The following is a 144,179-nucleotide window of genomic DNA, read 5'->3' as shown; positions in this document are numbered from 1 at the left end:
AATTTTATCTTCAGATAAACGGTGAGGCACTTTGGTGCCGGCGAGAAGCCGGTCCGCGGAATGTCCAGCACCACCTTTGATGTTCTCCAAGCAAGCAACACTTATCTTGGTTACATGCTAGAAGAATCCGTACGCGATCGGGCTGGTTATCCCATCGAAAGATCGATGGAATCTCCAATCGCAAAAAGAGAAAAAAGCTTCGAGCCAGGGAGGTGGTAACTATGACTTTCACGCTGAATGAGATAATGCTGTCTCTTTGGGATGTGACCATGGAAGTACAACTAACCGGAGGAACACGAAAACCTTCGCGAAAAAGTGGAAGAACGAGAAGCGGGATTGTACTGGGCGATGAAGAAAAAGCTCGCACAAGGAATTTACAGATGCTGGAACAACGCAACAACAAAGACACTGAGAACAAATTCAATAAGTGAGATTGCAGATTGCAGAGTTAAAGTGTATTTCGTATTATTTCCAAAATCAAGTGAAAACCGTATACAGATTAACCAAGACTTTATCCAGGCTAATCGGGGTGAAAGGCCGCGTTCCGATTAGCCTGAATACCACTCACGTTAGGCTGAATACCACTCAGGCTAGGCTGAATATCACTCGGGTTAGGCTGAATACCACTCAGGTATAAAAAAAAAATTGAACAATGATCACCTTTAGTGATGATTGATAATTACCGATAGATAACATTTCCCGCGTGTCAGCCACGCTTCTTTGCTCGTGTTTTAGTATCGGATGTCAGATTGCTCGACCTCGTCAGCCAGCGTGCTCGCTCGTTTTCTTGCCCACCCGTGCCACCCTTTCAGATTATGCCTTTTAGTTTATTGGTCCGCCCGCGGACGCTTCTTCGCCAATAAACTTTTTGCCCAAACATTGCAGTCTGTGTTGATATCTTTAGTGATCAATAGGGAGGATCTTCCTTTTTCTGATTGACAAGTTGCTGTTTCTGAAACATTCTTGTTCCTTATTGAACGCTGAAATGAAAATCAAACTAGAACCTGATTGGTTCAAACAACACTGATGTCAAAGCCATGCAGCCGACTTAATTGATATTCCTCTGGACTAGCATGATGAGTTGAAGAGTTGTGCTTCATGTTGCGGGCAATGGATAGGGTAGAGCAGTGTTTAATCCTTGAAGTTAAATTTGCCTGGCCTGTCCGTTTGTACTTTTTTCAGTGACCTTGCGCCACAAGTAGCCCATGACCCCTGGTCTTTGTCGGGTCATTGCTACCCAAAATAGTAAGCAGTATAATTTTGTTTTGTTATAAAGGAACGTAGATGTAATATTTCTAACTATGATGTACTTACAATATACTGAAGCCACCATGGTGCAGTCTCAGTTTGACCCGCATCTTTTGCTAATCTGGATACCGATATCTGGTCAGGTTTCTTAGTAGAAGTTTTCACAGGCGTGCAGTAAAACATACCAGGCTGCGTAAAGCGAGGCCCGAGGGATCAAGCCAACCAACGGGGTCCGGGAGCATGCCCCCACGGAAAATTTTGAAATTGTAGGTTGCCAAAGATGTGATTTCATGCATTTCTTTTTGGAGGGGGCGGGGGGGGGGGGGGCCGGGGGGGAGAGCAAAATGTTACGGAAAATGAGTTGTTTATGATCATAAAAATTAGACTTACCAAGTAGCGCTGTTTCACCTTTTTAAAAATACTATTTTCTTCTTGAAACGTGTCTGTCTGTAAGTCTAAATCTATTGCTATATGTGTGCAAATTTTAATAACCGCAACAGGCGGCCACGGTGACTGATGTCAGTTGACGTACCAGCAATCTAACCATCCCAAGTGCTTGGAAACTGCAAAGTTACTTTTTAGAGTGCTAAATAGCCATCCACCAAGTCTGTATGGGCATGTCACATTTAGCGGTCCCCCCCTTTTGGGCTCTTCCCCCTCTCCTTCCTTCTTTTATCCTAAAAATCAAATGATCCCAAAATCCTCCAACCTCCCCCCCCCCCCCCGTCCCCCCACCTCCTGGCCAGGCGATAAATAATGACCGGTCCCTAAACTGACATGAAAATACAGGGTATTGAGAGGTTCTGTTTAATATATTCTGTCTAAAAGCTCATCTTTTCCGTAATATAAATTCTACAATCCATACATTCCTATACAGTGGATTATACCAGTTAACCCGATTAGTTGGTTAACATTGTCTAGTGGAAATGAGTAAACTAAAGGCAACGAAAGTATTGAATATCCTTTTGTCTGCGGTTCGGGGTTTTTTCCCAAGCGTCCGGATAGCATCCTTCTTTTGATGATTTTGTCATTATTCGAATGCAGCACTGAAACAGCTCCAAAAGCAGCCCTATAACCTGATTTCCTTTTCTTACTAAACATGAAAGCCTGTCTTGTGATCGTGTTCGCGATGCTGCTGTTTTTACCATTATCAGGTATACGACTTAAAGCGTTTAAAATATTTGTTCTTGATTCGATAACTAAAGCTAGAGCGGAAATCATTAAAAAGCATAATTATTTTCCTCTTTCAGCATTTACCTGGAATAAGAAACCTCCTCAGACTGTTAAAGGAATTCTCGGCGAAAACGTGACGCTGGAGTGGAAGTTTTCACTTGTAACCGCAAATGAACGGTTTGATTATTTTCTTCTGCTTCGAAGTGGCGATGACATGATTAAATACAGTCGCGATGTGGGTGTAGTAATTTACTCAAACTTTATTGGGAGCATTGGTATGGCAGCAAACGGAACACCAGCCTTCACATTGATCAATCTGCAGCAGAATGACGATAAAGCTAGGTTCTGTTGTAAAGTTGGCACAAAAAGTACTGGGGCATCGCACGGAAATCTCCATAAGGATTGTGTTACTCTGAAATTGTTAGGTAAGACGTAGAGGAATGTTGCTTTTAAAACTGTTTACGGCTATCCTATTTTTTGTCCTTCCTACAAAGTAACTCGCTTAACTAGCATGTCAATTTCTCTGGTTACATAAAAATGTCCAGTGTCTTGAGAACGCGATTCCATGTTCATTCATCGTTTTGCTGTCATGACCAAATAGTGAAGCAGTAAATAATATATGTAGTCGTGTTGCTGTTTTTTTTAATACACGCATTCGTATTTACTAGACCACTTTCGATATATTAAAATTGAGCTTGGCAGCGAGGCCTAGAGGACGCAAACAAAGGAAATTGAATGACAACGTTTATTCATTTCCTTTGTTTGTGTCCTCTAGGTCTCACTCTCGAGCTGATTAGCAGGAAATTTATGTCCTCTCCTTTAAATTACAAAACAAATCCGTCTAAGTGGACTGACAAAATACTGTCTACAGTGTAACCTGTTCACAATTATAAAATAACTGAGATACTACGCGCGTTCTCATTGGTCGATAGGTGTGTTTAGATGAGAATATGTAAACACAGTTGTGACGTTTTAGATTCGAACGCAATCTTAAGAAATATTTTATAAAAGCAATAGAGCACTCTTTCCGTGTTTACATAGCCTCATCTAAACACTTTGGGGTTGTGAAAATTATCAAAAGTTATGCAAACCGTCGACAGCGTCTCGGGTTTGATCAACTGTCTCGAATTCTCCCAACCCTCCTCGTGCTCAGATGAGGTTATGTAGACACGGAAAAAGTGCTCTATTGCTTATTGCTCGATATCAGGGAGATCAGTCGCACAGCCTGACAAAAAAAATAATTATCTGTTCAGCTAAAGAATCTGGAGCATTATTTATATTTGACAATTAACGATTATGAGCTCGAGCACGCGATAGTTGACAGGGGCGCAGTCCGAGTCCACTTTCACGCGATAAAAATCGGGAACGAATAATCTAATTGTTTTAGTATAAGTATTCTAGTTGCTCAAAATTTCATCTAAATTCTCTTCACAGGAACTTCGAAAGCGCAAAGGACCAGCCACTATTTTGTTAACAAGCGCACATTCCTAGGCTACTCACTTTCTACTAAACAATTAGATTATGAGCTCGAGATTTCTATCGCGTGATAGTTGACGAGGGCGCAGCCCGAGTCAACTATAACGCATAGAAATTGAGAGCTCATAATCTAATTGTTTTAGTATAAATCTACTGGTCGTTCAAAACGACTAAATCCTCTTCATAGACACTTCGAAAATGCCAGGAAGCGGCCGTCATTTTCTTAACAAAGACACTACTCACCATCTATCACAGGATGGATAGTGAGTAGCGTAGCCAATCAGAGAACGGCATTCGTGATAGAACGCAAGTAGATTTATACTAGAACAGAATAAAGAGTGACTAGCGTAGCAAATAAGAGAACGGCATTCGTGATAGAACGCCAGTAGATTTACACTTAATGTAGTTAACAGCGGGCAGTTGCATATCGTATCCTTGAAAACTAAATTATGCCATATAGTTGTTGTAGCTAGATCAGCTACAGCTGCAGTATGACTGCATAAGCCCGGCCTCGTATAACAACTAAGACCAACCGGAAAACGTGAACTATAAGCATTAGTTTTGAACATGGCCCGACATGATTCCAGTATAAATTTTCGAGAATTTTACTCAGGCGGGAGCATTTTAATTTATGGTAAACTAGATAAGCATTTTAAAACCAAATTAAGCAAATAAGGATGAAACATCATCAGAGCCAAGATGAATGATGTATTTTTTCTGTCCATTATTTTATGCCTTTTTGAATTAATCAGTAAAATTAGCTGATACAATAAGCTGTTGTATAACGGGCATTGAGCATTTAAGCCGTGACTTCCCGCCTGATAGATGGAACATTTTAAATAGTGGGAAAAGTGGAGCATTTTAGTGCGGAAGTAAAGTCACAATGTACAAAAGCTTACGTAAAGGTGTCTTATAACCTTAAATCATCTCTTTCGCTTTCGGATTGCAACTTACGTTACATCTTTTGTCTCGTCTTTGTTTGAGTTCAGGTTCGAGGCAAATCACAAAGTAGAGACTGAAGTAACATCCAGTTTAAAGCCAAGACGTGCACAAACAAATAGCTTACGTCCACGTATTGACCTCGCGCTCCTTGGCAATAAGTGTCTTTGCGGAAGTGATGTTGGAACGTGCTGGCGCCAAAAAGCCTGACCAATTCTTTCCTTTTCCGTTTACATTAAACAGTCAGGGTAAGGTTAAAGAATATTAGCATACTTTGGCATCTACAGGGAGGCTACAATACAGACTGGGCTTTCAAAGATATGACCATTAGAAGCCTGTTTTACAACAGCCTGTATGTTTAGTTTTGTTCCTGAATAATCAATTAATTAAATGTTTTATTATTATATTATTTTAGTCCGTCCCAACATCATGGCAATCTCAGGAAACCAAACACTGAACGAGAGTAATGATGTGATACTCTCCTGCAACGCAAAAGGTACCCCACCTCCTAATGTCACGTGGTCAATATCAGGTGATCAGGATAAGAACTTCGATCCGGGATCTTTACTACCACTAAGAAATATCAGTAGAGCACAAGATGGCCTCTATTGGGGCACTGCAGAAAACGGAGCTGGGAAATCCATCGCTTCAGTAAGAATTACTGTGCAATGTAAGTGAACCAGGACCATTTCAGTGGGACAAATAAAACAACGATTTTGAGCATTCATGTGCACATTATTAGAATTGTTTGATTAGTGTACATACTCATGCCTTTTTGTCACGCCTCGGTGGTATTTCAGGCGAGTTTGGCGGAGCCATGGATGGTATTTTAGCGAGACCTAGTCAAGTCAAAATATCCATGGCCACACCTTTTTTGTGGAAAGATATTTTTCCCATTAATTTTTTTTGCTCCTCAGAAGGCACGAAAATACTGTTGTCAGTAACAGGCTGTTCCTCAGCAACTACAGGGTGGCCGTAAATTTCCACTGTCTGCAACAGACACGAAACATTATTTCTCTCGAAGAAATGCTGCCAAGTCTACTTTACAACATTGTTTCAGAAATACTTGAAATGTTATGTAGAAAGGTTTATCCAAGTTTAGGTGCCGATGCGAGAAAAGGGTTTTCACAAAATCTCAACTCTAGTCTGGAGGAAGACATAAACTTTGTTTTTAGATTTCAGCAAAGCACTGTTCTGACCGTAGCGGAGTACAATAAACTTATTCAGTACTGTGTTTAATCTGCTGAACCAGTATCCTCTATGCCTCATATCTCATGTGCTAGAGCTGACAGTTGGGAGTGTAAGGATGTTAAGCACAGGCTCTACAGAAAGAGTATTATTAAAGAAATGGTAACGAAACCGTTGAAACTTTTCTGTCCTCGCTTAGAAGGAAATATAATAATCCCTCGATCTAGACACTACATGAACATACACGAAATTGTCCATCTCAGGCAATTTTCCAAGTAACTGTACGATCCTGTTTAACATCAAGTCTCGCTAATGCTATGACTACATAGTGTAGAAAAAATAAATTCGGTCTATTAGGCAGACTTTATTCAGAGCGGTTTCTTCAGTGATTTCTGGGTTCTCATTGAAACTCCATTTTCAGTTCCACCATCAATAGTGTATTTTTCCCATGATACCTTAGCTAACGAGGCTGATGACGTCAAGTTATTCTGCAATTCAACTGGAAACCCTCGTCCAAATATTACCTGGACTTTTCTGAATGGCTCTAATTCTAGGATTATTCGAACTGGAGAAACTCTCGTCTCATCAAATGTGACACGAAATCAAGCTGGAACGTATAGCTGGTTTTCACATGACGTCACCAAACTTCGAACTACAAAACTATTGATCTTCCTGAGGTTTTACTTAAATGATGTATAAGAGCAGCTGAAAACTAATATTCATATAAATTTTCGCTCCGAATGGGTTCTTGGTTTTGTGATAAACTACGCTTGAATTTCTAAGCTTTTGCGTGACGCGGTATTTACATGACGGGCTAGAGAGCTGTCATGATGGTTAAAAAAAGTGACTTGTTTTTGGGAACTTGGCTGTCTGAACACGTCATGTCTTAGAAAAAGTGTTATTTCAATGTTTTAGAGTTCATCGAGGGATAAATTCACGCTTGTGACAGATGTTTCTGTTGGTTTCCGGCCGCCATGTTGGTCCCCATACGGATGGGCACCAGCATGACGTCTCCATACAAATCTCTATAAATTTGGGTAAAAAATTTATCCGCCTATCTCACATAAGAAAAATTGCTGTGACCAGAATTTTGGCGAGATTCTTTGCATATTTACTTTCTTTCATTTCCCAGATTCTGGATTTCATCTATTGAGCGGTTTTGATTTTGATTTTGATTTATTTTGAATTGCGTGACACTGAAAACCAGCAATAAGTGTACAGCAGCCAATGGAATCATGGTCCCAAATACAGCCAATGTACAAGTTGCGATGAACTGTAAGTACGACATATTTGGATTGATTGGTTGATTTATTTGGAGAATACTTTTTGGGATGCAGTACATGTACCTTTAGAACCCATCTTTGGGACGTTGGCCTGTCTACCATTGGGAGATTAAGGCAATGACAAAACCACGAAATTAAATCTTCTTATGGAATCGCACAAAATAAATCCTTGCAAAAAGCATCTCCCGACTTTTCACAAACTTGAATTCGCGCGAAAATGAATAAGAATAAGGTAGATTGTAATATCTGAAAATAGTTTGGGTATTAATATCTCGATGTTTCAGTTCCACCTTACATAGAGTACATTTCCAGTCACACGATTGTCAATGAGACTGATGACGTCATGCTATCCTGCAATTCAACTGGAAATCCACGACCGAATATCACGTGAACTTTTCAGAAAGGCTTACAAGCAAGCAATAATCGAACTGGAGAAACTCTCTTTTTATACGATGTGAGTAGAGACCAAGCAGGAGCATATGGGTGTACTGCTGACAATGGTGTGATGAGTCAAAAGACAGTTTATGTACATATTACGGTAAACTGTAAGTACGGAAACTATTGATCTCATAGCTGACTTGATTTTAGTTACAAGCTATCGTGCCAAGAGCTAAGGTTTTACGATTTTGAACTTCAAAGGTATTTCAATTTATAATCACAGTCCACATGAACTGGCCGCACTGTCCGCTAACAGATGACGCTTACCAACTTTTCTTAACCATTAACCTGACAACGAATGCTTTAACATTGCTTTTATTTCTTAGTTAAGCCTGAGATCAAAGACGACGTCCGAAAGAAAAGTACGTCTTGGATAAATCACGAAACGAAAATGACTTGCGAAGCAGAGGGTGTTCCAGGACCAGATATAATCTGGACTCGAAATGATATCACAATTTCTCCTCTCAAGTCTCAACCTGGTTTTAGGGAAATAAAGATCACCCCAAAAGATTTAAATGACTTTGGTGATTACTTGTGCACAGCAAAGAACCTCCTCGGTTCAACACAGCAGATCATTACTATCGAGGAAATAGGTAAGCTATCGTTACAACCAGAGGGAGAAAAGTTCAATACAATGGTGGAATGTAGAGGAATTTTGAAGCAGAAAGGACCAGAAAGATATTTTTGTTTTTACCCTACAAGAAGTGGTTAACGTTTCTTGTTGTTGGTTGTGGTGCTATTTTGTGAAATGAAGTTTAAAGATCTGTTGTCCAACATATGAGATCTTCTCTTTACCAGGCATTTTTAAATAGATATAACAAATTTTATGCCGAAAGTCTAATCATTAAGAAAATTGGACTGTAACAGCTCGATAGTATAATCTTACTGGTAAAAACACCCGGGGATACTACCTTAGATGGGTTATAGGGGTATGTGCGGCCCCAAAGGGTATGGTTTTTTAGCCGCTTTGGTCAGAAATATGGTATCGATTTTGGCAATTTTGGTCTCTAACAGGGTATGGGTTTTGCACTCTAATTTTGAATTTGGTGAGCTTTTTAGAAGAGGCTATTTTTTCATCATTATCGATAGGAACATCAACAGAGGCCCTTTCAAAGCCTCTAACATTGGTTTTAACTAGAGAACTAATTATAAGGTTGGTCTCAAAACGGTAGTGATTAAAAAGTCAGGTCTTCAACAGGGTGTCGAATATGTGGTCACGTCATAAATAGGGTAGGGAAAATCGCAGATTTTGGTCTTAAATAAGGTAACGGTTTTAGAAATTGCAAAACGGTTTTAGAATTGCAAAATATTATATTTACACCGCTTCAAAAAATGAGGAAGATTATTTCTTAGACGCTTTCTTGGCTATCCTTAAAAACAAAATAGAAATAGAAACTAGCAGAGCAAAGGTGCAAGTTAAACTGTAAATATAGCTAAATATACTGTAAATTGTCGCTTTTTTGTCATTTTTTTTTCTTTTTTTTTTTGCAGTTTTCACTAGTTCTAGTAACCGTAGTAAAAGTTTGTAGTAATTGTCCGCGATTAAAAAGTAGTGTAACGTAAGCGGTTTAAATAATACTGTTGTTTCGTTAAGCATTGTAATTAGAGCAAGTTGTAATTAGCGTAAGTAGCTGTATTGTTGTAGTTTTATACGTAGTTTTTGTAATTAATAATGTAAGTATGCGTGCTGTAAAAAATAGATAATTAATAATAATAATAAAAAAAAAAAAACCATAGGAAATTTTTAGCAATGTGCAAATTACACAACAAGAGATTGGCCTTTTATCACCTGCACTTCTGAATAAAGTACTGTTCTACAAAATAAAAACACCTTGAAAGCAAAAAAAACAAAAAAAAAAGAAAGCGAGCCGCCCACCCCCACCCATTTTTTTTGGGAGTACTCCGGAGGAGGAAGGTGGAAACAGAGGCCTAAGTTGAACAGGGAAAGTACACCCTGAGTACAGACGGCAGACAATCTAACGATTAAAGTGGGACTGGTCAAATACTCCGAGGCTACTACTGACGTCTATTGTGACTTAAATTAATTTTATAGTTGCACCAGAAGCGCCAGAAATACTTCGAATAGAAACAGGAGTTGATAACATGGAAATTCACTGGCAACCTTCGATTTCTAATCCTGAAAGTCCTGTTCTGGATTACCCTGTGAGGGTAAAGGAGAAAGACGAGTCGAACTTGCGGAAGAACTGTACGCGATTCCAAACAAAAGGCAGCTCTCAGATGTGTGTTGTGAATGAGGTAAGGAGTGGAACCGTGTATATTGTCCAAATTGCGGCTAGGAATGTGGTGGGTTACAAAGAGAGGGGCTCAAACGAAAAACGAAGCAGGTAACTCCAGGTTTCACTGCATGCCCTGGTAAGAAGTGCCCCTCGTCGCCTGGTGCATAAATTATGATTTGTATAATTCAGCTATGTTCGGAATTTGATAACAAGCGGATTATTTTCACTAATTTCTTTTTTTGAGGTAAATATGAGGTTAAACTAAGACTGCCGGACTATTTTAAAGAGGTAGAATAATAAGAGGCAGACGACCTTCAGGGCGAGCCTACTTTGACGCTTATGAATTTTATTTTCAAGGAACAACAGATGCGCAAAAACATTAGCAATTATCAGAAGATGCTATTAATGGCATTAACGGAGGAGCGATCTGTTTTTGCAGTCTAGTAATGGTGATTGTTGCTACAGTAACATAAAGACGGCCATGTGACAGAGGTTGGTTTTCTTAAGGATACCAATAATAAGTTAATCTTGTGAGACAAATCTTGTCCAAATCCTCCCTTAACTGTAGGAAGTTTCACTGATTATAAAGTTAACCATTAAAACTCTGTTGCGGTCAAGGACAACAGTCTCCTTCGCAGCCGCTACTTCAGTGGAAGAGTCCTTTCATAGCTGCTTGATTTTTTCCTGCAAACAAGGGCTACGAGGAGACCTGGCACAACATCGCTAGTTTAGAAGCGCATCACGTTAGTGACAGTCAGGCTTTAAAGTTGTCGAAGATGGCCAAGGAAAGCAATCCTTATCAGATTATGGAATGTTTCTCTTTATTTTTCTTTCTTCTTTTAGGCTGCAACAAAGACAACGCGAATAGCAGGTAGCTGCAAATCAGTCTTTCGTTCAGTAATGTTTTGCAGTGATGTCACTTGAAGAGATTCACTAAATTACCATTGTATCGAAGCGTTCACCGAAATCAACATTATTAACTTGTTTCAAACACTTTTGTTCAATTGACAAAAGTACTGTATTCACTTTATCGGCTAGAGTAATAAGGAGCTGTTCAGTGACGTACACGTCTTGCGGGGTTGGTACATTTCGCTAACCCCTAGTCCATGGACTACGGTACCTCGATAGACCTGGTCCATGAACTACTAGAATGGACTACCCATGGACTACCCTAAATGGACCACCCTAAAATTTGTGGCAAATATAAATTTAACGATGCTAGAACCCGAACAAAAGACGCGATTGATCGACAAACACAATTACGGAACACTTGCGATGTAACAGATTTAATCCCCAACGGGACCTTTGCCACAAAATATTACAACCGAAATAAAGGAAATGAGTTGCTTTTCTCGTTCCCTGTCGTGGCGTAAAGAACTGGCTCACAAGTCAGAGATGAATACGATTATACATGCAAAATTTCGACTTACCGTCTAGCGTGCTTTCCATATTGTAAGCGACTCGTGAGCGACTACTGCGCCTACTAGTTACCCTCTTTTGGCCAGCGGTACAAATGCAAGATGGCGGTGTAGTCGATGGTGTAGTCGGTGTATGGGGTTATGTGAATGTCGTGTTTTATCATGTAGGTAACAAAAGGAAAACTCACTCGAATCCAATGTTTTGTGACAAAGGTCCAGATGTTAAGGTAGGAAAAGTTTGAGGATTAAATCGCAACTGTTGTGATCGATTGCATCTTTTGTTCGGGATCGTTAAATCTGTTACATCGCAAGTGTTCCGTAATTGTGTTTCTCGATCGATCGCATCTTTTGTTCGGGTTCTAGCATCGTTAAATTTATGTTTGCCACAAATTTTAGGGTGGTCCATTTAAGGTAGTCCATGGGTAGTCCCTAGGGTAGTCCATGGACTAGGGGTCAGCGAAAAATGTACCAATCCCGTCTTGCGCCTCGTATACAGTGAGAAAAAAATCTCTTAGTTGACGGTTCTTTCATCGCTGTCATAATTTTAAGCCTATCTTTGTTTTCTTGTTCCTTTCTAAAAAGGCCGGAAGAGTGTATCAACGGACTTGATAATGTTGCGATAGAGGAAAGCCCACAGACAGCCGAGCTAGAGGTGAATTTTCTGATTGTGTCAGGGTAATTTGTTCGCTCAAGGAACAACTTGCCTCACGGTGTGTTTGTTAGCAGTTTTAGCAATTGCGGTGAAAGGAATAGCCAGACGAAAACAAAACTGAACAATATCGCAAAAAAAAAAAAAGAAAAAAGATTTTATATTTATTTTTTTATTGATAGCCTCTTACAGGAATCTAGAATAAATAGGTAAATTCAACATTTTACGGGGGCAAGAGCCTTGGTCTGCATGATGCAAACTATGGCCCTGATAATTTCCAAAGGCTATTGAAAGAGGCCTTACTTTTCTTTCATGGTAAGCCACAGAGTTCACGAAAATAGTCTCACCCGTGTCCTTTGAACAACAGCAAAGTTTTGTTTTGTTTTATTTTTTGTAGGAGCGTGTGAGAAGTAGACAGCTTCATCTTTGACACTTGAGCTGAGGATGTGTGCTGACTTCTAAATATATCCTAGTCATCAGCGCATAACAACTATCTTTTCGACCAATGCTATCATGGCTTATCATCAAGTGTATTTCACATAAGCAGCTTAGGCTGAAATAAGAATTTGTGTGACAGCCCAACAGTCGTCCCGTTGTGCCCGGCGACAAGTGAGAATAAACCACATGTGGTTTTTAAATCGCGAAAACCAAAGTGACGCTGTTAGGTTACTAAGTGAATGGTTAATTTTCTTCAAAGTTGAGTTTCAAAGAAAGCTTTAGGTCTCTGGAACTCTGCACCCTAACTCTCGGTTAGTTACTACGGCAGGTAGACTGCTTTTCGACATGACACTACCATATACTATATCGCCGTGTTTCAGGGACTTGAAAAGCGTATTAACCAAAAAAAATGTATCGAAAAAGTATCTGACAAATTAGCTGTATTTTTAATGTAATTAAAAATGAGACGAACAGGCTGAGACAAATAAGAAGTTACGGTTTCGTGTTGTTACAGCTGGAAGGTGTTATGGTCAGGCAGTTCGTGTGATGGAATAACGGTCCAATCATCGAGTGATCCAGGTTCCAATTTTAGAACACTGCGATCGTGTTTTTATTTCATTTATTGCACATTACACGGATAAGTATCAAACAATAAACTTTCAACGGCCATTGGTTTTCAGGGAATAAAGGGTCACAAAAATCAAACGTATTGTTTACAACAGATCGTGTTGCTTCGTTAATTAAAAGATTTAAAACCCAGACTCAGTTGGTGTGGAAATTACTTCTGTTTGTTCATATGAAAACCTTTTTTCTTTTATTCATTTTCTCTGGAGGTGGTCTTCCCATTGCTTCCCTTCCTTGTTTAATCTGCGTCAGTTAACTCCGTATGTAGAAAGTGCCTGTCTTTTTTCAGTGCACACACGCCATCCCCACCCATGTCCGTTTGAACTTTGAAGCGAAACAATGCACTCATTGTACCGAAAAACAAATCAGATTTAAAGTATGCCATCTGGCCATCTGGGTGTAAAATACTCAGGAGGACATATCACGTTTCAGGGTATGTTGCAGCATGTTGTAGACTTTTCTAAGTACAGCAGGTACGACCTGGGCAGTATAAACGTGCTCTGAATTTCTGTTGAACTCTCCGAAAGGCCTATAGCAACAAAAAGGCCTCTGGAACTTAATGGGAGTTGTAATGGCTCGCTTAGGATTTCCGTGTACCTCCTGTGCTTTTGTGATAGCAGTCACGCTATTTGGGTTGTCGTCAGGTAGGTCATATAACAAACATACTTGGTTATTGCGGTAAAAAGTTAAATCTTAGAACACATAATGCATTTGTTCTTTTAGCCCAAGTTATCAAGTGGACCAAGCAGTCACCAGATCCCTTATTTGGAGTGCTTGGTGAAAACGTTTCTTTTGAATGGAACTTCACCGTGACAGGAAACGATAAGATTTTCGATTTCAGGTTGGAAAAGTGGAAAGGCTCTAACCCGAAGGATATTGTTACTTACCAGCCTAATGGATTATTTCGAGTTTCCGCAGAATTTAAAGGGAAATTTGGTATGGCGACAAATGTAACTCATCCAGCCTTCATACTAGTTAATGCCGAGACAAATGATGAAGCTAGATACTGCTGTAAAGTAGCTACAAGAGACGGATATGACGATAGACGATGCACTAACCTACAAATTTTAGGTAAGTCTTTATAAATGGAAGTGTATACGTACCTACAACAAAATCGCGGGTTTAACAAAATGTTTACCGAAGATTTGGTCTCAACGGCATTAGGTTTATTAGGTTTCGAACCTTGTCTTCCTTGTAATAAATGGGGTGACATGTTCACCCACTTCAATTTCTATTTTTTCGTTTCCTAGCAACCTAAGTCAGCATTCAGTTAAAATCGATCCTTGCATGGATATTAGTCTTGAATCGATAATACTACAAGAAATCACAATGGAAGGAAAGAATACAGTGTCAGGAAATGTCTCATCGAGCAATTGTGTTCATTAGAGAATAGTTAGTAGGTTATTAATTATATTAAGTGTCCGCGATTAGTAGAGGGTTTTTTCCCCATCGGCTAGATGTCTAGACACATTAATAAAGTTTATGTATGTATGTATGTATGTATGTATGTATGTATGTATGTATGTATGTATGTATGTATGTATGTATGTATGTCTTTATTTCCTTCTCAGTCTGCAACTTCTTTACAAACTCTTAGACTATTCTGGATAAAAGTCCTAACTGAAGCACGAGTCAACCTCGAGCTCGTGTCGAACTCGTATCACGAGGCAATTTCGACTTACCTTAATCATATATTCTTCTTTAACTCTGCAATGTAACTACAGTGTTAAAGAATCATGAGCGGTCCAATTGATGCCAACTTTCGACTTCGCTGACGTACAGAGCAGTTTATCGGCCCGGTTGTCAAGAAGTTGTAACACAGACATGTTTGTATGCACCCCCTGTAAGACTGTCACATGAAAGAAGCGAGAGTGTTAGATACCAATCTAGGAACTTAGTGACTATTGTAACGACGACGTCATCGCATTCTTTCATCTAAGAAGAAAAAGTAAAGATGTCAGGATATAATTTGAAGATTGTCATAGCAACCACCTTTATCTTTGGCGTCTAAGAGGCGAAATTTACCCGGCTTTAGTGTGCCGCACCGGCAGAGGTGAATACCGCAGCGATAGAGTAAATCAATAGGCCCTTTGCAGCTAAGCCGTCACGTGACCTATTTTTCATAAAATTATAGGCTATAACTTAACGAATGCCAGAAATTGAAAAAGCATGTCGAAAATATCAAAATGGCCAAGTTTGAGACCCCAATCATTAAAGAAGGAGATTTTATGACGGTCCGAATTTTTAAAAGAATAAGAAGATTTGTATGGAAAAAGTTGCTGGAGAGCGAGACCTTGCCCTCCAACAACATTTTACATACAAATCCTCTAAGTTTTCCGAAAATTCAAACTGTCGTATAAACTTACTCTTTAATTCCAGGGGCCTCAAACTTGGCCATCTTGATATTTTCGATGCGCTCTTTCCATTTCTGGCATTCTTTAAGTTATAGCCGATACTATAAAACTTTTCTAGGAAAAATGTGGTCACGTGACCCCAGCTGCAAAGGGCCTATTAGTTTGGGAGAACAAATGACACAAAGAAGATCCGAAACTGAATGAATGTATTCAAGATTTGGACTAGAAACCACGAACAAGTTAAACAATTTTGATGGTCGAAATGTAGTGCTTTTGCTGCTCATATTCCCACGGCATCTTCCCTCGTGTTTCTATACCAAAAATGCAAGATAGGAACACGGAAAAAAGGAAAATGTCTTCTATTTGTTAAATAGAAAAGGACGAAACCTATCCGTACTTCATTAAAAGTACTAACATGAGCTACGATTCGGTGCGACAGACCGTAAGCTATATTTTTCATCGTTAATTTTTTAAGGTTTCTAGTATGGGATGTTGCACCCTCTAAATTTTGTGGTGAAATTCTTCAGTCTTGAAATTCTCCCAGTCAGTCAGTTTTCAAACATTCTGAAGGTCTGTAAGTGCTACATGTATGATCGAACGCTTTTAGTTAGAGATAAATCTTAGCCAAAAACTCTTGCTAATAATATCATACGGTTTCAGAGCCACTTTTCTCTCGTTATGAGGGACAGACGCCGGGGACTAGATAGAGAGGAAGTTCTCTCGCTTGTTTTTCTTTGCTCTGTTCTCTGTTTTTTTTCTTTTTTCTATTGTTTTTGTTTTTTGGTGTTTGTGCTCTATACATCATGGAGCCTCGTCACAGGCTAGAGTTTGACATGTCCTACCAATTAAGAAGCCTCCAACCACGGTTTTATACTGTGGTGTGAAGAGCAGTATATGTTTTTGCGAAGGATAGAAACGACAGGAAAGCAAAGGGTAGAAAATAGTGTTTACGGAGTTGGACAAGCTTTTTGTACTCTATATGTAAATATTGATTTTCTTGTCTCGTACCTATTATTAAAATGTTATAGTCCGTCCAAATATCACTGGAATCTCAAGAAACCAAACATTGAATGAGACTAATGACGTTACCCTTTCCTGTAACGCAACTGGCAAACCTCCTCCGAATGTCACGTGGTCAAGACCAGGCAACAGAGACAAGAAGTGTCCAGGGTCTGTTCTTCCACTAAAAAACATTAGCAGAGAACAAGATGGAGAGTACTGGTGCACAGCAACTAATAGAGTTGGCAACGCCACGGCTTCTGTCAGGGTGACTGTTAATTGTAAGTATTAAACAAATAAGGCAAAGGCTGTCTTCGCAGTTGCAAAGCAACTGTTGTCTAAACCAAAGGTAGCCTACAACAAGCACTGAGGTTTCAGAGAAGTTGTATGGGATGTCTTATCAGTTGCGTCATAACTCAGTGAGAAGGCCATTAAGGCTCCTTGATTATTTGAGTTCATGAGATCGTAGTGAGAGGTCTGGTTGCGTAATGGTTTGAACATTAACTCCTCGATCGACAGGCCAGTGTTGCAATACTTAGGCATACAAAAAGGGTAAAAAAAGACCTTCCACGTCTCCCTCTTGAGAAGGAGTCTTAACTCAGGAATCTCCTCCAAAATTGGTCTGTTTTAACAGCGCTTTTATATGTTCTGAAAACATTTCAGATGCACCCTCCATCACTCCAAATTCAACGCGATATAACTTTACTGAAGGAAATGACATCGAGCTTCGCTGCATTACTGATGGCAGACCTCAATCTATAGTCACCTGGACAAAGATTGGCGAATCCAGCAATAAAGTATATCCAGACGGACAAACGCTTATCATTGCGAACGTTAACAGAACTGAGGCTGGTACTTACAGGTGTACCGCAACCAATGGCATCGGAAATAGTGCATCCGTCGCCATACATGTTAACATATTTTGTAAGTATTTGATTGATATTTTGGAGGAATTTAAACCACATAAATACAGAAAATGAATCTAATTTACCTTATGCAGATCCGACTATCCGTCAATCCTGATGTCCATCCTTTCATTTTGCATTTCAAGCAGCCACCTCCCTCCATGTCTGTCTATCTCTCTGTCTATCTGTTTTTCTGCCTGACTGCAAGCCTACCTATGCAAACCCTCTCCTGCTCCGGCTTGAGTTCACATTATTTTTAACTTTCTTCGTATTTATATAAGGGCATGTAACTCGCGTCATTTTTTTCGGGTGTTTTTCCGGTGTCTGTGATTGGTTTCCTAACATAGAAATACGCGGTCAAGTTGCTCAAATAAGTAATGATGCCAGCATGACATTCCTTACTTTGGAGATTCAACGAGATGCATTCAGATAACGCCACGGAATTCACTGCAGTATGCACCCTTCACACCTGCCTACCTATCTCAATACGACTGCAATTTGTGCCAGTGTTACCTAACCATGCTCACTCCTTGAATTTATTCCCTATTCAAACGAATTGTACAAAATAATGGCTGAACTTATTGTAGTGATTTGAGGCAAACATTAGATCTCCTGGTTAGACTGGTGTCATATGTTTCGCGTTCGTGTATTAGGACATTACTATTACCAAACTGGAAATCATTTATTCCTTTTATACATAAAGATAATATGCCCACCTTTAACATGGAAAATTGTCTTTATCAATGTACCGTACAGTTCTTGGCAATTATACCGAGAATCGGTGTGATGTTTTCCCGAGGTGCAAATCGTAAATGTTATTGGAGGGAGAAACCGAAAATGATTCTGTAAAGACACGAGGGTGGGAGTGACAACTTCATGTAGAAAAAGGTCGTAGGTAGTTGTATTTTAGTCCGAGACAAAAAGACCAACCTCCTAATCTTAAGGCCATCGTACAATCGAATAGTATTAGAATAAATGAGGTACCAAGCTAAAGAGTACGTCTAGCTCACTCTGGGACGCACATGCCACTTTAATCACCACGCCCGCGTTACACTCTTGTACATTATTTTCTTAAGTTTAAGTCGAAGCGTGATTCCTGTCTGTACTTTGTACGTCAACAGTTTTGTGCGACCATTACATGTAGTAGGCTGCACAAGAAGCAATAATGACGGGACCATGTTGTATTTCTTTGTAGTTCCTCCAAGCATTGATAAAGGACCAACAAATGAAACAGTGAATGAGTCTAGTGACCTGGAACTGTTCTGTAATGCGACTGGAAATCCTCCACCAAATATCACGTGGTCCAAAGTAGCGGTTCCTCCCGTACAATTCTCATTTGATGAAGTGTTAACAGTGACGAATATCAACAAAACCGATTCTGGAGTTTATCAATGTAGAGCCAGTAATGGAATTGGGAGTGATGCGTTCGCTTCATCAGTTGTGACAGTGCGTTGTAAGTTGAAAAAATTCAATGAGTTTTTCTTGATTTATAGCAGACATCGCTATTTACATTACAATACCTCAGTTAGAAACTATTGGTCACTTTATTCACGAGAGATGTTTACCTTGGTTTTGTTTTAACTTTACTGAAGTGAAATTTTTAATTGTGTAAACACAGTAGCAAACCTCGGTAAATGGCGGCAAAATCAAAAGTAAGCCAACCTAGGTTTGTCGACAGTTGAACGCCTCATCAGGCATGGTTTAGCTCAGTAACCGACGGTAACCCAGGAAAAGCAGACGTTGTCGCGACGTCTTGGCAGCAAGTGTTGACGCGTTCAGCGCGTAAAGAAGAGAAAAATAGACAAAGATTCCTCCTAATGTAAGTAGGTTTCAAGTCAACGGGTAAAAAAAAAAAAGGCTAAATAAACTCATGTTTAGGCAAAGAAATCCCGGACTGCTGTTTCCCGTTCATCGTCAAGTGCCGTAAGCCTTTCCTTTCTGTTGGAAGCTCAGTAGCTTAGTAGCAGTGTATAGAAGTAGGGCCACCACAAATAGAGAAAAAAAAATCATAATTGAGGTCTATGGAGAAGAAAAGCAAATGTTAGAATTTTAAGCGGCCCCGAATAAGTAGAAGTACCGCTAAACATTTACGTGGCCCGGGCTCCGCGGCAGATGCCGTTTCAGGTTCTTTTTTTGCGGGAAGAGGCCCAGCGAGATATCAAAATTTTCTTTCCACTATTCATCTACAAAGCTTTACATTTAAGGAGAGTTTGGCTCGACATCACCGCAAACAAATTGACAACGACCTGCGTTCGGCACTGGAGTAAAGTCAGAAATTTTAAAATTTTCCACTAGTTTCTGCGCAACATTGCAGCACTTGCTTTCCGAGAAAACCTCAAACCGTCCGTTGTACGCGGCCTACTTTAGTTAATTAGTTCCGTGTAAACAGCTTCTGTAATAACTGCGGTTAAGTTACGAAACCTCGGTAAGGAGTAACCGTAGTAAACCGCTCTCGTGAAAATACGGCATATTAGAAGATCGAACTTTGCCTGTTTCTTCAAAGAAAACAGCATTTACTTTGGGAACTGGAAATATTCTTATATCCCGAAAACGTTAAAACATCTGAAAAAAATTCTTAACTCGTCAACAGACAAACCTGAAGGAACTCGCCTGACATCAGACGCCCAAAATGATGCTGTCACTGAGAACTTCCAAGTAACATTCCACTGTACTGCTGATAGTGTACCTCCTCCAGAGCTTGAATTGCTGTTTGACAATTCATCATTGGGGTTCTTTATTAATAACAAGTTTTCTCTGGCAATTGTTAACGCCTCTAATCAAGGAACTTATAAATGTGTTCCACGCAACATTCTGGGAACTGGCCCTGCAGCAACCCTAAACCTGACAGTCCTTGGTAAGTATGGAGACGAACTTTACTGGAATATAAGTAATACGCCTCGAAACCATATGTGTTCTATAAATGACACTATTAGCCTTATCATCAACTTAAGATGTAAATCTTTTGGATTAAATTGGTCTAGGAAACGTGAGTGAATGTTCCCGGATCTAAAACTGTCTTTTTGCAGCTTTGATTTCAAGCACTTTCATCGCTATTGACTTACTGTTTTAACTGATCTCAAGAAACTATGAATAAGCATTAACTCGACCTGAAATTTATTAATTGTCACATAGGACCAAGTATGAGCAATTAGTTATCAGGATATTTGAGTTATCCCCAGTACCAAACCGTTTGCGGTTACGGAAATCTTCTGAAGCCGACTTACAAATACTGATAACATAAACAGCTGCTATGAAGCCATGATTGATCATCGCAATTATTCACAAAACTTAAGCAGTTGCGAGATCAAAGCCGGAAAAAAATTCAGGTTGAACGTGATTCGAACCCATGACGTCTGCGATACTGGTGCCGTGCTCTACCAACTGAGCTATCAACTCAACTGGGAGCTGGTCACTTTGTGGGCTGGTAACAGGCACATATTCCATTTTCAATTCATCCGTTAGAGTTTGCTCCAACACATAGTTATTGCAAGGGAAAGTTCCGCTGAATATTTAATCGGTCTAATCATATCTCTTTATGTTTCAGTTTCACCATCAATAGACTACATTTCCCAGAATATCACAGTCAACGAGACCGACGACGTCATTCTGTTCTGTAATTCAACGGGAAATCCGAGTCCGAACATCACGTGGAAATTTCTGGATAACTCTACGAAAGTAACATTTGGAGAACGTCTTTCGTTGCAGCGTGTCAATAGAAGTCAAGCTGGAACATATCGGTGTACTGCAACCAATGGTGGCCAGAGTAAAGCGTGGGCTGAAGTGCACGTTCAAGTAAATTGTAAGTCAGTGGTAAAACCTCCGGCATGGCGTTGAAGTGTATTTAAGTGTGACTAATGTAAAGCGGATTTTAAAGGAATATAGTTAATCCAGGTGATTTTGTACAGACACACAGGTTTATTGAAACCATGTAAGTGAAATAGACTAAATCCAAATTTAAAAAAAGCCGGTACGTTACAGATCTTCCCAACTCTCTCTAAGATTATTTTATACTTTATGCTCACAATTCTTTCTAAACTGCTTCTTGTTTTCAGAATTAATTTTTCTCACACATCACATAAAATATTATTCATCAACATCTGTCATGTACTGCAAAAGCATACCTGTAACTATCCCCTTCAGTAGCCCTAATTGCCACAGGTTACCTTACAATTATAAAGTAAAAGCAGGTGGGTGGTGACAGTTATGCCAAACCAGATCAGGCATTAACACTGCAGAAAGGGAATGCTTTTTATACCTAATCATACCTTTTTGATACGCGTCGGCTGCATATCAGACGAGTATGGCTGAGCTATCATTCGAATGTTCGTGGCAATTCCAAACTAGCCTGATATGCCGCCGAAGTGTAACAATAAGTTATGTTTAGTTATTTACTGCATCCACGTTCTTGATATCGCAGGATATCGGAATGGTAGACACCGCTATTGATTGGCTCACGGTGATGAAGTCGGAGTCCTCTTTAGAATTGGATCTCCTTACCATTGCGAAAGTTATTTTCCATTATATTTATTTTTTATTGTCTTTCTCATCAGATAAACCAGAAATGAGAGATGGCCCGTCAGTCGTCAAGTCCTGGATAAACCATGAGACGGAGGTGACATGTGAGGCAGAGGGATTTCCTGCTCCTGAAATTGTCTGGAGTCGCAAAGGCACTGTAACGTCTTCTACAACACTTAATTCTTGCGTCAGCTCTCTTAAGTTTACACCTGAAGAAAAGGATGAGTTTGGTATTTTACTTTGCTCTGCAAAGAACCTGCTCGGCACAGGAAAGAAAAACATAACTGTTAAACAACTTGATAAGAAAGCATTTCACTGTTTTACATGGCAGGTTGTTTCTGATCAAACAGAGAGACGCGTAGAACTGCAGAGGTTTAAGTAAATATTCAAGTTAACGACTGAATTAAACAACAACTGAAAATAGGGAAACTTTTTATGTCTTGGGCTTTTTTCCTTCCATCAGTTTTAATACAATTCGTCTTTACAGTGAAATTCCCTGATTCTCTGAGGAAACCAAAACGTTGGTACTGATTGACTTTTGATTAAAAAAATAAAAAATAAAAACAAGACTCAAATCCAACGTCAATTAAAAACAAGTTTGCTTGGACAACGCGGAAGAGACGTTTTGGAAATTTCACAATGTTTGAGATAGAAAATTGAGCTACATTTTCAATTCTAAAAATGATATCACATGCGTTTAGAGATAAACTTAATTAAAAGTAATTAATCTAACTAAAAGGAAGATTAAGGTGCCTTGATCTTCTTAGAAATTCGTTACTATAGACAAGTAGTAAATGGTCCCCAGTATAGTCTGTTTTCTTTTTCTAATTGAGAAAGACACCAAACAATACCACACTGGATGGTTTATCTTTCCATGTCTTAATAGTTGTTCCTGCACCGCCAAGAATCTTGCGAATAGACTCGGGAGTGGATAACATGGAAATACACTGGGAGGTTTCCGCTGGTGACCCTGATAGTCCTGTTTTGAATTACCTTGTACAAGTGAAAGAAAAAGATGGATCGTATCAGTGGATGAACTGTGCACGTATCACTCCTCAAAAAAGCAGTGGTTCCATGTTGTGTGTGATGAACGAGTTAAAAAGCGGCACGGAATACACCGTGCGAATTGCTGCCAGGAATGTAGTGGGGTACAGTGCCTTCACTGAAAATCATAGCTCAACTAAACGAGAGACAGGTAACCATCGATCTATTCACTTGACTCTGAAGGCGACCTCCGCTCAGATTATCGAAAACGTCAGCCTCCACTGAGCAGCAGCTCTTTTCAGAACTATACTCACCCGTACGATCACACTATACCGACTAATCGATCCCTGACTAGATGATCATTGTTGTTTTGGATGATGCAGATTGTCAAGGAATATTTAGACCCTTTCTTGTTAGTCTTTCAAAAGTTTACATCAGACCTGTTCTTTCTATGTTTTGAATATCGGTGAGAATTGAGGTTTTACTTTCTTCATGCCTGTGAAACGTTCAGAAGTATCGCTCTGGCTAAGGAAAGCTTGACCCCATTCAATCCAAATCTAAGTGTCTCCCGGTCGTTGGACAAATTAGTAATCGCGGACAGATATCGCGAAAATGAGACTTTATTTTCAACTGACTATATGTTTTTTTTACAGGAAAGAAGGAAGAACAGAAAGGTTTACCAAAAAGCACAATTTATGGAATAATTGCAGGAGGGATTTGTTTTCTGGCATTGGTAATTGCCATCGCTGCTATAGTTTGTGTTAAGAAAAGACGATCGCGTTCTCGAGGTATGTTTACGAGTGGTATATCATAAGTAAAATAGTTTAATTATATCTTTAAGAATATCTCATCGTATAACAAACCCATAGAAAATGCATATGAAGGCAGTCAAAAAAAAAGACACGAGGCATTGTTATTTTCTCTTATGAGTACTAGCAGGATATGTAACAGGGCATTTCCGGGTTGAACTTTACCTGTAACCTGATTAGAATTTTCGGCCGGTTACGAGATAGTGAATAGAACCCAGTAAAGTTGTTACTTTGAAACAACCTGGCGAGGAACGATTAGGAGTACACGAGAACATACGCATAAAATATGTCCCAGACTGAAGCCGTTGTGACAAAACCATCAGAACTATCATGACGGATAGTTTTCAGATTTTTTCCAACAGAAAAGAACATCTGAGCGAGATTTTGCACTTTTACAATTTAAAATGGTGCAAGCAAAGCAATATGTTTTTTTCTATTGTTTCAGGTGTTAACAAGGAGGTCATGAGTAAAAGGTGTGTGAAGATTCTCTTTCTTCTAAGCTAGTAACAATACAATTGTTTTACTCTGAATAAAACCAACGTGACTTGCAATGTGTGACTTTGCGGAACTTGCTTGTGCAAAATTCAATCCATGGTATCTTCATCAGAAGAAGTTAACTGAAGAACTGTGTCTAAATTTTCCAGCAGTAGAAAGACAGTTCTCTGTAAGTATTATGGATCGGGAAAGAGGTGTCTTTCTTCTGATCAGCTTTGAAAGATAATCATTTGCACTCTTTTCAAAAGTTTACATCTCCTTAAGAAGAGCGTCAGATATAGAATGACAGGCAAAATTATGTAAATAGTACTCTTTTAAGTAATTATGTAGCTAATAAGTAATTATGTAGCTTTTTTGTATGTTATTCTGTATGTGAAAAAATTAATGGATAAATGAAAAAAAAAAAAAAAATAGTACTCTTGCATTCGTATTACAGACTTAACGTTCAACTTCTTTTCCTCTAGCTCCAAGAAAGTGACTATTACCAACTATGATAACCCAGCAATGGAGTCGAAGACAGAGGACCCCAAGGTAAGTGTCAATTGCTAGGTACAAGTTGGTGCATTTTTTAAATCGTATCAGTAATAAAATTCTCGAGTGTGTTTTGCTTTCCGCGCACCTATTTATTACGTGATAGCCACCACGTAGATGTCCAACTTTTGTGATTGGACACCAGAAATAGGCCATATTCGCCCTATTGGGACGCATAAATGACTTCCTTTTATTGTTTAGCTTTATTTCTCCACTGCTTGTAAAACTTGCCAGACACTTATTCTGTAGCCCTTTTGGTCTCCTTTTCCGATCGAGACCAAAACACCACTCAACGAAATTACCTTTGAGTTACCGCCATCTTGTGTTTCACTGGCCTAAATACCCTCAGGGACAAAAGGTCACTTCAGGACTGATTGAAGATGACGTTTGATCTGTCTTATTGAGATAATCCGGAAATTAAAGTTAACTAGGTTTTCTCATTCATACAATGTAAAGAGTTAAATATTTCTGTTATCACATAGTGATATTTTGTACTTTTTATTTCATAGGAAGAATTGTAAAGCGAGTGACGGTCGGTTCACAGCTGGAGTGTCTTCTATTCCCAATGGATCAATCAACAGTGGCTGGTTTTATATCATAGAACCTACTAAGTGTGTGAAGTTACATACGCTTACTCTGTTGACAACTTTCTAAAGGAACTGATCCCTAGAGTTTAGCCCCGCCCCTTTTTTTTCATGTTTCCTTGTCAGCTTGTAGAATGTAGCACGGACGTTTGTACCCCGCTTGAAAGGAAAAAATCAAAACGTCAAAGTGGGGCCATTAGGTGACTCTGTTAGGTTATTTTTGAGACTGTATTATACTGTCAACCGTAAATAATGTCCATTGGTAAACTTTTGAGTACATTTTGTAAAAACTCTAACAAGTAAGTTATTCGATTACTGTATGTCGAATAAAACAAGTTAGAAAACTTGATATTGCCTTGACATTGGCAATGTTTGTCGGTCTTCTTTCTTTTGGATACTTAGGCATGCAACCGTCTCCTTGTACTGTCACGTAACTATGGCATCTTGTATACTAAACAGCCAGTGAATACGCATTCCACTGTACGTAACTGACAATTTTTTGAACCTTATTAGCTTGTTTCAAAGCAAAATCTTCACGCGAAATTCCCCAACTTCATTAACCTTAGGGCATTCTGATTCAAAGGTTTTCAGAGTCATCGAAAACTACAGCTTTGTTGTCAACGTTAACTACCTTGTCATCATCTTGTCCAAATATTCGAGCCAAAATTTTAACGTTGTCTAGCATTGAAAGGTCACCTTTCAGAAGTGTAGCAGCTCTTGTAAGCTTGTAATTCTTTTGTAAGCTTGTAATTCTTTTGTTTGTTAGCAGCTGTTATTGTTTTAGGGCTAGGGGCATTGTTTCTGTTGTTTGTTCTATTGCCCTCTCAAAGGGTATCAAGCCATTCATGTGAGACGCTACGAGAGCTGCTACCCGACCTTCACCTTTCAGACAGACCTTTCCTTAGCGGAAGAACTATTCAAAGATTTGTTTGCGAACCGTTTCACAATAAATCGCAAAATTGCTTCGGGGAGAGATTGACACTGGATCAATCCCTTTGAGGGAAAGGTGAACCAACGGTTATCTCCATATTAACAACGTGTGCCCCAGAGGACCAATTTTAGGTGCAGTCAGCGGGGAAACCTTTTCCATAAAAAGTATTCTAAAAGATGGCTCGGGGAAAGAGAACTGCATTAATTGACAGCCTCCTGGCCTCGTTTAAGTGTGGAATTTTTTAACTTAATTTCGAATCAACTCGTTTCACTTTTTCTCGAAAATATTTTAGATGCTTGGCTTGGTATTCGCGTACTTCTTTGCATTCGCGATGAACAGGAAAAATAATGGTGGACACAAATTAACTTACTGTAATACGAAACGATAGACGATGGAATACTCACAGCCTGAATGTTTAGGAGCGGATCAGTGTGTTGATTTTCACGTGAAATTGCTTATAACTCCCCGCAAGCGAAATTTATATTTCTCACACCCTCAAGCCAGGTGGAAACATTCTGGCGCATTGACTCAATTTAAAAGAAAAAATTTCAAAATACAGACAGTTTCGAAAGTCCGCGCCTACAGTGTAGTAAGTAATCTTTATTTACGTGGTCGAATTACACTAAGCTCATTACAATCAAAACCGGGCAATTAGGATTAGTAAAGAACCAACTGAGGCCCGGTCCAAACGCCGCTCCACTCATGTGCCGAACCAAACTTGATTAAGTTCGACGTTAGAGCGACTATGGAGTGACGGCTGGTTCAGACGGCGTTCTTGAGTCGAACGTAATTCGGGAAGCCGGTGGTAACAATTTTCGACGAGAAAATATGCGTTCTGAATTCAAGAACTCTGTCCAAATAGAAAAGCTGCGACTAACATTTCGCTGTTTATAGCAATATTTTGGGAAGCAAATTTAAACTCAAGGTCCAGTGTTTGTATTTAGACAGGTTTCTTCCGGTTAATTCGACTTGTTAAAGGGAAATCTCATTAGCTGAGCCATTATCACGAAGAAAAAGCAAAAATGAATTTGCGCTAAAGAAACTGATAAATCGAAGGCATATTTTTTTGTCTTTATTTTTAGCGACGACATCGAGCTTCATGCATGACTAGTCACGCCACTCAATTTTGAGCCAATCACGAGCCCCATTATATGAAAAATACATTACAGTAATTTATGCATTAGGTTCGACACATGAGGAGAACGCCGTATGAATCAGCTGCCGCTCCAACGTCGCATAGTGCGACAGACCCTGCCGAATGTCGCACCAAACCTAACCTGCCGAACCAAACTGATTCAAACGCCGCTCTTCTGCCGTACTTAGCTCATCAGTTAGGTTCGGCGCATGAATGGAGCGGCGTTTGGAACGGGCCTTAGTCATGGCGATATTATGTTAACAGGTTTATTCAAGCAGTAGGAATGACGGAATCTGCATCATCTGAAGAATGTAAAATACTCCCAGTTCACTAGCTGGTACTTTATCAGCGCCAATCTGTAGTTCATAAGTTACATTTCCAGGTCAGCATCTTCAACGCAACGAGGTTAATTTGTGTCCTATGACAGGAAAAGCTTAATGCAAACTACTGTTTTTGGTTCATCTTTAAATTTCTGTTTTAAGATGGTCGTTGTTTTTTTGTTATGAAGAATCGTGTTTTGATATTAAATTTATCTCAATTTAATTCCATAATCGTCGAATGGAGCGCACATCTCGGATGAATCATGTCAGACATTATACCAAAATCTTGGATAAATTCAGATTTCCAAGTGAAAATATATTGATATGTGAGGAATAGCAGCTCTTCCTAAACAGAAAGGTGTTCAGTAGACTCAGTAGCAAAAAAATAAAACTCGACCATGTAAGTACATGTCATGTACTGTCACGTTTTCTCGCGTCACACGAGCTCGTCCGCGAAGAATTTGACAAAGTTCATGTTGTGTTGGGTTAAAGAGGCTAAGACACGGTATTTAAGGTCAATCTGTGTATTTTTAATGATTATCACGTTTAAACCTCAACAGTTTTTCATTGGCAAAATCAGGGCTACTGAGCGTTGTAAATTCTTACATATTGAGATAACCTTGAAAAAAGTCGGTCGACTTTTTCAAGGTTATTCATCCGTTTTAATCCTCTCCAGTTTCGCCCATCCATGCACGTTTTTGGCTTTTCCATGTTTCTTTGTAATTCTCCTCCCGTTTTAACCCATTATTGTGATATTTCAGTCGACTATTTGACCAGTCGTTCAGAGCTGAAATTGCCTAAATTTTGTGTGACCTAACCCTTTCAACCCGAAAAGATAACCGACAAACAATCTTTACAAACGCTACTTAGCTCTTATGGCTGACAAGAAAATTAAAGATAATTTGTGATAGAGCTTTTTTCTCTCATAAACCTCTGGTTGTAACAGAATTCATGAGTGGAACAATACTTGCCACTGACTTAAAATTGAATCACCAGGAAAAATTATTTGGAGGCAGTCAAACATTTTCAGAGTAATTGCGCTCAGGGCGAGAGGCGAGAAAATACGACATTTGCACTGCGAGTAGTTGGTCTTTCGTGTTTTCAATACTTGCATCTGTTCGCAAGAAAAAGGCCTGATTGTAGTGACACCAAGAACTGAGGCTAGCTTAAGACTTTCCTTTATTACACAAATACATATGCAAATATACAAGTGCTTAGTACACTTTGGGACCCTCTTAGTAACTCCACATTCCCAGCTCTGCATAAGTTTTGAATTGACTTTTCGGTTTACAAATGTATTGACATCTTTCTGAAGTGGAGACAATATAGGAAGAAAAACAGCATTTTATCGGCCTTTAAGATTCACTTGAGATTGATAGAAAAGTAAAATGCGTAACGACTTCCACCGCAAACAAAATAATTCAGTGTTGACAATGATACTGCTGCTGAAACACACCTGTCCGAGGAAGAGCATACTGGCTTTGATGTTCAAATAACTCATTACAATAACAATAACTGGTCAGTTAAAACTTCAGTACATATCAAACCACAATCGTTAACTGATTCAACCAAAAGAGCAACAGAAACAACGAATGAAGTAATTTATCTACTTGAAAGATCGAGGAACTACATGAGAATCAAAGGACATGTTTTAGTATTAACTGAATTCCATGCAAAAGGACTGTGTGCGAGATAGACCTATTTTAAACTGAACGCTTTCTGTTCACTGTTTTATTAACTAAGAAACTGAACAACCAGTCATGAAGCGTTTGAATGGGTGGTCGTTCTTCAGATGTTTGCCTCTTGTGGCTGTCCTTCCTATATGCGGTAAGTTTTGTGTAATCATTTTTGTTTTGTGAGGAAGAAAGAATATAATGAAGGTAATTTAAAATTATACTAAAATTTTTATTGCTAGAAAAGTTTTCACTGAGTACTTTCTCTTGACTCGCTCAAAGTTGAATGCAAACAAAGTTGAATGCAAACAACAATAATTCAAAATCGTTTACAGCACTTCATGTAACCAATAATTTTTGTAACGTGTCTAGTAGTGTGGGGTTGCGATTGCCTTATCAGTGCAGATTTGGGTGAAATAACACATACTATCAAGTTAAATGGATTTCCAAGAATTCTAATGCTAACTTTTTTTATTACGATTTGCCTTTGATACTTGAGGTAGCATTCGCAGTACTGATATAAATGCGGCATCTTCCTCCTTAGTTTTCGGTCTGAAACGCAGTCCTATTTCATGCAAAGAAACACTATAAATTTATTTACAGCTTCAGTATGAATATTACAGTTAGATTCTGCTTCCGAACTTCAATTCAGGCCTTACATGGTCTTGTGAAAAACTGAAGAGTGTCTCAATCGCACGTGTCTTTACCTTCAAACTGACTAAATAAATGTATGTCCGCTGCAAGATGTTTGATGCTGTTCTTCTAAACGACTACAAGTAAAACCGCTAGTTGACCACTAGCTTCCATTATGATGTAGCTTCTCAGCTGTCATTGGCTTCATACATCAGTGGGGGTGGGGTGGGGGGGGGGGGTTACACCCAGTTGTCACAAATTAAAAACAGAGGTTCGCATTCTGTTTTTTCGGAAATGATCGTGAACAAGTTGTTTCCACTGCAAAGGCCATTCTGTTCAGTCAATACTTAAACGTTTTTGTCAAAAACATGGAACTTAAAATATATAAATAACTTCTGTGTGTATTATTCTCATGCTTAACCCTAAGCCGGTCACTGTTGAAATATTGGTACTTGTTCTCTTCTATGTTGCAGCATGTTTTGCATGGACCCAAGAACCAAAGCGATCGACAGAAGTAAGTCCAGGTACGACAGACCGGCTTTTTCCAATGGAATTTTGAGTCCATCGGCGACAGTTTCTGGTTTCTTTTAGTTCCTGTCACCTTGATCCTTGATTTATCTGGGTTCAGTTTTCTTATGAATGCCTGTGTTTTATCTATTTATACCATTATTACACTACAGTTTATCTAAACTTAATGATTTCATTCTTGCTGGAGAGCTATTATGGTTCAAGATGGCTTACAATACGAGAAGTTTAAGTGATTCAATTCATAATCATAAACCGTTGCCAAAACGTATAACTTCTTCCGTACATCTTTTACTTCTTTTATTGTTTGTGTTACTCTTTCAAAAAGTACACACTTCTCAAACTCATTAATAAAATAATATATAGAGTTTGCCAAGCCTACAAACGAAGCTCTCATAAAATACTAATCATCTACTCGACACAGTAACTTTTAAAGAAATTCACCAATAAGCATTTCCCCAAACCGAATTAATTTTAGGCAAAAAATCAAGCTCAATAATTAATCACGCTAAAGCGTAATTCGAAAATCATTTTTGACGACGGCTTTGCAGCCACTTTATCGCACGTAGCTTTACCAGACCTTTAAAGAAATTCACCAAAGCATTTCACCAAACCGAATAAATTGAACAAACAAAACGATGAAATCCCCATACTTCAAAAACACGATATGCAAGTTACCACTGCATCAAAACCCCTTCGCTTCTAAGGCATAATAAATGGTTTCTTGACCTTTCTTGGTTTCCAACCGTAACAGAAGAAGAAATTTTAGCGGTCTACGAAGAAGCTCTCTGAACTGACCCGAAGAAAGCTTCTATACTAGCCTTGCAGTATTTACAAATATATAGGCGAAGACCGATAAAAAAAACTATTTGTTTACAATATGCAACTTACAACAACTTCGACAAAGCAACTCAATACTTTTTAGAGATAAACGAAATTAAAACAATGAAATTTTTAAAACGCTTCACAGCATGGTCTCAAATCAGGAAGACTTTACAACTCCCACTGGAGATATCTCGCCGAAGCAACATAACAGCTGTTGTAGAAAACGTGACGAAATGTTCTACAACAAAGAGTCGCTTACCGCAAGTTGGCTATTCACTTCAGTGTAAATCTTCCACACAGAAATTTCCAGCAAAAGTTGTGAAGACTGAACTGAACTTATCTTTTCCTTGTTTTGTAAATTCTATAAACACCCGAAACATGTTTGATTTTTCTCGTTGATGACCTGATGAATCATGTGACTACACTCCCCCTTCCCCAAAGAGCACATGTTTACAATTATGGGCGAAACAGAGCACTGCATAAATATAAGTTCATGCGCTGTTATAAAAAAAAAAGTAGTTTTGTAGTTCCAGAGTTCTTTATGCCTGCTTAAATTTGAGAAGTATTCGAACAAAACCTAATAAAACGTTAATTGAATTTAACGAACTTTGGTTAAAACAAAAATCATTTTGCGGTTTTCTGCTCCCGCGCAACAACGTTGAGCATTAATAAAAATAATACATGCATAGCTGAGAACAAACATATTTACAGGAGTCAGTTGAAATCTGTAATTTATATGTAACATCGGGAGAGTGCTTTCCCTGATTTTCATAGTGAAGATATATATACATTACTGTTTTGTGGGTTCGAATAATTAAAAAGTCGTTGATTATGACACATTAAGTATTCCGTTTCTGAGAAAAACAATTCATACTTCATTGTTGTGAAGAGCTTGTTGCTGAAATCTCCGCTGATCCAGGCTAGTGAAATAATCGTGATGACCACAACATGTAAACCATGCACACATGAAGATGCCTCCAATACACAGAAGAAGTGCCAATACTGTTAGTAAGGTGTCGAATTCATTGAAGCGACCGTTGGGTTCCTTTCTAATACCAGCACTTGCGTTGCATACGGGTAAGACGCTACCACAAACTGCTAAAGATAAAACTGCACCACAAATAAAATGCTGTCTTTTAGACATAACATTGTTCTTTGAAGAGCCTATCATTTTCTGCGAGGCAGAAAAACGTGATCTTTTTTAGTCGCCTTCCCTGACTGGGTCCCGTGAAACATCAGTGAAACATCAACGTTTTTTCACCGCTTATCCATTCTGTAACGTAGCTATCCACGAAACCTTAAATGCAACTGGATCGTTTCAAGCCGAGGGATAAAAGCAACAAATTGTTACTATATAGCTTCCATTAAACCCGTCGGCCTTCTTTACCAACAGTAGGCAGTTCCAGTCCATTCATCAGATGCCAAATTTCTCACAACATAATTATCGTGTTTGGCCGAATTTCAAACATCTTGCGGGGAGAGTAAAACGTTTGTCAACTGGTGACTTTGCAATTTCTCAGTTGGTCGTATTAAACGTCAAATTCACGGTAGTGTCACCCTAGTGTCACATTAAACATTTTCATTTTCAAGGCGCAATGCTTTGTGAGTATATTTTTGGGCCTCCGGCAGATTATTCGAACTCTCTAGTTGTCTCAAGTAATCAGTGGAAGAAGTTGTTCCACTGATTGATAAGTTTGATATATATGCTGGCGTTAAATAATTATTTCTTTTAATTGGTTTATTCCTGACAACGAGGACAACACATTAACTAAGATCGCCCTTCGCTGCAGCACCTGCTGGTTCTCAGTGATTATTAGAAACGTTTTGCACATCATAGCAGGTCAGCATTTTACCAAACAACCAGTATCGCAAGTATTATGGGGGTGAATATTGAAATATTTTGTGTCAAAGAGAATGCTTCGAAATATTTTTGCTTATAAGTGTTGTTATAGAAACAGTTCTTCGCGTGTCACAGGATCCTTTATCATGTAAAGAGTATTTTTTTTTTATTTATTTATGAAGAAAAAAGTGGAACCCTTACCTTTTAAATTAATGGCTCTCTATCTCTCCAGCGTTTTTTTAAGCGGTTCTATACGTACACTTTAAGCCTGAAATAAATGTTTGATTACAAATTGAAGTCACAGAAATTCTGAAATTCTGCGTTGCACCTTTGGCTTATTATAGGAAATTAACTACTTAGTGTATTAACGTATTTTGAATTAACGTGACTAACGTAGGTTTAAAATCGTCAAATAAATGTAAAAATATCTCCACAAAAAAGTTGATGCAACTGGCAACAGACTGAAGGTCTTTTTATGATATCAACAGGATCGAAATAAATAACAGTCAAGATAGGGTGGTGTCAAATCGTTCGATATCACTGGCAAGGTGTAAAGATAACGCCCAAACAGAACACGAAATTCCTGTAAAAGATAGATTTAAAGATTTGAATGTGTGAAGTCATTTAATCCACATTTGGCAGGACTCGGTTCAGAATTTGGCGTCAAAATAATAAAATTTAGTATCTTGAAAATTGAAAACCCACTTTCTTAAGGTCGTTTAATTTAACGCTACATGAAATTAGCACCACTAAAACAAACTTAAATGTTCGAAATTTTCATTAAATTCAAGGAGCGCCTTGTAATAAAGTAAATAACCATCGGGGATCTCTAGATTGCGACGAGTATTTATCTTATCTCCAGATCTTCTCCTGTCTTACCGCCAACAGGTACTATGAAACAAAAGTGCCCTCTTAAATAAAGTATATCAATGAATACAATCAAGGACTTACATTCCTTTAGATATTTGAAATTCTCTTAAAATTGCACAAGCCTTTGGGCGAGTGCAATTTGAAAGAATTTTCAGATATCACGAGTAGTGTTAATCCTTAATTGTTCGAGCTTTCATACAAATAGTTATTTAAAATATGACAGAGAAAATTACAAACGCCCGCTCGTAAATATGCCCTGCAGTGCAAATTAGCGATAAAGTGGCCTCCTCTCAGCCAATCAAAATGAAGTAATTTTCTCAATCATATAATAAAGGCAATGATCCAGCTGCAGCTACAACCAATAACCTATCGTCACTGCCAAGTAAGTTTGCTAAATATAAATTGGCAGAAAAACCCTTTAATAAAAGAGAGTCTTGAGTTGGAATTAAACGAAGTGAAAATGTTTCTCTGACGGTTGATTTGTACTTCACCTACAAATGAATAACGCATACCACTTATGTCGCTATTGCTCTTGAATGTAATTGTCATTCTGAAGCGAAAATTAATTTGGCTTTCACAGTCAGTATTGTTTTTTCAAAGTTAGCAGTGGCCTTAAGGTTTAGAATGGTTTTTTTTCGTGGAGAAAAAATCATGCATTATTTACAGGCATCTAAAAATATGACTATAATTAAAATATTTTTTAAAAATCAAGCAATTTAGGCGTTCTGGACAGTAAAATAACTAACAACGAAATAATTGCAGAATTTTAGGCGACAAATAACAAACTGCCAAGCTCTGACAGCTTATTGGCAAATTTTCATTCCTACTCAGCCAACTTTTAAAGGTGACAACGCAAAAGAACGCCCAGATTTATTAAAAAAAAAAACCCTGGCGAGATGGAAGACTCTGAAGTGAAATATAGTACAGTAGAATATAGCACAACAAAAAATAATAAATGAACAAGAAGTTACGGACTAATATTGTGGAAGGCTTCGTGGCCATATAGTTAAAGTTCTGGCCCTGGTTGTTCGGAAGCGGATTAAAATAAGCCGCGGTTAGCTGTTACTCCGCGATTAAATGGAGCAGTCATGGCACAAGCCCTGTTTTGTTTTGGGTTATATAGTTTTACTGGGAGAGATAAAACTCTCAGAATGTGGAACACTCAGGCCCACTGCAGACTTAACCTCAAATTATTATATTGAGTGTCTTGTGCTTTTTTTTCCCTTCATTGCAGCCCCTCCAGCCATTTCCATCCATCCTATAAATACGTCAATCATAGAATTCACTGACCTGCTCTCCTTCTGCAATGCCTCTGGTCAACCACGCCCCATCATCACATGGCGCAGGAAGGATAAAGAAATGATGTTTCCTCCGGGAGAATACCTCAGTCTTCCTAACGTGTCCAGAGATGATGCAGGACTGTATGAATGCATAGCAAAGAATAGCGCTGGAAACAAATCAGTGGACTTCAGAATAAACGTACTTTGTAGGTTTAAGTGTCACTGTAAGATCTAATCTCAGTATATCCTCCCAAAGCCGTGAGGTCCGAAAAATTTTTATTGAATGTTGCGGCTAGAAAAAGTCATCTTATTCCCCTAGTTTTGGCACGAATGATGGCGCCTTAATTTGTTTTGGTGTTCGCTTTTCGATCATGTATTCGTCCATTTAAGTGCCGCTTGGACACGACGCGGATTCAAAAGGTACGCCGAGCATTGTATTCAATGCAAAGATAACTCAAGGTTAATACAAGTGGTATTGGAGGATGTTTCAGTGCAGGCCAATCACTGAACCCATGAGTCGCAGTGAGGGTGAACACGTTATAGTGGCCAGACTTTTCAAGCGGGCCTCATACTTGAACGGTATAAATAAGACATTACTCCTAGAGTTGTTAACGAACTCCCCTTTTCAAAACTCAGACTTCTCAGTTGTCGTACATTTTTGTTATAGCTGCGAACGTATTTAATAACTAAAGTATACCGTTGTTTTCAGTGAAATATCGGCCAATCAAAAGGCACGGATCAGCTTCAGTTAACTATAAGACTACTCTTAGATCTTAAACATTTTTGGAATCTTTTTCAACAGATCAACCAACAGCACAGGTCATTCCAAGAAATGTTACTGTCAATCAAAGTGACGCCATAACACTTACATGTCTAACGTCAGGAAATCCCGCTCCAAACGTCACTTGGACTACAGACGGTAACCAGTCAGTGATTCTGTCAGCTGACAATAAACTCGAACTAGTTATAACAGGCAAGACAAACGAAGGGATATACCGCTGTACAGCTGCAAATGGAATCGGTTTGCCCAGCATATCAACAGCACATGTATTCGTTAAACGTAGGTGTTCCTCTTTACAATTGGCCTCACTGTTTGTGCACTATCCCCAGGGGAAGACTGAACTTTTCAATCATACCGCGTTATTCCCCGTCTCATACAACTCCATGTGTTAATAATCATAGCTTCACTATAAGATATATACCGTTCTGGTTTTTCCTCGGTTTGTGCCGCGCTTGTGACCTCGCTCTCACGCACCGCTCCAACTCGCCCCGTATTGTATCTCGGGCACCTCCTGGCTCGACTGTTCCTAGATCAAGATACTAAACCAACGCAACAAACCAACCTAGGAAATTATCACGAAGATGTTTGGTCTAAAAAGTAGTGTTTTAGAAGACGTCATAGAAGTGAAAACTTATATACAGAGCAAGATACATATCCATACAGAAAGCTAGCATTCAAAGTGTCAGACGTTAAGGCGGGGTTTTAGTGAAATATAATATTTTTAAAAAAGATCGTAACTTCGAAAATTTATCGTAAAACACATATATTGATCACCTCTAAGCCACCTTGTACCTACCCCCTCCCTTCCATTCCTAGCTAAGCAATTCTTAACTTGATATTAATCAAACATTGTGACACAGCTTGTTTTCGTTTGATTTGTTTGCATTTTAATCAAAGAAAATCTGGTTTTAACATACTCGAGATTAAAATTTTTTAGCATAGATCCAAGTGCGTTAAAGTAACACTCTTCTTTGTAAAGATTAAAATTTGTGATTCGCTTTCCATGAATCACAAAACTGATAACTCATTTTATTTGAGTTGGAGTGGACGGGCTTGTCTTCTCAGCTTCCAAAGACCTACCTACGTAATGTATTTTTCCTTCTCTTCTCTTACTTTAGACCATAGTCCCATGAACACATCGTTTATTTCCTGTTCATCCGATAACACGGCTTGGGTTAACGACAGTGTTGTATTCAGCTGCTCCTCAGTCAGCAGACCATCTCCTGCTACATATGTGATATATCACAAAGGCAAGATAATTAGGAAAAATAAGTCCGGATATCACAAAATATGTAACGTCAAGCCACGCCACGCCGGTATTTACACGTGCGAGCCAAGAAATACCCTCGGTGTCGGAGAACGGAGAAGTGTCAGTTTTACTGTTTACGGTGAGTCTCAATATAGTTGATGTATAGGAGAATCTTTGTTTACAATATTTGCCTCATTACCATAAGCGATACAGTTTCTGATGGAGCTACAAAGAGATTAATACTGAATATTGGAAGGGCACAGCACGATTAACTGTCCTAAGGAATTTGAGCGCGATGTATTGAATACTTTTTGTGCGACGAGGGTTTAAAAGCTCAAAATTTTACAAAGAATGTTTGAGCTCATTAGCACTTTTGCAACACAGAAATTTTGATGTTTTTGAAAGCCAATTTCTCCTCGAATATTACACCCAAAGAGCCAAAAATTTTATCACTTACTAAGTTTTACAAGCTCTTTACGTTTTTCTAGTAAAATCGCGTCTAGCATGATGCCTTCTATGCGCAAAGTCGTATGTTAATGGGAAAAATGTAAACAATGACGTCAGCAAAGATTTGCCTATAATTTATGCAAGCAAAACAGTTTAAACTATTCTACGCAGATATACATATATTTTCAAGCTACAAGGTAGACTTCTGAGTAAGAGTTATTGCTCGGCAGTTTGTTAACGGAAAGAAATAATGTTGACATGTTAGTTCTCTTAGAGTAACTCATTAGTCTAACTTAAAGAAAATCAATTCAAAAACGTTTCTTTCTGAAAAATGCGTTCGCTTGAATGGAACTCATCATTATATAAAGCGGCTGTGGTTCCCTGATCTGATACCAACCATTCCCTAAAGAAAACATCTTTGTAAATGGTTTTGCTGCTAAGTATGTCTCTAAAATAAAGCCCAGTAAATTGATCACATGGCAGTCAATTTAGATCATTTTCAGTTTAGTTTTATGGACGTTTGAGTCAAGTTTTTCGCAAGTCTGGTCTTGAACGAGTTTCATATTTGAATGGCTTAATTAAAACTACGTTTTACATGTATTTTTTGACATTTTTCAGAGAAGCCAGCTGTTCTTGTGATTCCACATGTGTTGAACGTTACGGAAGGACGCCCCGCCCTTTTTATATGTAGCGCCACAGGGAGCCCACCTCCTAACGTCACTTGGACAGCCATGTCTAGTGGAGAAGTCTACAACGGAGACAGGCTAGAAATAAAAGCTGTCCAGAGAAATGACACTGGAAATTATCAATGTACAGCACGTAATGGAATATCAGGGCCCATCATAGATACTGCATTTCTAAATGCGTATTGTGAGTATAAACAGTAACCACTGTAAAATTGAAAGAAAATTATGTAAAATGGAAGCTTGATTTTAAACTTTTCAGTGCAAAATGCATGCCTTCTGACTGACCGTCTAGAATAACAAGGAAAAAACGACAATATACTACAATAACAATATACTATACGGCATTCTAAAAATATTAATATCAATCAAATAAAGCAAAGACTGTTCAAACTGATTTCAATACAAAGCAGAATATAAAGGGGTTTTCGCGTTAGCTGTGCTTTAGTCAGTACAAGAAGCTTTTAAAAGTATTTTGTGTTATTTCAGGTTTGGCAAGTAATTTCCCTAAATAATGATGATTTAGCGTATTAATTGTGTTAGCCCGGACTTTTCATAAGAATTAGCAAAGGTTTTCCTACCGCCAATGTTCCTCTCTCGGAATGCATCTTGAAATTCTTTCGTTGTTTATTTTTGTGAAGACTCTCCTACGATAACGAATGTCGCCGGACCAAGAGTAACAATCAACGAAGGTGCTACACTGAAACTCTATTGCCATGGTGACGGAAACCCTCAGCCAGTTATTACTTGGAAATTACTGGGCACCAATCAAACACTGCAGAGAGAAGATGGACGACTTATGATACTAACAACGCAAAAATCACACACAGGAGTTTATCTTTGCACAGCGAGTAATTTCTTGGGGATTGACTCAAGAACAGTTGCTGTGGATGTTTGGTGTGAGTATGTATGTTATTGACAAGAAAGCTGGAAATAGCAAAGCTGTCAATATTTGGTATTTACTTTCTTTTCAAGCATCTCATAGGTCGCGAGTTCTGAATCCTAGAATTTGTTTGTCTAATAAAGTGACTAGCTCTTAGTTGGCTCGACAGTTCAGGTGTGAGTGCTATGCAACGGTATAGCAGAGGCTGGATTCGAATCCCGTTCAAAGCTTAAACTTAAAACAAACTGTAAAGACAGTAGATATATAAATCAATTTTAGAGAAACACAACATTTCTGTTTCATTATACTTTTTGCAGATAAGCCTTTGAATATCAGTTTACAGTCATCTGAAAAATCCAGCATAATAACTCCTCGGTTACAATCACGTGTAGGACGAAATCCAACCCACCACCTTATAATTATACTTTTTACAAAGATGGTGTTGTTGTACAGAAAGGAATTGTTCGATCTTTGAACATAACACAAGTCAGTTATCGTGACCAAGGCGCCTATGAATGTGTTCCACAGAATGCACCTGGGCGTGGTTCTAGTGCTATGTTAAACCTTACGGTGCAAGGTAAGATGCAGGGAGATTTGTGTCTTAGATATGTTTTTCTTAGTTACAGTAATGATTCCATTTAGCTCCCGGGGCGCTTATTTACTTTAGGTACCTCAAGGGAGGGCGCTTATTCGAGACATTTCGCTTACTCGGGATTGGGCACTTATTGCTTTTTGGAGAAACAACCGAATGTTCAAAACAAAACTTTAATACGGTATTCATTAAAAAAGGAACAATAACAGAAACTGTGACAGTAACAAATATACGGTAAATGTTCAGTTAACGTGAGAGAGTTTTAATCTATTTTGACGCCAACAGCTTTGACAGGGTCAGTTTCGGTACATCAATACGTAAGTAAAAGTTTTCTGGTGCGGCATCTTCGACGATCGGACATAATAGTTGAGAGACTCAGACGAAGACCACTGTTTTTGTAATGCGGCATTACGTATGTAAGCAATTAAGTAAGATAAACCTCCGTTGATACATACTCTGACGGCGCTATAATATTATGATATTAAATTAATATTTTAAAAAATTCAAATTAACGAAATTAAAAGCAAAGTAAAAACATGTATCTTTAGGGGCGCTTATTGGAATGAGGACTCCTATTGGAATAGGGGCGTTTATTAATAAAAACACACTGGGAGGGGGGCGCTTATTCGAGAGGGGGCGCTTATTGGAAGGAGGGCACTAAATCGAATCGGTATTGGCACAGTAAACGGTAAATACTGCGTTCGTACAGTTCTTACATATGAGGTGTGGTGTGATATGGTATGGTGTGGTTTGGTGTAGTGTGGTGGGTTGGGGTGCAGTGCGGTGCAGTGGGGTGGGGTGAAATGAACTGGGGTTGCGCGGGGTGGGTTGAGGTGTGGTGTGGTGTGATGTATTGTGAAGTGTAAAAGTAACTCCACAAATATAAGGATTGTTCTACTTATATCAAGAACTACTTTTGTTACCACACTTTTCACATCAGGCCCTCCGTTTGTCATTGATGGACCACACAACCAAACCGTAAACGAAAGCGATGCACTGTTGCTGACATGTAATATTGGTGGAAATCCACCTGCGAATGTTTCTTGGTATCATGACAATAACAAAGAGCTAACAGCAAGAAGCGTTCTGTTCATCAGTCACGCCAACAGAAGTCACGCAGGGAGTTATCGATGTATCGCTTCCAATGGGTTTGGCAAACCTGTTACCTCTCAAGCTAATGTGCTCGTCAATTGTAAGTTGTAGTTTTACAGATTATCGCTATTATCATACAGGCCCTAAGAATGAAGTCGGAGAGAGCAAGACACATCGCTGAAGTTTTCACCGATTTTCGATATACCATTGCTACCAGCCAAAATCAATTTCCTTCCTTTTAAGTGTTGACAAAAAAAATAGAGGTTTTCCAAGGTGGTTTGTTAGTCCTTCGCAAGGCCTTGTATGACACTTGCGTCTTGAGTTGACGGAGAAAAGGACGATATGGAGAGAAAGCCTCGTCTCTAATTGATCAAAAATTGATCAAAATGGGCCGGCTTTTTAACTGACACAATGTATCGTGTATATAAAGAAAAAGTCATTCGTTTTCATTTTCCTAACCAGATAAACCGACAGTTCTTTCCAGCAAGAAAAATGTCAGTTCATGGATTGGACACGAGACTAGAATCCAGTGCCGGGCGGAGGGTTTTCCTCGGCCTACCATTCACTGGTCTGGGAAAGGCGTGGTGACCGACGTCATATTCTCTAAAACAACCTCACAGAGTACTTTAACTGTAACACCTACCAGCCAATCAGATTTCACCAGTTACTCGTGTTACGCATGGAATAATCTTGGATACGACACTAGGAGCTTCGAGCTCGTTCACCTTGGTAAAGTACTTCACTTACAAATGATTCATTTATTTCTTTTCGTGATGCATTTCCAGTCACAAGCAATGCCATTTTTATCAAACAGTAATCTTTAATTCTGAAAAAAAATTAAACTTATCGTTAGAACTTGAGCAAAACTGTTAAATTTCTTTTATTCTTTCTTTTGATCCTCTTATTTGCTATAGCTATCCCTGATCCACCAATAATAACGCATTTGGAAATTGGAAGTTCTTTTATCCGAGTGTCTTGGAAAGCCCCTTTAAACAGTGTAAGAAAACCTGTGATTGGCTACCTGGTTCAAGCAGTTGACGACAACAATCCAAATAATGGGATCAACTGTTCTGATGTAGCAAACAATAGCTGCACCATATATGGGTTAAAACCCGACACTAGTTACCAGGTCCGAGTACAGGCCACCAACGCTGTAGGCTATGGCTTTTCAGCTTATGAAAAGATTGTTACAAAGGATGAAGGTGATGCTTTTGTTGTACTCTCTCTATTGTGTATTCTATGTTGCGTAATAGCTTCAGGACTCCTATTGATAGCATAGATGCTTTGTAAGCTCCCTGAAGGGACTACCCTGAAAATTTACCTATAGATTTTTACTTTTAAATAAAGTTGTCTATTTCTCTATCTATCTCTCTGCGTAATCCTCTGTTGGAAAAAAGATGGCGGCTGCACATTTTATCACAATACAATGCGAGCCTTACACAGCCCATAAAGCACAACGAAAGCCATATTTTTGCAATATTTGTTCCTGTGCTAACAACATTTTGTGTGCTAGGTTTGAAGATTTTAGAACTTTTCTGTACGTTTTTATAAGCATTGTTTTTAAGTTTTCGTGCGCTAAGAATTATGGGTAAATGTGCTAGTCACCATCTTTTTTTTTCCTATGGAGGAATGAAAGTAAAATTTACTGTCACGGATTGATTTCATGGTGTTCCTACAATATTTTGAAAAATTCAAAGGTATTATTAACCTGACCTTATCAGCTATTTTGCTACCCCCTGAGTTTACAGTCGAAGTGCTTTTTCAAACCATACCGAGGATAATTAAGTAAAATTAATGATAATTTGGCTCCGCTTTTCTCGTGAATTTTCTCGTGAAAGCCCTTATCTCAGTAACCCATCTAGGAGACCGAAATATTCTGACCAAAAACATACTGCTCCTGTGGATTTCTATACTTGTTACGTGGATCACTTTCTATTTATTCCAGGAAATTCAAAGAAATGGAAAACTGAGGCGGACAATGGAGGAAACGACGGACTTTCAACAACCATGTTGGTTTGCTTGTTAGCAGGAATTGGGGGAGCCATTTTATTCATAGTTATGCTCTCTTTCCTGGTGAAGCGCAGTAGATCTACTGGAAAAGGTGAGTAATAACATAATAACACTGCCAAGTATGTTATAATCGCCCAGGGAGCTAATTCGAGTAATGAATACTATACGCCGCTTTGTAAAAACTAATAACGGTAAGCATGGGACCGTTAAATGTTTTTTTAATTCCCTCATTAATTTCTGTTACTACGTCAGTAAAAAGATGACAGGGTTTACACGACGATGTATTATTTTTGAAACCATATAAACGATATTTAATTGAAATAACCCCAGAAAACGAACACGAGCATGATCTCAATTCGTTCATACACATATAGTTGTTTCGCCCTTTTCTCTGTTTTAACGTCTCTTATTGATTTCAGGATCAATCACGAAAGAATGAAGAAGAGGCATTGGCTTGGGGCTATTTGTATAAACCTGACCTCGAGATCTCCCAACAAGAAGATAACGAAACGGAATACTAAGGGACTACAAAACTGTACTGAAACTGAACTGCCCAGTGATATACATTCTTTCAACCGCTTTTTTTTTCGTTTGCGACAATAAAACTGCATTTTTAAAACTGCTTTATGTCAACCAGGTTCCAGCAAGTCTCAGGTCAGTATAAACATTAAATATCACAGTACATTGTTATCTTTCAAGCTTCAATCATGTGGATACCTGTTTTTCCCTTTGCATCACACCCTACTCCCATCTTCCTTCCCGCTGCAAAAGCAAAGAAGGAAACAAAAAAGAAAACTAGGTTCTTCCAAGCCATATGCAGGTTGTCTAAGCAAATACGAAGAGAAAAAGAAACTATTTGGACGGCAGTAGAATCGCGTTATTAAACTGACATCACCTGGATTCCGCAATTTTGTCTTCAGCCATCAAAAATTAATATGGATACGGTTATGTTCGACTCTTAAAGCCATGCCTTAGCTTATGGTGATACAATGAGTTACTCTAGTTATATTTTGTGATTATAATTGTTTTGGTTTACATGATAGCGAGGTTTCTATTGTTTTTCAATACTGCACAGCGCGCAATGCATACTGGTCAATATGCCGAAAATCCGTTTTCAGTAACTTAACAATTTTGTGTCGATTTTCGGGTCTTCCCGTAAATTTTTTGCTGTTTTCCTTTTCTATTCCTTTGCTTTGTTTTTTCGCTTTTCGATTACATCTTTTTCTATCAAACTCTGGGAAGCTGAATTTTGTGATTTTTTGTCTTTTTCGGGAAGGAATTGGCTATTATTCCCTACATTTTTGAATCTCAAGAAATCATGGGAATAAACCCAAGCATAATATTTGCCTATTATTGATATTTTGAAAATGTATCAAAGTGTTTGCATGGAATTTACGACTGAGACTCTCTGCTGCTCTCTCAGTCCCTTTACGTATTCTGTCAACCTGGTACCCAATGCTGACCGCGCTCATACGGTCTGTCTTGTGTTTCAAAATGGTATTTGATTTTTATCCACTTGTTTATTCCGTAAAGAAACAAGATATAAGCTTTTTCATTTTACAGAATCTTTTAACAGGACGACGAAGCAGAATGGCAGCAGAAGTCGTTTTTGAGCCAATTGTCCGGCGCCGGAACCTCGAGTCGACTAGTGTGTTTCCTGCCTTGGCTGCTTTGCCTCTATATTATACATGATAGAATATATTGTCGAAAATCGCTCAAATTACAACGAAGTGATCGAAAGCAACACCAAAGACAGTTTCGTGATTCGGTACTATTTATCGGCAGAAAGGATCATTTCTTAATTTACATTAAAATATTATTTAGCCCTTTGACGATCAAATGTACACAAAAAAGTCCCGTTTTTAACCGTTAAATCAGTTTTTTGGTTGCCATGGCGCTAAATGGGCCTTAGTTTTGATGAAAAAGCTATTTTTTTACCAAACAGATAGATTTCTCCAAGATTAGGTACAAAAATGTAGAACATTTTAATTTGATACATGCGCGTAAGCCAAAATTTGGACTTTTTTGCGATTGCCCTTTCCGAATTTATTTATTGCCCTTTTCCTTTCCTTTTTCTCGGCCCTTTTACTCTCGCTACCTTTGCGTTTTATATTCTTTCTGCCTGTCCTAAAAAGCTGGGTGTTAATCATGGGCAAAGCCTGGAAACGGGACCTTGATCAAGTATAGGTATAATGGGCCATTTAACGACCATTTTTGCACCAAAACTGATATCGTTGTTTTTCAATTTGCTACGTCAAAATGCTGTCGATATCCAAGAACGACTGTTGTGCGGATAGGTCTATTCTAGCTCTACCATCTGCTTATCAAGAATACTTAACAATTATTCCATGAGCGCGCGTTGGCTATAACCAATCTCATATCCAACAAGCACGAATGGAATAATTGTTTTATTAAATTCGGTGCGTTTGTATTCTTGTAAATATAGCTTAATTTTATTGGGTTTTAATTTTACAAAACGACCGGAAGTCGATGTGACAAAAACAACAACAAGTGGGAAATCACATGACATGCGCGCCGTTTGTAAAATTAGTTGAATGAAACATTTGAGAGCGAAGCAAACGAATTTGCTGAATGAAATTGCAATCAAGTAGAATTCAAGAAACGTCTATCAAATGAAGGAGATATAACCTTGGCCAGAAAGTTTGAAAACGTTCGAGTTCGAGTCATGGAGAAGAGCCAAATAATTGTGCACTTGCACATTGCCATCGTAATAATGCTGCGGAAAACTTTGATCGCCATGTGACACAGACGTGCCAAAATTATTCTCGACCAGATCTCTCTCAGGATTCCCTTGCTTTGAAAGCCTTGGCATTTCGAGCTGTATGTGTGGTTTGTGCATTCGTTTGGATTCCGCCGCTATTGATACAAATGACGTCAATGGCCGCTGTCACGCGACGACATTTTCCAGAGTCAACTTTCGTTAGCAGATGGTAATTTCGAGTTATTTTCTTTTTCTGTGTATTTTTCATCTTCCTTTCTCTTTTAATTCTACTTCCTTCTACTTAGGACGGTCTTTGAATGCCTAGCAAGGTTTAAAGTGGCGTTTAACACGCTATCCACGGCCGTATTGGCAAAAGAGAAGCGTTTCGCCGAAGTAGCAGGATAACGGTAAACACGGTAACTTTGAACGCTTTGTACAAGGTCAATATACTTTGGCCGAAAAATGTTTTTCCAGAAACGTGATTTGTATCTCTCCAATGTCTCATTCATCACTGTGATTGCTTTCAAAAGCGTTGAACTTTTGAGAAATAATTATTTTAAAATCAGCTCCAACGCTCCATCTAATTTAGTATGCAATATTTGAAACTTTATTTGTTAATCGCTTCGGCAGTTTTTTGATGTTTATCGAATGATATTACATTAAAAGGCCTTTTTCTTCAACACTGTGTAGTTTTCTCATTATTTTGCGTTGCGATAGTAATTTCTGAACAGTTTTGTGCAGGGGCTTATTTTCGGCCTGATTTTGCTGCTTTCAGACGGAAAAACTTTGCGGCTCGATATTTTTGGTTTAAAGCGAAACTGAAACAAAAGAAATTCATTTTTAAATAGTATTCGGTAACCTCTACTTGAGAGATAAAAATCGGCCGATTTTATTTTTTAGCCGGAAATCATCGGTCGTTTCTTAGGCGCAGGGCCTCTTAAATCGTATCTCGAGCTTTGTGGCTTTTTTGTTGTTACTGGGTCGGCATTGTCCATAATTTCATGTATTTGCTGTGTAGATAGCTCACCGAATGTGCTTTTTTTCATCCATTTTTTTTGTCGACGAACCTTTGCTTCACGCGAAAAAGCTCATGCCGAGCGACATTTGCCGCTTTCATTTCCATATAAGGTCAAACGCAGGTATAATGGCTGGTAACCGAGATCCAGTGAACCAAGCAGAAAGTTAGAATTGCATTATCCGAGGCTGAGAATTTAATAACTAGTGATATTCAAATTGATGACGTCACAAGTGGTACAAAGAGCACGACCATTAAGTACCGTATATGACTCCTTGGGCGTCAAAGGGTTACTATGCAAGCACCGTGCTTGGCCCCTACGAGGAAATGTGCCGTTTTCAGCCGTTTTTTCTGACAAAATTTTCCATTATGGGCGAAAAATCCTAAAATACATGACACTTGCCGGATTTATTTTCCGTATGCGGTCAAACTCAGCTGAAATGGTAGCTGGCGACCAAGAGTCCGTAAACCAATCACAAGGCTAAAAATACATCACCGAGACTTAAGAACTTAGAATAACAGAGATATCTCTTGTTCCTTCAACTCGATCTAATAATTATCCCTTAATGACCACGTTCCTTAGTTTCGCAAAACTCCTGTGAGGCTCTTATTGAATATCATAATTTGAAAAACGATTTCCGACCAGAAGTGCTAAACAATATCCGCCATTGGGGTGCCAAAAGAATTTGTGTTGACATTTCACTTCAGAAAACAAAAAGATCAGCAAATGTGGAAGTTGAAAACTAAAAGAAATTAGCTGTCACTTCATTGCAAAGCATTTTATTTAGCCGCCAACAAAAACGATTATATAACGTACGGATAGTTTGCTTTGTCTGCTTCACTTCCTCAAGGGATATTCTGCTCACGTTTTCAGCGTAATTTACATAATTAGGCACGTAAACACTGTTATTTTCTTGTGGGAACCCAAGTTTGTTCTGACAGCGAAATATACAGCCAAAAAACACCGATAATCTACCTAATTATCCAATTTACATCAGCGTATTGCCCCGGCAATTCGATGAACTGTATGACGAGGCGGAAATTGCGTTGGTCCAGTAGACGAAATGTTTGCCGTGTCGTCAGGGAAGTTGTCAACCTCAAGGCAGCTGTAATAAAAGTCGGCATGTGTTATAGTTATGTTAATTGAAGTTTTATTAAGAGGAAATTTCAGACCATTTCATCCTCGCGCCTTGCTTTGAAAATGAGAAAGTCACTCTTAGAAGAAAAAGTCTTTTGCGCCCAAAACCTCCACAAACAGTGCACAGCCGTTTGGCCGTTAAACAGACGTTCAAGTGTTCTCCTCATACTACTGCCGCACACAATCAGACAGAAAAATACTGCGCGGTTGTTGACGTGTGCAGGGCCGGTCCAGTAACCTAATACTCGCCTGAAAATTAGCGCACCCTATTCAGGAAATTTAGCAAGACATTTTCACAACTTCGCAACAAAATCAAATTCAATACAGACAGCAAGGTAAGAGAATGTATGCAGCAGCTAGGGCCGGACGGATAAACTGTGGGTCATTTTATACGGACCTGGTTGCTGTCAGTCCCATGGCTGCGTTCAGACCTCGACAGAATAATTTTTACCGTCACACCCTCCCACAGTCAATAAGCCCATATTATGATAATAGCTAAGAAGGAAATGAGGAAATGCACTTCTTGAGCGAGGCATCTTTTTGCACAACGTTTATTAAAATAACTTATATACAAAGTGACAAACAGTACTTCATATAATCTTTGATGATCAACCAATCAAACATGGATACAACATTTTTTTACCACCGCGAGCTATAAATATTTTTTGGTGCTTTGAGAGGCGGATGAGTTTCTTGTTGTGTTTGCCTTCGAAAACAAGTGCACCAGAACAGCTGAAGCTAAATGACTCATGCTCAATATTGAATGCACTATCACAAAAGGTTAAACGTAGTTTGTAAACATAAAGATATGATAGTTAATATGAAAAGAAATTGTTTTACACATCTTTCCCCAAATAAATTTTTAAATCTACTTATAGCTGCAGAATTTTTTTGCAACTTCAAAACATAAGATGCACACCATAACTTTTATTTTGTCTATCTGTTCAAAGTTTGGTTTCTTGTCTTGATGCCTCTAATAACTCATCAGAACCTTCTGTAAGAAGCTGCAGTATTTGGCATCTTCATTGCAGTTTCATATCACCTACGTTCTTGGAAGGGATCCTTCTTTGTAAAGCTGTGGGTGTTGCATTGTTGTTAGTCGGGTTTTGTAGCGATGCACGTAGAGGGTTCACTATGTGTCTACGATGACAGTTACTAAGAATTCTTCTCAGAGCATCGCGAAAACATTTGTTTCTATAAAAGTATATTAAAGGATTAATGGCAGAGTTTGCAAAACTAGCTGTAACTGAAGCTATATAACTGAGTCCGTAATTTTTTTGTGGGCTCTTAGCAATGTGATATCCAAATGGCATCCAAAACACTGTGAAGAAACCTATGACAAGCGCAATAGTCTTGGCGAGTCTCTTGTCCTTTTCGTTATTAGCAGATTGGTGATTTTGAAGCTCTCTTTGCCTGACAGAGTTCTGTTTTTGAACAGATATGAAGATTGCTGAATAACAGATAATTACAACTGAATACATAACAATAATCCCGCAAAGAATAAAATGTATGTAGACAAGTTTGTCTTCTACAAATGCGTCCAAGATGGGCACAATCAACGCCAAAAACCAATAAAATATCAGCATGGACTTTAAAAGAGTTGGGGTGACGACCTGTTTATATTTCATAGGTTTTAAGATGACGAAACATCTATCGAAGCTCATCGTCGCCAGAGTTAATAAGGATACTGCACATGACAAATTTCCAATAAAACGAGCGGCGTGTTCAGCTCTCACGTAACATGTGCCGTCAAGTTTACCAACAAAAATCGCAATAGCTAGCGGCTCAGTCAGTACATTGACTATGAGGTCGGCCAAAGCTAAATTCACGATGCAGTAATTTGACACAACTTGTAGCCTTGGTGTAAACAGGACGGTGAGACAGACAAAGATGTTCCCTGAACTTCCAATAACACTTATCAAGCAGTTCACAGCAATAAAGAGTCCTCCATCGAGAGAAGTTAAAGTACATCTGTTTACATCAACTTTTATATCAGAAAACATGATAAATGAGTTAACTCATCAAAATTTATCCACAAAGATGCAAACTTACGCTTATTACCCCAAACAAGATGATACCGTTTGCTATCGCCCATCCAGTTGTGCTATAATTGCTTGTATAAAGCCAGATGCCAGTATTATGGAAAAGATGTTATAAACACACGTCCATATATGGCTGTCACTAAAATTGGCAAATATCGATGTTTAACTTGTCAGCTTGCATGGAGAGCAGATATTGTCTGATGTTATTGCGTACTGTGCTTTTTTATTTACAAGAGATATTATTCGGGTGTGCTAAACTGTTTACAGTGAGAATTCGATTTAACGAACCTCTTTATAACGAAGTCCTCGTTATAACGAACGATATTCTTCGCCCCAGTAATACTAAGATATACGGAAAGAAATCCCGATACAGTATAACGAAACATAGTTACGTTATAGGGAACATATCTTGACCCTTCTTTATATCGAGGTACCACTCTAATTGTTTTATCTCGATCGGAAAATATCCGAAGAGGTTGCAGGAAAATGGGCGTTTACGAGTTTACTTTAATAAGAATTTAAATTCCATGACAACAGTTTCTATATTTATGTACACGGTTCCGTAAGACTATGGTAACGTCGCGGTGTCTGATCTTGAAAAGAAATCTTGGTGATCCTTTCGCGATATATAATACGAACTGATTCCTTTCACGAACTTGCCGGGCCGCTTTGTTCAAAGCCCGATTAAGCTAACCCAGGATTAGCGAGAATTTTGATTTGAGTTTTGTAACTCTTCGGTGAGGTTTTCTGTTTATATAGTTTGTCCTTTGGTGTTCTTTCTGAAGAATCTCAACTTATCAAAAACATAAGCAGTGAAAAGCATTTATATCCAAGAAAAATTAATACTTCGGTTAACTTTTAATCCTGAGTTAATTAAAGTTAACCGACTTTCGAACAACCCGGCCCTGACTATTAAGGTTTGCATATATCGCAGGCAGGGAATATTGCGAGAGATATTGCAAACAACACATCAACAGTGAGTGCAAGTGGTGAACTTCGTCACTGGGTACTGTCGGATCCTACAGATTTCGTTTCATCGAAGTGACAGCGTCCCGGCGGCTATATCGTGTTTCATTGTAAGCTTGCTTTATCTTGCAAAAGAGTAGTAAACGTAAAAAAATATTAACCGAAGAGGAAACATGACGACTAACAGTTCAGAATTTTACCAAAAAAGCAATTCTTCAATACCAACACTTCAATTCTTGTAACCATGTCCCTTCTCGTCCAAAATGTTCTATTTCGCCCTTAGAATGGATTTATTCAATTAACTGGTCTATGTGGTGGCATATTGCAATAAAATGGCAATTAGGGAGGACAACTTCCCAATATCAGCCGCGACAACCTCACTTTAATTGGCCGCATTTTCACGAATCTGAGCAATGCTTAAGTATTCCACTTAGTTAGCAACGCCATAAATGGAGGAAAATCTTTCCTGGACGTCATTTCATTCATAGTAGTATCCATAATTAAATGCTCGATTGTGATTGGTTCTCCGTGCGCCTATTTGTCGTATAATCGGTGCGCAATCACGCGGGTGTCCAATTACAGGCATCCAATCACAACTTTTTGTGATTAGATACCTGTAATTGGACGCTTACATCACTCATACCTGATTGCTTACGCCTTACTGGTCAACACACACTAGTGAACATGTTGGGGAACAACACCCTTTGTGTGTACACACAGGACGTATCTTGGGAGGACATTACGCACGCTGGTACAAAGGAAACGGATTAAGGCTCACAAGTCTGTTGTGGAGAGGATAGATTGAAAGAGTAGTGTGCACTATGCGACATTGGAAATTGAGGTCATTTTGTCCCCGTTTCCTGACGCACGAATCCAAACCAGCTCAATTTCATGCGTCATGTTACGAGGACGTTTTTCTCGCAAAAACGTTGTCACATGAGTAATATTATCGCTGACTAGGAAAGCTAGACAACTGTCGAAAAATAGAATTGAAAAAAAAAGGGCCGTTGGGATTAGAATGATTGAGAAGCACTACCGACAACAATGGCATAGTTAGTAAGCCTTGTCTGGTGTTAGTCAGCACGCATTGCGTACCTATTACTGTTGATGGGCGATTGAACTTGAACAAGGGGTGAAACACAGTCCCACAATACGAGCGATGAAGTGTACGTTTATTTCGCGAAGTTACGGCTGCACAGCAATCATACAATCACACTTTTATAAATACAGTTAGCTAATTTAAAAATATAACAACTCATTACATATATTCACATCGATCTCCAGTGTGTATATAGCTTCTATCAACAAAGATTAAATGTAATCTTTTCTAATTTCTTCATTTAAGCTTGTTAAAGGCAACCATAGGCCCGAAGACTGAACAACCGCCTACAAGAAGCATAAAATTACTTAACTCAATATAAACAGCTTCTTTAAACAGATCAGTGTGAATAACGAACGAGTTTTACTTTATTCAGCTAATACTCGAATTGTCACATTATTCCTCCGCAGCTTTATGGATCCGTAAATTATCATCCTATTACTACTTCTTAATTATTCACAATTGTGAAAGAACGAAAATAATTATGCTGATCACTTAATATTGTTTACATGGCTATAAGCATGGAAATAAGCATGCCTTCAGGAACCTGAACAGAACCCAAACAGACTTGCATCTCTGTCTACTCAATGTACGAAAGACACATCTATTTACTTTGCATGCTAACAGATACTCTGCGAGCAGCTTTCCTAGGTCGGGAACACTTTCCTCGTGCCCGACTAATCTAGGAGAGATCGAAGCGACTCTTCTCGCAGGGTAGCCAAAAGGACAGCGTGCTTATTATATTCTAGTATCAATTTTACTCGCTAAATTATTTGAATGGTCTTACAGCTGTCAATCAAGACAATGCTAATTAATTACATGTCTTTTTTTAATGACATTCATCAATGCAGGCTGGAAATCATATTGTTTTAAACACCTGTGCATGGCTGCTAATTACATACCCACTCAGGTTGAAATGTCACCATGTTACATGTATAAACTTCATCTATATCCAATGAATGAAACTGTATCACATCTCACACACAAGCATGTATTTCACCTAATTCACACAAAAATGCTACTCCTATAAAAAGTCTTCTATGAAAAGCAGAATTGAAAACATCTTTATCTAGTGTAATATCAACATCATTTCAACAAAGTCAGTCATCAGTCATTCCAATTGGAATGAAATGTGTACAACTCTAGAAAAACTCCTTTACACATATCATTCCAAAATTGACCCTTAGGGTTCCACACCTCCCCCCGGAACCTCCCGCTTTTAAGGCTTAGTCCGATGCTCAGTACAAAACTATTAACAACTTTTTTCTTACTTGGAGAAGTAAAACGGTAAGGTTTTACAAAATAACTAGATAGAGCTTTCTATCTCTTGGCCTTAAGTCAAATCAGGGAAGCGGCAGATGAATTCTAACTAATCACCAGAGAATATCACCAAGGGCAAAATTAACAGCATGTGTATGACCCACGGGTGTGCAGGAAGTTCAACTCAAGTCACATGTAATAAATTATATGTCCTACTAATCAACATATCAAAGCAATTATTGTGCCACTGCAAAATTGCGTCATAAATCCACAAACTGTATTAAGTACACGAATCAAATGCTTCATGCAGGGCTCTTAGTAGCAGGAGGCAACAAGCAGATGTTCACCAGAAGTCTGTACTCTTTTCTAATGGATATCTTCCATAGCTGCCTGTTCTATAATATTATTCTCAGCCACATAGGCCCAGTTGCTCAAAGCTGATTAACAAAATGTTTTTCCGTGCTAACATTAAGTAACACAAAATGTAGAGGAATGATTTACTAATAAAATGGAATACTAAGTTATGAGATTTTACATTAATTTCCCTTTGAACAACTTGGCCTCGATCAAGAGCTACTAAGAACCCTACACATCACGATGTAGTGAAAACCTTAACACCACAACTCAAATCCTCCGCCTTCTACCTGCTGTCCTCCTGCAGGCGGAGGTCGCTTCTCAGGCGACATCTCACTGTACTCTGTCCCTGAGTACGGTGGGGGCTGCCTGCCGGGACCAGACGAGTTGTTAAAGGAGACCTCTGCATAGTTCAGTGGTGGTTTCGACTGGTCATCCTATGCAAAATAGAACAAGAGTTTCTATCAAAGGTTTAGCGATTTCTCCACATCGAGATTAAACACCATGAGGTGTAAATTTTGTCATTTCTGACAATCAGTTCTGGTTAATTCGGCTGGTAGTTTCAATTTGCAGAGGAGCAGGTCATTGGTTTAAATCCTAGTCTGAACAACACAAGTCCATAACAAACTCAGATTACAAACCACCCCACTTAGACTGAACAATGTTCCAGTTCTAAAGCCCAACAGTTTACAGATTTAAGAATGCCCTACTCATTATCAAAACTGAATCAAGGACCATGTAAAAAGAATAGCAATAGCAGTTACTGTAACTCGATTATCCTTTACATGAAGGGGAATCTTGTCAAGAACTCACAAAACAACCCAACAAGAGCAAACTCTGAAGTTCAATAAATACTCTTTAATCCTACAGCACAATAATGTTTATCTTTGACCATGGTGACAAGTTGCAGTTATGTACTGTACACTTCAATTGTTTCAGTTACACTGTATATTAGAATTTGTATGAAAGGCATATCTCCTCTTTACACTGTGGGTCAATAAAGCATTCCTTGTTCATTGAATGACAAAAAAGACCATGATGGCAACTTGCCATGAGCAGAGTCTCTTAGCACTAACTGGTTGGCAGATTGGCATGCACGAGTTCAATTTTATGGAAATTATGATTAGACACCACTCTCACTTTCTGGAACTGCTACTACATGTATTTTTCTATTCACCTTGGGATTTCAATATTTCCAGGGCCTTATCATGTAAAGGAATGTTGCTTAAACCAAAGCAACTTTCCTTTCCTTTTGATCTGTCAACACGAACTTGACATATCAGTTAAAACAAGGCACTACTGCAGTAAATCTGCATTCAGAACACAAGCAATCATTGAAATGTTTCCACAAACTAATAAACTATGAGTCATATTTTTTCTTTTCTTTTCCAAATGGTATGCTCTCTCTATGCTTCCTTGTGTCACTAAAAAAACAACTTCTGATTGGTGATGCCAATGAATGTTGGATTATTTGGTTTCTGATAAAGGGAATTGGAATCGTAATTGGCTACGCCACTAGAAAGGAATGAAGTTTAGGCTAAGGCAGACATTATCCCAGAGAATGTTGCAAGATGAGGACCCCAATAATGGCAGCAACATGATGGCAAACATGAATTTAGCGTACATTCTACAAGATCAGTCACATTTTCTGTCTACCATACCTGTCTCCTTGCTGCAGTAACTGGAGCATACTGTCTGGCTTCAACATATGCTGGGCTGGCTGTACCAAGCCCTGAAGGGGGTGGCTGCCTGTTCCTACAAGAATTTAGAAATTGTTACTCTATGAATGAGAGACCAAGAGGTCCAGCAGAGTAGTGCTTCCATTGGACAGACTGCTTGAGTCTCACAGAGCATATTGGTACTTGTACAAAATGAATGCATTTGCCACGTTATCCCAACAAGAGTAAAAAGGCTCTCCACCCAAGTTAATAATGCAACATGGCTATGCTCAACACTATCAATTGTTGGGAGATTGTTAATCTATTGCCAATCATTTGCATTAAATAGTTAAAAAAGAGTTAATTACGGTAGAATTTCTTTCTCTGTTGAGACTAGTGATACATGTGAATAGTTATGTCTCAGGACTATGCCGTAGGCACAATACAAAAACTTTAACAACATTAGCATGAACAATTTAAATGTACATGTACCATGTATGTTACACATGGTTGTACAGTGTGTGCATGCACATCTGGTGTAAATAATGGAAACATGTTTCTGAATATGACAAAGAAGTACAGTTAAACAAACTACAGTGTTTATGTACCTACAGTTATAAGACAGGTTACAACGGGTACAAAACCTGACAGTGCAACAGAAGATAAAAACAGAGTGAACTTACATGCGATAACCATCAGCTTCACTGTACGACTTCCCACCTTGAATAGATCAAAATCAAAAACCTTTTAGTCATGATATGGAGTGAATGGCATCAAATCAAATCAAATCAAATCAGCATCAAAACCCCCCTCAAAAAAACCTTATCAAAAATAGTTAAGTGATAATTAAAATTTCCCAATGTAAGAGCTACTGATGGAAGTACATTGCCTACCTTTAGAGGCACCCTTATTATTCGACCTCCTTTTGCAAATGCAGCACACAAGGATAATGATGGCAACAATGATGAAAAATGCAATGCATCCTCCAATGATACCCCACAATGCACCCTCTGAGAGGCCTGATCCACGAGCACCAGTAGAAGGAGCTTCTTTTTTATCCTCAGTTGTTGTTTCTGTAGATTCAGTGGTTGGAGAAGTCGCTGCAGGACAAAATTGAAAGCATTGAAGTTTTCCTAACAAAACATCCATGTAGATGTGACTACATTGTATTTCCAGCATTAGACTGTCCTTGTCTGTGACTTCGCTTTGGCAAGTGTACAGAAAATGCCAGCATTTAAACCACTAGGCTACACAATATAACAGATACATCAGTGTAACTAATGACCTGAACTAGAGGGTAAAAAACCAAAATGTCACTAAAGAGTATGATAAGTTATTATAATTTATTCAATTTTCACTGCGATTATATAACAAAAGAATCAAATTATAAACAATAATTATTACAAAATAATAATAATAATTGTAATAACCACATTGATAAAAACTATAACAAAATTCTCAAACATGATCGGCCATCAGCAGCCCAATTTGAGCATTAATTGGACAGTGTACGTGTCATGCTTGTAATTGGACAGTACGCATCATTTTGTACGCGCTGTTGCGGCACACTTTGTTGAGTAAACTGCTGTGTTTTTCAGCATTCATAACGATGTTTAATCGTTCAGTGCTAAATCGACATTTTGTTTGTTTCTCGAATTTTGTCATAGTTTTGATGAATTGGTAACAGAGCTTCGCGTCATCCAATTCAGTCTGTAATCATACACGTGATTAACAAATTGGACTCCTGCTTAGTGGTCGTCCGATTTTGTTAATCACTCATATGATTACAGACCGATTTGGACTCCACTCAGTCCTATTACCATTATTAATAAAAAATCTTAGTACATAACAAGGCAGTGAGGAAGACTAGAAGGAAACTGACGAATCATATGTGCTAGTCAATCCATTATGAAAATAAAATGTATGATTATATAAAAGCTTAATCATTAAACAAGCAATTTATTAACTATCTACTAACTACCTAACTAACTAGCTAATTAACAATCTAACTACCTAACTGGCTAAGAAACATCCTTACTAACTAACTGCCGATGTTAGCCCAGGTGGTATAGGGGCACTCAGGATCAAAAACCTTATCTTTATAAAAAATAGTACATAATCTCTTAAAAGAAGAAAGACTAGAGTTGGCAGTCCTCAATTCATCGGGCAAATTGTTCCATAAATACAGAATCCTGTTAAAAAAAGTTCCCTTAAAACGTTCCGTCCTTACTCTATTAATTTTCAGTTCACTACTAGAGTGTGATCTTAATCTCTCAAAACAAAATTGAAAACACGAATTTCATGAAGAGTTAAAATGCCTGTTCTTCATTTTATAAAAGGTTGAGAGGTCCTTGACTTCTATGCGGTAAATAATAATTACAATAATAATTATTATTATTATGATAATGTACAACTTTGGAAAATTGAAGTTTGAAGTGTCAATGTTAAGTGAAAAACTATGTCAAGGAGAAACTATTGTGAGTCTAGGGCAGTTTGCCATAATTAACAAGAAGATCTGTTAGATCTTATAACCGCGCTTTTAAAATTTAACTGTTTTGGTAGCGCTACAGTTGCAATACAATACACATTCCAAAGCAGTCCTTGATGATTCTTTTCTTACTGTAGACATCACATCACTTGATCAACACAAATTCTATTATTGCACTATCAGTCGTAGCCGTTGTCTCCCATGACGCAATGGTCTTAATTTGGAAATTTCCTCGGGATATGTATGGGCATGAAGATACGAACACTAAACTCTATCCCGACTGTCGATTGAAAACGTGACAGAAAATTGGCGTTACTTTCGATTCTCACCAAATTTGGACAGTGGGATGATCTCATCATTAGCCAATTACAGGCTATTTTTCAGCTCTTTTCGTCATATCCCACCTCGGGAGAATTTTGTCACGTTAGCTAATTTAGTATGCGAGCCACCGTAATGGCGGTCGCCGTCGACGAAATGTTTACTTGCTCAAAATTGGGGCAAAATCTTTCGGAGGTGGAAGTCAGGACATTTGTAAGGATACAGAAAGTAATTGGGGACCAGTTGCTGGCTTCTAAGGGTGAATTTATCCGGAAGTAAGCTGTATTTTCGTTTTCGTGCCGAAAGCCATGCCGTGAAATATTATCGGCTTGTTTTGCTCTCCTGTTCTGTTTTTTCTCTTGGTCTTTTATGTAGCCCGCCGAGGCCATTCTTTCGTCTAAATCTGTTGAAAAAAGTTCGAAAAAGATATTCCCATTCAAGTTTAAGCTCTCAGGCGATAATTCTGGAGTTTTTTGGCCGAAACGTCGCCTTTGTTATGTTCGTGTTTCTCGGTTGCTATGGGCGACCGTGGCTTCCCTTGTTAGCTCAAGTCTGGGAAGTGAGGTCACAAAAAAAAATTCGAATTAATTCTGGTTTTGTTCAATTTCGCTGAAATTTTAACACGATAAAGCTGGATTGTTAAGGAACAGATTTACCGTCTGCCGATGTGTGGTAGCTATTAACGCTAAAGTGATATATCGCTTCGAAGTCAGGGTTTTGAAGAGATTTTTTTTGCAACGTGTGGGTTCGGCGTGATTTTGTGATCGGAGGTTTTTGTTGACCCCGAAGGAAAAAATATCCGGAAAAGGTCATTTCATCGACGATTCAAACGAATATAAATATGTATATGTTCCGAGCTAAATTTCTGGTGAAAAAATATGTTTTTTGACGAGCGATAGGTTTTTAATTTTTTCCCGCGAAAGTCAGGACCTGAGATGAGTTAAATTAACAACAGCTTTCTTTCTTGAAACTCACGATTAAATTTTTAAATTGTATTTTCCCTTGAGAAAAGGGCTAGCAAAGAAGTCACACGAGTCACATAATTCAAGAGTTGTGTTATCGACGGCTATCTTTAGTATGGTGGTTATTTCCCTACCAATGACATAATCCTTGCGTGTTCTGACAAGTTCTTTGCTTGGCTTGCAAATATTTAATTTTCCTTCCGATTTATGACCTTGCTGTGATGAAACAGCCAAAGAATTTCCATCATTTGCTTAACACCACGAGAAATACTTGCAAAATTGCAAATAAATTAATGACCATCGCTTCTGGCGAAATAAACTTGCAAAGTAAACACGATCTTATTTGTCACCTATCGAAAGTGAAAGCTGCAACTTCAACGCATTCCATGGCTGACGTAATACCTTTTTTAGCGTATTTATTATTCCGTTTGAATCCAACGGTTCGATAAAACCAAAAGAAGATATATATTATCCACAACAAAGAATACAATATCCGTAAAATTGTCCGTGTATTAATGTTTTAACAGCTTTTACCGAATAAACATCACCCGTTGCGTGACTCAAAATTTGGCCGAGAGGAAGTTTGGGTCTGGTCACAGACAAAAAAAAAATTTAAAAAAATAATAAACCAAGGGTAGATTATGAACCGCGCTCGGCCCATGGCCGCGCGGTTAAAAATAATAAATAACAAATGGGGCAACCATGTGCTGACACACAGGAAATTCCATTTTCAATCCAATTTTGTCATCAATGAAAATAATACAGTACCTTTCCTTCATTTCCGATATTAAATTTCTTTGATCATATTTCCACAAATAGGTGAGTCTTTGTTTATAATATTTCTCTCCGATCAAGCTACAAAAATTTCAACTTTAAATATTGACAGGGAGTGGCTGGTATGATTAACTGTCACTGGAAATTTGCAAAAAATAAAATTGCAAAGAATTTACATGCATGGACTTGTTAGCAATCTTGTCCTTCAATATTGCATAACAAGATTTACATGTAAAAGTTTTAAGAGGTCTTTAAACATTTGGCATCAATGCAAATATACCGGTACGTGTACATATAAAGAAACATGAAGCCTTCTACATGTATACACAATATCCTGTACTAATAAGGCCAAATGTTAGAACTGACATTGGCAAAAGTGTGCTTAAAAACACATAATCATTTGCTGCATCAGTAGAGATTCAAGCTATAACATCTACTAGGCAAAGTGGCATTGGACTTACTTGGATTCACATCAAGTTGACGGTCAACCGTATATGGACCAAGTTTTTCATCGTTCATTTCATCCCTCAGTGGCTTCAAAGGGTCATTGACTGTTGGTCCAAATGCAAGTTCAACAATAGCATATACACTTCCATCCCTATAATATACAAACAATAACTTAATATCAGTTAATCACACGTTCACATAATATGTACACATGTTCATGAACCCAAGGAATTATCTGCTGGACATGTACAATAACAGCGCGCTTACAAGTACATGTACAGTGCAGCTCAGATATAAGCGAACTACGCATACGCGTATCATACGAGCGTATTTTGCGTATACGCGTATGTCAATACGCGCACATATACGCGTATATACGCGCATATATACGCGTATATACGCGCGTATATGTCTCTTTGTTATGCATTCCCACAAGTTTCTTTATGTGAAGCATTGTTAGTCAAACAAAGGACATTATATTTCTTGAGAATGAAAATGGCTTCAAAGCGAAATTTGCATATTGTTAAAACGTCATGCCGATCAATAAAAGCTATCATATTTCGATCACTTCGCAAATTCACCGACAAACTACCGTTTATCAACACTTGATCTTAAGCTACTAAAAATGGGAAGAAAATTGATACAGTCGCTTGAACTCCCTATTTTAACACGTGAACTTTATGTTCTTACAAGTAAAGATCTGTGTTTCGGCACGTATCGGCAAGTCGTTTGCGAAATGTTTATTGTCTGAATTAGCGTTCTGAAGATCCTAGTCAAAAAAATGATATCTCCGGTTATATTTGACACAGATCATGCATTCAAATGGTAAAATACTCTTTCCTTGACGAAAAAATTGTTTATCAAAGTTTCTATGGTGCGCCGCTCACGTTTAGTTATTTTTTCTTCAAGGAAAAGTTGTGTGTTTCGGCATGCGTCGGCAAGTTGTTTGCGAAGCGTTTATTGTCTGAAGATCCTCGTTGAAAAAATGATATCTCCGGTTTCATTTGACACAAATCGTTCATTCAAACGGTGAAATGCTCTTCCCTTTACCAAAGAATTGTTTATCAAGGTTTCTATGGCACGCTGCTCAAGTTTAGTTATTTTTACGTCGGGAAAAGGTTCTGTGTTTTCGGCAGGCGTCGTCAGGTCGTTTCCGAGATGTTTATTGTCTGAAGCGTTCCGAAGACATTGTCGAAAAAATGATATCTCCGGTTATATTTGACACAAACCGTTCATTCAAACAGTAAAATGCTCTTTCTTTAGCCAAACAATTGTTTGTCAAAGTTTCTATGGGGCGCTGCTCACATTTAATTATATTTTTCTTCAAGGAAAAGTTCTGTGTTTAGCCATGCGTCGGCAAGTCGCTTGCGAGATGTTTATTGTTTGAAGCTTTCCGAAGACGTTGTCGAAAAAAATGATATCTCCGGTTATATTTGACACAAATCGTTCATTCAAACGGTAAAATGCACTTTCTTTAGCCAAAGAATTATTTATCAAAGTTTCTATGGCGCGCTGCTCACGTTTAATTATATTTTTCTTCAAGGAAAAGTTCTGTGTTTCGGCATTCGTCGGCAAGTCGATTGCGAGATGGTCATTGTCTGAAGCGTTGCGAAGACGTTGTCGAAAAAATGATATCTCCGGTTCTATTTGACACAAATCGTTCATTCAAGTCGCTTGCTTGGACCGTGTTCACACTTTGTTTCGAGAAGATGTTATCTTTCGGTTGTGATGTTTGCTCCATGAAGATGGGATTGTTGAAGCGTGTATCCCCGGTTCTATTTGACAAAAAAAAAATAGTAAATTTTTGATTTAACGGCAAAATACTCTCTCTTCTAATCAATATTCAGTCAGTTAATTTTCAGTCAAGTGCCCAATTGCAAAATGTTAGTTTCAGCTAACATTTTGCTTAGTCTGTAGGCATACGCGCGTATACTGTATACGCGTATTCAAAATAAAGAAAACTCTTTCTCGCTCTGTGGCAAGCTGTCAAGCCATTGAAAACAACAATGACCTGATAAGAAAAGAAGAAAGAATAGGTTAGCTCATACATACTAATCAGGCATACGCGTATATGCTGTATACGCGTATGTGCGTATATGCATACGCGTATGTGCGTATATGCATACGCGTATATGCATACGCGTATACGCGTATTGGGCTGACGCGCATTACGCGTATATTTTGGTTCGGATATATCTGAGCTGCACTGTATAGGAGAATCTTTGTTTACAATATTTGCCTCATTACCATAAGTGATACAGTTTCTGATGGAGCTACAAAGAGATTAATACTGAATATTGAAAGGGCACAGGACGATTAACTGTCCCAATGAATTTCAGCGCGATGTATTGAATACTTTTTGTGAGACGAGGGTTTAAAAGCTCAAAATTTTACAAAGAATGTATGAGCTCATTAGCGCTTTTGCCACACAGAAATTTTGATGTTTTTGAAAGCCAATTTCTCCTTGAATATTATACCCAAAGAGCCAATGTCACCACTTACTAAGTTTCACAGGCTCTTTACATTTTTCTAGTAAAATCATGCCTAGCATGATGCCTTCTACGTGCAAAGTGGTATGTTAATAAGGAAAAATGTAAACAATGACGTCAGCAAAGATTCGCTTATAACTTGGTACAGCTAAGTTGAAATTCTCAATAAACCAATTAGCCTGGCCTGGTTGTCACAAAGGTTTTCAGTACAGTGTAGGCAGTGTTATTACTGGACGTGGCAACCATCACTTTCTTAAGAACCAGACAAATAGTCAAGTACACGTGGAGTGGTTGCAGGCCAGGATCATGAAGTACAGAGCTAGATGGTGATTTTTGCCTGACTACATTTTAAAGCTCAGAAAAGCTACATGTAATAATAAAATGCAATTTTGCATTTTGTTAAAAAGTCGTTTACACATTTTCTTATACAATTTTTCTGTTAATGGGTGCAATTACCTGAATTCTTCAACATCAACTCTGTGTAGTTGCTTTCCAGGATTGTCAGCATAAGCACCCCAAATCTAAGGACAACAAACACAAGGGAAACCTTTTAACACAATAAAATTCAAGGAAAAAATTGATGCTGCCCTTATGAAGGACTTCACGTAGCCTAATTTGCAAAAAAAAGTCTGCAATCAGATATTCCTTTGTTTAAAGAGGCATAAACAAGACAAAAAAGACCAAAACAAAGTAGAATTGACCCTTGCACCTTGTTTGTATACATGTAAAGACTGCTGATAACTGCAATAGCAGCTCTATAAATTGTAATTATGGAACAAGTTTTCGTAGTGAGATCTTGGCCATACATGAACACGTATGTACAGAAAAGAAACTCAGCAGATTAGGCCTCTTCATTCCACTGAGTCTAACATACAATACTCTTCTCATATGAAAAAGCCTTAAGACTTGTAATTGCCACTAAAAAAATCTTGGTCTTAATGTACTTTTCAGGCTTCCTGTGAGTGGCCCTTTGGAAAAAACAGATATTATTAGCAAACATGGATAAACAAATGCTTGTGAAACTTAAGGCCACCTTTCACTGGGGCATTCATAAGCATATTTAAGCACATGAGGACACCTGAACATAAGCATAATGACATAGAACTGTATGCAAGAGCAGAATAAACAGGATTCTCAATACCAGCTGGTTCTCATCAAATAAACTGAAGTTTGCAGAAGTCCAGGTCAAAGACAGTCATGGTATGCTTGGTTGACCACTGTGTGCTTATGCTAACCTTACAGTATACTGTTACTGGTGGCTATGCCTTGTACGTAGATTCTATCCTCACAAACACAACTGAAATTCTACAATTTTTTGTGCCAGTTACAAATTTACCAATTTTCTGATTTTTCTTTTCGCATTTACTGCCTCGACAAAATTTACATTCTTTCCATTTCTTTATGATCTATGTTAAGTCCACCATATGGCTGGCTTGTGGATTTTACAAAATTTGCTCTTTTTGGCTAACTTGATGATTTTGCAGCACATCATTTGTATTTTTCACAACTAGGTTCAATCCTGGACATTACTCCAATTACTTATGGAAATGCTCACACTTGTGCTTATGTGCTATTCTCCTGTGTTTAATTTCCAGGTGGCCTGATCAGTATCTTTGGATGATTACAACTTTAATAGATCTCAGAGAAACTAAATATCCCCAGTAACTTCACAACAAAAAAGAATTTGGGGTTTCCTTTTTCTGCCACTAAAAAAGGCCTAACCATGTTATTTACTAAATATCTCCAAGTTTAGTTTGACTCACAAACCTAGTGTGTACACCAGAACCTTCAAGGCACATACATGTACATTTGGTCCCAATCATTAAACGCATGTTTAAAATAACTTACTGCTGACAACAATGATGATTCTAAATCCTTGAACTCCTTTGATACTTCATTTGCAAAGGGATCCTTGTAGGTCAAATCTCGTATTCTAATTCCAACTCTCTCAGTTTTGCAGTCAGTGCCTTTTAAATAATACACAAACATACATCAACAAGTAGAATACAAGAAAGTGATGTACATCTGCTGTAAACCAGGGCTGTGATTAGGGATCAGGAATGCAACAACTGTAGCTGTATGAGTTTGAGCCCTGCCTAATTTGATTACAAAAAAAAGGACCAAAACAAATTGGACTGTGAAAAGTACTAACAAAAACCAAGAATTAAAAACCAAAGAAATAAATTATTACATTTTAAATAAAAATAATTTTAACTTTCATTTAAGGTGGTTCCACAGGGTAATCATTTATGGCGTTGCATGTGCAAGTGTTATGTTTTGTATACTGTTTTTGCATTTGTTTTTACACCCAGTCCTCTCAAACGTATTACATGTAACAGGCAATGATTAAATAGTGTTTTACTACCATTTCTGTTAAAATTTTGGGTTTGAGTCTTGAATTATAAATGCCCAAACAAATGTGTTTTTTACTTTTTTATGGCTTTATTTGTGATTTTCTTGAGTTTCCTTCTGTGAAATCTTCCAAAATTTTCACAGCACATCGCAACCTGCGGGGTATGAATTTTAAACAAGGAAAGAAAAGTAAGGTTTGTACAGGCAGTTTTTTCCATTTTGGCAAATTTATGTATTTTACCGCTATGAAAATACTGGTCAGATAGATATCCCTGAAAAACAGCTCCAACTGAAGTAAAATATTTACTACCAGTCTGCCAAATTTTAGCAAATTTCACTGAAGGAAATGCGAGAAAATTCACGGTCATTTTTACTTTTTGTGCTCATGTTGTCGTCATAAAATATAAAAAAACACTGACGTTTTTGTTCAAGCATGCGCAGATTACTCGAGCTTTTGTCTTCAGTGCGCATGCGATCATAAAACTATAGAGAGCCACCTAATAAGGATGTGGTCTAGGAAAAATTACATGCAGCCAAAAGATTCCTACCATGAAATCCTGAGTGCCCAAGACTTAAAATCTTATATGAAAAAAGTAAGTTTTTCTAGTTACCCAAAGGCAAAAGTTCAGTTAGTCTAAGGCCTACAAGGCCTTGGACAACCTGAACATTAAGCATCAATCCATTAGTCAGAATGGTAAGCAATCAATGTTTTCTCAGATGAATTAGGTTTCCTGTTTTCAATGTGAAATAAATTCATGAGATTTATGGCAAAGCTTCTTTCATGTCAGCTACACATAAGATCAATTGATTTACACTAGAAACCAACACTCAGGTAACTAGTCAGGAGCTCACCCTGGTACAGCAGCACCTGCTCATGGTATGATTACCTCATAAAACAAAGTGATAAATTTATTCACAAACTGAAAAGTACATATAACAACATTGGCTGTAGAGTTACTAGTGAGGGGCAGTCTGTGTTTTATATTGACAAATTAAGAATTTGTATGGACTGGCTATTAAAAACAAAGAAGAAATATTAGTTGATAATGTCTGGTAGCTCTTGCTGTTCTAGTTCCTACCCCGTCATTATGCTCAGTCTGTTAGTTTTATGTAATAAGAATATTTTCCAACCAAATGAAAAGGATTAACTCAAAACAGTAATCATTGAAAGTACATGTACATGAAAATAATACTATTTACATGACTGCCTCAAGCACTGAAACTAATTTTATAATACTTACATCTTATGTTAACTATACCAATGGCAGTAACATTATCACCAAAACCATTACTCGCTGTACATATGTATGATCCTGCATCCTTCTTCTGCACATTAACAAGATGAAGCACATAACCAGAGGCATTGAACTGGCTTGCTGGGATGCCAGCTTTTGTCCAGGTGATCTTTGGATGTGGATCCCCAGATGCATTGCATTTCAGTGTGTGGTTCTGTACAGAGCTTGAACTCAGAGTAAGTTGATCTTCACGTTCTGGGGGAACAGTTATTTTTGGAGGCACTAGGAAATAAACACATACATGTATGCATGTTAGGAAGAAGAAAAGTTAATAAGTCATAAATAAGAAAACACGTTATAAGAATGTACACACTAAAAGCTGTATTTCTACAACTCTATTCTTGCAAACACAGATCATGACTGGAAAGCTATGAAAACAAATATCAAGGCTTGGGTTTCAACAGAATTTCTCTTGTTTCTACAACTATAATAGAAAGAAATGTGAAAGTTGTTCACAAAAATAACACCTGTTTTCTAATTATATGACTAGGAAAATTATGTCATATGAAGTGATTGGCTGAAAACAAGCAAACTGATTGTTAATTTTAATGAGCAACCAGTGATTCAAGAGGGCAACCAAATTTACAGGTTTTGATGTCCAGCATTTGAAATAGGGACTCTTAATTTCAAGCACTGTGTAATAAATGAACAATCATATGAAAGCTTGTGAAACTACTACTACAGTTACATGTACATATTGAAAATTCTTTCAGAGTTTACACAAACCAACTCTGCTTTTGGCTCAGTAATACCCATCGTTGGGAAAAAATTCAAGGACTTTTCAAGGATTTAGAAGGGATTTCAAGGTCTTTTCAAGGATGGATGGTGCCCAAGGACTTTTCAAAGACTCTACCCAAACTTCAAAGACTTTGCAAACCCTGTAAGAATAAGATGACCAAGAAAAAATATGTTCTTTTCTAGTTAGGACATCCTGATAAAATGTTTCACTTTCCATTGGCTGTGTTTAATATAACTGTGCCTATACATGCATCTTCAAGTTATGTTAAGTGACTCTGACATTGAAATTAGCCATCATCACAATGTCATCAAACACCTTTAAGGCTTCTAGAGTGAGAGTACTCCGAAGCAAAATGGCAATCACAAGGCTCACTTGAAATTATTTCTTTGTTAATATTATTGTCAATACAGTGAAAGTTCTTGTAAGCAGACAGCCTTTGGACGCAAAGTGTCGATTACTGGAGCTGGTCGCTTACGAAAATGGTTCTTGTAAGCGGCCATAAAGGCGTAAGAGATAGATGGCTGGGTTGACCAGCTAACAATAAACACTAAGAATGCAAAAAAATGCCACCACCTGACACTTGAGAACAGAAAATTTCCAGATCAACAGCCCATAGTTAATAGAGGAAATGGTTAGGAAACCTGGTAGTTCTTTGTTGTGTTTTTGTTTGCTATTTTGGTGGTTGACCCTGCACAAAACCTGGCAAAATACAAAAGGTGGTTATGTATGCTCATACAACTAACCAATACAAGCATTATGTAATCCATGTAGAGTCAATGAGCATAAAACAAGAGGTGCAGGGCCAAGGACCGTCCAACATAAATCTAAGCCTGTTTGTTTGCTTCTTTGATGTTTACCGGGCTTCTTAACCATTTCTCTCTATTGACTATGAACAGCCTATCTATTCTCTTCTGCAGCCACTTGGGCTGGAGTCCCCCAAAGCTTATCCTAAATATTATTATTACGACTGCCATATATACACCTGTATATTCAGTAGGTTTGCTGATTTTGGAAAACCCTTCCTAATTACTATAACAATATATTTAACAGTCATCCAAAGCAATTTGCTTTGACAAACAGTATGCACCCCCATGACTTTTTTAACCTCAGGCTAAACTCTATTTACATGAGTAGGCCATTAATGTTCATACCCTTCAACAAAATAGATAAACGAAAAATAAAAATAAATCCCTAAAATCTGGTTGACACGAGTGTCTTAGAAGCAGTTTTGACGACAGTATTAAACAGGATTAACTTTATTTCGAAACAAGGTGTAGCCGAAACCCTCATTGTTGTTTTCGTTTTTTTATAAAACAAAGGATATTCAAATTAGTCCCAACCGTATGCGCATTCAAAAGATACTGTACGTATCCTAATGAAATGAGCATCAACGAGAGTGATCGTTCAGACTGGCATTAGTTTCTATGTTTAAAACGTAAGAAGCTTCTAGTAAGCTTATTTAGTAGAACTTCGCCGATACAAATGTCGTGAACTGTAAGTGAGCCGTATACAACGCAAAGATGTCACAATACCGATATTTGTGGGAGTAAATTTTATGCAAATCACGCTACACGTATATGACTCATCATCGTTGCTTCGAAACTACGATCTTTAGAAGAAGACGTTATACCAAGACTTATACTTCAAAAGCATTCGCAACGGATATAATTATCTGAATAAGACACATTAGTAATAAACCAAATAACAACACAAAAAAACTCTACCTGAAGCAAAATGTAGAGTGAACTTTCATACACAGCAAACGACAATATCGTTTTTCAAACGGTAAAGTATCATACGAATATTTTCCTTTTGAGTCATCCAAAGCGAAACGATTTATCGCGATAAACAACCTTTTGTTAAACGCTACAAGATCACAAGAATTTCATTCAATAGTATCCCACCAATCGCAAACGCAATTTAAATTCTTCAAATAACTAAATTTGGGTGTTCATCGCGTTTGAAAATCATCAGGAATTATAATTTTGAAATATGCGAAGATCCTTCTCCTTCGAGGCCAGTGCCGCTTTAGCTGATCGGGAATGACAATACAACGGATGCATTTTAAGGTTTAATATTTTAGTAACGTGTACATCAACAGTAAAGTGAACCTCGAACCTACATTTTCAAGAAAAAGGTGTACACAGGAAAGAGATGAAATGGTGCACGTCAATAACATTGCCACCGATCACGACTGATATTTCAGGAAAAAGGAAGCTTATGTTGGAATACTCGTTGCTCATAAATCAGTCTTTCGCTGTATGCTACACACATATAACCTACTTGTGGTTCACGATTAGTTCTTAGTCTCATTGGTATCACAGATACTAAAAAAGTAAACAACTGAACTCTAGCTAAACGGCAAACGCAACAAACACATTCCACTGCCGATAACTCTTTAAGTCTGACTTACCTTTCACTTTAACAGTTACTTGGAACACTTTCTGTTTAGGAACACCCGCACTGGTCCTGTAATTTATCTCGAGTGTATAAACGTATTCGTCATTTACTTCGACGTTAAAAATCTGCAGCTCTTGATCGAGACGTGCTTTATACTTTGTGAAATCTGCAAATTGTGGGCTCGAAGTGAACGAACCACTGCCTGTTCGTGATGCTATTAGCTCTCCCTGAGTTTCGCCAGGTCTCTGTCTCTTAAAAAAGACGGTGTCGATGGTTTCGCTATTATCACTCTGGCATGTTTCCCATTTCAGAGATACTGTCTTGCTGTTGACTCCTAGCACCACGTTTTTGGGATTTTCAGGTTCAACTGCACATGAGATCGCCGATTCTGAAATCACATCATACAGAAATTGCTAGCCAGAGGAATTTTCGATCGAGATTTCATTCGTATTCCCCTAACTTACCAGATAGCCGTAGTACTCCAAAAAGCCAAATTATGGCCAACAAACATCGAGAAAGATGAAGGAAAAAAGCATCCATTTTCTTAAACGAAACTTTAAACTGCAATAGGTCTTCCTTTAGATGACAAACTCAAGAAAGGTTGTTCGTTATGTTTGATGAATGATGAATGATGTCATAGGGACGCCAAGCTCAAGCCAAGGACACGCCAAGCCAATCTCGTTCCCAGAGCCCACCTTGTCTTGCGGAAACGAAGGGAAAGGTCCGCACTGCGTACTTGTGTGTGCGTAAACTTCCTAAACGTTGTTAAGGTCGCTCCCTCGCCTAGAGTACCGTAATTACTAACACCCTCCCTATAGAGCGCGAGTTACAAAAGGAAACTTGGTTAATTTCTCTTAAAGTTTCCCCTGTATAGATTTACCAGTATGGGTACTGTTAAAATAACGCTTATGTTTTGGTTGTCAATTTTTGGATTAAGGCCGTTACCATGGCAACATCTCATCTAATGACAGGCAGATGTATTCCTCATTTTGACCTAAACTCCTTAATATTTATACTTTCCTTTGGTGAATTTTTTTCATACTTCGCCACATCATGGAAATAACATTTAGATTTGGTAAAAAGTCAAGGTTGTTCAGACGGTTTTTCCAATATTCTGTAATTTGTCATTATTCTAAATATATTAGGTTAACTCTGACAGATTTTAACAAAAATAGGGTATTTTATAGGAATTGTATGTGGTTAGAACTGAGCCAAATTAGAAAAAAATTCACCGAAGGGAACGCGAGAAAATTAGCATTTATTTGGTCACGCTGACGTCACAAAACTCAGGAAAACACGCTTGGTTATTTATTTAAGCGCGCGCTCATGTGACGCTATGTATCGCGTGCGAGAAAGCAAGTTAACAAATTGACGTCAGTTTTTTATGAGTCTGTCCTCTTATTGATGATAAATTGAGTCATAACATTGTCAAAGTGGCTGTGGAACCACAAGCCGCAGGTGAGTGGTTCCGCAGTAAACTTTGACAATGTTACGACGAAATTTATCATCAATAAGAAGACAGACGCATAAAAGAACTGATGTCAGTTTGTTTTTTTACAATAGCAAGACTCCAAAATGGTCAAATGCCGGGAATAAATGAGGGGAAAAGACGCCGTAAACTTGCCGTTAACAAAAATAAGTCAAAATGACGTGAACATTGTCAGTAGCTCTTCCCGCTTTTTGATTGGCTACTTTAAAAAGTTCATAAAATCTTATTGGTTGAAAAGTTGACAGTTTGCAGCTGAAAGCTGAACTTGAAAGCTTGCATAAATTAAAATTTTATCCGTCCGTACTCTTATTGATGATAAAAATGAGCCAATCAGCGCACGAGAAATTACACCGTTTTATGTAAAAAGTAAATTATAGCTCTTTTACCGGTTATTTATAGGGCTTTTTTCTCATATTATTTTGGCCTAGGATTAAACACATGTTTGAACAGAGTTTGAAACTATTGCCACTTATTTTGAAACGACTGCACTTATTTTTAAGGTGGCTTACTACACTTTTTCTGAGACTTCATAGCGCGCGCTACCATTGCCTGCTAAACGTCAGTATTAATCGCGCGTGCAAAAATGACGCAAATAACCCTAAGAAGAAACGAAAACCATTTCAGCACTTGAAAGGCGTTAAATCACTTCGGTATACGTAGCAACAATTTCAGACTCCTTTCAAACATGTGTTTAAGCCTAGGGCCAAAAACTTGATATGACAAAAAAAGGTCGATAAATAACCGTTAAAAGAGCTCTAATTTACCCTTGCTTTCTTCAACGCGATACATGGCGTGAGCGCGCGCTTAAATAACAAGCATGCACAATTAAATTCTCGTCCAAGGTTGTAAAAGCTAGTCTTTGATCGAGGATTACTCAGAAACCTACCGTACAACCCATGATGAAATTTTCACATTTTATTTGTAAGGGTGAATCACGTTTAGAGCCAAAATTTTAAGAAAAACCTGTTAGGCAGATTTTGAGCTATTTTTGATCTCACATTTTCTTAGTTTGCGGAAAATCTGTTTTATAGATCTTTATTTCACTTTGCGTGAATGTTAAATCCGAGTCAATTTCTTTTTCCTGAAATTTTGAGGTGGGGTCATAGAAGTAGATTTTGAGAAAAACGTGATTAAACCTACTAGTGCCCGTCCCTCCTTAAGTACTCGGTCGTTCATTTTGGCCATTTGTTGACGTTCAATTGTTCAAGTTTCACATAGAATGGTAAAACACTTCAGCAAAGAGTAAATAGAGAAAGGAAAAATATCTTGGAACAGTTTTCAAAAGAGTCAGAAGTTGGGCTGTTGTAATCCATCAAAATGTGTAGTAAGCCACCTTAAATTGGTACTATGACGAAAATCGCATCTTTCCTGATGAAGCCATTTTAAAATATAAACAAGTACCCCGCATGAGAAGAAAAATGCTGTTTACTATTTTCAAATATCGCTTTTCGTTCCGGAGATTTTCAAGTTTTTAAAATATGCAAATTAACAAAATGATGACGTCATACACCCAGCCCAATTTTCATCAAATATGATTAAAAAAATTTGCATATTTTACACATTTTTTTTCCAAACTTAAGTATCTCCGGAACTAATGCAGATATTTGCAAACGGTAAACGACGTTTTTATTACTTCATGGAATTCCATGTGATGCACCTAAAAATCAAGGGGTAAAAATTTGATCATAGTACCACTTTGACTCTAACTTAACGTGACATAAAAATAGAAAACTAACTGCGGTCACAAACATGACAAAACAACGCATGTTGTAAAAGCCTTGATTTAAGAACTTAACGTTTCGTATGCTTCTACATACATCATCAGAAGTATATATAAAAACGGTAGCTGCATTACAATAAATTTAAACGAGAAGACTAATACCTAAAGTAGTATAGGGGGAGTCAAACAAATACCGTTTCGCAGAGGGAGCTTTATTTCACCTTATCGCAGCCCTCACCTTCAAGTCCGACCCTCACAAGCTCAGGCCGGTTGAAGGTGAGGGCTGCGAAACGGTAAAATTCAGCTCCCTCTTTGAAACAGTATTTGTTTGACTCCCCCTATACTACTTACAACAACAGGGATACCAGTTGAAAACAAGCGAGCCCGCTATTATACCGCCCGAGCCGCGATGACTCGAGCGCCAAACAAGTGCGGGTGGCTGATGCGGGGCCGGAAAGAAAGCTGCGGAAAACGTTGTTACGGGGCGTATTGCGGGCAGCATAACTACCAGCTGAAGAAAGGAATGAAAATACCAGAACCTTGCAGAGTTTGCGGAGTCGGTCTTCTGTGTGACTACCGTCTCTGCAAGCCCTACGGCGGTAATGCGCTAAAACAACGTCTTATCCGCAAGCGTGAAAAAACAAAAAAATTTTTTGAACTGGTTTTGCTCGAGCTGAAAGAAAGAAACACATCATTTAGAGAAACGTATCTTAGGTTATAACGTAAGGCACAATGGCTTACAACAATCAAGAAAGACTGGAAGAAGAACTCGCAAAAATTGATCCAGCGACATTGCAGTATTTGGATCAACTTCTTGCAGAAAACGCGCCAGCGGTAAGAAAGGTTGTGCAGAACATGCTGGAAGAGCCAATTTCTCAGGAAACGCAGGCGCGTCTGCAAAATCCACTACTTCCGAAGCCTTACCAGCCAAGAGCCCCTCCACGCCAAAGAAAGTCAAGAAAAACGCAGGAGCTTCTGAGGGAGTACGACCCCTTCCCTGCGCGGAAAACCAGAACAGTGACAGACTACCAGAAGGAGATTCTGGATCTGTTCGACGATGCAGAGAACGAAGGGAAAGAGAGTACAGGCCGGCGTTACATTCGATGGCGCTTCATCAGAGGTCTGGGGAGAAACCTAACATCAGACTTCATGGCGAAGATACGCGAAAGAGTAAGCACGTCGTTCTATCTGAGGCACGTTTTCGCGTACCAGTTGCGCAACATTGAGGATGGAACGATAATTGTTTTCTACTCGAACCCCAAGGGCTCACAGTGGTTTAACAAACTGGAAGACGCGGAAAAATGGCTCATCCGCCAGGAAGAACTGCGTCTCGACCTTGAAAGAGTTGAAAGGCCCGACACGAAGTGGGTTTTTGAAAACTTTTTCAACGTTGACCTAAAGGTTGTGCTTGACAGGCAGCCTTTGGTGGGAACAGGGCCTTTGCCTGACTGGCTACGCAACCTCGCCCATAGCCGGGCGATGATATCTTTGGACGTGTATAACGACAACCTGTGCCTATGGCGGTGCCTCGCTGTGCACCGAGGGGCGCGCACAGATCGTTGCACAAAAGTAGCCCAAAGACTGACCCAGAGTTTCTACAAGCTAGAAGCTATTCCACCAAACTTCAGAAAAACGTCTCTAGATGAGTTGGACAAGGTGGACGCCCATCTCATCTTGGCTCTGAATACGTGTCTACGAGCCTGAGCGTTTGGTAGGAGGTGAAGTGGTATGGCATCTCAGAATAAACCCGAACCCCAAAATCAAAAACATTTTGACGATAGGTGTCTACGAAGGCCACGCTTTCTTGATAAAAGACATCACAAAGCTGGCGAAAACCTATGCATGCATCCATTGCGGCCAGAGATTCACAAAAACCTGCAATCTGCAACGCCACCATCAAACCTGCAGCGCAGGAAAAACGGTAATCTTTTGCCCGGGGACAAAAGTGGAAGCGCCACTGACGGCCTTCGAGAAAGTGATGTACCCAAAAGCCTCAGCATCGAAACAAGCGGTTCTGTGGCTGGAGCGGGAAGCGAAGCGCCGGGGAATCCACATCCACCACGCGATGTGCGGGCATGGGGGTGAGAGATGGCTTCTGCGAGGAAATAGAAAAATGAAGGCCTCTCCTGTTGACGGGTACAACCACGAAACGGGGACTGTGTTCCAATACCACGGCTGCCCCTTCCACGGATGTCCAAAATGTTACCCGCGCAATCGAGAACAAATGATTCTCAATGGCGGTAAAACCGCTGAACAACTGTAGCAAGCCACCATGAACCGTACAGCATTTCTGCGGAAGATGGGCTACGAAGTAGTCGAGGCGTGGTCTTGCGAAGTTGGGCATCTAAAGGGGGAGCTCCCCAGGACGGAAACGAAAACTTACCCGCACGCGATCTTGTACGATTTCGAGTTGTATGGCGACAAAAACTACCGAAAAGAGCCGACAGGAGCGTTGACGATCGAAAACGCCCACATCCGGATCTCGGTCAGCACCGGCGACACCCTCGAAAGAAAGCCCACCCACATCTGCGAAAGAGACCCCGCGGAGTTGGTCCGAAAGTTCATAAAAGAGCTAGAGAGACGCCCGAAAAACATCCAGGACCAGGTGCGCGCGGAGTTCGTTCCAGAAGACGTGCACCTGCTACCAAAAGAGCAGTGGGAAAAAATTCGCGAATGGTGCGACCAGGTACCAATATTGGGGTTCAACTCGGGCACCTATGACCTCAATCTGATCAAAAACTACTTTGCCAGCGTTCTTGCCGAGGAAGAAAAGAAGATCAGGGTCGCGAAAAAGGGGAACAAAGTCATGTTCTTGCTCACCAGGGGGGCCCGTTTCCTCGACATCATCAACTATCTCGGTCCGGGGACGAGCTATGACAAATGGGTGAAAGCTTACGGATGCAAGACAGTCAAATCGTGGTTACCCTACGAATGGTTCGAGACCTACGCAAAGCTGGATTACCGCTGGCTCCCTGAACACGAGGCCTGGTATTCGAAGCTGAAGGGCGGCCACGTTCTCACGCGCGAAGAGCGGGAGGGGTGCCAGCGGCTGTTCAAAGAAAAGGGCATGCGCACCTTCAAAGACTGGCTGTGTTACTACAACAATCTTGATGTGGAGCCCGGCCTCGAGGCGCTCGAAAAGATGAGAAACTTTTACACCGAAAAGGGAATCGACATTCTGAAAGACGCGGTGGGCATGCCAGGGATCAGTTTTCACTATTTGCTCCGCGGGGCGATCGAGCGCGGCGCAGACCTTTATAGCCCTGGCAGAGAGGCTTACGAAATGCTCAAAGGGGCGGTTGTTGACGGACCGAGCCTGGTTTTCACAGGACGGCACGAGGCCGGTGTGACACGGATAAGGGCGTATCACTTTGAAGAACCGCGTCTTTGCAAAAAGATTCTCGGTTTCGACGCCAGCGCTCTCTATCTCTCGACCATGCTCAGAGAAATGCCTTGCGGGAAGGAGAAGGTCGTGCACTACGACGATGACCGCCAAGCGGAAGCGGCCGAAGTTCTGATTCGCCGGTTGAAAGCGGGCAGTTGGTCTGGCTTCGCCGAAGTCGACATTGAGATACCGGAGCGCTTGTGGCCAAAGTTCGAGGAGATGTGTCCTTTCTTCTACAACAAGCAGGTACCCGCCGAAGCTGTGCCGGAACACATGAAAGAGTACTTGGTGAGAACGGACAGGCAGCGCGGAGACGGGAGAAAGCTTGTGGGGGCACTGTCTGCACAAAGGATCCTGCTTTACGCACCTCTGTTGCGGTGGTACGTGAACCATGGGGCGGTTGTCACAAGGGTTTCCAGAACAATCGACTACAAGCCGGGGAAGATCTTCACCTGGTTCGTGGAGCAGGTAACGGAGGCGCGCCGGACAGGAGACGCGGACAGCAGCAAGGCGCTGCTCGCTGAAGTGTTCAAACTGCTCGGGAACAGCGCGTACGGGAAAATGCTCGAAGCGCTGGAGCGGCAAACGAACGTGATCTACACGAAAGACGAGAAAGTTGTCGACAGAGCGCTGCGGAGCGCGTATTTCGAAGACCTCGACGAGATCGGGGAGGCCTACGAGCTGGAAAGCCGCAAGCCCCGGATCACGGTCAGGCGGCCGTTCCAGATCGGAATCGCCGTCTACCAGCTGGCGAAGCTGCGGATGCTGGAATTCTACTACGACTTTCTCGACAAGTACGTCGACAGAAGAGATTTTGAGCTGATTCAGATGGACACGGACAGTAACTACATGGCAATCTCCGGTGAGCGGCTCGAAGACATTGTCCGGCCAGAGCTGAAGCAAGAATTCGAGGCGGAAAAAAATCAGTGGCTGTCTTGGGACAAGTGGAGCGGCCGCACCCCAGGTCTCTTCAAGCTTGAGTGCGAGGGCAGCCGGATGATCGCGCTCTGCTCGAAGTGTTATTACGTCGACGAAGGAGAGGGCGAAAAAAAGAAGTTTAGCACGAAGGGGATGTCAAAGAAGCAGAACGAGATCACGTGGCAGTGGTTCGAGGAAGCGCTGGAAGGCAGCAAAGATATGGCAACCAACAGAGGTCTCAGGAAGCGAGACGGGCAGATGGTCACTTACGAGCAGCAGAAGCTGGGGCTGAGCGCTTATTACGACAAGCGGTGGGTGCTACCCGACGGGATACACACCGAACCAATCGAGTATCACATCTAGTTCACGTCAGCCGGAGGAAGAGTAGTGTTTGGAGGGACAACGAGAAGTTCTTCATGCACGAAGCCGCGCTTGGGACCGTCGCGCAGATAGTAGAGAACGGGTTGATCCGGTTTGGCGAAAGCCCTTTCAATGCTGTAAACTTTCAAAGACCAGATTGGATCCGTGGCTCTTTTCACGCCCCCTTCAAGCTAGCTCGGCTGGTAGAGATAACGAACTTGGACAAGAGAGGGGAGGATGTTTTCGTTTTTCCCAACAGGCCGTGAATAAGGTATCGACGGCCTTGCATAAACAGATTTTTCTTTGATGGCGACGGCGGGTTTCTTGCCGATAAGGCTTGTGACCTCGTTCTTCGAAGCCGAAACAACTTCAGGAAGACTTTTCACCCAGGCAGTGGACCGCTGGCCCTCAGGGAGAAGCATTTCCACGGCGTACTGGTGGCCGAACAAGCGCTCAGCCAGGGTGCGGTTCAAACGTTCGAAAATGGCCTGGTCTCGGTGAATGTCAACGCGCCCGCGTCGTATAAAGGTTTTGTGCTTGTCCATCTCTTTTGTGACAGCGCCCATGAATTCGCGCCCGGGGTCAACCTGCAGCATTTCAGGCCATTTGAGAGGCGAGCGCTTGTAAATCTTCTGAAAGGCCTGGGCGACCTCATCAGAATTTTTCGAAGTCAGGGGTTCGGCCTCTTTGTAGCGGCTGGCCACGTCGACAACGGTCAGCGCATATTTGAAAACTTTGCGGCCGCGAGGGAGCTTGTCGTGCGGCAGAAAAAGAAGGTCCGCCTGATGGACCATGTTGGGTATGGGAACGTCGAATTTCGGCCGAGGAATTCGCTTCGGCGCGGGGAGATATATCTGCCAGAGCGCTTGCCTGATCAGCCACTTTTTCGCGGTGTCTTCAGGTACCTTGGCACCCTCGGCTAATTTTTTTATCGCTGCGATTCCTTTCCAGTAGCCCCCGGGGCCGTAGTATATCTTTGCGAGTTTGGCGTCCATATAAGTGAGGCGTAAAAAAGTTTAAAGGAACCGGAAGGCTGCGTAGCCCAGAGCGAGCGCCTCGGCGCCCACGAACATGAGTTCACCCTTTTTCTGCTGCTCGCTTGGCTGGTAGAAATCTGAGAACTTGGGCTCCTTGGGGGGTAACATCTGTTCGTCAGGATGCGCCTGGTTGTAGAGTTTGAAGGCATAGTCCGTGTTGGTGAAGTTCTGCTTGGCCTGCTCCTTTTCTTGCGCGTTGGTCGCAATCCAGTCGAGAAGATGGGTGCGGTCGCGCGTGTATTTGGCGTAAGCCGCTTGATAATCTTCGAAAGCTTTGTCGTGGCGTTTTTTTTCTTCAAGCGCAGCTTTGTCGCCCCCGCCAAGCGCCCTCGCCAGATAATTGCCACCGATAAAAGCCGTGGCGTTCAACACAGCCCCGCCAACCATAATCGCGATGCTCGCCATAGTTATATATTATCGGAAGCTTTTCTCAAATCCTGTTTTCCTTGTATAGTACCAAGTTGTTCGCAATCCAGTCGAGAAGGCCTTTGGGTTCGTTGTTGTATTTTTCTTTGGCGTTTTGATACGTCTCGGCGGCTTGCACTTGACAATCTTTCAAAAACTCCGCATCTTCTTTTGTATTCACGTTTGCCTCGATCCAGGCGTGGTTGAGAACTGTATTCTCGAAAAGCTCAAGAAAAAACTTGAGTGCTTCGTCGTAGCTCTTTTCGTTTTCTATCGCGGATCTTGAAACAGCCTCGTGAACGTCGACGCTTGCAATACTTGCCATGGCGCAATATAATAGACTTTTATTTCTTCAAAACGCTGTCGGGGAAGATTTTCTGGTCCTCGAGGTACTTTTTGAGCGCAATGCTGCCAGCCATGACGGCGGTGAACTTCACGTAATTCATAAAACTACTGCTGGGATCAGAAGTGAAATTCTCTTTCACAACCTTTTTTGCGGCCCAGCCGATGCCCGCGGCTAATCCCGTGAGAGTTGCGGCGTCAATGACTGTCTTGACAAGCTTGTTGTCGGACATGGTGCGTTCGATATAAGTAAAGAACGAAAGTTTAAAACAAAATTAATCTGTCTTTCCCGCTTGCTCTTATTTGGCTGCCTTTCTGGGAATTCCAGGCAAAAACTTTGTTTTGGTGATTCCGCACACAGCACACTTCACTTTTAGCAGTCGCCGGTTGCTTTTTGTAGCAACAATTTTTGCTGTTCCTCGGACGTTCGGCGTCACTCGCCCGTCTTTCACGCAGTAGACTTCCATCTGAGTATATTTTCAAAGTTTTTCTCCAAACTGTGTTAATTTAATGTGCCTCTCCCGCGGCTTCTTCTTCTTCTTTTGCTGCTGCTGCTTCTTCTCTTCTTCTTCTTACTTCTTGTTCTATTTCTCTTTGTCTTTTTCTTTCTTCTGCGGCCTTATCAGCAAACATTTCGTTGGTAAGTTGCACCACCTTTTTGACAGCTTTTGCGGTAAATTCGAGCCAAAATACTGTAATTCCGCCAATTGCGACTGAAGAGATGAGAAGATGCGCGATGGTTGGGTCTGACATCGTGATATGCAATACACGCGAAAGTTTAAATCATTTTTTGTTAATCCGTTTCGCTGTGTCGCGCGAGCAGGTTCTGGCTCGACACTCGTGGGCTCAGGCGCGGGCTCCGGCGTTTTGAATTTGTCGAACGCGGGCTTGGCCATTGCTTTGAGCTCTTCACGTTTGTAATAGATCCCGAGCATTGGTTGGTGCTGAGGCCGCCGCTCTTTGGGCTTTCGCTCTTTGGGCTTTCACCTTCTGTAGTCGGGGCTTGCTCAGAGGCCGCTGTGGCGGCTTTCGCTTTATTTTCCGCGTGATAAGCCTCGGCCGCTTTCTTCTGTTCTTCCCGGGCCAGCCGCGTTCTTTCGGCAACCATTTTTCCAACGGCCACACGCTTTGGATTTTTTACGCGCTGCGTGGTTGCATTCGGAGTTGTCGCTTGCTGTGTGATATCGCCGGCGGGTGCTGTCTGGGTCTCGACGTGAGGCGCCGTGACGGCAGGCGGACTTTGTCGAGGTGCGCTCTCGGATTGTTCGGTAGACATTCTGAAACAAAGGTGTATTCTAAGCAAATGAAAAAAGTTTAATTGATAACAATTTGTCAGCGCCTCTCAGCAGCTGTTGACGATTGCTGACAAGTTATTTTGCAGTTGCCGAGTCGGGTACTTCATCAACGCCCTCAAGCGGATAGCCGTTTTCATCACGAGAAGGGTGGCTCTTCTCCGGCAACTGTGGACTAAAATCAACATGTTTCGTGGTGATGAACACCGCGTTGGCCGCGGCAAGAAACCGGCCGCACTTCAAAGCAAGGTTGCCGGCCAGATTGGCGAGCTCTTTGTTTAAGATGTAGTCGTTTCTGAGTTCTTTTTGGTAAGCGTCGATGTCTTTGATTTTGACGGCCATTCCGACCGCTTTTGATACAAGAAAAATGAAGCTGTCGATCAGGCTTTCTGTTGTCTTCGAGCCCACGTATGTCTCGTAGCGTTTGGTGTATTTCTCGACCTCTTTGTCGCTCAGACGCTTCACCTGCTCGTGGGTTAGCTGCACTCCGATGGCCTCTTTGGCTTTGCCTGTGGACACGAGCACGGCAAGCTGCTCGCGAAGAGCGGGAATGTCAGGTCCAACGGTTGGAACAATGCCACCTGCGGGACCACTCGACGGCTCGGGCTCGGTTTGAAGAAGGTTCATGACTTCTGCAAACGCGACCTCTTCTCCAGCAAGGCTATACACAGCTTTCATTTTTTATTCAAATAACTTTACCCCGTAGGGGTGGCGAAGCGAGAGCACAAGATAAGAGAACTTTCGCTCTTTCAGCTTTGAAACCAGACCTTTGTACTCATCCGGGGAGAGCTCGACGGCGTAATCATCGAAGATGGCTTTCGTTGTCCTGGCCGAGGGGGTGTAAAAGAGGACGATCGTCGCAACGTTCTCCCTGAAGGAAGATGTTATGCCGGTCAACTTCTGGGTCAGCACCCAAACGCCGATGCCCATATGTCGGGCAGAAAAGGCGAGATTCACCAGCTCACCTGTACGCCCTTTCACGTCTTTGGAGGCTGCGCAGTCGTCGAGGATTATGAGCGTGTTGGTGCCCTCGGAAAGCCATCTCACGAGCTTCAACCACTTTTCCACGTCGTGGTGATCGCAGACTATCACATCCATTCTTGGATCGTTTTCGCCAAGCCGGTGGTAGGTCTTGTTGTGCGTGAACGTCGGGCAGATGAGAACGATGTAGTCGAACCTTCCGCGGAACGGGCCGTAGAGCTGGTCCACCACGAACCTCGATTTGCCTGAATTAGTCGGCCCCACGATGAGAGCGTTGAAGGGTATCTTGCTCGGGTCCATGTTCATATTCAATTCTGTACAGATTCCAGCTGTCTGTCCATAATGTTGAACTGGGAGTCGGCGATGACGAATACGTGGCAGTTCACGTTGCCTGAGCCTTCGGCTTTCCTCTCGATTTCCAGCTGGACGCCGTCTGTACTGTTCACAAGGCGCTTGCCGCTTCCATGCATTTCTGGGTCCGCCATGGAGCGCATATCAATCAGAAGCCCGAAATTATCTCCGGTGTAAAACTTTGTCGCATCCGTGTGCTCGGTTTTATTTTTTTCCTTCACGAAGAAGCGTTGGGCCTCTTCCCACATGTCCTTGCCTTCGACGCCGTTGTTGTAAATCATGTTGGGCGAGCCGTTGATCGTGACGCTGACTTTCGTCAGATCCGGGAAGATGTATTTTTCCGAATCTCTGGCTCCATCGGTATAAGGCTCTATGAAAAGTAGCAGGAGGACTTTTAGCGACCTTTTTTGGACGTCGACTTTGATGTTCTTCCTCGTCTCGGTGTCTTTTTTGAAGATCACCACTTCGGAACGCATCACGTGGTCATAGGCAAACTCTTTTCCGCTGGAGTAAACGCTGTGCGCCTCGTCTGCCAGAGTCTTGCTGCGTATCATTTCGTACTCTAGCTGGATGTTGGTCAGCTTGTATTTCAGCTGGGTTGTATCAGTTCCAATGACCACATGTTCAGCTTCAGCAAGGGTTACTTCGAATACGAGGTCGTTGTAAAGGGCCTGGGGGTAGAAAACGCCGTGATCGGTTAGGATCTGATGGTCTAGCCTGATCCGGTACTTGCTTCCGTATACCTCATTCAGCTTGTTTTCAGCGTCGACGCCCGAGGTTTTCTTGTCTCCCGCGCCTGAGCGGATCTTGCATAGGTCCTCGCTCTGAATCCCTTCGAGGATCATGCCGTCTCGCTCTTCCTGCGAAAGGAAAAGGTCATCAAAGATTTTGTAGATGCCGTAGCCGACCGTGTCTTGCAGGGTAGTGCCTCCAAACTTCACATGTAGCCTGTCAACGAGCGCCCGCGTGACGTTCTGGACAAGGAAGTTGTTGGCGTGCCCTCCAGAAAGGTCGATGTTGAAGACAAGCGCTAGCGAGCCCGGCACCAGAACCTCGTTCACGTTCAGCTTGGGCACTGAAACATACAGCGTGTCGCCGGGTTTGGCTTCAGTGCGGGAAAAGGTGATCCGCTTGACCGCGCGCTCGGCCTGCATGGCGCGTAATGTTTTTTTGCTGTACGTTGCGCGAAGGTTCTCTGGAACTGACATTGTATAATACGCCGGCGATTATTTTCCAATTTAAAAAATAACATGCTTGAAATATATTGCTATGGCGGAAGGCGGTGGTGAATTTGGTTGCAAAGACCCGGACCTTGACAATCGGCTTGACCACAATGCTTCTGATAAAGGACAAGAAGTTAACAGAACCCAACCTTTTGACCCAGGCGCGGCATCAACTCCCTACCAACCTGGCGCCCCCTACCACGAGCGTGAACAAACGGAAATGTCTTCTATGCGGCACGAGCAGTCCGGCCTGCCAGACACTTCTTATGCCGAGACATCATTTTTTGGAGAAGATATCCCTTTGCTTGAACCAGATTCGGAACGGGAATTTATCATAGACCGGTTAAAAAGAGTATTTACCAACTTTAAAGAGAGTAGTTTTGCAATTATGAAAGGCACCAAAGGGAAAACCAAGGGTAAAATTGTTGCATTAGGTAAGCGGGGAGGTGAGTACAAGATTATGAAAGATGACGGGACAGACTTCACGGAAAGTTTTTTTAAAATGTTTGAAGACAAAATTGGGCCAAGAGCTGCAGATGTCATTGTGGAAGACCGGGATACCATCAGAGAAATGAAACAAAGACAAAAAGAGGCAGAGAACCAACTACAACAGGCGGAAAAACTCGCTTCGCAAAGAGAAGAAGAAAAGAAAGAAATCGAAGTTCTGAGACGTAAAATCGAGCAAACCGATGCTCAGATTGATGCCATTCAGGATGAACATGGTTCGAATATTGAAAGTGAAACAGAGCTGCGTAAGCTGAAAGAACTGAAAAAGAACTATCAAAGCGATCTTGAAAACAAGAAAAAAGAGTTGGACTCGCTTACAAAAAAAGCGAGAAACGTAGAAAAGAACAAGCCAAGGTTGACAAACTCAGGGCCAGCATAGCTGCGAAAGAAAGTAAAACAAACGCCATGGAAGAAAGGCTCAACCAAACAAAACCCTTGGACTACCTGAAAGAGCAGGAAAGCGAGCTACAGCGCCAAAACGAGGAAGACCAGGCAATCATCCAAGATGAGAATGCCTCGCCCTCCGAAAAAGAAGCCGCAGAAGGCAGAGTTGCAGAAAGAAACGAAGAGATCGCGCGTTTGCAAACTCAGATCGCGGAAAGAGAAAGGGGGCGGCCTCCCTTGGAAAGGGTCAAGGAAATCTTCAAAAAACATGGCGTGACATTGACCGCTATTCTTCTCGCCGCCGGGGTCACAATCGGAGCTGTCATCGGGGCCCTCACCAGAGGTTTGAAAGCCACCGGCAAAGCTTTGGGAAATGGCCTCAAAGATATTGCCGCGAAACTTGGTTCTCTGCTGCCCGGGCTGATTGGCTCGATTGTGAGCTTCCTGTTCAAAGCCGCCGGCCAAGTCGTCGGGTTTCTGGCCGAGCACACCTGGCTGCTTATTCTTGCCGTGGTGGCCTTTTTGTTCGAACAATATTGTAAGAAGCAGCGTTAACTTACCGCCAAGCCATTAACTGCAAAGCCGATAATCCAACTACACCGACAATGACAGCTGTTTTGTTTATTTCGTGTTGCGATGTTTTATCCGGAGCCGTTGGCTCTATTTTTGGCGCCGTTGGCTGCGCTTGCTGAGTTTCGGTTGAAGCTGGTTTCCTTGATTCGGCTGTTTCGGCTTTGTGTATCGGGTTGGACGGGTGGCTGTTAGGTGGGTTAATTTTTGACGGGCCACCTGCCATGTGTTTGAGCCCAGCTTTTTTTGTGTCCGGGTTTACCTCGTTGTTCACCCCAAGTTTCATCCCGGAGATCGCCTATTTCAGCTTGTTGTTGTAACCGACCGTGCTTGCAGTGTTTATTATCATTTGCGCGGGCATGAGCCAGGCCATGGGGGCTACAGCGAGATTGAGCCTAACCTTCGCTTGATCCACTGCGAGCTGGTACCTTTGTACGCTCTTGGCCAAGTCGGGCTGTCTGATCGCGTCTTCCATCAGCACCAGGAACTTGCTCTGGGCTCCTTTCGCCCGGCCACCAGAACCGAGAACGCTGCTGCGGACGTTGACTTGCGCGCCCAAGATGCAGTAAACGAAAGCCTCTATTGACTGGTTGATTCTCGACAACCCCACCTGCGTCAAACCGTTCGCGGTGTTGGGCGCAAACCAGTCGAACTGCCGATCTCCAAAAACATCAGGCCGTATAAACTCAATAAGGTCCCCCTTAATCAGTTTTCCATCTTCGTCGCTAAACTTGTTCCACCCAGGATACTTATAATCTGTTTTTGTTGGCGATTCCCCCCAAGGCTTAACATAGAACACCCCCAAACCACTATTTGCACCCGAAGTAAACCTAAAGTCGCTTGATGAGTCTATTCCGAATTCGCCGTATATCCTTTTGTACGAAGCGACGTCATAATGATTATTCATTTGGTCGAATGTCGGGTCTCCGGGCAAAGCGCTTATGCTCTGAACACCTCCTAGCTGGAACAAAATGCGCCTGACCGTGAAATACACGTGGAATTTGTAGAAAGTTCTTATCTGTGGGGGGAGATTCATCCCGCTGTCAAAGATTTCGCGAGAAACTCCGCACCCCTGTGTCGCGCAGAAAACCGCGAGGTTGAGCTGTTGCGGCCAATATTTCATGTCAGGCCCTCCTAACCAGTGTTTTGATTCGGCTCCAGAAGTGTGCTTGAGTTTGGTTTCTTGAAATATTTCTCGGAATTTTGTTGTGAAATATTGGTCAGGCGTGACGTAGATTTGGATTGCATCGTCGAATATTTTCTTCAAGCTTGGCGCTTTGTCGTCGAAAGGTACCGCAGGGATTGGCAGGGAAACTTTTGAACCAAGTGGCGACAGTTGATAAGGAAAACCTCCGCTGTCTCCCAAACCAAGCGCCTCTTTCATTTCCGCGCTCCAACATTTTCTGTCTGAGCCGAAGACGCTTTGAAACGAGCCTTCACTTTCTTTGAAAAACACCTCCGCGGTCACGTTATTTTTCTCGTCGACGCTCCCTTGCGAAACGAACCGGCTTTTGTCCACTTTGGCGAAGCGGTTTAAAAAGTTTGTCCACGCCTTTTTCTTCGCCGCCTCCGCTTTTTTTAACGCAGGACCATTCCACAAATTCGCCATATTATTTGAACACAATTTTATTTGTTGAATATAAAAATGGTTGTTCTCACTATTGTCCCGCAACAGAACGGAGGGACAATATATTTTGAAAAACCGATACCGAAAGTCCATTTCATGAAACTCGTATCTTGCAGTTTTTACAACAGCTGGGACAATTTGAAAAGAGAAGGTTCGGCCACCTTGGGAGATAAAGACAAAGACAGAGCTTTATCAGTTAGTAAATTACTCCCAGGGCATTATAGTTTAGAAAGATTGGCAAAAGAAATAGACGGTCTGTTCGCCAAATATCAATATAAAGAGTTACAAACAGCAATAAACCAACCTGTTGGCCAGCTTGTAATCAGAAATTTTGGGGCTGGGGCAAAACCAATTGAACTTGATCGCGATTTAGCCAATTTGCTTGGTATTGGGAGAAAGTTGCCGTCTATAACATTCGTAAAAAGGCTTACAACTCCAACGACATATTTTATTCATTGTAATTTGATCGACACGGAACGGAATCTGTTCAATGGCAAAAGGTCAGATGTATTAGCCTTGTTTGATGTGAAAGGGAAGCCTTATGAAAAGGTAAGCTACCAGGCTTCTCCGCAACAGGTTTTGCGAGACTGCTCTACACACGAGTTCATAAATAGCATCACCATTAGCGTGAAAGATGAAAATGGCGAACTCTTTGATTTCAAGGGCCTGCCGCTTCTTTTTGAATTAGAGTTAAATTAAATTTCTATATATACGCCATGTCTTCGGCAAATCTGTTGCCACCAAGCGCGCCGCCTGCCGAGCGTCTCTATCCAGTGGTGGCGGAGCCTTCTCAAAATTTCCGCTTGCAGAAGGTCAACGAGATTTCCAACACTTTGGCCGGTGAGGTCCACCACTATCGCCTCGTTGCCAAAAAATACAAACGCGCGAGAAAGTTCGTTAATTGGGGCGCTGCCGGCTCCAGCGTTCTCTCGGCAGCGTTTTCCAGCGCAAGTTTTGGCTCCGCTCTATCTGTGGTTGGTCTGCCGGCAGCAGTTCCTCTTGGCGGCGCTGGTGGATGTTTCGCTCTTGTTTCGTCGGGGCTGATAATCGCTAGCAAAAAGCTCGACTCGAAAATTAAGAAACATCAAGAGATCACCACGCTCGCCGTTGCCAAGCGGGATACCGTCAACAGACTGCTCTCCAACGCTTTGAATAACAACGAAGTGTCTTCCCACGAGTTCGACACTATCCTTTCAGAGTTTCAGCAGTATAACTTTCTGAAAGATCAGGTCCGAGCAAGGATGCTTCGCCAACCATCGAAGAGAGGGCTTGCCGAGCTAGGTTGATGTCAAGAAAATGGAGGAAGACATCCGCGGCAGAGTTGAAGCGGAGATGATAAAAAAATCACGAACCCTCCCGCTTCGAACTGACTTTTAGAAACAGACGGTTTTGTTTGCATGTTATAAAAACATGATTGCCTGCTTCCACTTGGTTGCGTTTCTTGTGAATGAATATTTCACACCTGAGTGGCAAAAGGAGGCTCGTGATATTACGCGCGAGGTCGTTGCTGCTATGCTTGAGGCGGATGAGGTTTTTTACTAACGCTCCTCGCCAAAAAGGAACCACTCGTGCCAATCATAACCATCCCAGGAGCATACTTCTAAAAAATTCTTGCACTCAGGGGTGGCTTCTATGAGAGGTATTAACTCCATCGGAGGGTTTAGAGTCGCTTTATGAAGAGTTCCACTTTTGTAACAGGGGAAACAACATCCCTCGAAACGGCAGTTCGCAGATTCAAAGCAAATTACCATCGGCACAATCTGCTGCCTGTGTTGGCAGAAAGGCAGTTTTGAAATATGCCCGTGAACCTTATCCCAACCCAGTTTTGAAATATGCTCGTGTGCCTTATCCCAACCCATTTCCTTTCTTTCCTTAATTTTTATCGCGATATACTCCTTGAGAATCATCTCACGAAGCTCTGGAGGGAGATTTTGGATGGCCTCGGAAAGTCCGCAGCTTTCTTTCCGGCCCCGCATCAGCCACTCGCACTTGTTTGGCGCTCGAGTCATCGCGGCTCGGGCGGTATAATAGCGGGCTCGCTTGTTTTCAATTGGTATCCCTGTTGTTGTAAGTAGTATAGGGGGAGTCAAACAAATACTGTTTCAAAGAGGGAGCTGAATTTCACCGTTTTGCAGCCCTCACCTTCAACCGGCCCGAGCTTGTGAGGGTCGGACTTGAAGGTGAGGGCTGCGATAAGGTGAAATAAAGCTCCCTCTGCGAAACGGTATTTGTTTGACTCCCCCTATACTACTCCTAATAAGGAAAACCGGTACCTAATAAGGAAAGAAATGACAATGGATATGAATGAAAATAAACAGACTTAAAATCTGCTGAAAAAAAAAACATATAAATGGCTAGAAGAAAATAAGTTTCTCACTGCCAACATTTTCATTAAGTCCTGGTTGCAAATCACGAATCAATAATGTTTCTTTAATTTTACAGTGCACATCAGATCGTCCGGTGGCTAAAATGTCAAAGTGATCCCATTTTATTCTGTGGCCTGTCAGGGTCATATGGTCTGCCACGGCAAAAGCGTGGTTAGCACTCGTCAGCGCTTTAGCTTTAAAATGCCCCGTTTTCCTGCCATGCAACCGACGTTTTGTTTTTCCAATGTAAAAGGCATTGCAATCCCAACAGCCAGCCTTGTACACAACCTTCGACGTAAGGGAACGGCTGAGTCTGTCCTTATAGGGGAAAAAAGTCTTAATTCGACTAACGTTTCGGAAAATAATTTTAAGACTAAAACAATCATAGAACCTGTGGATACATGATTTGAGCTGTTGTGTGACAATTTTACTTTGAATTCCTAGATAAGGTAAAACTATGAAAAATTCTTTTGGGGGGGACAGTAGTGATGGGGTCTTTAGGTTTGTTGTGTTTGTTCACAACATCGTTCGTGTTAATGGAACAAAATCGAACAAAAATCCAATCGAACTCAATCGAACGATTGGTGTTCGATTGGGTTCGGCAATCGAACGAAACCGAACATCTATTTTGCTATGAGTTCGATTTTCGAACCAATCGAGCAAAATCGAACAAATCGAACCAATCCGATGCAATTTTGTTCGGACGGTATCTCTTGACGCCGGAAACTAGTGAAAACACGTAGGGTATAGTCACTATCAGACTTTATGGGAATGGGAATAAAGAAAAATAACTTCATACTGAATGTCAACGTTCAAACAAAACAAAACAAAACAAAGTCAATGTCAACGACTCTTACTCCTGGGTGTACTGTGGGTGTTGAAAGGAAGTGGCTTATATGGCTATCTTCGATGTGACTGTAAACAGACAGAAATCGTACCATTTCAATAACTGCAACACAGGCAGTTGTGTTTAAAATTATAATCGAACGATCGATCGTGTTCGATCGGCAAAATTTTATTGTGAGTTCGACTATGTTCGATTGAGTTCGGCAATCAAACGAGTGGTGTTCGATTATATTAGCTTCGATTACCGAACTGTTCGATTAGATACCCCGGATGTAGGTAATAGTACCACGGGGGTACCCATTACGTGACAAAAGCTTCTTGAGATCGTCCAAAGCAGACTGTAACAGACTGGGTGACGAACAGATGCGAAGACACCGATATGTAAGGGTGCGGGGATTAGGTTAACTTTGTACTTCCGAGGTGTAAAAGAATCCCACTGAGTGTAGAGTTCAGTGAAAGTTTTCTTTCGGTGAATGGAAGTCGAAAAGGAATTGTTAGGATGGCATTTCACGAGGACATCAAGAAAGGGCATCTCTTGGTTCTGTTCAAATTCAATGGTGAATTTAATGTTTTGATGTCGGCTATTGAGATATTGAAGAAATTGCAGAGCGGTGTCCTTATTATTAAATAACGTAAGGTGTCATCAACATATCTAAACCAGATGGAAGGACGAGCATTGTTATTCAACACCCAGTTCTGTTCAAAAGAGCACATGAAAATATTGGCGAGAACCGGCCCTAAAGGAGATCCCATGGCAACTCCATCGATTTGGTCGTTGGCCATCAAACAAAAAATGGCTCCTCTGAGTGGCAAATAAAAGTAAATCTTTCAGAACAAAGCGCGGTAACTTTGGGGGATTGGCCAAGGCATATAATTTGTCCAGACAGATCTGTATTGTCTCATCAAGCGGAACGTTGGTGAATAGTGAGCTGACATCAAAAGAGCACATAAATTCACCGTTGTGGTTGTATGTCTTGGCCCATTCGGCGAAACTAAAAGAGTCCTTTACTGTAAACTGGTTTGTGGAGATAGGTTGGAGTATACGTACAAGATAGGATGCGAGATTGTAGTTGTAAGTGTTAACGGAGGAAACAATAGGGCGAAACGGGCAAACAGATTTATGAACCTTGGAAAGACCATAGAGGACGCCATGAGTGGAACCAGATGGCAGTATTGTGCGAAGTGTATCATCATCAATGATACCATCCCTCCTTAGTTTACGGAGATAAACTTAGGTTTGTGGGTAGACGTTGGGTTTTGTGTAAGTTTTTTAAATTTAGTTTTATCAGAGACCAGTTGCTTTATTTTGTTAATGTAATCAAGCTTGTTTACGATGACAATTCCATTACCCTTGTCTGGTTTCGTTATTATGATGCTGTCATCTTTACGTAAATCATTTAAAAGTGTCCACTCCTCTCTGCTTAGAATGCGTCTCTGTTTAGGGAAGTCATATGCATAGATGTAACTGTAGGAGATATTTTTGAGTTGACTCTTCAACCGGTCCTGGTTTTCACTTCTCAAAGATGGCCCAAATCTACGAAGATCCCGGAAAAGCAGCTCAAAAGAGAGGCCCTGTTAGGGGGGGTACCCATATCCCCTGTCTGAAATTCGTCACCAGCCATGTCGGCATTTCGCAAGATTCCTATGTCGCCTGTCGGAATTTCGTCTCAGAGGATTGGTGTCAGGAAATTTGACCTTTTTCGATTAAAACGAAGCTACATGTATAACACATCGAAATACCTTTGTTTATTACAAAAACGCCGACACAGTGCTCTCAAGTCTCACGCATTGGGCATGAGACTCACGCAAACGAATTCAATCTTGCGCTCTCACGCTGAAACGATTATTTCTCACGCATTGAAGGTTCCTTGCTATTTTAGTCAAGTACATATATAATTAAGTATCTCTTTGAATATAATTTACTCCTTGTATGCTTTGCACTTGCTTCGACCACTTTTCAGCAGTAGGAATTCTTATGCAGAGTCAGCATTTCTCCCGTCAGTGGGTTTAATGGTTACTTTATGGATACTTTTAAAGCATCATATTTCGACTCAGAATGAAGGAAAAGACTTCTTAGCTACTTCAATTTTTCAAAATCTTCTAAGGGGCTGGCGGCATCCTTTCTAAGGGCTTGGGCATGCTTTCGAGCGCTGAAGTTGCTAACCTCCTAGGGGATGTGGGGACATGCTCCCCCCAGGAACTTTTGAAATTTAGACACTTGGAATTGCTATTTTCAGCCATTTTCCAGTCAGTACTTGGACCTAATGTACAATTGAACCTATGACCTTTTTTTTTCCATGTTTATGTTTAAGAACCGTTCTTTAACTCAAAATCTCAACGGCCTCAATCAGATAATCTCTCCTATCTATATTCTTCCTTTGAATTTGGCGTAACCCTTATCTTCTGCTGAAGACGACAAGACCTTGGCAGCTTTCCCCTGTCTCTCTTTTCCTTCCATAATGCAATTTGTTGATAATACAGCTTCATATTCTTCTACTGGTGACCCACTAATAAAAATATGAAGCAGACGGTCGAAGATCTCTTTCCTTTTTCCTTAAGCGTGCTTTTAGGCGTTTGAGGGCACTGCTCACTAAGCTGAGAGTGAGAAAAAATACTCAGAATTGACGGACTCGATTTATTGGACGTGAACGTTTTAGCGTATATAAGAAAGCCTGAGTTTCACGACCCGTCGACATCGCGCGTGAGAGAGGAAAACACATTTAAACTCTGGAAATGCGTCTTCACTTCGACTCAGACGTTTAAAACAATCGATTCATTCTCAGTTCCGAAATTCGTTGTCGGTCTATCTTGCCATTGGTGTCGCTTTCTCTATTTCCCTGGAGTAGTCTGTCGTTCGTCGCCAATTCATAGCTCTCATGTCGCCTTTTCAAGGCCATGTCGCTTGTCGGAATTTGCCCCTAACAGGGTCTCAAAAGAACATTTAACATCATATGTATCCACCTCCTTCGGCGGCAGACAGAACCGCAATCCTCTTGCCAAAACTTTTTTCTCGACCTCGGACAAAACACGATGTGAATAATTAGAGATAATATCATCGCTATTTAGGTTCGACAACAGCGGAATTCCATATTTTCGTTTCAAGATATTAAACTTCCTGTCAAGTTTCAGTGAAGTGCAATATTTGAATTTTGATGCCTTGGCTTCAATAGCAGAACAGATGACATACTTGACATACTTTATATTCTGTATGGTCATTATCATATAACCATGCCCAAATATCCTTATATTGAGCATTCTAAACTTTCATGCGTATGCGTTATGGTATGATGCACCGCGCGCTTCATATGCTGATTTTGTAACCAGGGTTCTCGCGGCCAATGACGGAACCAAAATGGCGGCTCTAGGTGGCATTGCTGGGTCAGAGAATCGACTCATATCATTTTTTGAACGGACAAAAGCGCTACTTGCCGAAACAGAACAATGCATTTATGTATTTTCATCTGCTGGGGACTGGGACAGAATAGAAGTGTTACACGAAAGGCTTTCAGAGGCTGGGGAAACTGTTTTTATTTTGAAAGAGAGAGCTCCCGACCTCATCAGTTCGGATCGTGGTTTAGAAATGGCATATTTTCATAGCAACATGGATGAGCTGTCCACACACTTGACAAGACTTCGGGGTTTTTTGAGAATATGGCAGATTATTTGAGTGAAGACACAGTAAATGTGCTAGCCCACCAATGCAAGAGGGAGTACATAGGTATGAGAGGTCAACCGAAACTGGAGGTTCCAAAAAGCAAATACAGTTTCTCCGCGAATTGCAGTTTCCTTGGGTCAGAATAGCGGAACTTCTCGGAATCTCCACAAAAACCCTAACTAAAAAGGCGGCCAGAGTTTCAAATCGATGACGAGGAAGAGATGAACTGGTCTTCTGCTGGAAACGGCGAACTAAGGGAAATCCTGCAAGAAATAATGCCTGTCACTCCTGGAGTTGGTCAAACCCGGACGCTAGGTGCATTACACAGAAGGGTATACGACTGCAGCGATGGAAAGTCAGAGAAATGATACGCGAGCTGGATCCAGTTGGAACAGCACTTCAGTGGAGAGGAAACATATGTAGACGAAAGTACAATGTACGATGTCCAAATGCGCTCTGGCACATCGACGGAAATCACAAAATGATACGTTGGGGTTTGTTGTACACACGGCTATTGATGGATATTCCAGGTTCATACCATATGTGTACTGTGCAGATAATAACAAATCAGATACAATACTTGACCTGTTTCAGAATGCCTGCCAATCATATGGCATACTTTCAAGAGTTTAATAGAAGTGACCACGGTCTTGAAAGCATGGGCGTGGCCCGAATGATGTTGGAGTGCCGGGGAGTCAACAGAGGAAGCATAATAACCGGAAGTTCCGTACACAATCAAAGAGTTCAACGGCTTCATAAGGATGTAGCCAGTGGTGTTCTCAAAGTTATATCGACGAATTCAACATGATGGAAACTTCTGGCCTATTAGACCCTGTCAATGAAGTTCATTTGTTATCACTTCGTCTTGTGTATTTGTAGGAAATTTACAAAATCTCTGGAAGAATTTACCAGACAATGGAATCACCATGGTCTTAGCACAGAAGGTGGTTCATCTCCTCTTCAGCTTTGAACTGGGGGCATTCTAAGAACTGGAAATGACAGTAACTCGCCATTAGATGTTATTTTAACAGAGAAAGAATTATTTTGGTACGGAGTAGTTGAAGGTGGCACTTCTGTTACAGAAGAGGATCATGAGGTAGTTGTTCCAACCAGTAACCTACCTCTGATTGGAAGTCAACTAGACCACCTTCATTCCCTAATACCCACAAGCCTAAGAAAGGACGAAAGAATCCCCAAATATGTTGCGCTTCTTGGGGTTGTTCATGCTATGCTTTCAGGAATAATCAGAACATAACTACTGTATGGGGAGTACCTTGGGGAAAAGTAACAGGTCCTTTTAGAGGACTGGCAAAAGTAATGTCAGTGCCAAAAAATGCTTGCTCAGTAGTGGAAGAAAAAGGCACAGAGATTCAGTCTGGGTTTGCTAAATTAATTTCGAGTTTAAAAATTTATGTTAAGCAAAAAGGTTTTTACATGCAATTCATACCGTACAGGGTTGAAATTCGATCGGCCATTGATTAACGAGCGCGAATTACCAACGGACGCATCAACATCGGCATGGCGTCGGGGACAGAGAGATTAGGGCGAGCGAAACTGACAATTACATACATGTCATCAAGATCGTATTTACAAATGGGACGACTATAACATCAGTTAGGCAAATACAATCTTTTAAGCATATATACACTTAAATTATCTCATGGAGCGAAGTAACTTCTGTATGGAGCGAAGTAACTTTCGTATGGAGCGAAGTGACTTTTGGTTGGGGCGAAATGACCATGCGGCGAAGTGACCGGATACCTCTCAAATAACTCATGAGTGCAACTGAAACCAATGCCGATAACTGCACTTTACCGGTGGCTGGTAGCTCTCCTGATCATGACGTGCAAAACGACACGGATGCGCAGGCAAACACGACAGAAGATTTCAAAGAACTTCACGAAAAACTGAAGAGTTTGGAGCATGAAAATGCTGCGCTAAAGGCTAAAATAGAGTGTTTGAAGCATCAGAAGGGTCTTGCAGACTCTCGCGTTTTTCAGTTGCGAAATTTTACTTCTGACGATGACATCGCCTTTTACACCGGCTTTCCTAAATTAGCTATATTTAATGCTGTATATGAATTTTTAAACACTGGAACGAATGGGGAGAACATTAGGTACTGCTTATCAAAGGAAAGAAGTGTCAGGTCCCAAAGTGTATTTTTGTGATGAGAACGAAAATGAAACCGAGAGACCAGAGGAATGTACGAACAAAGGTAGAAAAAGGAGCTTGGAAGCAAGAGAGGAGTTTTTCCTCGTACTCTGTAGACTGAGAGGGGGATCTCTCTCAGTGAGCACTGAGCAGGATATTCCTTTCCTGGATAAATTACATGTATGTTAACTTTGGTCAGGTATCTATATGGGCAAATAATGAGGTTGTTAGCTACTATGCCAAACAGCTTTGAAGACCAATACTCTTCCACCCGTCTATTCTGCTTGTTGTCTACTCTGAGTGGCTCGCTCTGAGCATGCACATGCAAATTATCTTGGACTCACTTTTCTCCCGTCTGGGTTAAACCACAATATAAGAAGAGGATAGGTAGAGTTCTGGGACTGGACTACTTGGGCTTCTTCAACAATTTATTTGGAGAAACTTCAACTGGACTTCTTCTTTTCTCGAAGGGGAAATTTCCATAACGTATTTCGAGAATTTTTGGGGTAAACGGTAAACAACCACAGACTATGCAACCTCTTCTCTAAGTGATCACCTCGTGTAGGCGACCTCTTTACCAAAATATCGCAATTTTCCAAATCAAATGCCAACAGTGCGACACTCGCTGCGCGATTTGCCGTACTTGGCGTAATAAGCCAAATCGGAGTTTCAAGAGTTAGTGCAGCATGTGTGCTTTTTTATCCTTAATTTATTCTCGTCTTTTGTTTTCGTTGTTAAAACAAAAGATGAGAATAAATTAGGGATAAAAACTGATGCACATTGCACCAATAGGCAATTTACGAGTTGCCTTTTGCCTCTGTGTCACAACGAGTCTTCGTACGAAACCGTTCATATTGTTTTCCGCCTACAGGTTCATTTTCATGTACATTAAACTCATTTTCATATCAGAAGTTTTGCACGAGGACTCGTTTTGAAACAGAGGCACTCAGAAATGGCCTATTCCTGAAACTCCGATTCTTACTGCTGTTGATTTTCTTTCCACCATAGACATCATCAGTTCTTTTGAAACCGAGAAACGTTTATCTCTTTCATTAATGTTTCGTGCATTACTGATCCCTTTCTTACTCAGTTCCTAGACGTATTATGTGCCTCCTCGTTCACTTGTCCACTCATTCTTCAGTGGACTAGATTTCTGCAACTATAAGCCTAAACAATCATGGCTAAAATGATAGTTTATTGAGTTTCAATTGTTGTGTAGAAACTTTACAAGCTACCAAGCCTAGTTGAAGGATTCCAACGAATGCGTCTTTGAAATTGTATTTGAAATTCTATCTCCTCGGTTAGAACTCTCAGGCTGCTGATGGAAATAATCCAAAGTTAGGTTGTTAACGTATTTGATAGCCAACTTCAAACTTTCGTAAAGTGATTTAACAGCGAAAAACAGAAGAGCTCTGATGAACTTGTTATAAAGTGTTCTTGCATCGTTCGGACGACTTACTGATGACCCTTACCCAGTACTATGCCAACCAGAATAAGTGACCATGAAAACCCTTCTAAAGAAAAACTAACTCAGACCATGATAGAGGCCTGGGTGGCTAGCGGCCTCAGGCCATCTAGGGTTTGTAGGTTAAGGTTAGGTTATGGACTAACATGCATGCATACCCTGAAAGTTAAGGCTTTTTCCTCATTCACCTAAAAACAATCGTGCATCTTTGCTGTAAGATATAAATCAAAGGACGTGCAGTACTCTGTTCCATTCTTATCTCATTCTCGTTCTCAGACGAAGAATGGCGCAACGGTAAGTGAGCCAGCATCACCTTCTCTAATCTCTCCAAACGTGGTCAGAAATCATAATCGAGCTTGGACGCATGCGCAAGATTAAAATTGGAACCGGGATTTTCGTAGGATGTTCGGTCACCGGCAGCTGTGACCTTTCCATTTTTATATTGCACGTGGTATCTTGGTTGTACAAGTGGGCAAAAACAAATCCTTCTTACCAACTCAGCAATGCTTCATTTCTCTTTCTAGTTTGGTGCAATTCGAAAACAGGCAAATTGTGAAGTAACTTTAAGCTGTTGGACAAGTACATGTGGTCACTAAGAAATCAGTAAGACTCCTTTGTTGTAGCTTATGAGGTTTTTTGTACAACAAAAACCCGTGTATAAAAACCTGGGTTTTTCCAAGTCAGCCTAAACAGGTTCTTGTATAAATGTATGACGAGTTCTTAAGTAAAGGGGGTCTAAATTAGGAGTGTTAACCTTACAGGTTCTTCAAATCCCTATTCTTATACGCGGGTTTTCACTGTATCACTGCATCACCGCATAAAAACACTAAGATTAACAAGAGCTGTATTACTATAGTAAAGGAAAAATAAGGTCTCATCTTTGGTATCTCTTGTTCAGTGACTTATGTCTAAAAATGGATACATATTATATAGCTATCATCTAAAGATATCATGCATCTAAGGGAGATGTTTCACAAAAAGTCTTTGGAATGAGTTCTTAATTATCCAATGTGAAATGCACTATGGGAAGAGTCAGTATAATGCACACAAAGCAATTCAAACGATCCTCATCTCACGAGGGTTGTAGCAAATTATGTACTTCAAAAACGGGGTTTTATTACTAACAACAACTAGCTTTATTTGCCTGACCATAAATACCTTCAGTGTTGTAAAAGGTTGTTTGATTTTAGCATTAGTTACTGAGTACGTAAGATCAAAATAATGCAAATTGTAAGATTTAGACATACTTACTACTTAGAATCCAAACTATTTTTACCAACGTAATGAAGATCTTCTGACATTAAAAGGATTTGTTTGACAATAGAGCCATCGTCCCTCTAAGGAGTGACTGATTATTATCTGATTGATAGCTATTGTTGCATAATCAGCATATGTAGTACTATTTATTCTGTCATCTTTAAGGCATAGTCGTAATGCAGAGTATTTGATAATTAGTATGCATTGTCCCGCAAGCCCAAATATATGCAGAGACGCTTCTGGAACTTTCTAAGATTTACATAAGTATAAAAACTTGTAGGTTTAGCTCGGCATTTCATTCATTATTAGTGTGTGTGTTCAAGCAATAAAACTTTTGCCATCCGGAGTAGTTAACATGATGTCAGGAATTTACAAACCCAGCCAAGACTAACGTCGACAACGATCACCGCCAGCTTTTCGGAAAGATAAATTCTCTCAATCCACAATGGCTGAATTGGAGCATTTACCAGCGCCGAAAGGAAACTTCACGCCGGGCCCCGAATGTTAGCAAAAGTGCTTAGATTGGGTTGAGGAATGTGAACTCCTTTTGAATGGTCCGTTAGCTTCGAAGAGCAAAGCCGTGAAAGCAAATTATGTTCTCAATTGGGCAGGAAAAACCGGAAGAACGCACATAAAGTCACTGAATCTCACCACGGAACAGACGGGAGATCCAAGCGTGTTGTTAAAAAAGTTCGTGGAGTGGACAAAGCCGAAATCCAACGCACTCGTAGCCGCATCAAACTTCCGCCGCCTAGAGCAAGGTGATCTTAGCCTTGCAGAGTACATTGACAAAGCTACTATTCTGTGCGACCAGTGTGAATATCCTCCAGAAGCCCGCGATCGACTACTTCGAGATGCAATAGTAATTGGGCTACGCTCCAAAGAGGCCTATTACAAGTGCATTGAAAAAGGCTCAGCATTGACGCTGGAAGAGGCAAAGGAAATCGCCCAGAATCAGGATGCCACAGCACACCAGTTTGGTTACATGCGACCGGAATTCAAAGGCGATCCACTACAAATGGAAGTTCATAAACTCCAAGGAAACAGGCAGACAGGAACCAAGTGGAACAGACAGCAGCCCCAAAGACCCGGTTCCAACGATCAGCCCCATAGGACAGGTACCAAGGATCAGAAACAAGTAAAGTCCAAAAGAGAAAGTTGATTCAAATGTGGAGCGAAACCGTCACATCCCAAAAGTGAGTGTCCCGCAAAGAAGGCAAAGTGCTTCAAGTGTGGGAAGGAAGGGCATTACGATTCCGTGTGCAGATCAAAGAGTAAAGATGCACGTGTCAATGAGTTACAAGTCCATTCTGCAACAGCTCCCGAGTGTGTGGACTGCGTACTGCATGAATACGAGCCAGTTTACTTCAACGCGCCTATTCATCACCTCAAGACAGTAACAGTGGAAAGTCCCAATCATCCAAAATCAGAACCTCACATCCGCCCGTTATGGATCAGCCAGGAATTTTCATCACAAATCTTCCAGATTGATTGCGAGGTTGATACCAGAGCAAGTTGTAACATTCTGCCGTTGTACAAGGCTAAAGCACTCTTCGGAGACGACTTGAAGTTGGGCAAACCAACCGTGAATCTCAAAGGCTATACTGACAGTCCAGTGGAAAACCTTGGATCCTGCATTGTGTACCTTTACCATGGTAACAAGACATTCAGAGTTTTGTGCGAAGTCGCAGACAGCAAAGGTCATATGATCCTAGGCAGGAAGCAAGCGTTAGTCATGGAATACGTCAGTTTCCCTGAGATCCAGAAACCTGCTATCCAGGCTAAGACAGATAGGTCTATCAAGACACTCGTAGAAGAGCCGGCGAAAACCACTAATGGTCCGGTAATACCAAGAGTTCAAAAATGCACTGATCCAGTGGTACCAGTGATCCACAAGCGTTCTCAAGAGAAGATCACTATTAATGGAAAGACACATTCGTTGCCTACAACTAAGGATTATTTACTGCAGGAATACGCTGATGTGTTTCAAGGCATAGGAACTTTGCCAGGTGGACCTTATCGTATCCAATTAAAAGAAGGCTACAAACCCGTTCAACACCCACCGCGCCAAGTTGCAGTTAGCCTGAAACCGCCCTACAAAGCAGAATTGAAGAGATTAACACAGCTTGGAGTCATTAAAGAAGTAAAGGAGTACACTGAGTGGATTAATTCGATTGTCCAAGTTAAGAAACCAGATGGTTCCTTACGGCTATGTCTTGACCCAAAAGATCTTAACCAAGCGATAAAGAGAAATCAGTGGTACAGCAGAACAGTTGATGACATCCTACCGGAGCAAGCACATTCCAAGTACTTCAGCTTGCTTGACGCGAAGTCGGGGTATTGGCACGTCCCTCTTGACAAAGAGAGCAGTTTCCTGACAACCTTCAATACACCCTGGGGGAAGTACCGATGGCTGCGCCTACACTTTGGGCTAAAGGTAGCAGGAGATGTTTTTCAAGAAAGAATCGACAGAGTGCTGAGAAGTGTCCCCAATAGCGCTGGAATCGTTGACGATATCCTTTGCCATGACAACGAAGAAACTACCCATGACGCTGCAGTCATCACCCTGCTAGAAAAAGCGAGACCTAACAATCTCACCTTCAATGCAAACAAATTTGTGTTCAAGTCTCAAGACTGTGCATTCTTTGGAGGAAATCTTACCCTAGCCGGGTACAAGATGGACCCTAAAAAAGTGCAAGCCATCACAGGAATGAAACCACCAGAGAACCTTCAAGATGTGCAAAGCTTCCTAGGACTGGTGAACTACCTAAACCGGTTCAGTCCAGCACTGGCAGATTTAACAGCACCGCTTAGAGCGCTCTGTAAGAAGGACACCCTCTTTACCTGGGAGAGCTCGCAGCAAGCAGCATTTGAGGCTATTAAGAAGGAGATTACGAGTGCACCAGTGTTGGCATACTTTGATCAGTCCAAAGCTAGCACTATTCCGTCAGACGCATCCAAGAAAGGCTTAGGAGCAGTTCTACTCCAAGATGGTAAGCCTGTGATCTACGCATCAAGAACCCTCATCGAGACAGAACAACGTTACTCGAACATTGAACGAGAGCTGCTCAGTGTCGTCTTTGCCCTTGAAAGATTTCATCATTATGTGTATGGATACACAGCGACGGTGCAAACAGATCACAAGCCATTGGTCAGCGTGTGGAAGAAATCCATAGTGTCTAAATCACCACGCCTTCAGAAGCTATTGCTGAGACTATCCCAGTATAATGTGAGCATTGAATACCTGAAAGGAAAGGATAATGCCGTAGCTGACGCACTATCCAGAGTGTCTCCTCAGCCAACACCTAGAGAAGGAGAAGACGAGGAAGAATTCATCCCAGTTCACATGCTCACAGACGAAATCCCCGCCGGTTCCACGAGAATTGGAGTTTTCAGACGCGCAACTGCAGAAGACACTACTTCCGGCTTACTGATGCAAGTGGTAATAAATGGTTGGCCTGAATTAAAGAAAGATTGCCACCCACTTCTTATAGACTACTGGACGTACAGAGAAGAGATCAGCGCAGAGAATGGTCTGTTGTTCAAAGGCCATAGACTCATAGTTCCTGAGAAACTGCGTAACGGAGTCCTCCAAACCATTCACGAAGGTCATTTTGGTTTTGAGAAGATGCAGCTGAGAGCCCGAGAAGCAGTATTCTGGCCAGCAATAACCTCAGATTTACTACAGACAGCCCAGAGCTGTGAAGTGTGCCAGACGTTCTCGAGGAGCCAACAACGTGAAACACTGTTGCCCCATGAAGTTCCTCAAGGACCTTGGGAAAAGTTAGGAATTGATTTCTTCGAGTTTCAGTCTACCACTTATCTCCTGATAGCGGACTATTACAGTAGGTTTCCTTTGGTCAGAAAAGTACGCAGCACTACCGCAAGCTACCACCGAGATTCTGAAGCAGGTGTTTAGCGAATATGGGGTACCTCAAACCGTTATGACAGACAATGGCCCCCCATTCTCGTCAAAGGAATTTGCAGCCTTTGCAAACCAGTACCGATTCGACCATATCACGTCCAGCCCTCGTTACCCGCAGAGTAATGGTTTCATTGAACGTATGGTGCAGACGGTCAAGCAGTGCATGAGAAAGTGTGCAGCCGCAGGACATGATCCAAACTTAGCTATGTTGATCTACAGAGCCACACCCCTTACTACCAGCATACCGTCACCTGCAGAGCTATTGAATGGACGAAAGTACAGAGCATTACTTCCAACCAGATCCCCTATCCAGAATCCCCACTGTCAGGTTGTCCGAGAGCAAATGGTGAAAGACAAGGACAAAATGTGCGAGCACTACAACAAGACTGCAAGGGATCTACCTTCACTGCCACAGAATCAGAGAGTGTACGTACAAGTTCACCCCCAGTGTTACCAATGGACCCCAGCAACCGTTACCAAAACGCCAGTAGCGTCTCAACCGAGATCGTACAATGTCGAAACTACTAACGGAGCCCAGTTGGTAAGAAATCGTCGCTTCATTCGTCCATCTCAAGAGACTGTTCCGATATCTGCCGAGAGTGTAAAGCGTGACGAGAGTACTAGCAGTGAACGACCAAGACGTGTGATTACAAGACCTAAAAGACTTATAGAGACAATTTAATTAGTTTCAGCATTTCAGTTAAGGCCTTAAGCTATTTTCGATTAGAGGGGAGATGTTACATAATCAGCTTATGTAGTACTATTTATTCTGCCACCTTTAAGGCATAGTCGTAATGCAGAGTGTTTGATAATTAGTATGCATTGTCCCGCAAGCCCAAATATATGCAGAGACGCTTCTGGAACTTTCTAAGATTTACATAAGTATAAAAACTTGTAGGTTTAGCTCGGCATTTCATTCATTATTAGTGTGTGTGTTCAAGCAATAAAACTTTTGCCATCCGGAGTAGTTAACAGCTATAACAAGAGGAAACCTACCAAGCTCAGCTCTACATGCTTCATTGGATACCTTATTGCTTTCTTCTAAGTAACGAATTCTTCTAAGTACAGAATTGGAGATGGGTTTTTTCGATCTGGGAACTGTCCTAAGACTTGAGATCAGATTTTATATATGCACCCCAGACTTCACTGTTATATGTGAAAAAATAGGAGAGAAAATTGCATCGAAATTTTTTTCCCTAAGAGTGGGGGTAATTTGCTGAGATTTGTGTCTTTTCTAAGACTGAAAAGGGCGTAGAGGACCTTTTCTTTCAACCTGCTCGTTTTCTTTGTCCAAGTCATTCGGTTTGGAGAAATGCTTGTTGGTGAATTTATTAAAGGTTTAATATTGTTTCGAGTAAATCATAAGTATGTTAAGGAATATCAAAATAACGCAATACGAGCATAACGTAAGCCACTTTTATTTAAATTATCTTCTACACGCGTAGCATTTACAGCAATTTTCGAAGCATTCTTCATTACATTTTAAATCGTAAAGCAATCGCCAACAGCATAATGTTGCGTTGTTGCTCTAGTTTAAAAAAATTATGTCCACGGGGTCAGAGCCACCTTATTGAGACATTAAATAATTTTCTGTTATTCGCTACTGTGCGAGGAATCTCGTGGAAGGCGCAGTTTTTAGCAGCAGGTTTCATAACTGCAATTCTTAACTAAGTACGAAATATCAGTGACGCAGTAGTGTGATTTGCCGATGAAAACGAACAGTAAAACAATCAAACTCAATGAAACAATGCAACGAGCTGCAACGTTTCTCGTCGGTCCTCTGATGTTTTTTTTTCTTTTGCTTATAAAAAAAGTGTGATTTTGAGGTCGGCTATTTTGCTAAATGAAACAATTATTTACCTCAGTACGGGTGATAACTGCTGGACATTTAAATAATTGTTAATTACAGGCAAATCTGCTACTAAAATATGACGTAAAACTCTCATTGTTGCACGGGTCCTCAACAGCTTATTAACGGTCTTCACTTCTATACAAGAAGGTCGTCAACATTTGAGTACAAACTGGTATCGTATTCTTTCATGTTGACATACGTGTGCTGAAAAAGACCAGTGAAAATTAACTCAATCAGTATTTGTGAATAAAAACTCCTGCACATTTTTTCCAAATCAGTTATGCTCTGAACGTTAAGCTAAAAGGAAAGATAATAGGAAATAAGAAATGAAACATACATTATTATTTTGCGTCATTTTAGTGATGGTGTCTTTAAGCGAGGAGAATGTCGGTCGGTCGTCTGGATTCTCTTGCCAACACTGCAGCATAATCTGGTAACTAAACAGAAATGGCCAACATCAACAGCGTTATGTTTCGGAATTATTTCACCATATGAAGTCAGGAGTCCGTTACAGGTAATGGACCCTGATGGCATAAATATAACTTGGATAACTTTTCGTGGATGTGAACAATTCAATGTGAACAAAGCATCTTCGGGAATAGAGTTGAGGATTATCGTAAAGGACAGGAAAGAATCAAGATAAGTTGCTAAAAATCCTTGAACATTTAATATCTCGACTCTGTGTCTGGAATAGAAGTTAGGTTAAAATTGCGCTGACGAACCAAAAATATTGAGTCTGTGGCACAAAAGGTGTTGGCACCAGAACTGAAACTAGTAAAATCCGATAACGCTAATTTGTCAACTGATACGATTGAAATTGCCATAAGCATGCGACCGGTTGTGGATGATTGTTTCAGAAATATGAAAAAAGGAAAGTTTGACGTGCAAGGTAGATACCAGCAACAACACTCACAGCTGATGATCAACGTGTTGAGGTTTTGGCATCCGGTATCCCTGCTGAAGCTTGTTTGCAATTTCCCGACCGTTAATCCCCGGATACGGAGAGCCACCTATAAACAACGTAAATAAACAAGAAATTGTTCTTGACTATGTAGATAAGGGGCCTAATTGATAAAAGTATTCTATTTTAATGGCAGAAAAATCATACCCACAGTAAATATTTCGTACAGAACTACACCGAAACTCCACCTGAAAATTAACAGAAACGATCAATGAATTGTTCACAGCGTTCGAATTAGGTTAAAATAAAAGTAGTTTAATGACAAAAACCTTTGTAGTCTTACAAATGCTGCGGTTGCCTTAATGAACAAATTCGTTCATAAAAATAAAAAAAAACAACCTGATCGCTAAGAGGTGGTTGGGTTTCTGTGACATTCATGCGCTTTCACTTATATAATAGCCAACGCCTAGAAGCACGCTATACTCGCATTGCTGGCAAATCCTGGCTCATGGGAAGGAAGGGAGCGTGGAGGCTTACAAACAGTCAAACGCATGGAATCTTTCCACATGCGTAGCTAACAATGCCGCTGGCCGCTGTGTTGTAAACTCCATTAAATTGCACTTAAATACATTATATCTTATGCTGTAATTAACACGAAAGCTTCTTAAAAGCTACTTTTACTAAGATGATGCAGATTAAATCTGTATGGTTACGTGAAGAGTTTGTAGCATGGTTGATACTGCAGAATAAAAGTAACTTACACGTCACTTTGTGTGGTGTATGTCCCGTAAAGTAAACCTTCATAAGCAGTCCACTTCACTGGCAGACGACCCTGTTTTACACAGACATACGAGTTACTAATTAAGCTGGTGTACAGAAAACTTTGTTCAGCCTGAAATACCTGTGATAATGTCTGATGATATAGAAGAACATAATTTCTAGTCATTTACCTTTTCGCTGTCTTCGTTAATATTTTGTGGCAAGAAAATGGGACAAGTGTCACAATTGAAAATCATGTTGTCATAAAAGTTAGGACGGAACGAAACTCGAGAAAGAACTACCCAACTCCTGATTTTGTGTAGGGAGTACGTCCCAGGGCAAAACTTTTGGTGCGAAATAACCCCTGGCGCGTTATTTACTTTTCTCGCGACATATTCCTTGCACAATCGTCTCTTGGAAATTCCCTGATATATTGGGGACGAAATTTCTTAACAATCTTGGAGAAATTGAGTACGCTTATTGGGTATAGTTTGTTAAAATTAAGTGGATAAAATAATAGTGAAACCACACGCTGAGCAATTACGTGCTCACAATTGATCATCCTTGAGTTTCTTATCGAAGAAAAACAGAACCTCTTTTTCCTTTAAGCTTCACTCATTGCAATCAAGAGTTCCGCTTTTAGGCTTAGCTATATCTATATATTGTGGTTCCTTGTCTCTGTCAAGATCAATATGTACTGAACTGCTGCATAAAACTGAATCACAATATCTCAACCAGAACGTTTAAATTCTCACTCGACTTTGTCTGGTGTAAATATCATCTCGCTGAACATTCCTCGCCATCCCAAAATCTGTCACCTTACATTTCTGTCCTTCACCAACAAGAACATTGCTGGCCGCCAAGTCATGATGAATTATCTGAAGGAAACAATTGTACGTTGCTGGTGGTATATCTGGTATCCTACTACGTTGAATATATATTGTCTCACTTTACTCCGCTATAGACCCTTTGCATAAATGGCGGCGATATTCAAATAACAATACTTATACATCCTAAGCCTCACAACCATGTGAAAAATCCTTTGTCTGGAAACATAAGGACGAGGATGTATAAAGTATTGTTATTCAAATTTGGGCGCCATTTATGCAAAGGGTCTATTGACTAAAACAAATTAAATTAAAAAAGCAAACCTTAGAAAGGATAAAGGGTAAGATAGTTAATATTCCATATAATCGTTATTTCCAAGGTAACGCCTCTCAAGTTATTGTTAGAGAAGTTAGACAAGTCCTGATGGTTCCATGGATTTCTTCATCGGACTACTACAAGGCAAATATGTAAACCAGTTTATACAAAACATACGTTTCCTATACTATGCTGATAATCTTCAGCCGGGTTAACAAATGTAGTTTGTTCGTTTGTTTCGGCGTTCAAAACACTTTAAAAAAGATAAAGGAAACTTTCCTCTCTCACCTTAATGGAGCTAAGGTAACTCATTCCATCAGCGATCTGCCAAGCAAATTGCGTCAGCTGCTGTGACGTCAAATTTGTCTGGGGTTTAACATCCGGGTCCTTAAAGTAGGTGTCATTAAGACCACGACTCTTTCTCAAGTAACCCAGCAGATCACCGTAAGGTATGTACTCGATAAGAACAGGTAACGGTTCTGCAAAGAGGAATGCGATTATTGCAGGTTATCCTTTGCATTTTTTTCTCAACAGAAGAAGCTATAAAAGCAACAATTATTCAATTTTACCAGTCTCAGTAATGCATCCCATTAGCTTGATGACATGCGGGTGCGGCTTCAGTTTCTTCATCAAATCTAGCTCCGAAAGCAAATCCTTTCTATCAGAGCTCGGTGCATCTTCTATCAGAAACGGAGAAAAGATGACTTCTAAGTGGATTTTAATTTTTCCTTTCTGAGTACGAATGTAAAATTAAAACTAGGGTAAACTGGTAAATCAGAGCAAAAAATACTAATTTCATTTTTAGGAGGATAGATAATAGTTCTATGCCACTCTCGTGGCTCTTACCCAAGTGATTTGAAATGTCGAAGGCCAGCGGCCAAATTCAGACTATAACAGAAAACGCCAGTCAGGAGGGGAATAGATTTCTAGCTAATGTTTGTTATATGGAGACTTCTGCTATTAACCATGTCAATCAATAAAGTTCAGCTTTTTTGCTCTAGTTATAACGAACCTAATCCTCCAATGGAGTTTTTGGTGGAAGCCGTTCTTAAAGTGACGAGAGGAGTGGAACATGTCCAGCTTCACGTTTTCTTTGCAATTGCAAAAAGAACAAGGAAGTTAGGACATATAGGACGGTAAAGATGTGTTAAATCTAGGCGTTGACAATGGTCGCCACGAGCCTCGACTCAGGTGAACCGAAAATTCCCTATAGCACAAAAAATTTAAACGATCTGATCGAAAAGATTGTGGTTTTAGTATAAGCACATGAATGTCTTGCAACAAGCAAGAAATGAACGAAATCTATTTTTCAAACCAGATCGACCGCTCCGCTCTTACAGACTGCCTCTTAAATTTGGCCCTCGGTGAGCTATTTCACAAACCTTTAAATCACGACAGTGGTCGCCTTGAAACTCTTCTATTTAACCCCGTTGAGGGCTTCGAGTTATGTAATCCGCTCTCTAGTTATCGTGATCCCGACTCCTGCTTTGTTACTCGGCTGCCCACTGGTAAATACGTTGTTAAGAAAGAAGTCAATGATCAATTAGATCTAAACAACAAAGTCAGTTTTTCTACAATGCAAGTAAATGCACGAAGCTTGTTCATGAATTTTGATAAATTTAAGATAATGTGGAGAAATATGCAAAAAATTATTTTCTGAAATCGGTGTGTCGAAACCCTGGGTTAGGGTAAATATCACTGGATACAATTTGATCCAACTATCGTACGTCAAAAGCCTGTGGCGGAGTTGGAATCTACTTACAAAATGAAGATGATGGTAGTGGTGATGAATTTGACACAAGATCTCGCCAATTTGAATTGAAATTGCAAGTCGCAGCGCACAAGTAGCAAAGGTTGAAGAAAATTAATCATTCACTATAGAGACCTCCCTGGGCTATACACGCCCTTGTTCTACACACCCACTTATGTAATGCACATACCTTTGAGCATTTTAACAGCCACAGTTGTCAGTCCCTTTATTCCATTGATATTCCAAGCCAATGCTTTAGCAACCTGAGAGAAAGTCCCTGTTCCAATCACTTTTGAGATCTGAACATATTCCCGGCTGATTTCCCATTTCCGTAACTTGGTTGCCGGATTAAGTGGCATATATTCCTGGTCCGAGTTAACTTGATTCGACTGATTTTCTCCACTGGGCAAGTCTCCTGGTTGGCGCGACTGTAAAGTGGCAGACGCTTCATCTCTTATTATCAAATTGGGCGATGTGTTTGTGTATGCTGCAGTAACATGATCCTGTAAAAAGGTAGAACAGTAGTGGTAATGACAAAAAATTTCGCTGTTAATATATTATGACATTCTCTGTACAGAGACAGTACGTGGTTCGTAATACATCTACAATGTACAAAGTAACTGTCAAACCAGGACTGCCCACGCTAAAATTCTGGCCTGTTTCCTTTTTATAAGAGTTGCTATCTTGAAATATATCATTCCAGCATTCCATTTATCTAATGTTAGATTTCTTAACAATTTAACTCTAAAACACTGCAACAATATGGAAAAACTTAAAACCATTTTGGTTTAAAAGCAACGATGACGTTTCCACGTTCGCTTAACATCATTATGAAGTCAACCGAGTGAATAAAATGGGTACAAATTTTAAAATAAACTAAGAATACCTAAGAGACACGAATGCAAAGAAATCAATGATAAAAAATTGATAAAAAATTCTCAAAAGTGCTAAACATATCCAAAATAAAATATTTGCACGCAGAGTCACGTAAAAAGTTTGGCACGAATTGAGTCTTTTTGTGTATTTAACACAGGGCTCAATTCCTTAATGAAGAACATTTCAAAAACTAAACAATCAAAAAAATAGTCCATCAGCTGGGGTGGTTGTATGGCTCACTTAAGGGGAACAAACGAAACTTGTATATTCTTAATCTTTCACTATTAAGCATCATAAAAATGCATGATAGCAAGGATAAAACGGTAGCTTTCACTGTGTAAATCGAATTTTAAATTTACCCCCAATACGATCCTTTTGGTCGCCATCTTGGAATTCTAAATAATATTTTCTTATATGTTTCTTTTCTTAGAGGCACTTAATACTTTGCCTGGGCGTATATTTGGGAAAATTAGTATCTTAGATATTATTTCAGTGTTGTCTGTTGTTGTGCAAGCTATGATGACGTCATATATTACGTCACAAGGGCCGCCATTTTGTTTTCTAGTTTATATATTCAACCTCTATTTTAACCATCTGAAATAACTAAATTACCAATAAGGTGCTCCAAATCACTGTACTAGAAAAAACCTTTTTCTACGTTTAGTTAATTAAGCACAGTACGCCATGAACCAATATACATAACTCAACATAGATACATGTAACTAGGTCCAAACTTCAGTCTAGAGCTCGTTCGAGTACAGAAACGCCAGGCTTGTATAACGCCCTTTGTCACTGCTGTCACTTGCATTTGGATCTATAACTTCTCCAAGTCATAAACAATTCATCAAGCTTAAACACGGTAAATCATGACCGTGACGGTGTTTGAATATCTGATTGTTTTAGCAGATATTTCTACGATTTTAGTTTTCTGTTTATCCTTAGTTTTAGTTCCGATCGAGAAGTTATTTGAAACACTCAAGACTCTGTTTGAGCACCTTTCCAAACACCTCAAAAATTGTCCAAAATACTCAGCTACTAGCGTCGTATTTCAACTGCCTTCTCTGCGGTGACGGCTCCTCTCCAGATTGCCACTTGATAATTTTCTCTAGTAACGCGACGTCATAGAGATGAATGACATGGTTACAAAACCTCTGGCTAGACTTTCCCGCTTCTGGCACAGTGGAATTCATAGCGCAGCGCATCCATACTCTGGCATCCCTTCTCGTACAGCTGTCACATGAGTGCTTCCTCCAGTATCTCTCTGGATACTGTTCACTCCTTCCCAATTCTCGCCATAGCTGGGACCTACCTTTCACTGTATTAGAGAATTATAAGCTGAACTGCTCACCAGAGAGTATCACAGCCTGTGATCCTGTGTATGCCAATTAGGACTTTCATGAAGTAGAGCTTGTCAATGCCTTGGTCAAGTTACTTCTCCAAGCTGTTAATAACTAAAGAAATTTTATCATTCTGGTCTTTCCGCCTCTTCCATTCTTCATGTAGCACATTCCAAGGTTTTGGCTTTGACCAAGCAGTAGGACAAAGATATCAGTGTCGGGGTGGATGACGCACCTGCCTCCCACGAACCGAGCATGGAGAACCAGCCTCGTCATGATTACACCCTATCTCAGGAACTGGTGCGCATGTGGCTGCGTCTTAGTCTCTAGCACTGATCTTCGGTTGTCACGTACATGATCCGGTCACCGAGCCTGCCTCAGAATGCTTCTTTCTTCCACAGTAACACGAGGGAATTGACAATGTCAGGCTTGTTTGCAGTGACACTGAAAATTCTTGTTCCCTGACTTCGCAGCATAGTTAGGGAGTATGTTCTTGTACTGTTCAACGCCAGAGGTAGACACTCTTTAAAATCTTTCGACATTCTTTATTGATACCTCCCGATACATGTTGAACACTTCTCCACGTGCCTGTTGCCGGTGCTCATTACCAACTCAAACACTTTCTTAGCAACCACATGAGACATACCTCCAGAGGGCGGGATATTCAACTTCTGCAAGACCACCATTCCAGGTACACTGAAAATACTGGTTGCGTTCTCTGGGTATTTCTCGGTGACTGTGATACTCTAGCTGTTGGGAGAGTTTTGCTTCTGTTGGGAGGCTTTGTGCAGTTGTTTTTCGCGGGAGTCCACAAGGATCAGCAAGAGACCGACAAGTGCCATCAGAGCAAATACATCTCGATCCATACGAGGAGGAAGTATTACATCCTAGTTGTGAACCTTGCGCACAGCCTACAGATCCTTAAAAGACTTCAGCTTGGCTTTCTTCAATGGATCTAAGTGATCTGAAGCGGGATCAGATGAGCAAAGGTCGTTATAAAGTCATCCACTGCTTCCTTTACCTAGCCCTTGGCCTGCAATAAGTCATCACTTGCTCCTGTTGTCGCTTTGATACCCAAGCGTGGAGAAGCTCATTAGCGCTGCATCTTGTTTCCTGATCCACCAACTTTCCCACAGCTTTGATGTCTTCTTTGATGCGTGCTGGAGCCAACCCCATAAGGATGTAGGTCTGTGATGAAGTGATAGCCCAATACTCGTGAAGAAGCTTCCTGGGCTAACCTAGAACCCTAACAACTGCATACAGTGCATTCACCCACCAGATCAGATCATGGTTCAGAGGAAACACGTTCGCACTTTCGTTTGTGAGACCGTGTGTTTGGGAACCGGTGCTGGATGTCGGAAACAGGCAAATGTTCTGAGGGCTTTGTTTCAACAAACTTGCAATTTAAACAAATATTTTATCTACTTGCCCTCTTTTTATGAAATAATTTTGAGAACAGTACCCCACAATGTTTTTGCAATGATTATCAGTGCAAAATGATCATATTGTGACCAATAATCAGGCGTTATGATGTCACTTATGACGTCATGTACTGATAATTCAAGCACTTGAACAAATGGACATCAAGTTTGTAGTTCCGATACGTTTAACATTTACATTTAAAACACGATTCGGGTACATTAAAGGAATACAAACCACTTTTAAGCGTTCCCAAAAATCCAAGATGGCGGCAAAAGAAGGGTATGTAGGGCAAAATTCAAAATTCGCTTTACAAAGTGAGAGCTACCGTTCTTTCCTTGCTATCATACATTTTTATGATGCTTGGTAGTCAAAAATTAAGATAAGACATGTTTTGGCTGTTCCCCTTAAGTGAGCCATAAACCCAAATTTTCGGCTCTCAGCTGATGGACTAAAATGACGTTAAGCGAACGTGGAAACGTCGTCGTCGTTTTTAACCCAAAATGGTTTCAAATTTTTCTATATCGTTGCAGTGTTTTATAGTTTTATTGTTAGATTTCTAGAATAAAAAAATTTTCGGCATGAGTACCTTACATAATCTCGGCATTAATTTTATATTCTGAGCATTTTTACCACGTTTTCAGTTCAACGAAATAATTAAGCGATAAATCAGACATTTAGTTAATTGTTATCTCTTATTTTCAAAGTTGTATCATTAATTAACCGTTGAAAGTTATTGAAGCAAGTTTAAAAAAGTACGCAAAACGTTCAGTCTCGTGCAAATTCATATGATAAGATTGCCGCTATCAAAACTACTCACACGCGTAGTGGTAACATCACAACGCATGGTTAGCAGTTGGTGACGCGTTGGTAATACGAGGTGAAGCCTTTGCAAAGCATACCTACTGCAACGTGAACTTGGGTTGGAATGTAAATTGGTCACAACCTAGAGCGCATTTTTAAGCATATAGACTGTGATGATCAACTGATGTGTATTGCATAAGTCATTTTCAGGTGATATAACTTAAAAGTATAACATAGAAAATATAGGCCAATCAGGTACAAAACCTTTTTTATCATCATGATTTGACAAACCAGCTGGAAATAATCGTGAAAAGCGAAATGCCATCAAAACTGAACTGAGGACTATGCGACAGTCTTAGCACAACGTACACAAATATGAGTGAAAACCTACTTTACTTCAAATTTGTAAATTAAAGACAATCGTGATGCTGCAAGGATGGAGTGTATCACTACTATAGAACTGGTGCAGGTTAGTAAGCACTTACAGTTATTTGACTATTCTGGTTGTATTTCCTTTGGTAACCAAAACTGTAAGAGAAAAACACAAAATGAACAATGTATAAACTCGTCATGTCAAATGTGCATGAAGGATGGCAGACATCCAGCAGAAGGACAGCCAGTGTTACAAACAACTCAAGACAGGAAAATGAAATGACTTCTGGTTTACCAGCAAGACTACCAATTTGGCCGTTTTCAAGTAGTGTGCAGAGAATGTCGACTCACTGTTAGCAATCACTGTTAATTCCTTAAGTCACTCTTAATCGTTAAGTTTGTTTAAGAAAACTTAAATCAAAACCCTTGTAAAACTCAGTTGAAATATGCAGCTTGAAATTATGACCAACTGTTAAATACTACTACTAAAACCTTGTCAACAGCCATTTCCCCTCTCAAGGTTTCATGGCTATAAAATCTGGCAGTTGTTTTCAGATGGAATAACAGTTGAAACATGGCCTACTACATTCGCTTTCAAAATGATACAAGAAACAGAGATTTGGTTGTATAATCCAGGCGTTATATACCTGGTGTACACAAGCAAACGAAATGCGTCCAGAAAAAGCACTTTCTGCCTAGATGTTCATAAAAAGACGTATAGTTTTTAAAAATTTTGACGTCATCAGTCTTAGAAATGCTGCTGATGCTGGTTCCAGGTTAGTTTCGACCAGTGGGTGTCTGTTTTATTACGTAAGGATAGCAGATACACGTCGTATGTACGTTGTTCTACTCCATGTGAGAAAAACCGATTGATTTTTCCATTTTACTCATATATTGCTAAGCTTACCTACAGACATGATTCGCAGTCATTACAATCAGAAGTTTACAATGCTAGAAGTCTACATTTTCAGATTTAAAGATCACGCGCGATCACACTCGTGAGTAGGCTATTTATAGAGTTGATTTGGAGGTCATTCCATAAAACTTTTTTTTTTTTTTCAACGCTAATAAAATCCTGGCACCGAAGTTTCAGCCTCTAAAGCACAGGTTTTCCTTATAAAATTCGTCTTCAAAGAAGCACAGAATTCGACATCGTTGCCGCCATTTTGACCAGTACTAAGCAGCCAGGCCTCGATTTGTGACGTCATTCCGTCTAAGGGTTTTTGTCCATGGCTTCCGAAAAGCCTTTTAACTACCACTCTAGGTTATGGCTGCTCTTGAACCATATTATTTTGAGCCAAACGGGCTCCAAATCACGAAAATGATAACGGTGAAGATATTGAAGTGGATAATTTCTTGGAAGAGATACATTGTGCTGACACTGTGAAAGATGCCATATCAACTGCAGGTTTTTCTGCTTCTCACCAATTTTGAGTTGGACGAAATGACGTCACATAAAAACGGCCTGGCTACCAAGTACAGTTTCAAAATGGCCACGTCCAAAGTCGAATTTTCGGCTTCATTCAAGACGAATTTCTTCAGGATAGCAGGTACTTTAGAGGCTGAAACTGCGGTCAGTGGAAAAACCCAATGTTTACTTGTCATAGGTGGAAACAAAAAAGTAACCTTTTTGGAGTGACCTTGTCCTGTAAGCTTCGTGGGAAATAATATTTTCTGCTGTTTTCATTGGTCAAAGGGAGGACACGCGTGCCAGAGAAAGATCACTCTCACAAATAACGAAGAGATAACAAGTCCAGTGTTAGTGAGATTGACCAAATGGGGGAGAGCATGCGTGAGCCCGTCATGGTTGGACGTGGTTTCTGAGCGGAGCTTAAGTTTCCTTCTTTTATAATATTTCCTTGGTATTTTCGACCTTAATCACATCTTGGAGTGATGCTATGTAGTGCCAATTTCAATGAAGAAGACTAGTGGGAAACATAAAAGAGGAGAAAGAGGTTCATTGGAAGAAGAAGATAACGTTTCGAAACGATGCAATATGGCGGCTAGTGTCGGCGAAGTACCAACTGCTGCAGCCACTCAGCCCGAACCAAACCTAATTGACATCAAGGAGATGCTAGTTGAAATACAAACTACAGTTGCAACGATACTCAGGGAAAACCAAGAACTGAAGCAAGAAATTCTAGAGCTGAAATCCGCCCTAAATGCCAACCAAAGGGAAACGGAGAAGCTTAAAACGAAACTTACCAAAGCCGAGAAAGCAAATGACACGTTGAGGAACGAGCTTAACCACACAAGAATGAAACTAAAAGATCATACTGAAGAAATGAATAACTTAGAAGAAAAATATGACGACCTGGAGCAATATTCTCGTAAGAATTCGTTGGAAATTTTGGGCGTACCTGAAGGCGCGTACACATCAACCGACGAAGTTGTTACCCGTATTGGAGAAGCCATAAACGTCGATATCAAACCGGAAGATATAGAAATATCACACAAACTGAAAAGAAAAACCACTAAACCCGTAATTGTCAAATTCGTGAGCCACAAAGTAAAATCTCTTCTCTACAAAGCGAGAACCAAGCTTAAAAACGTGAAAACCTCTGACGTATTTCCAAGCTATGCTTTCGCGTCTCGAGAAGACCAGCGTATATTCATCAACGAGAATCTTACGAATTATCGAAGAGAGCTTTTCTGGAAAGCAAACAAGATGAAGAAAGATAATATGATTACCAGCACTTGGACAATGGATGGAAAAATATTCGTAAAGACATCGCCGAGCGGAGCACCGGTAAGGATTTATTGCGTAGAGGACTTAGACGATCTCTAAACTGTGTTAATATCAAAGGACTGCTAAATAAAAGAAGGGACTACGGACTGGATTGCTAAGCGAAGGAACTCCTAAAATAGGTCTGTTTTTTAAATTCATTATTGGTAATTTTTTTGTTTTCTTTTGTTTTGTTTTGGTGCTTACAATTGTTAATACGAGGGGGAATGCGAACCGAATTTTTTATTCCAAAAATCTATCCTTAAATGCATAAATTACACCTACACAAATGTTCGGTAATTTCATTGAATGTGAGAGGTCTCAGAGATACGGTTAAGAGAAGGAGCATTTTTATGTATTTGAAAGATCAGGAGGCCAATTTTTATTTTCTGCAAGAAACGTTTTCCAAAGTAAGCGACGAAGCCGTTTGGAGAAATGAATGGGGAGGTGAAATTTACTTTTCTCACGGGACTTCTCATAGCAAAGGTGTTTGTATCTTGATTAATCGAACGGTAAAAGAAAAAGTGACCTTCACATCCAGTGACGCGGACGGTAGAATAATCTTAATCAACCTCACTTACAACGGTCTAAAATTGTCATTTTGTAATATATACGCGCCCAACGACCACACACAACAAGTAAGTTTCATTCAAGAACTAAATTGTCTCTTAATTGACAAATCGGAAATTACAACTCTTATAGTAGGAGGTGATTGGAATTGTACGCTATCTAAAAAAGACAAAAAAGGTGGTTCTCCTTGGAGGCCAACAGCATATAGGAATTTGGTAAATATCACCATGGATACCCTTGACCTTGTCGACATACAAAGAACTCGTTATCCGAATGTTAACAAGTTCTCTTACAGGTCTAAAACGTTAGGCGTGAAATCAAGGATAGACTTCTTTTTAATATCCAAGCACTTGACAAAATTTGTTAAAAAAGTGGACATCCAAACCTCAATAGCACCAGATCACAACACGATATTATTATCATTGTCGTGGCCGAACGAGAATCCTCGAGGACCGGGTTTTTGGAAATTCAATAATTCTCTATTAGAGGACAAGGAATACACAACCAAAATTCTAGAATTATATCCTCAGCTTCGCGAAAAATATAATTATGTAAATGACCAACAGCTGTTTTGGGAACTGATTAAAATGGAAATAAGAAGCACAACCATTTCGTTCTCTAAAGGAAAAGCACAGGCGATTCGTAAGCATGAAGTGGAGATCAAACAACAACTTGATGAGCTGGATAAAATAATCTGCAATAGCCAGAACCTTGATAACATTGACGGAATTCTTAAACAATATGATGACCTCAAAAAAGAACTCCAACATCAATATAATAATAAAGGTAAATCTGCAATCTTCAGATCTAAATGCCGCTGGGTAGAAGAGGGCGAAAAAGCCACAAAATACTTTTTTAATTTAGAAAAAAGGAACTATAATAGAAAAACTATCAACGAAATTAAATTGGAAAATGATGAAACAACTACTGATGAAACACAAATTCTATCGATGATCCAAATATATTATAGTAATTTGTATAATTCTCAAACAACAGATGCACAGGATAGCTTTGAAATGTTTACCGAAAGCATGGAAATTCCTAAACTAGACGATGCAGAAAGAGATGCTTTAGACGGTCCTTTGACTTACGGAGAATGTAAAAAATCATTGGAGACTTTTGAAAACGGAAAATCACCAGGCGAGGATGGTTTTATCGTAGAATTTTATAAGCATTTCTTTGATCTTGTAGGAGCAGATCTATTAGCAAGCCTGAATGGAGCATACGAGCATGGGGGGTTATCGGTCTCTCAGCGTAGAGGCATAATTACGCTTTTACCGAAAGACGACGCTGAATTATTGCTTTTACAGAATTGGCGACCAATCACTTTACTTAATGTGGATTATAAAATTGCATCAAAAGCCATCCAAGGCGAATTGAGCCAATGCTCTCAAAACTCGTACATCCGGACCAAACGGGCGTCATAAAAGGAAGGTATATTGGAGAAAATGTAAGATTAATAAGTGATATTATGGAGCAAACTCAGGTGAACAACACTCCAGGTATATTAATATCAGTTGATTTTAAAAAAGCTTTTGACTCACTGGAATGGTCTTGTATTCAAAGTGCTCTCAAAAAATTCAATTTCGGTGATAGCTTAAGAAAATGGATCGAGATCTTCTACATGGACATAGAAAGCGCAGCTTTGAACAACGGTTTTGCAACGGACTGGTTTAAACCCTCTAGAGGAGTTAGACAAGGATGCCCACTCTCGCCATATCTGTTTATCCTGACAGGAGAAATACTATCAAACAAAATAAGACAAAACTCAACCATAAAAGGAATCAGAATTTTTGGCTCAGAGATCAAACTAAGCCAATTTGCAGACGATACCAACTTATTTTGTGCTGAGGTGGCTTCTGCTGAACAAGCCCTGAAAACTATGAGTGCTTTTGGGAATTTCTCTGGATTAGTGCTCAACGTAGAGAAAACAAAAGCATTCTGGTTAGGGAAATGGTTGAATAATAGAACCAAACCACTAGGGATGAAATGGATGAATACTCCCACAAAATTACTAGGAATCTATATTTCCTATGACGAAAAAGGTAATAACCAGATGAACTTTAATTTGAAAGTACAAAAATTGCAGACAAATTTAGACATTTGGAAATCGAGAGGATTAACACTCTATGGAAAAGTACTGACAATTAAATCTTTGGGGTTATCTAACTTAATATACTCAATTTCAAATGTTAACGTCCCTAAGGAAATAGTGCCAATGGTAAAAGATAAAATGTTTCGTTTCCTTTGGAAAAATAAGAAGGACAAAATAAAACGGACTAGTATGTACCAAGACCTTTCCTCGGGAGGCTTACGGATGGTTGACATCGAACTTACGATAAAATCGCTCAGACTTGCATGGATCAAAAGACTTCTCTTTAGAGATAACTGCAATTGGAAAGTAGTACCGGACTACTTTTTTAACAAACACGGAGGTCTCAATTTCCTGCTTCGATGTAACTACGATGTCAAATATTTAAGGCACATTCCAACATTCTACAGAGACATACTTATTGCATTTGATGAAATCAAGACTCTGTACAATTATGATCAAGGAGCCGAAACCATTCTCTTTAATAACAAAGAAATCTTAGTTGATGGAAAACCGCTATTTATAAGGGAATGGTTTGTCAAGGGTATCCACACGATCCAACAGCTTTTTAATGAAAATGGTCAATACCTAACTTTTCAAGAATTTCATGCTAAATATCATTGTAACACAAATTTTCTCCAGTTCTATCAAATCTTGAGTGCAATTCCTGTGAGCTTGAAGAACAGAGCGCGAGTCCTAGGGCAAAACTCGATCTTTAATTATAGAGAAAACTGGAAATCTTTTTTACTGAACGAAACTAATCAAATCAATTTTGAAACGTATAAGGCAAGAGACTATTACCGCCTACTTCTTGTTAAGAAACACCAATCACCTCATACTGGCCCGGAAAGATGGAAAAGAGATATTTCAATAGACACAGAGAATTGGACAGATGTCTTTAAAATGGCTTCAAAAACATGCAAAGAAAATAAGTTGAAAGGATTTCAATTCAGACTTATCCATAGGATTGTCATTACAAAGAAAGAACTCTTCAGATATGGGATAAATACAGACAGTGACTGCATCTACTGTGGTGAGCCAGACTCTATAAATCACACCTTTATCGATTGCGAATTTACAAAAACCTTCACATGCAAAGTCATCAATTGGTTTAACACTCAGAATGGTTCAAACTTTAAGCCAGATACAAAAGAAACGCTTTTCGCCACCTTTAAACACCCAACATATATGGAGCTAGTGAGAAAATTCAATTACACCCTCCTTTTTATGAATTTCTATGTGTATATAAGTAAACTAAACAACAGTTCGCTTGTACTACCCGAATTTATTGCTAGAATCAACTATAAATACAAAGTTGAAAATTTGTAAATTAACACCGAAAAAGTACTCGTAACGTAACAATGCTCGTCACAAACTTTATAGACTAAGTTACTTTTAATTGTATTAAATCAAGATTAGAAACCGTTCCTCCTCCCCCTTCCCCGCGCTACGAGTTGTTTGTTTGCTTTTTTGCTTATTTTGTAATTTTAAGTTTTCCTTTCCTTTTATTGTTTTTTTCTTTCTCTTTTTATTTCTGTTTCTTGCTTTTTATCCTGTTTAATTTAATTGTAGCTAATGTGTGCTGTCAGAATTAATTAATTATTTTATGGTATTCGTTTTCCTAATGTAAGTAACACCTGATGTAAATAAGTAATGTACATTGTAGTATCGGAGTAGCCATGCCAGAGTACTTTGTTATTGTAATTTTTGTAATTTGTGATACGTGTAATTTGTTAAGACGTGTTACTTTAAGTAATAATAATAATAATAATAATAATAATAATAATAATAATAAAAGAGATTGACCAAATCACCTTGATAAATGATCAAAGTGGCTATGAGCCACTCAACTTGGAAAATGGATCGTCTGTAAACAGTGACAGTTTTAATGCCATTGACTTAAGGTTTTAAAAAGTAGGTTAAGTTAAAGTTAAAGCCCACTGGCATTGTTAAGAAATAGTGCAAAACTCAACGGTAAGAGAATACACGAGGAGATGTATCACTGTTGAAAACATTCATGAAGTTATCGGTCCGAGAGACCGAGACAGTTGGAAAGAAAGTAGCGCTTCTTGTCCGATCACCAAAGCAATAATAATTCTCATTTTCATTCCTTTCATTTTTTTTGGTCTTTATTTTCCCAGCCAGTATCAGTGATTTTTTTCTTTCTTTGTTACCTTTTCTCATCTTAGAAATATCAAAAAAATGCCTTCAGTGTAGAGTCACTATACCACAAGGACAGCACCACGTCTCGTCCGCTCAACAAAGTTAAGCCCTGTTCGGCGGGGTTCCTACTTGGATGGGTGACCAAATACGAATACCCCGTGTTGTAATAACTTTTTCTTCTTTTTTCCCTCCCTTTCCAAGGCGATATTAAAGACTGCAGAACTCACAGCCTTGAGTAATGTCGTTTCTTCTATTTATCAACTATTTGTTCCTTATTTCGTCATGTCCGTATTTATGTGTATCTATTTAATATATGGTATAAATAAAAACAGCGGAACAAGTCGTTCGAATTCTGCTCAATTCTCTTGACTGTTGATCGTCCAACACATTTAATCACTGCTTGAATCATTTGAAAATTCATACAGCTCGTCAATTTTGTGACTTTCCATGTCCTCTTTTTCGGCAATCGAGTATGGTTAAACCTGTACGAGCGGGCACCTTCGGAAAATAAGCTATTTATATAATTACTGGTAGCTTTTATTTACAAAAACGTTCGCGCGAAAGTTTATTCAATGTAGAGCATTTTTGCGGTAAGATATTGAGCACTTGCGTCAGAAATTCAAATAATAACTAACTTGACACGGTGCAAGCGACTGTGAAACGACCTTAAAATGGCGGATGTTCGAAACTAGAGGGGGAACTCCTATCTGAAAAGGTCGAGCTCGGGTAGAAATCAAGGATTCTGGTCTCACCTAGGGTGTTGACAACGAAACGTCAACATTTTTAGCTATCAAAGTATCCTTTAGGGTGCACTCGAAGAAATAATAATTAAAAGAAACACTCTCATTTAATTTCTGTTTTAAGGCTTGATTTGCGCTGAGCTCTCGAGTACGCGAGTCGGGTCTACAAGTGCGCGCGGGATCTTTCTTAAACAGTGGCTAGTAATCGAACCTATCCCGTTTTAAGTGGTATCTTTTAGGGGTCTAATAAAGCTCAAGCAACTCCCATATTAGTCTCCTTTAGAAGTTAAATTCAAATTTTCCGACGAGCATCCCTGACCTTTTCATATGGGAGTTCCCCCGGGTTTCCAAATGTCTAACAGGAAGTGAAGGAGTGAAGGAGTGAAGGAGTGAAGGAGAGAAGGAGTGAAGGGCGGAAGGGGGGAAGGGGGGAAAGAGGGAAAGTGGGAAGGGGGAGGGGCGAAGGGGCGAAGGGGCGAAGGGGCGAAGGGGCGAAGGGGCGAAGGGGCGAAGGGGCGAAGGGGCGAAGGGGCGAAGGGGCGAAGGGGCGAAGGGGCGAAGGGGCGAAGGGGCGAAGGGGCGAAGGGGCAAAAATGACAACGACATATGTTACCTACCCTGTGGTACTACCAGGCCCTATAAACAGAAAAGAGTATGATTAACTGCAGTATAAAATAAACCTCTCACAAGGCCCGTTATGTATTAGTGGGAGTACACCGATGAAAGCCACCCTCAACGAACAAACTGGGAGCATTTATAACGTTTCATAACATGTGACACAAGAGTAATTAGGTATAGGAAGAGCAATTATCGGAAAGAAATGTAACTCGCTTAAGGACGGTCTTTTGTTAGTGTGCACACATTCTGTGCATCATGCAAGGTATGGTTTGAGCGCACCACGCGGACGTTGCCAAGTACATGACTAAAATGAAAGCAAATTTTCCTACTGTGAACAAATCAAGTTTAATGAACTTGTACTTAAACCAGGAACACCAGAATAGCAGCATATCGCTAACCACTAACTGTTAACGTACTAGCTGTTATCTGTCGAAAATTATACTGAAATCCAATGTAAACATGTACCTGCAGACGGCGTAGTGCGCACGCAAAACAAGTGCGAGATACGCAAATGTCTTACTTACCGGGGAGGTGACAGGAAAAAATGTAACGGGCGCCGTAAAAGTATTCAAAAAAGATCAATAACTTTCAAAAACGCGTGGTCACTCCTACATTTTATGTTATGAAATGGACGTGGCAAGCGTATTCAACATGTGATTAGTTTCTGGTTGTGAGCAAAAGGTATTTAAACTGTACTTTAACCAGAGGAAGGCTGTCAGAGACGCTAAAAGCGCTGTTGGAACGATTTTGTCATTAAAAACAAACCAAAAATGGTTTTCATGTTACCTTTTACCATGCAGTTTTAAGATCTTTATAAATGTGTTTGCTTTTCTGTACGTAAAGGCAAATTGTAAGGAAATCTGTTAAGAAATAACCGTTCCTTCTTTTTTCAGAAAAATGCTGATGTCAGCATGTTTGTTGAGATTCAAAGTTAATTGTCTCAAAAAAATTCATGGCTACCCCCATTTTTCTTTGTGAATTCTAATAGCCCTTCCAAGGATCTACTTTTTTCCGCCTGATCCTAATTTGGCGCAAAAACCTTTGTATTTAGTAGGCACCATCCTTAAACAAGGAAGATGTTCATCACTCAGTGTGGCACAAGATACTTGATCGATACTGGAGAAGAAATCTGAATCCTCCTAACAGGCCGATCAAACATGTTACGTTTCAAGAAAGTCATAGATAACATTCCAGCTTGCAGTAGTTGTATTCACTGACTACTGAAGAATACCTTTCTAATAAGTTCTAATTATTTGAACTCCTGCAGTGAAACTCCTTCGTGAGAAAGCTAAGGAGGCCTAATCTTGGTACATGTATTTCTATTTGGAATTGAACGCATTTACTACACATTCAGCCGTAGCTAATTTATATCACTTTTACAAGACGTTGCCTCCGGCCTTCGTCATTGTTGTTGTTGCCTTATCATCACGCGATAATCCCCAGTTCAAAGAGACGACTGAAGTCTTTGTGTTCTGAACGGATCTAAATCCCAACCCAGGATCGATGAATGGACAATCAAACCGTTACACCTTGTCTTAATAAAGAGCGTTTGAAAAAAATTGAAAAAATTGTAGACCGCAAGATTACAAAGATGACATTTCATTGTTTGGAGTTTCAAATGCTCTTCATTAAGGAACTGAACCTTGAGAAATTTATTCAAAAAGACTTACTTTGCGTGCAAATTTGTATTTTATACCATGCCACAGCCAATCAGAATACAGGAAAGCTGTTGTATATTCGACGTTATAATCCATCAAATATTTTCGCTCGCGCGCGATTGGTCTCAACAAGTCACGTGATCGAATATTCCCCGGCTAAAACTGGGGAATATCCGAGAATATTCCCCAATTTTCAAAACTGCGCGTGTTGCGAAAAAGATTTGAAGGATAATAAACACACTAGCTTCCATTTGGCGCGAAAATATGCGCGGATATTTGTCCTTGGACATTATCTGTTCCTCAAAGCTCACAGTTTTTCTCGAACTACACTCTCGGAAAACTGTTCGCTTCTCGGGACAAATAATGTCCGCAGATAAATATCCTAGCATATTTTCGCGCCAAATGGAGGCTATTGTTTATGTATTACACCCAACTATACCATCGTGGGCTGCGATCTTATTCCCACCGAAATTTAGTAAGCGGCGCCATTTCCAGTTTCTTTCGAGTATTGAACGTCGATTGAACGTCACATTGAGCCATGTCAGAGCCAAAATTTTTACTCTGATCTCCTTTTGAGGTCAAGGCAGGGATTAAAAAATTGAACCAAACATCGCTAACTGATCCAGAAGCTGATATTTACTTTGAAGAGCAAAGAAACCCACGTACGGGAAAGAAAATGAATTCGGAAGTCAGCAAGTTTGTCAAGTTCATTCATGAACCACCCTTTTCAGAGGAAAGAATGCTGACTGAAATTCCTCTTGGATAATTTGATAACTAACTTTGACATTTCATTAGAAAGTCGAAAGAAAGATGGAGAGGAGTGTGAGCCTGACTCCTTGACAAGTTTCAGAAACTCCACTGAACGTCATTTGAGGCAACAACAGTATCAATACTCTTCGACTGAAAGTCACGAATTTTCCAAACATCGTGACGTTTTGAAGGAAAGAACTTAAGGGAAAAGGAAAAGGCCGAAAACCAAATGCTTCTAATCCCTTTTCAAGGGAGGCCAGAGTAGAACTGTTTAAACGTGGCATTTTGGAAAGTCATAATTCCCAGAGTTTGTAAGTTCCCAAGGACACTATGATGCGAAATGCAGCGATGTAAAGGAGAACACAACACTCGACTCGATGGCGAGGTGTACTTGATAGTAGAGGAAACAATGTCGAAAGGACGAGACAGAGCAGTGGCTAGCACGCCCTCAGACCAAGATTTCAAGCCGAAAATGTTTGCTTCCGAGGAAGAAAACTGTCCAGTTGAAACCTACCGAGTTTACCGGCAGTGCAAACCAAAAGCCTATGCTCGACAAAAATGCAACCTTTTACCTTCAAGCCATTGTGAATCCCAAATAAGACAATTGGTACACAAACCAGACTGGGCATCAATAACCTCGGTAAGCTGTTCAGTTAAAGGGAATAGGGGGAGAAAGCTGGCTGGGGAGAAAAATGTAAGCAATCGCAGCGCTCGAAAAACTATGCTGAATGATTTGTACGAAGCAAAGGTCCCGAGCAATCGGATAATCCAGCTGTGGTCATAAAAGAGTAGACTCGTCGATCATCACAGGTTGGCAAGCATTAAACACCGGGAGAAAATGTCTGGAATGTTAAGCGAGAATACTACACGCAGCAATACTACTAGGCCATCCACTTCAGACACGGGCATCAACAAGATGACTACATAGTCAAACCTCCGTCTCAAGTCTCAACCACAACTGCTGTTCTCGCCCAGCAAACCCAACTGTTTGGCCCACATGCGACAATAACCGAAAACAATTTAACGGGAAACCAATCAGTCAGGCTACAATGAGAATTCAAAAGAGTTCGTCGCATGATTGAGTTACAGCAGTCAGCAGTAGAGTTTGACCGTGTTTTTCGTTGATTGTGTTGGGCACTGTGCTTTACTATGGCATGGTATAAAATTCCAGTATGTATACCAAGAAAATACAACTGACAAGTGGGATATTTCGTGGTATACCGCGAGAAAGTGTGCATAACTAGCATGTATTTATTTTTACCTTCGTTTTAATTGTATTCGTGTACCCTTAGAAATTCTCAGTTGATATTTATATTCTTGTACATACAATACAAGACCCCATAGCAAGAATCGCAGTTACTCTGATCTAATCCTACCTGCCTCGAACGTCATAACTACAACACCAGGCATGATTCCGAGCAAAACCTGCAGAGACTAGTTTCCTGAACAAATTATGGCTTAACACGATCTCAGGTACTGGCCTCAATCAAAAATTTAGGAAGTGATTCCAGCTAACATTAAATGCATGCCCCTCAATCAATTCAGTAGCCAGGTATGAATAACAAAAATATTTTCATTAGTTTCTGTTATAGTACACTATATCTGTACTCTTTTTTAAGTTAAATTAAGGTAAGTTTAGTTAATATATTATACTGGAGAGTCCTCAATAATTTTACTGCGGTATTAGCTAACTCGAAATTGAATTGAGCTGAATAGACCAATTTCGATATATAAAAATTCAGCCTAAAACAATAGACCTCAGTACGAGGCTCTGGGGAATAAATACAGAGTTTGTGGGGTTTATTCCCCAGAGCCTCGTTCTGAGGTCTAATGTGTTAGGCTGAATTTTAATATATCGAAATTGGTCTCTTGAATTCGTTCTTATGTGTAATTACTTTAAGTTGATGATGGCGTTAAGCAAACGTTGAAACATCGTCCTTACTTTTGAACAAATAAGGTTTACATTCTTTCGCAATGTTTCATATTGTAATCGATGAAAGACCTTAGAATACCACCTTTGTTATAGCGTCCTCTCCACAGCAGAATAACCAGACCAATGACAACCACCACAAGGAGACAAATGACAGTTGAATAAATGGCGTGAAGAATTTGTTTTTGTTTCCTCCAGTTGGCATCTTAAAAACAGAAAAAGCGTTAGGCTACGTATTTGAACTTAAACTTTGAGTTTGAAGAATCAGTCAACCGGAATTATACCCAAAGTAATTGCCCCTGCAGGGTTTTGGGCCAAAACCAGAGTCCAAAAGCCGATGAGGCATTTTCACTATACTCCCCACGTACAAAGAACTGATGAAATATTGATAGTACATGGGTAGAATGCGAATCGATTCCGATTTGAACAAACTAGGGGTATAAGGTGGTCTCGGTTAATTTTCCAGTGAGATCACAAGAAGATTTTGAGCTAAGATACTTCAATATGGTCTACATAACAATTTTTGCACGGTCAAGACTCATACACCGAATGCAAATATGGCGGACCACTCGGTCGGCGCCCGGGACGAGTCGCATGAAGGCGACACTAGTCAGGCTCTGATGTTTTGTTTTGACAATGCTTCCCCAGAAAAGTCTTGGTTCTTCTTTTGAGACAGAGGATGTCTTTCAAGAGAAGCTTTTCTTTACCTTGGGGAAGGCACTGGCCACACAAATCGTGTTGGAACACCAACAGACACCACATAAGCTCGTCATTTAAACGATTTTTCTAAGACCTTCTATCCTGAAATGTACCGAACAAACTTTAGTTCCCGCGGCGATCGTGAACTTTTTTTCTTCGTCTCAACGAATTGCATTGATCCACTATTATCCCTTGAAGGTGAACAGTGGAATATTTCTATCCCTTCTCGTGGCATTCAGAAACACAGCAACTCCTAGGCACAGCGAAATAAAACAGATCAGATTGACGACGAAGCAAGACTTTTCTAGGAAAGCATTGTCAAAACAAAACATCAAAGCCTGACTAGCCTCGCTTTCATGTAGCTCGTCCCGGGCGCCGACCAAGTGGTCCGCCATATTTGCATTCGGTGTATAGTTTGCCTCGTTTTTACCAAAACCCTGTCAAGGAATAAACCGCTTTGGAAGACAGCGACCTCCAAGTTAAAATTAAATCTGAAAGCAGAAATGATTGAGCAGGAAAGATGGTGTCCAAATGCCATGACATCTGAATTTTGTGTTCGCTTTGACCTTTGCATCCGGTTGATGAGAATACAAAAAATGTCGCCTGGCCCAAATGGAGCCCTGGTTTTAAAAAAGTGTCCCCCCTCCACCCTCCCCCCTTCCCCCCCCCCCCCTGCATTGACAAACACAACATCGGTACTTGCCTGTTTCCGATCGTGCTCCTGCTGCTGTTAGAGAATACACTCTAAAAAGAAATCATACGAAGCAGATTAACCCTAACCCTAAGAGACATCAATCTTGAAACATTCTGGAGAGAAGGACAAGTTGGAAACGAGTAACCAAGTTCATAAAATGTGATCAAAGACTACATCAAACAGGGAAGAGTTGGTATTGATTTTACACCATCTGATAAGTATGCAGTGCATCTCCAACACAGATTCAGAGGACTTCTCCTCCAAAGTTTCTCTTTGTAATACACGGAACGCACGGACATCCTGCACTATTAACTACTCCTTTAGTTGGTTTGACCAGTCAGCGAGTTTATAACACATTTTTAGACACACTTTAAACATAAAAGAAACTTGGAACATATGTACCTCTGGTTTTCCAGTTTCAACTACTTGCAAATTTTACATGACAAAGGTGCCTATGCAAGAATAGTGACTGGTACTTTTTCATTTTTTTTTCTTTTCGTGTCGGTGACCAGAGCCAGGATCTCACTCGGCCGGCTTCTCGACAAAACTTCAAACCATGCAGCATTTTGATGTTTTACACAGTAGAGCTATCGTACGTAAGTGGGAAAGAGCCAGGTCTTTTCGCGGTGACAGCCGCAAAGATTTTCAAAGAATTCCTACTGTACGATGTAAACGTGACAACGTTTTTAACGACATGGACATATGAATATTCAAACCCAGAGACTATTCATCGCCCGGTTAAGACTTTGTCAGTAAATAGAGTTATTGGGTTGCAGTTTTCTGGCTAGAGAACTGTTTGCTATTGATTTCAGATTATTTGAACTTTGGCTAGATACGGACAGAATTATTTGCTGTTGGTTGCAAAGTCAACAAATGTGATCCAATTAAATGGAAAAGCCAATAAAATTGAACTGTTCCCACGGTTAACATTCTGGTCGATGTGTTGCTGCTATTTGGCTATCGCTGCTTCAGAAGACTGTTTTCCAGGCGGTGTAGGACACGGTATCATTGTCAAAACAAAATATCGAAGCCTGACTAGCCTCGCTTTAATGTGGCTTGTCCCGGGAGCCGACAAAGTGGTCTGCCATACTTGCATTCAGTGTATAGGTTACCTCATTTCTGCCAAAACCCTGTCAAGGAATAAACTGCTTTGGAAGACAGCGACCTCCACGTTAAAATTAAATCTGAAAGCAGAAATGATTGAGCAGGAAAGATTTTCGTCGTCTTAGCCACATTTTTCTTTGCGAGTTGAGAGTAGGTGGTCATTTCTCGACTGATTTCTGCACTCATTATGAGAATCAAACGAACCTTTTCAAGGAGCTGCTAGTGTAACAGTTAGGCAAGTTATTTGCGAAGTCTTGAGTGCAGGTAAGCATTTTTTGCATCAAAACTAGTCAATGGAAATCATGCTATCTTGAAAACCTTTGTTTAGCACACGCTCTTGACATGGATATTCTTTTGGTCGTTTGCGGGGTAACAGGGATCAATATTGCAGATTATTTTCGCGTGAAACTTTAGTTCGATGGTTGAACTTTAAGAAAAGTCCGGCGGGCCCAGGCGGGCCCCACCTTTTAACGGTCAAAAATCAGACTTAAAGTTGGGGCTTTTTCCTTTATTTGTCAGATGTTCACGGCATTTCGCGGGAGTTGATGGTGTGATTTCTACCCTTGTTTTATCAAGATAAGTGCATAATTTTGTGGCTCGGCTGTTTCCCCTTATATCTTAATGTTTTCTTGTTAATTTCTTTTCGTAGTGCGCACATTATCCCTTTCTTTGGCCGATGTTCAAGATTTTTGGATCCTGCTTTGTATACTAGTCCATTAAAGATATCATCTCATTTACAGTGATTTTCATTATCATGATCACTGCCTGTCTGTTCAATTGTTATCTCAGCTAAAAATTAAATTCACTACTCTTGGATGTTATTGTGCAGTCATCTATGATTAATTATCTTTGATCTCCCACTTCTTTATACTTGTTTTCCTCTGAATGTTGGCAGTAGTGGTAGACTGTACGCAAGCTTAATCAATAGATAATAAGTGTTTTATGTGTATTTACACATAACTGTCAACCCACCTGGAGGCAGACAAAGGGAAACTTTGTATTGTCATGCATGCAAAGATAAATTATACCAGAACCAGCCAATATGTTTGAAGCAAATGCTAAATTACCAATTGGTATTTTGAAAGACTATGGGCTTAGAGTCACCTTCGCTAATTTCCCAATAACTAAATTTATCAACATACAGTGTAGTTATCAAACAAGGAAAGCTACAGCATGCTGCTGTTTACGATATCATATTTAGAATGGAATAGACCAAAACAGAATACTTATGATGCAACTGACTACTTATAAAGCTGCATGGCAATCCCAAATTTTGAAAGCTACCGCAAGTGTTCAATATAGTGCATCTGCTTTTATTTCAAAATTGTGTCATAATTTAGTTATCTCAGTCAAAATATTCCAGTATAAATGATCTGGGATATAACTATTGTTCTGAATTCAGTTGGTTACAGTCATTACGAGTCGACACGAGGACGTTTTGCGGAGACTGTTTTTGGCAAAATATAGGAAATCTTAAAATCATTACATGATCACTGTGTTGTGGACTACAAGACTTGCAGTGAGTAATAAATGTTAAACTGACAGATACTTCATAGCACTGTTCTGGGTAAAGAGCTCCCTCGTTTACATAAGTTACATTGAGCTTCAGCAGAGACGTAATATGAGGAAATGCAATGAAGGCATGAGCTATTCATTCATTGCTAATTTATATATCATAGCCATTCTTCCAGTTTAAGATATATAAATCACAACTATTAAAATATAATTTAAAAGTGAACTTTATGCGGGCCACTGCCTCCTGAATGTTTTTTTGTGCTGTTATGCTGGTTTTTTTTTGTACATGTACTTGTCAGTACTTTGCAAATATTCAGTTTTAAAAACGTTATTTTCTGGTAGATGTAAGTTAGTGTTTTTTTTTTTTCACATCTATCTGCAATTTTTAAGTCGCAACCACTATAAATAGTATGAGGTATGTTATTTGTCCAAAATATTCATGTCATGTAACTCAACCAGGCCTTCTTTCCATTGCGCCCGATTTCCCTTTTACATGGCCTCACATTTACTTAGAACCCAGCAATAGACAGTCAGAGCAAATACAAGTTATATCCAACATCTAAACACAAGATGAAGAGAAATCTCTAACTCTCGTCAGTTTAAACATAATTTAATATTGCCAGTGGCAATGTCTGAGGCAAATTCATTAGTGACATTAGTGGGCCTTTTACTTAAAACACATTCAAGGAAATTGAGCATGACCAAAATCGTGTTTATCACATTCTCTACAAAATTAGATCCATACAGTACACTAATCTTGGATTTGTAAGTTAAAAAAGAATTTGCTAAGAGTGTGACCTGGTACAGAGGACCAATACAACGTTTTTTTCCACTTACACTGATTGCCCTCACCTTAGGGGTTATTGAAGCAAACCATACCCTACTTCAACAATTGTCAATTGCCATTTTTATTTCATTTCGTGCAATTTATTTCCGTTTTCTTGAAAGAGCCATCGCCTATTAGCAAGCTGTTGATGATTCCCTTTGACTAATAAGGCAATACAGCTGGCGAAACTCGATTAATCAAGCTTTACACAAGTTTTCAAGGACAAAACATTGCTTTGTTTTCGAATAATGCAACCCTTTTCTTCGTGGGATTTACTTCTCAGCTCTCTTGGCGTCGAACGAAAGAATAATATCTGTCAAGCAGGTCAAGAACCATTTTGTTTGGCCAGCGATACACCGATGTAATTCATACATAAGTCGAGATATCTAAGAAAGAAAGTACCTAAGTTATGTTCAATTCCAGCAAGTTAGGATCGAATTTGAAGAAGTCAAAAATGGAAATAATTCTCCGTTCAACCGTAGCGATTCAACGTACCGCGAAGCTTCGATTTCTTAAAATCAGATGTTCAGCACTGAAAATGGTGGCTTTGTAAATCGAACAGAAGACATTTACAGTTGTTATTTGTCCTGCGAAAGATTCAATATGGATGTCATTCGAGATTTCTTTCAGCATCGGAAGCGCGCGAACGAACCTCCTAAAAGTCATATTTCCATATCACCTTTGGCGAAGGGAGATGTTTGCCGTTCGGAGATCAGATGAAAATGAACTCCAGAGAAAATTTTTCCTGTCACGCTTCTCCAGTCGTGTCCAACAGCGCCTGACTGTTTTCTATTGATTCGAGATATTACACTCTAAATTTCACCGCTTCTTGTTAGTTTTTGGAAGGGCTCGAGTGTTAAGAACGTGCCTCGATAAGGTTAAAGTTATTACCAAAACATGCAGACGTATAACATCTAAACATTTAGATGAACGAACAGTTGAGCAGCTTTACTCTCCTCAAAAAAACAGCACATCCTGCCTTAGAGAAGCAAATGTAAAAATGTCGCGAACTGTTAGAGTCGTCCTGACCTGTCACTCCATTTACTCTGACAAAATTATCATCGGTAAAGGTCAATTTTAAAAGAAATTAAAAACAATGAATGAAAACTATAGCTCGTGAAATACCAGTGATTGTTACAGTGGTATGCCACAACTATTGCTCACATCAAGCCTTTAAGTCAAAAGATTGTTTTTTTTGCATATTAAGCTGCAAAAAAATGTTATGGCGTGTGCTTTCTAAAAGAGGTTTCGTTAAATTGCCCAATGGGATGTCATTAGCATATGTTTTTTTGAAGCAAAGACAAACCACCACATGAAATGGCACACTTAAAAAGCTCACACAAGGATTCTAACAGATTTTTTAAGAGACTGTCATCTCTCATATTTGTTCTACACGCCGAAATGCACAACTCTGTATTTCTTACTGCTACTTAAAGTGACATTATCAAGAACGGGTTTCCTTTTTTTTTTTTTTTTTTTTTTTTTTTTGATAAAACGGCTTTAGATTGTGATGGAGCACCTAGATTCGTACATGAAATATTTTTGGAACAGAAACTGAAGAAAAAACTCGGATCGCTGATTTAAAACGGAATGAGAACTATTCAAGAAAGAGACATACACAGTAGTTGCCATTCTTATTTAAATCTGCGAACTGTTTTGACCTGGTCCGAGTTTCCTTCCTGCCCCTTTTTTGCTGCCATCACACGAGGAAGAAACATTATTCACTTCACAATCATAGTTGACTGTCAGTGATGATTCCAGAAACGTGTAATGAAAGACGACGAGTGGTTTGTAATCAGTTGAATGTTTCCTCTTAGCACCGAGTTAACCTGCACGTGGGTTATACAAGCGGGCTTCCCAACTTCGTGAAGCCCTCTTGCGGGAAGACCGGGGGCTTTGTTGCTTTTAGGAACTCGTCTTCCTAAGCCAGGAAAACAAGCACTACTCGAATGTAGTTATACTGGATTTGCTATCGCGAGTTTATCCTTTATAAGCTCTTGCGAAATTTGTCTTGTGACCTATGCGTGTTCGCCTCCTGCCAGCATAAATTGAATTTACTTTTGTTTTATTTGGCAGCAGTCGACTCATTCTTATAAAAATCTTCGCATTACACTAGTCAGATTCAATCTGCACTCAGCTTGTTTGCATGACATGACTGAGGTGCGACGTGCTCTTCATTTGGCAAAACCCTAAGGCAAACTTAGGAAATGTTCCACTCAGAAGTAACTTTTCTTTAAACATTATCACAAATATATTAACATTGACCAACGAGCTTGACATACTTACACTTTGTTGTTGTTGATGGTGAGAGTGTAGTAGGTTCAATAGTTGGATTCACATCAAGTTGACGGTCAACCGTATATGAACCAAGTTTTCCATCGTTCATTTCATCCCTCAGTGGCTTCAAAGGGTCCTTGACTGATGGTCCAAATGCAAGTTCAACAATAGCATATACACTTCCATCCCTATAATGTAAAAACAATACCTTAATATCAATTAATCACAGGTTCACATATATGTACACACGCTCATGAACCTAAGGAATCATCTGCTGGACATGTACAATGACAGCATGCTTACATGTACATGTATAACTTGGTACAGCTAAGTCGAAATACTCAATAAACCAATTAGCCCGGCCTGGTTGTCACAAAGGTTTTCAGTACAGTGTAGCCAGCGTTATTATTGAAGGTGGCAACCATCATTTTCTTAAGAATCAGACAAATAGTCAAGTACATGTGGAGTGGTTGCAGGCCAGGATCATGAAGTACAGAGCTAGATGGTGATTTTTGCCAGAAGCTGACGCTGACTACATTTTAAAGCTCAGAAAACCTAATAATAAAATGCAATTTTGCATTTTGTTAAAAAGTCGTTTACACACTTTCTTACACAATTTCTCTGTTAGTCAGTGCAATTACCTGAATTCTACAACATCAACTCTGTGTAGTTGCTTTCCAGGATTGTCAGCATAAGCACCCCAAATCTAAGGACAACAAACAAAAGGGAAAACTTTTAACACAATAAAATTCAAGGACAAAATTGATGCTTTCCTTATGAAGGACTTCAAGTAGCCTAATTTGCGAAAAAAAGAGTCTGCAATCAGATATTCCTTTGTTTAAAGAGGCATACACAAGACAAAAAAGACCAAAACAACGCGGATTGACCCTTGCACTTTGTTTGTATACATGTAAAGACTGCTGATAACTGCAATAGCAGCTCTATAAATTGTAATTATGGAACAGGTTTTGGTAGTGAGGTTTTGGCCATACATGTGTATGTAGAGAAAAGAAGCTCAGCAGATTAGGCCTCTTCATTCCACTGAGTCTGACATACAATATTCTTCTCATATGAAAAAGCCTTAGGACTTGCAATTGTCACGAAAAGAATCTTGATCTTAATGTACTTTTCAGGCTTCCTGTGAGTGGTCCTTTGGAAAAAACAGATATAGCAAACATGGATAAACAAATGCTTGTGAATCTTAAGGCTGCCTTTCACTAGGGTATTCATAAGCATATTTAAGAACATGAGGACACCTGAACATAAGCATAATGAAATACAGCTATATGCAAGGGCAGAATACACAGGATTCTCAATACCAGCTGGTTCTCATCAAATAAACTGAAGTTTGCAGAAGTCCAGGTCAAAGAAAGTCACTGTATGCGTGGTTGACCACTGTGTGCTTATGCCAACCTTACAGTATACTGTTATTGGTGGCTATGCCTTGTACATGTATGTAGATGCTATCCTCACAAACACAACTGAAATTCTACAATTTTGTGTGCCAGTTACAAATTTACCAATTTTGTTTTTTCTTTTCACACTTCAAGATTTACACCATTTGCTGCCTCAAAAAAATTTACATCCTTTCCATTTCTATGTTAAGTCCACCACCTAGGACTGGCTTGTGGATTTTGGATGATTATAACTTTAATAGATCTCACAGAAACTAAATATCCCCAGTAACTTCACAACAAAAAGGAATTTGGGGTTTCTTTTTTCTGTCACTAAAGAAGGCCTAACCATATTATTTACTAAATATCTCCACGTTTAGTTTGACTCACAAACCTAGTGCGTACACCAGAACCTTCAAGGCACATACATTTGGTCCCAATCATTAAACGCACGTTTAAAATAACTTACTGCTGACAACAATGGTGATTCTAAACCCTCAAACTCAGTTGATTGTTCATTTCCAAAGGGATCCTTGTAGGTCAAATCTCGTATTCTAATTCCAACTCTCTCAGTTTTGCAATCAGTGCCTTTTAAACAATAAACAAACATACATCAACAAGTAGAATACAAGAAAGTGCTGTTCATGTGCTGTAAACCAGGGCTGTGATTAGGGATCAGGAATGCATCAACTATAGCTGTATGAGTTTGAGCCCTGCCTAATTTAATTTAAAAAAACCAAAACAAATTGGACTGCCAAAAGAACAATAACAAAAACCAAGAATTAAAAACCAAAGAAATAAATTATTACATTATAAATAAAAATAATTCCAACTTCCATTTAAGGCTGTGGTCTACAAAAAATTACATGGAGCCAAAAGATTCCTACCATGAAATCCTGGGTGCCCAAGACTTAAAAGCTTATAATTATGAAAAAAGTAAGTTTTTCTAGTCGCCCAAAGGCAAAAGTTCAGGTAGTCCAAGACCTTGTAGGCCTTGGACTACCTGAACATTAAACATCAGTCCATTAGTCAGAATGGTAAGCAATTCCTTTGAATCAATGTTTTCTCAAATGAATTAGGTTTTCTGTTTTCAATGTGACATAAATTCATGAGATTTATCGCAAAGCTTCTTTCATGTGAGCTACACATAAGATTAATCAATTTAAACTAGTAACCAACACTCAGGTAACTAGTCAGGAGCTCGCCCTGGTACAGCAGCACCTGCACATGGTATGGTTACCTCATAAAACAAAGTGATAAATTTATTCACCAACTGAAAAGTACATATAACAACATTGGCTTGGAGTTACTAGTGAGGGGCAGTCTGTGTTTTATATTGACAAATTAAGAATTTGTAAAGACTGGCTATTAAAAAAAAGAAGAAATATCAGTTGATAATGTCTGGTAGCTCTTGCTGTTCTTCCTATCCTGTCATTATGCTCAGTCTGTTAGTTTTATGTCATAAGAATACTTTCCAACCAAGTGAAAAGGATTAACTCAAAACAGTAATCTTTGAAAGTACATGTACATGTAAGTGATACTATTTACATTTCTGCCTCAAGCACTGAAACTAATTTTATAACACTTACATCTTATGTTAAGTATACCAATGGCAGTAACATTATCACCAAAACCATTACTCGCTGTACATATGTATGATCCTGCATCCTTCCTCTGCACATTAACAAGACGAAGCTCATAACCAGAGTCATTGAACTGGCTTGCTGGGACACCAGTCTTTGTCCAGATGATCTTTGGATGTGGATCACCAGATGCATTACAGCTCAGTGTATGGTTCTGTACAGAGCTTGAACTAAGACTAAGCTGAACCTCACGGGTGGGGGCAATAGTTATTTTTGGAGGCACTAGGAAATAAACACATACATGTATGCGCGTTAGGAAGAAGGAAAGTTAATAAGTCATAAATAAGAAAACACCTTATAAGAATGTACACACTAAAAGCGGTATTTCTACAACTCTATTCTTGCAAATACAGATCATGACTGGAAAGCTATGAAAACAAATATCAAGGCTTGGGTTTCAACAGAATTTCTCTTGCTTCTATAACTATAATAGAAAGAAATGTGAAAATTGTTCATAAAAATAATACCTGTTTTCTAATTATATGACTACGAAAATTATGTCATATGAAGTTATTAGCTGAAAACAAGCAAAATATAATTGAAGGGGTGAGTGCAAAACCATGCTAAGTGACGATTTGGGTGAAAAAAAAAATTTTCGCGAAAGGGCTTGAATTTTTGCATGCGGTCTTCAATGTAATAGAAAAACGTGGTCCTGTATTTTTGTCGCTGGTTTTTGCTTCGTTTATAAAGACGCCGCTAGGAAAACCGAGTGGTTTTTCTGCATACGCAATATCTCGAAAACGAAGCGAAGCTTAGCGGAAAAACTACGGGACATTGTTAAACATACCTAAACAAACCTGTATGGGAAATTTGGAGCGTTTTCGACAAAGTTCACTTTTGATTAAAATACCTAGCGCCCTTTTCCCGCCGAGGTCTTCAAATAAACGAAGCCGGGCCTTTGTTATGATAAACAGAGCCGACCCTTTGTTATAATAGCCAAGGATCGGCCCGCCGCGACCGCAAGGACTTTGATTTTACTTAGAAACCAGCAAAATGTCAATTTCACGCAACTTATATAATCTCAAATTTATTGATTTCAGGTCAAAAGTGGTTAAAACGTTGACTCATGTTAACGCGCGACGGCAAGGATGTTGATTTCTCTTAGAGAGCAGCAAAATGTCAATTTCACGCAACGTAAAAGCTCAAAAATGTCGATTTCAGGTCAAAAAAGGTTTAAATGTTGATTTCATGTTAACCCGTGACGGGAAGGTTGTTGATTTCACTTAGAAAACAGCAAAATGTTGATTTCACGCAACGTATAAGCTCAAAAATGTTGATTTCAGGTCTAAATAGGTCAAAATGCTGATTTCACGTTAACGCGTGACGGCAAGGATGTTGATTTCACTTAGAAAACAGCAAAATGTTAATTTCACGCAGCGTATAAGCTCAAAAATGTTGATTTCAGGTCTAAATAGGTCAAAATGCTGATTTCACGTTAGCGCGTGACGGCAAGGATGTTGATTTCACTTAGAAAACAGCAAAATGTTGATTTAACGCAGCGTATAAACTCAAAAATGTTGATTTCAGGTCTAAATAGGTAAAAATGCTGATTTCACGTTAACGCGTGACGGCAAGGATGTTGATTTCACTTAGAAAACAGCAAAATGTTAATTTCACGCAGCGTATAAGCTCAAAAATGTTGATTTCAGGTCTAAATAGGTCAAAATGCTGATTTCACGTTAACGCGTGACGGCAAGGATGTTGATTTCACTTAGAAAACAGCAAAATGTTAATTTCACGCAGCGTATAAGCTCAAAAATGTTGATTTCAGGTCTAAATAGGTCAAAATGTTGATTTCACGTTAGCGCTTGACGGCAAGGATGTTGATTTCACTTAGAAAACAGAAAAATGTTGATTTAACGCAGCGTATAAGCCCAAAAATGTCGATTTCAGGTCTAAATAGGTAAAAATGCTGATTTCACGTTAACGCGTGACGGCAAGGATGTTGATTTCACTTAGAAAACAGCAAAATGTTAATTTCACGCAACGTATAAGCTCAAAAATGTTGATTTCAGGTTTAAATAGGTAAAATATGGCGGCCGGAAAATAGTGTTAACATCTGTAACTTACTTTGGTTATCTGGGACAATGACTATCTGCACTGAACAGATAAACATCAAATAAGCACTTTTCCAAATACAGCAACGTCTTAAATGGCTAAAAATCACGAGATAAATACATATTTTTCGACAAACGCGATCGTAGCTTTATGTCACGCACCGCCTAACAGTTTAACAAATTAACCCTTCTGCGCAACGTACGGGTCTCCATACATCTGCATGTCCACTGATCCCAGAAGTTCAAAACACTACAAATCATGCCGATATGAAATAAAATCAAAGCAACCTGGATCACAGATCTATGTTACAATCGATCGCTACTTGTTGGCCATTATTATCTTTAAATGAAAAAAGCCGAAACAATCTAGTTACCAGTTCGAGAAACGCGAGCAGAACGTGATCGCAATGCATGCCGGGAAGGCTCTTTACACCTCGTGCGCGGGAAAACATGGCGGTCGATACAAGACAAATTTTATCACTCAAAAACCAGTTCTCGCTTTCCAAACTTTGACACTAGCAACGCTTGGCAAATGGGCCACAACTCACGAGAGGGTATTTTTCTTGGGCAAGAACTGCTCTTGGACTTTGCTGCCTGGCTCGATCTGACTTCGAACGCCGATAACACGATTACGGTATATCAGCTACCTTCGAAGTTTCAGAACACATTTTGATTCTTTAAAACGTGCTGATGACTTACGGGTTTATCGAGGCTTTATGATGCCTCTCAACCACCAGGCAGGCACACAAGGTATTTTAACACAATGCTTAAGATATTAGTTGACAGAGCTCTAATGCGGCACATCTCTTTTTAGTTCGATGGTATTTCGTTTGCCGCTCGATCGATTCACGTGTTGTGCTCACGTCACAATAGCCGATGTAAACAATCTGTTCCCAGATTTCCGCTCTATATATGCTGTGAGATTTGATTTTAACTTCATGCACTATAAACAGTCTGCCTGTTTGCTGTTCAACAAATAAACTCCTAAAGACATGGCTAGGAAAAGCCAAGTATTTTTGCATACGTTATAACTCGAAAACGAAGCAAAAACCAGCGACAAAAATACAGGGCCGCGTTTTTCTATTACATTGAAGACCACATGCAAAAATTCAAGCCCTTTCGCGAAAATTTTTTTTTTTCACCCAAATCGTCACTTAGCATGGTTTTGCACTCACCCCTTCAATTGTGCCTCATATACATGCATCTTCAAGTTATGTCAAGTGACTCTGATATTGAAATTAGCCTTCATCACAATGCCATCAAACACCTTTAAGGCTTCTAGAGGACTTGACAGTGCTCTGATGCAAAATGGCAACCACAGGGAAGGCTCATTTGGAATTACTTATTTGTTAATATTATTGTCAACACAGTGAAAGCTCTTGTAAGCAGACAGTCTTGGGATGCGAAGATCTCGATTACTAGAGCTGGCCGCTTACGAAAATGGTTCTTGTAAGCGGCCATTAAAGGTGTAAGAGATAGATGGCTGGGTTGACCAACTAATAATAAATACTAAGAATGCAGAAAAATGCCCTTCTTTGTTGTATTTTTTTGTTTGCTATTTTGGTGGTTGACCCTGCACAAAACCTGGCAAAATGCAAAAGGTGGTTATGTGTGCTCATACAACTAACGAATAGAAGCTTTGCAATTATGTAATCCATGTAGAGTCAATGAGCATAAAACAAGAGGTGCAGGGCCAAGGACTGTCCAACATAAATATTAGCTTGTTTGTTTGCTTCTTTGATGTTTACCGGATTTTTAACCATTTCCCTCTATTAACTATGAACAGCCTAACTATTCTCTTCTGCAGCCACTTGAGCTGGAGTCCCCCAAAGCTTATCCTAAATATTATTATTACAACTGCCATATATACACCTGTATATTCAGTAGGTTTGCTGATTTTGGAAAACCCTTCCTAATTACTATAACAATATATTTAACAGTCATCCAAAGCAATTTGCTCTGACAAACAGTATGCACCTCATGACTTTTTCAACCTCAGACTAAACCCTATTTACATGAGTAGGCCATTAATGTTCAGTAATATAACAATACGTTTTTTGAACCTTTTTGAGACAGAGTTAGATATTAGATATTTTCTAGAGGACAAATGAGACTTGATTATTGTTTTGCTGTAATGTAAGATTGGTCGCCGACTTTATTTCATATCCTAACAAGTTGTGTTAATGGTATTTTATAGTCGTCAATATTTTATACAATCGTGTTTCGTTTCTACTTTTTTAACATTGCATTATAATATGATAATAAATGGATGAAAAGTTAAGATTAAAATATTTTAAGAAAAGTATTTTAAGATTAAAATACTGCTACATTATTATTGAATGAGGGAAAAGCAAAAAAGACTCAGCAGTTTGTTGACAGGAAAACCGAAAAGAGAAGTGTCATGAAACTTATTAGCCCACACGGTGTTTTTGTTTATGTTTTGTTTGTACATAGTTCAAATGACAATTATGATTGACAGTTGATCACGAGACTTTTAATATAATATCGCATGTGCTTTTATGATTGAGTTAGTTGTAAATACGAGTCATCAAATAAACAAGTTTCAATAGTCAAATGGACTACGAGAATTCTTATTCGATAAGAAGCATAAAGATGAAAAGATCAAGCGACCCAGAAACCCCGTGATCCAAAAACCCAGAGACTCAGAGACCCAGAGACCCAGAAACCCAGAGACCCAGAGACCCAGGGACCCAGGGACCCAGAGACCCAGGGACACAGAGACCCAGGGACCCGGGGACCCAGGGACCCAGGGACCCAGAGACCCAGAAACCCAGGGACCCAGAGACCCAGAGACCCAGAGACCCAGAGACCCAGAAACCCAGAGACCCAGAGACCCAGAGACCCAGAGACCCAGAGACCCAGAGACCCAGAGACCCAGGGACACAGAGACCCAGGGACACAGAGACCCATAGACCCAGGGACCCAGGGACCCAGGGACCCAGGAACCCAGGAACCCAGAGACCCAGAGACCCAGAGACCCAGGAACCCAGAGACCCAGAGACCCAGAGACCCAGAGACCCAGACACCCAGAGACCCAGAGACCCAGGGACCCAGAGACCCAGGGACTCAGAGACCCAGAGACCCAGGGACCCAGGAACCCAGAGACCCAGAGACCCAGGGACCCAGGGACCCAGAGACCCAGAGACCCAGAGACTCAGAGACCCAGAGACCCAGGGACCCAGAGACCCAAGAGACCCAGAGACCCAAGAGACCCAGAGACCCAAGAGACCCAGAGACCCAGAGACCCCAAAACCCAGAGGCCCAGAGACCCCGACGACCCTGAAGACCCGAAGACCCAAAGACCCTGAAGACCCAAAGACCCCGAAGATCCGCAGACCCGAAGACCCCGAAGACCCCGAAGACCCCGAAGACCTGAAGACCCCGAATACCCCGAAGACCCCGGAGACCCTGGTGATCCTGAAGATCCTGAAGATCCTGGTAACCCTGAAGACTGTTTGCCTGATGACGTCACTGGTGCGTTTTACACCGCACATAAGCCTTCGAAACTATGATCTTTAGACGAAGACGTTATACCAAGACTTATACTGCAAAAGCATTCACAACCAATATAATTATTTGAATAAGACACATCAGTAACAAACCCAATAACACAAAAAAAAAACTCTAGGTGAAGCAAACTGTAGCGTGAACTTTCATACACAGCAAACGACAATAATATTATCGTTTTTCGAAACGTAAAGTTTACTAACACGAATATTTTCCTTTTGAGTCATCCAAAGTGAAACGATTTATCGTGATACACAACCTTTTATTAAACGCTACAAGATCACAAGAATGTCATTCAATAGTATCCCACCAATCGCAAATGCAATTTAAATTCTTCAAATAGCTAAATTTGGGTGTTTATCGTGTTCATCAGGAATTATAATTTTGAAATATGCAAAGATCCCTCTCCCTCGAAGCCAGTGCCGCTTTAGCTGATCGGGACTGACAGTGGTATCCGGACAACTCGCCCCCTGCACAATTCGCCCCAGACAACTCGCCCCCGATCTTCAGACAACTCGCCCCCGGTCCTCAGACAACTGGCCCCCAATATGAAAACATCTATGTTACGTTGGACAAATATATTTTTCATAAGGTAATAATTTCTTGAAAGAAGAAGATAGTTTGTTTTTTAAAGTACATTACGAGACCAAGACTTACGTTTGTAGCCTTCGATTGTAACGATCGCGTAAACACATGAACGTGACCATTTCGTAATCCAGCCACAACATTTGAAGTAATTGAAGTGAAACAGGTCTAACTGTTTATGTTTTATGTTTTGGAGTATTCCGCTGTGAAAGAACAAACACCAGACGTAAATAACAAACAATTTTGATCACAGACGTAAACATAGCCGCCATATTGAATGTGAAATATTTTAGCCCAGGGAATATCAACCCAGGCCTGTCGGATAGACACCGCACAGCTTACCTCTCAGGAAACACGCACGCGTGCTATTATCGCTAGTTAACACGGTATCCGGTCAACAACGAATGCATTTTAAGGTTTAATATTTTAGTAACGCGTACATGAACAGTAAAGTGAACCTCGAACCTACATTTCAAGAAAAAGGTGTACACAGGAAAGAGATGAAATGATGCACGTCAATAACATTGCCATCGATCACGACTGATGTTTCAGGAAAATGGAAGCTTATTTTGGAATACTCGTTGCTCATAAATCAGTCTTTCGCTGTATGCTACACACATACAACCTACTTGTGGTTAACGATTAGTTCTTAGTCTCATTGGTATCACAGATACTAAAAAAGTAAACAACTGAACTCTAGCTAAACGGCAAAGGCAACAAACACATTCCACTGCCGAGAACTCTTTAAGTCTTACTTACCTTTCACTTTAACAGTTACTTGGAAAACGTTCTGTTTAGGAACATTCGCACTGGTCCTGTAATTTATCTCGAGTGTATAAACGTATTCATCATTTATTTGGACGTTAAAAATCTGCAGCTCTTGATCGAGACGTGCTCTATACTTTGTGAAATCTGCAAATTGTGGGCTCGAAGTGAACGCACCATCGCCTGTTCGGGATGCTATTAGCTCTAGTTCACTTTCGCCAGGTTTCTGTCTCTTAAAAAAGACGGTGTCAATGGTTTCGCCATTATCACTACGGCATGTTTCCCATTTCAGAGATACTGTCTTGCTGTTGACTCCTAGCACCACGTTTTTGGGATTTTCAGGTTCAACTGCACATGAGATCGCCGATTCTGAAATCACATCATACAGAAATTGCTAGCCAGAGGAATTTTCGATCGAGATTTCATTCGTATTCCCCTAACTTACCAGATAGCCGTAGTACTCCAAAAAGCCAAATTATGGCCAACAAACATCGAGAAAGATGAAGGAAAAAAGCATCCATTTTCTTAAACGAAACGGAAAGATTGTTCGTTATGTTTGATGAATGATGAATGATGTCATAGGGACGCCAAACTCAAGCCAAGGACACGCCAAGCCAATCTCGTTCCCAGAGCCCACCTTGTCTTACGGAAACGAAGGGAAACGTCCGCACTGCGTACTTGTGTGTGGGTAAGCTTCCTGGGTAAGCGTTGTTAAGGTCGCTCCCTCGCCTAGAGTACCGTCATTACTAACACCCTCCCTATAGAGCGCGAGTTACAAAAGGAAACTTGGTTAATTTCTTTTA

General features: G+C 40.1%; 6 protein-coding genes, 3 long non-coding RNA genes and 6 pseudogenes across 11 annotated transcripts in view; 10 read left to right on the top strand and 5 right to left on the bottom strand.

Moving 5' to 3' along the window:
* Positions 1-877, top strand: part of LOC149109466 (uncharacterized) — a 4,972-nt gene extending 4,095 nt beyond the window's left edge. Inside the window, exon 2 of the long non-coding RNA XR_016208685.1 lies at positions 15-877. This is a non-coding gene — a long non-coding RNA (uncharacterized LOC149109466). The remainder of the gene's footprint in view (positions 1-14) is intronic.
* Positions 878-2,195: 1,318 nt separating this feature from the next.
* Positions 2,196-25,636, top strand: LOC110043315 (hemicentin-1-like; annotated as a pseudogene). The gene is made up of 24 exons (XR_016208753.1): positions 2,196-2,402; positions 2,499-2,846; positions 3,856-3,959; positions 4,934-5,084; positions 5,252-5,506; positions 6,446-6,717; positions 7,239-7,299; positions 7,592-7,852; positions 8,072-8,338; positions 9,799-10,090; positions 13,401-13,428; positions 13,647-13,755; positions 13,835-14,182; positions 16,494-16,745; positions 17,128-17,388; positions 18,565-18,822; positions 19,960-20,223; positions 20,914-21,168; positions 21,920-22,262; positions 22,718-23,079; positions 23,522-23,656; positions 24,123-24,150; positions 24,637-24,703; positions 25,213-25,636. The product of XR_016208753.1 is annotated as a hemicentin-1-like (transcript).
* LOC149109465 (uncharacterized) lies at positions 11,229-13,248 on the top strand. Its single transcript, XR_016208668.1, has 2 exons — positions 11,229-12,052; positions 12,447-13,248. It is a non-coding gene; the product is annotated as an uncharacterized LOC149109465 (long non-coding RNA).
* Positions 25,637-29,148: 3,512 nt separating the features above from the next.
* Positions 29,149-43,890, top strand: LOC110043312 (hemicentin-1-like; annotated as a pseudogene). Its single transcript, XR_016208752.1, has 13 exons — positions 29,149-29,500; positions 30,453-30,624; positions 35,163-35,525; positions 36,122-36,379; positions 37,219-37,488; positions 38,415-38,666; positions 39,121-39,378; positions 39,680-39,939; positions 40,895-41,146; positions 41,509-41,775; positions 41,961-42,248; positions 42,992-43,147; positions 43,476-43,890. The product of XR_016208752.1 is annotated as a hemicentin-1-like (transcript).
* Positions 43,891-45,459: 1,569 nt separating this feature from the next.
* LOC149109464 (uncharacterized) lies at positions 45,460-46,458 on the top strand. Its single transcript, XR_016208687.1, has 2 exons — positions 45,460-46,007; positions 46,084-46,458. It is a non-coding gene; the product is annotated as an uncharacterized LOC149109464 (long non-coding RNA).
* Positions 46,459-48,466: 2,008 nt separating this feature from the next.
* Positions 48,467-50,095, bottom strand: LOC110043300 (adenosine receptor A2b-like). The gene has a single exon (XM_089294364.1). The coding sequence runs from the start codon at positions 49,932-49,934 to the stop codon at positions 48,954-48,956; it is 981 nt and encodes a 326-aa protein (XP_089150490.1). The 5' UTR covers positions 49,935-50,095; the 3' UTR covers positions 48,467-48,953.
* Positions 50,096-52,094: 1,999 nt separating this feature from the next.
* LOC149109463 (uncharacterized) lies at positions 52,095-70,192 on the bottom strand. Its single transcript, XM_089294329.1, has 10 exons — positions 70,039-70,192; positions 69,588-69,962; positions 66,382-66,657; positions 64,637-64,755; positions 63,245-63,309; positions 60,314-60,450; positions 56,204-56,410; positions 55,994-56,030; positions 55,314-55,407; positions 52,095-54,089 (listed from the first exon to the last, which is right to left on the bottom strand). The coding sequence occupies exons 1-10, from the start codon at positions 70,112-70,114 to the stop codon at positions 53,910-53,912; spliced, it is 1,566 nt and encodes a 521-aa protein (XP_089150455.1). The 5' UTR covers positions 70,115-70,192; the 3' UTR covers positions 52,095-53,909.
* A 3,323-nt stretch (positions 70,193-73,515) lies between these two features.
* LOC149109462 (uncharacterized) lies at positions 73,516-75,046 on the top strand (annotated as a pseudogene).
* A 739-nt stretch (positions 75,047-75,785) lies between these two features.
* LOC149109461 (uncharacterized) lies at positions 75,786-77,479 on the top strand. The gene has a single exon (XM_089294327.1). The coding sequence runs from the start codon at positions 75,851-75,853 to the stop codon at positions 77,447-77,449; it is 1,599 nt and encodes a 532-aa protein (XP_089150453.1). The 5' UTR covers positions 75,786-75,850; the 3' UTR covers positions 77,450-77,479.
* A 4,332-nt stretch (positions 77,480-81,811) lies between these two features.
* On the bottom strand, positions 81,812-83,062 carry LOC149109460 (uncharacterized). The gene has a single exon (XM_089294343.1). It carries the CDS (start codon positions 83,060-83,062, stop codon positions 81,812-81,814), a length of 1,251 nt encoding a protein of 416 aa, XP_089150469.1.
* Positions 83,063-83,123: 61 nt separating this feature from the next.
* Positions 83,124-84,523, top strand: LOC149109459 (uncharacterized; annotated as a pseudogene).
* On the bottom strand, positions 84,486-86,211 carry LOC149109458 (uncharacterized; annotated as a pseudogene).
* Positions 86,212-86,652: 441 nt separating this feature from the next.
* Positions 86,653-87,542, top strand: LOC149109457 (uncharacterized; annotated as a pseudogene).
* Positions 87,543-103,232: 15,690 nt separating this feature from the next.
* Positions 103,233-143,906, bottom strand: LOC110068260 (fibroblast growth factor receptor 3-like). The gene is made up of 19 exons (XM_089294451.1): positions 143,822-143,906; positions 143,371-143,745; positions 136,388-136,663; positions 135,268-135,386; positions 134,046-134,110; positions 133,414-133,592; positions 127,692-127,715; positions 126,375-126,494; positions 121,951-121,969; positions 113,157-113,199; positions 108,426-108,738; positions 107,055-107,165; positions 106,774-106,964; positions 106,098-106,220; positions 105,345-105,415; positions 104,791-104,831; positions 104,596-104,692; positions 104,020-104,119; positions 103,233-103,886 (listed from the first exon to the last, which is right to left on the bottom strand). Exons 1-19 carry the CDS (start codon positions 143,895-143,897, stop codon positions 103,818-103,820), a joined length of 2,412 nt encoding a protein of 803 aa, XP_089150577.1. The 5' UTR covers positions 143,898-143,906; the 3' UTR covers positions 103,233-103,817.
* Positions 114,828-115,883, top strand: LOC149109456 (uncharacterized). The gene has a single exon (XM_089294380.1). It carries the CDS (start codon positions 114,959-114,961, stop codon positions 115,829-115,831), a length of 873 nt encoding a protein of 290 aa, XP_089150506.1. The 5' UTR covers positions 114,828-114,958; the 3' UTR covers positions 115,832-115,883.
* Positions 143,907-144,179: the final 273 nt, after the last annotated feature.

The sequence above is a fragment of the Orbicella faveolata genome, unplaced genomic scaffold (assembly GCF_042242905.1).
Source record: "Orbicella faveolata isolate gen_17 unplaced genomic scaffold, um_ofav_v1 contig_25, whole genome shotgun sequence".
In the NCBI taxonomy this organism is placed as follows: Eukaryota; Metazoa; Cnidaria; class Anthozoa; order Scleractinia; family Merulinidae; genus Orbicella; species Orbicella faveolata.
This window is presented reverse-complemented; position numbering and strand designations above follow the sequence as displayed.

What these genes read in the sequence shown, in the direction of transcription:
- LOC110043300 (XM_089294364.1), bottom strand. Translation starts at nt 49,934, where the DNA reads ATGTTTTCTGATATAAAAGTTGATGTAAACAGATGTACTTTAACTTCT.
- LOC149109463 (XM_089294329.1), bottom strand. Translation starts at nt 70,114, where the DNA reads ATGGATGCTTTTTTCCTTCATCTTTCTCGATGTTTGTTGGCCATAATT. An exon ending in AATCATCATTGTTGTCAGCA is followed by an intron (nt 63,310 to 64,636) that starts GTAAGTTATTTT and finishes TGTTGTCCTTAG; the next exon opens with ATTTGGGGTGCTTATGCTGA. An exon ending in TCAACTTGATGTGAATCCAA is followed by an intron (nt 56,411 to 60,313) that starts GTAAGTCCAATG and finishes TTTGTCCTGCAG; the next exon opens with CGACTTCTCCAACCACTGAA.
- LOC149109461 (XM_089294327.1), top strand. Translation starts at nt 75,851, where the DNA reads ATGCGCACCTTCAAAGACTGGCTGTGTTACTACAACAATCTTGATGTG.
- LOC149109460 (XM_089294343.1), bottom strand. Translation starts at nt 83,062, where the DNA reads ATGTCAGTTCCAGAGAACCTTCGCGCAACGTACAGCAAAAAAACATTA.
- LOC149109456 (XM_089294380.1), top strand. Translation starts at nt 114,959, where the DNA reads ATGAAGAAGACTAGTGGGAAACATAAAAGAGGAGAAAGAGGTTCATTG.
- LOC110068260 (XM_089294451.1), bottom strand. Translation starts at nt 143,897, where the DNA reads ATGGATGCTTTTTTCCTTCATCTTTCTCGATGTTTGTTGGCCATAATT. An exon ending in GTTGATGTTGTAGAATTCAG is followed by an intron (nt 133,593 to 134,045) that starts GTAATTGCACTG and finishes TTTACATTATAG; the next exon opens with GGATGGAAGTGTATATGCTA. An exon ending in TTTACACCAGACAAAGTCGA is followed by an intron (nt 105,416 to 106,097) that starts GTGAGAATTTAA and finishes TGTGTAAAACAG; the next exon opens with GGTCGTCTGCCAGTGAAGTG.